Raw genomic sequence first — 142594 nt, forward strand, 5'->3', positions numbered from 1 at the left:
TTATTATTTTTTAGTTTGTTTGGTTTTCTCTTTTTTTTTGCTGAGGAGACACCACCCACCCCTGCCCCTATTAAATAGGTGGGATATGTCACATTACGCCTCGAACGCATTCAAACACTCTTGCTCACGGAGAAGTTCCTTGCTTTATTTCTCTTTAAATATACATTAGTGACTTTTCTCCCATGATAACAATGCATGTTCGGTGTAGAAAATTGGAAAAGAAAAAGAAGAAAGATGGGGGCTGGGACGGGCTTTTGAAAAAGGAGTCATCTGAGACAAGTTCTCATGTGCTCCAAGAGTGCCTTGGAGTTGTGCAACAGTGCCTCGTACCTTGCCTTTTCTCTCCGCTGCACATTCTAGAAAGAACGGCTCCTGTCGAATGGGTGGGAAACAACATCAGCCGTCGACGTGCTGGAAGCGTACAGCAGACTGCCTCAAGCTGAAGCGAGCAGGTGCGGATTGGCGAGAGTTAGTTTCACGGCGAACAATTCTGATTGATTAAAGGCATAACTGTCTTTAATGTAAACACAAACACAAAACAAACCTCAAACCTCCAACCCTCACTAGATATACTTGAACCATGTTAATCTGCTAATACAGGCTAAACCACAGCACCTTGAGAGGAACTCATTAGCCATTAACGGAGATAGGGTTTGTGCCAAAGCAGGTTATTTTGGTCAAAACGAGCCGTCACACCTGTCGCACTCCCAGAGCACCCTGTGCGGTGGCAATTCTGCACAATCCCTGTGTTTTGCAGATTTTTTCTTTGAACTTATTTTTATTTTAAGAGAGAGAGCAGAGCGCGAGTGGGGAAGGGGCAGCGAGAGAGGGAGAGAGAGAATCCCAAGCCGGCTCTATGATGTCAGTGCAGAGTCCGAGGTGAGGGCCTTGAACCCATGAACCGTGAGGTCGTGAGACCTGAGCCAAAATCAAGAGTCGGACGCTTAACCGACCGAGCCACCCAGGCGCCTCTTTGTGTATATATTTTAAAGCTTATATTTAAATGCTCTTTTGAAAAAAATCATACAAGCACATGATAAAACAAAACAGAAGAAGGCAGTGTAGAGTACGAAGACCACCCTTCCATCCTGCTCCCCTCACCACGAGTCTCCCACCTTCTCTCAAGACACGAGTGCCCTTGTCTGTTCTTCCAGAAGTGAGCTACGCGTGTGGAAGCACGTATGTCCCCCACTTGCTCTTGACGTAGATAGTAGCGTACTCTGCACGTTATTTACTCTACAGTTTGCTTTTCGAATTCCACGGTGAGCCTTAGAGACTGTGCCAGGTCGGTGCACACAGACCCATCGCATTCTTTCAGATAGCTGCATATCCTCCAGCTGTGTGAGTGTGCCATAACCTCTTGAACCCAGCTCTCCTCGGTTACAGCTGTGATGCAGCTGTGAGGCTGCAGTCAATATTCTGGAACGTACATCTTTGTACATATAGGGTAAACTCTTAAAGGCAGAACTGCTGAGTGGAAGGGTGTACATTTTAAATGCGGGGTGGGGGGGGGCACCTGGCTGGCTCAGTCGGTAGAGCATGCAACTGACTCTTGATCTCAGGGTCGTGAGTTCAAGCCCCACATTGGGTGTGGGGCCTACTTAAGAAAGAAAAAAAAAAAAAGGAGGGGGCCTGGGTGGCTCTGTCAGTTAAGCATCTGACTTCCGCTCAGGTCACCATCTTGCAGTCTGTGAGTTTGAGCCCTGCGTCAGGCTCTATGCTGACAGAGAGGGGATTGTTGGGGGGGGGGGGGGGGCGGCAGGTAAGCATCTTCATGATGAAACAAGGCGTTCCTTGAAACTGGCAAACTCTTGAGGCCCCCGTGGATGTTCTAAGAAAGGGACAGGAGCAGACAGTTGCCACCTGCCTCCTGTGGGAATTCTGCAGTCCTCAAACTGCCTGCAAGGTTTGGGGCTTCAAGGGTTCAAGGAGGTTGTGCATATTTATTACTAACGTGGGATGTGGGAGAGAGAACACTGATGTGAAACCTAGTCTAGTTAAAGGTTATCGAGCCCAAGCAACATTTCTGAAAGTCTGAAAGTGAAGCTGAAATATACGATAAAAGCCAATGAGGAAATATTACTAAGAATAAGATTGTCAGGGCTCCTGGGTGGCTCAGTTGGTTAAGTGTCCAATTTTGGCTCAGCTCATGAATTCACGGTTCAGGAGTTCAAGCCCCATATTGGGCTGTGTGCTGACAGCTCAGAGCCTGGAGCCTGCTTCAGATTCTGTGTCTCCCTCTCTCTCTGCCCCTCCCCTGCTCACATTCTCTCTCTCTCTCTCTCTCTCTCTCTCTCTCTCTCTCTCTCTCAAAAATAAAATAAACATTAAAAAGAAAAATGAAAAAAAAAGAATATGATTATCTAATAATTCTTAAAAAAAACAAACCCTCCTACTCTTAATAAAAACTTCTGGTCCTTAAAAAAAACAACAACAACAAAAAAAACGTGCTCTTAGAATCTTCTACCTGCAGGTGGCTGTCATAATTTAGAAGGATATTCTGACATGGGCTGGCATAGCACCAGTTTTCTAAGCTATGCCGGCTCCTCTCTATGGGAAGAGACAGAAAGTCACCCGGGAGCAGATTGCTGGTCTTCAGGGGCTCAGGTGAAAAGACCTGCCGAAGGTCATGGAATGAGAAGCAAGGACACAAGCAAGGAGGCTTAAGAGAAACCTCAGTGCAGAAGGGTTCTGTCTTTCCCGGCGTGCTCTGGGGTGGGTGGAGACGGAACGGGGTTGAGGCCGAGTGAAGGGATGTGTACAAAGGGTCCCAGGCCTTCTGGAAGAAACCCCCAGCCCCAAAGTTAGGGAAGCCTGTGAGAGACGAAGTGCAGTGGCCCCGGCCGAGGTCCCTCAGGAAATATCCCTCCTGCAGGGCAGAAAAGTCCAGGCTGATCACAGGCCACCTCAGGGCCTCAGGGTGGTCCTGACAGGTCTGGTCACCGTCACTGAGACTCTAAGTCCTTCAGGAGCCAACTCAGCCCAGAAGTGGAGGATGATAGCATGAGAGGCAAGAAGTGGAAACTCTAGGCTGTTGCCGGCAGGGCCTGTCCCATCAAGGACACCGTCATAGCAGCGAGCGACAGGCCCGCAGCCTGCCCGGGACCCGTGACCAGGCTGCAGTGCCGGTGGACCGGCCAGGCCAGCCAGCGCCTCCCCCACCCCACCCCGACACCTGGCACTTGAAAGCAGGACAGCCCCATTTGAACTTCACAACATGACACCGAAGTTCCAGATCCCCTTTTTATCACCGTGCAACCCAACTGCTTTTCTTTCCTGCTCGGGACCATGCCGATCAGTCTCATCGTGTCTCAGATCATACATACAGACGTACGTACACAGATCTGCTTCAGTTCTCGCCGATGAGGCTTTGTTTTGTTTTCCTCTTTAAGCAAAGCACTTTAAGAAGATTTTATTTTGTTACCTGTAACAGATCTTCACTGAGGACTTCTGTTTTCTCAGCTCTGTGGGAAAAAATGAAAAGCTCAGAGTCAGAAATCCAGAAATGCAAAGGAACTCGTGAAATGTAATAATGACTATCCCAGAGTTTAAAACAAAACAGCTAGGGACGGACGCCTGGGTGGCTCGGTCGGTTGAGGGTTCAACTCTTGACTTCAGCTCAGGTCATGATCCAGGGTCGTGGGATCAAACCCCACGTCGGGCTCTGTGTGGAGGGTGGCGCCTGCTTGGGGTCCTCTCCATCTCCCTCGGCCCCTGTCTCCCCCCGTTCCCCGCTTGTGTATGCATGCTCTCGCTCTCTAAAATAAAAAAATAAAAAATAAACAAAACAGTCAGAAATGAATAATAACATGGGGAGAAATTCCACCAATGTTGACATCAGAGGGCTCCGTGAGCAAAACCAAAGAAAAAAAACCAGCAAACAAAAGTCTGCAAAGAATAGCAACCCCAAACAAGAACAAAGCCTCAAGACCAGTGGCTCCCAGACCTGGGCGTGGATAGAATCACGGAGGGTGGGGAGTGTGCTGATTTAAAATGCCAGTTTCCAGGCCTCACCTCTGTTCAAAAGCAGGTCTGGAACAAGATCCTGCTTCTTTAAGAGGCCCTTTCCTCCCAGAATTCCATGGCCGAGACCCACAGGCCACCCTTGCAGAAAAGACTGCTCTAGAGTCGCCTCGCTGGCTCAGTCGGTAGAATGTGCAACTCTAGATCTGGGGGTCATGAGTTTGAGCCCCACATTGGGCATGGAGCCTACTTCAAATAAATTAAAAAAATAAAATAAAAAAAGACCGCTGTAGAGAAGCCGAACCTTCAGTTTCTAAAATGATCATTTCTGAGCTGCACAGCCTTACTGAAACAAGTTTGTCACAAATCCAGGAACGTGATTCAATACTACACACACAAATAGTAACAACTGAGTACTCCTTCCTTCAGGCATCTCATCTTTACTTTAAAAAGAAACAAAGTATTTTCACAGCTTTCTCCCACTCATGCTTTCCAATTATCATTAACTATGTAGACCTTTCCAGAAAGCCGACCTGGCGGCCATCAACCGGCAGAGGAACATCCTGAGTTGCTCGAGCCTCAGTTGCCAGATCACGGTACTTTCCGAGGACTCCTCTGCAGTCCAAAGGGGTAGCACTGTTACTGTACGTAATACCCAGGATGATGGCAATCGAGGTGCCATAGTGGGACTTCTGGTTCAAACAGCGATTTAAGTCGAGTCATTTGACACCCCTGTAATCAAGTCATTTGATTACAAAGCAAATCAATGTATTTCTTATCCTTGTTTTCATTTTACCAACCAGACTCTTTGCTTTCAATTTAGAGGTACTTAACCTAAAAAGGTATCTGGAGACTGAAATCTATGTGGAACATATTATGCGAAAATGTTAACATACAGCTTGAAAATAAGTTGACACTATGTTTCCTGCCTTTATGGACACTCAGCCACATATTACATTGATAAAATTAATTTTAGAAAGAGATCCAATATCTCTTCTTAATCAGGTTTATTTCTGGGCTTTCTAGTCTGTTCCATTCATGTATCTTTTTTACGCCAATACCATCCTATTTTGATGACTACTGCTTTGCAATATACAGCCAACCCTTGACCAACATAGGAGTTAGGGGTGTTGACCCTGTGCAGTGAGAAATTGGCACGTAACTTTTAACTCCCTGAAAATTTAACTACTAGTAGCTACTGTTGACCAGAAACATCACTGAGAACATAAATAGTTGGCTAACATGTATTATATGTTATGTGCATTATTTAATGTATTCTTACAATAAAGAAAGTTAGAAAATGTAATTACTTTTTAAAATTTTTTAATATTTACTTTTGAGAGAGAGAGAGAGAGAGAGAGAGAGAGAGAGAGAGAGAGTGTGTGTGTGTAGGTGAGGGACAGAGAGAGGGAGACAGAATCCAAACCAGGCTTCAGACTCTGAGCTGTTAGCACAGAGCCCAATGCAGGGTTCGAACTCACGAACTGCGAGACCATGACCTGAGTCGAAGTTGGACGCTTAACCGACTGAGCCAGCCAGGCACCCCTAGAAAGAAAATGTTACTAAGCAAATTGTATGGAAGAGAAAGTACATCTACAGTATAGTACTGTAAAAAATCTGCATATAAGTGGACCCGTGCAATTCAAACCCACGTTGTTCAAGGATCAAGGAGTTTGAAATCGGGAAGTGTGACGCCTCCAGCCTTGTTCTTCTAGCTCAGGATTGCTTTTGCTGTTTCAGTCGTTTGTGGTTCCATGTGGATTTTACAATCGTTTTTCTTTTTTTTGTGAAGAATGCCATTAGAATGTTGATAGGAACTGTACTGAATCTGTAGACAGCTTTGGGTAGTATGGAGGTTTTAATAATATTAAATCGTCTACACCATGAATACAGGCTATCTGGGAAGATTACTTTTCGTGACGAATCATGAGTCTGGAATGTAACATACAAATTGGGGTGGCTCCTTCACACAAAGATACCCCCATTGGTCTATGCTATCCCCACCTTAATTTTAGGGAACCACCATGGTCCCTACCTCCCCCAATATGTGCTCCAAATGACTCGATCTTTCTCATCACTGTGTCTGGTCCAAGGCTCAGCCCTTTCTATGCTGAACTGTTTGGGAGTGTTCATCTTTACCAGAGAATGTGCCAGTAGAATTTTTACCCAGGGAAAGTCTAGCAATTACTCAGAATACTGGCCACGGTGCCCATTCAAAGAGTGTATTAGCCACAGAAACTTGGTTTTTACGGAGATGTGATTTTTTTTTTAAGTTTACTTATTTATTTTGAGAGAGCCAGGGAGAGTGTGAATAGGGGAGGGGCAGAGAGAGAGGGAGAATCCCAAGCAGGCTCCTCGAGATCAGTGCACAGAATCTGATGCAGGGCTCAATCTCACAATCTGAACCACGAGATCTTTCAACTGATCGATAACACAGCTTTATACATTAAAGATATTAATGCACCGTGGTGTCTGCTCCTGTTTCCAACTAGTCATTGGCCATAATTTTAATTATGAGATAGGCAGACAGAAGTTTAATTCTTGTGTGGTTAAGTTTACAATGGTGGTTTTATTTGCATGGTTATCTTTTATTGTTCATTCTCTGTACTTTTATGCCAGAGCATGAAGAACTTTCCATCTTTTCCTCCATTCTGTGGTTCTGGGTTTTCACTTGAAACTCTTCATCCGTTTGGAATCGACTTTGGCCCCTAATGGTGAGGTAAAATCTAACCCGCCTGCTTTTTCCAGTGCTAACCTGTTGTTTCATACTGTTTCCTCCCTGTCTTCTGACGCCCCCTTACCTCATGCCGCCTTCTTAAATCTCCCAGGGCCGGTTCCCAGGTGGTAGCAGGAGCCCCGTCTCACCAGCGTGGGAGCGCAGCCGGGAGGCTCGGGCGGCCAAGGTCAGACAGAGAGCTGGGGGACCACACGGACTCAAGTCCAGTTACTCTTTACTAGACTCCAGCTGCCCCACAGGAGTCTTCGTTTTCTTAAGCCCTCACCTGAAAGCTTTGAAAACATTATGGAACGGACTGACTATCAAAAGAAGCCGATTATTCAGGGAAAGTAATTTCATGGGATCGCCAGAGCTCATCATGGAGAATATCCCATCTCAGCTTTTCTGGGCAAGGCTCTCACAGACGTCAAGTGTGTGTTCTGGAGAACAGCGGAACACCACCCACCTACACGGGAGGTAGACACCTGTAAACAGCGCTTCTCCACAGATGTGTTTCTAGCGTGGGGGCCGTGACTACACATCTCTCCAGGAACTAGCCCGGGGTTCTTGTCCATGGGCTTGAAGAGGTCTGTGGAGTCCGTGAAATTCTCTGCCAATTTGTGTGTGTGGATGATTTTTTGGGGGGGAAGAGGCCGTCAGAACCTCCCTGTAACATCTACAGGGAGCAAGGTTTCTATTCCTAAAGACTGTTCTAAGAGTCAAAGGCTGCAGTTAAGTCCACTGCCCTGTGACCTGCTGATCACTTCTTCAGCAGTTATATTAACATATATTGCCGGGGCGCCTGGGTGGCTCAGTCAATTAAGCATCCGACGTCAGCTCCTGTCACGATCTCGCGATCTGTAGGTTTGAGCCCCGTGTTGGGCTCTGTGCTGACAGCTCAGAGCCCGGAGCCTGCTTCGGATTCTGTGTCTCCCTCTCTCTCTGCCCCTCCCCTGCTCACATTTTTTTTCTCTCTCTCTCTCAAAAATAAAAACCTTTTAAAAATTAAAACTAACGAACAAATAAAAACCTATTGCCACATAGGCTCCATTTCAAATTTCTCTTCCAGTTCCTTTCTCAGTCCAAGTGCTACCTCAATTCAGCATTCTGCCTTTAAGCCACACGCCTGCCAATCTTATGACTGAGCCTTGGAACAAAGGCTCAAACATCAGACACACTACAAGGTGTGTGGCTCCAAAAGCAGAGGGGAAATGCTTGTAGATTTCCACTGAGAACCACTCAGATTAGGACATTCGCACTTAAACACGACTTCACCTTACCACATTTCTGGAACGCCTAATTAGGGTGAAATCACACGCCCTTTAGACAATATTGCTAGAAACAATTATACAGCTACACATTATTTTCGAGTCTAACCAATTAAATGAGGGATGAAAAAGAAATTGCTGAAAGAAAAGGAAAAGGAGAAATAAAAACATAGATAATACATATGTAGAAATTCAAAGAAGTAACAAAAATGATCAGCTGTGACTAATTTAGCACATCTTTATTTAGTACATAAAGATATGGACAGACATTAACATCACTCACGTTTGCCAACTGAACTAATCAGGCACTCTTCCAATGACAACAAAGCCCTCAGGAAGCACAGAAAACCTTTGTGTGTAGAAAGAGATGTGCCAGGCTCATGGGAAAGGACATCAATCCTCCCCAAAGTTTAGTTCACAGATATGCCAGGCCATCAGTGCCTGGGATTTACTTATTTTTGGGTTCTCAGGACCCACCCCATAGCAGGGACCCACTAAATATATGGATTAATGTGCTCTCGACCAATCACAATCATAGCATTTTTCTAGGAACTAGAAACGATACCAAAATTCACTTCTACACAGAAATGGGAGACAGCAACTGAAAAAGGAAAGCCAAAGGAGCCCAGCTCTGCCAGATTGAGAACACATTACACACCCACAGTTATTATTAGCACAGTGTGGTGTCGGTGCGCACAAACACACCCACCCGAAGCCACGTGTCGATGAAAACAAAGTCAACAGAAAGTCGAGGCAGGTGTGAGAATTCTATGGTTCAAAAAAGAGAAGCATCTGAAACGAATGGAAAAGCGAATAATCACTGCGTCACGACTTCAGTAAATAACATCCAGACGTAACCGAATCACGCCAACCCCTCCCTTCTTCGCCCCTAAAGCCATGGTGCTAAATAGTTTCTCACGTCAGTCCCATGCCAAAATAGTTTCTCACGTCAGTCCCATGCCATTGTCCTGCTCTGGGGGCCATCACCTCTCCCTTAGGCTGCTGCTATCGCTTCCTGCTTCCTGACTCCCTGCTTCCTGACTCGACTTTCACTCGTGTCCCTTCCCCTTCCTCCACAGTCCTGGCTCACCTGCCACCACAGGACACCTCCTCAATCACCAGCTTGGCTTCCTCAACCTTCTGCACATATGGGCTCCCCCAATTCTACTGCAGTGGTCCTCAAACCACGATCCCCCAAAACTGGCCCGGAAGCTTTTCGAACAATGGTTCTCCACCGATGAGCACAAAGGCCGATCGATACTGCCCATCTCTAAGAGTCGACGTCCACGGCCACAGGTGTTCGTGTGTTTTAGCCCTGCCATCTTGGGGTTGTCTGAGGAACGTTACACATCCTAGCGTGTCCAAGAAGGTAAAAGCCGTGAGAGTAGTGAAAAGGTTCTAAGGGGAGATGAACAAGCATGATGCAAATTAAGGACATGAGAAGCTTCACTGTGAGAAATGATGCCTCCACAGATTTTCACAGACACATATGGGGCACATTCATTTCAACCTTAGCAGAAAAAATTAAAAACTGTCTATTTTGGGGAAAGATGGCTGTCAGTTATTATTAAGCAAAGAAAATAAGGGTACACTGGTTTTAAACCTTGTTATTAATGTTGATTTATTTTGAGAGGAGAGAGAGAGAGAGAGAGAGAGAGAGAGAGAGAGAGAGAGAGAGAGAATCCTAAGCAGGCTTCAAGCTATCAGCGCAGAGCCTGACACGGGACGGGGCTCGAACCCATGAACCGTGGGATCATGACCTGAGCCAAAATCAAGAGCTGGTTACTTAACTATGAGCCACCTAAGCCCCCTGATTTTAGAGCTTCAAAGCTTTTAAGAACCAACTTACTCTATCTATTGGATGGAAATGCATCCAGAGGCTTGTGAATTTAAACACCACAATTGCTCTGGACTTAAGAACATATGGATCTACAAACAGCCGTTAGTTCACTACCTCATTGGAAAATAAGAGCTGAACAGACTTTTTCCACTGCTAGCAATCAGATAGTGTTGCCTTTTTCCAATTTAAAGCAAACAAACAAAACATGAAGTTAAAGGACAAGATGGTCAGTGGGTTAGGTTTCCCCTGAGAATTTTTCTTCTCCCTGGGAATTCTCTACCACCCATCACCCCTACCTTCCTGTTCTCAAGATTATTCAGGTGTCCCACGTCCGAGAAGGCTTCACGGACCCCTGGGCACGTCTCAGCGACCCCATGCCAGCGCCCACGCTACATCTATCCTGCACCCACCGTACCTAGTGAAGTAGAAGTACTTTCGTGTTATTTCCCCAAGGTACAGACGGGCACGGGTTCAAGTGGCCAGTCCTGTCTATGCATCAAAGTATCCAGCGACCATGTGGCAGGTACCAAGTTGGTAGACTTCTAAATGTTCACACTGACAGGGAGCTGGTCATTGCTTAGAAGAATTTCTGTGCAGTTCTGAACATTTATTTTCATTTGAGTACCTGGTCACTCAGTCTACCATTTCTACTATAAACTCTTTAGGAGGCAGAAATTTAACGAACCCATTCAGAAATGATAGAAAAACTGCTAATGAAACATGAATGGAGAGATCAAGTGGACAACAGGCCGAAGTATCTCTGATAAGGAAGACACTTAAAAAAAAGAACTGTGAGAAAGGACAGAGAGAAACATGCTGGGACCAATCAAAAGGAAGGAGTCTCGGCAAGTAATGAATAAGCTGTAATTCACAGGGAATAGCAAGACTTCAGAAAGAGTCTTGAAACCTGGAGAGCTGAGATGAACTTAATATTGTTTTCGTGTCACCGGCTACAAAGAGGCTCCTCCTATTCAAAAGCAGTTTCTTCTATAAACCACAGGGTCGGTCGGATTTTCAACAGAATCCGCTTTATTTTCTGAATCTTGTATCAAACCTGTACCTAGTCGTGAATGCGTTCCCTCAAGATTCTGTCCCTGCACTCATTACGTAATGTACCTGAGGATAAGAACGTGAACTTGTTTACCTTGTCATGTATAAGTAAATCAAGATGTGGCATTCATACTTCCTAAGGCCTGCTAGAATAAGTACAACCGGCTGTATTCAAATTATCTGCTTGCAGGTCTCTCTCCCCACTCAAATTCCTAGGAATCCGTTATCTTTTTCACCCCAGCATTTGACAGGTTCTCAGCAGACAGGTGTTGAACCGAAACTGGCGATTAAAAAAATGAAATTGACAACTGGCAATTAAATGACCAAATAACACATACAGAAAACTCATCAAGAAATACAAATATGGGACACATTCATTTCAACCTTAACAGAAAACATTAAAATAGGTAGATTTTTTACAAGACAGCATCTAATGTTACCAGCCTAACGGTGAAACACGACATTCGTCATATCACACACGGTGACATACGATCCAGTGTAAATTATCTGCCGCACCGTAACTCAATGACAGCACTATCGTTTCGAAGACAATTTAGCAATACTAGGACGACATAAAATGTCCTCCGAACGTCATGATGTCATCAGAAGAAAATAATTTAGAGAGGAATAGCTATGACCATTAAAATTTCGATTGGTCATGTCGGACCAAAGTGGAGGCCCAGATGTCCCACGTATGGATAAAATCCAGCTCAAGCTAGGTAAGCCGGTTGGAAGACAATTGTGAGTCCAGGTTAAAAAAAAAACCAAAAAACAGTTCAAACCTTAAGAGACTCTTAAATACGGAGAACAAACTGAGAGTTGATGGGGGGTGGGGGGGGGAGAGGAAAGCGGGTGATGGGCCTTGAGGAGGGCACCTGTTGGGATGAACACTGGGTGTTGTATGGAAACCAATTTGACAGTACATTTCATTAAAAAAAAAAAAGAAGAAGAAAGAAAGAAAGAAAAAACCCCGCAAGCTTGAACTAACTAAGGCCACCGAGAGGCAGAGACCAAGTCAGAGATGGTCCAGAGGCAGAGCTGCCAGATGGCAGGGAGAGCCTGGGTATAAAGAAGATGGAGGAGAAAGAGGGGGATCGCAGGTGACGGAGGAGATGCGGTTTCCGGCATTCAGTGCACCAGGGCGGGTGTCCACAAACTCTTCCTGCGAAGGGCCAGGCGGTAAATAGCATGGGCTCCGTGGGCCATACAGTCACCATGAGATCTGCTTGACTGTGCTGCTGCAGTGCGTGGCTGTGATCCAATAAACCTTTTTCACAAAACAGGCAGTGGGCAGGATTTGGCCTACAGGCCAGAGGTTGCTGACCCACGGCCTAAGGAATACAGGGAAAGAAGGCCAATTTGAGGATGCAGTTCATGAGCTGAATTTCAGCAGGACATTTAAATAGAGAAGTTCAAGGCAAAGATCAATCTGGAGATGAAGAGATGCCAGGACTAGAGACATAAAATTAAGGAGCACCCAGAGGGGGGTCAGTCTTGATCAAGCATCTTGATCTTAAGCCGAGACTCTTGATCTCGGCTCAGGTCACGATCTCCCGGTTTGTGAGTTTGAGCCTCGCGTCAGGCTCCACCCTCACAGCGTGGAGCCTGCTTGGGATTCTCTTTTCCTCTCTCTCTGCCCCTTCCCTGCTTGTGTGCGCTCCCTCTGTCTCTCTCTCTCTCGCTCTCGCTCTCTCCAAATAAATAAATAAACTTAAACAAAAAAGACATCAAGTTGAAAGTCATCAGCCGTGTGGCGGTAGGTATGGGGCTAGGACCAGGGATACGGTCTGAGAGGACAGAAGATGAGGCACACCTCCCAGTCCAAATACAGGGGCGGACATGCAATGGCACTTCAGATCACTGTGGCCCTGGAAAGGCAGGGACATTATAATCTAACCCCCCTTAACTCAAACTTTTTAAAAAAGAGGGCCCTATTTTCACTTGGGGTTCTCATTCCCTTTTCCAAAATAAGTAACATTAAACTTTCAAATTCATAGAAGAGAACGAAAACTTCCCACTGGCTAGAAAATAAGGCAGTGCTCCAGTGTTCTTTTCTTTTGAAATATTTTACGCTCCAAAATTATATACTAGGGGGTATAGCTCAGGAGTAGAGCATCTGACCGCAAAATTATGTGACATATACGTAAAGCACAACGAACAATGATAAAGCAAACGTCCCATCCCCATCTCAAGAAAGCGTTCACTACCAAAACACCACGGTCCAACTTTTCATTCGGTAAGAATCAGTCTCGCAACCGGAGGTCAGAGCAGGCAGCCCAAGGCCAGATAAAGCTTGCAGATATATTTTCTCTGGCCTACGTCCAGCAGTTTCTTTTCTTTTCCTTTTTCACTGCTGACACTTAAGTATCGATAAACTTCACGAAAAAATCAGCGTTCTGGAGTATCCTTAAAAGTGGGAAGGTGGGTGTTCCCTGCACCCACATTCACCATGTCAACAGGTAGCTAGACTTGCCAAGAGCAAGCAAGTCCGTGCAATGAGCTAGTTTTGCTATTCCTCGCCTCTCTCTACTGCCTTACATCTACCTTCCCTTCGCTTATTAATTTTACCTGCCTGGCACTTGAGTCTGTGACCCCTAGTTACAGAACATCATTGTGGTTTCTAACTTTTTGGAGTAAGGAGACATTACGTAGAGTAAAAGGCAAAACAACAAAAAAAAACAAAAAACCATCTCAGACTCTCTCAATAGGAATATTACTACTGAGTAAACCAGCTCCATAACCCCTTATCCATCATTTTGAAATCTAAAAAACAAGGTGTTTTGGTAACTTATTTGGTAACAAAACTTGACCTGAACTAATATGAAACCATTTACAATCTTTAAGTGTTCCATTTAGCATGAAGTACCTTTATATTTTCACTCTAGAAATATTAACATATTCAACGAAGGGCTGCTGACCCACACCATGGATTATACAGTAACAGCATATGTACACTTTTCCTTTTCTAAAATCTGAAAAAGGGGCGCCTGGGTGGCTCCGTCGGTTAAGCGTCCGACTTTGGCTCGGGTCATGGTCTTGCGGTCCGTGAGTTCGAGCCCCGCGTCAGGCCCTGTGCTGACAGCTCAGAGCCTGGGCGGGGGGCGGGGTGGGGGGGAGGCCTGGGGAAAGCTTGGGTCCAGACCCCAGAGGACGATGCTCAGCGGGGCCGGGACAATGGGCGGCGGGGACCCGCGCGGGGGGCGTCCCGGGAGGCCGGCCCGCCCCGCTGTTCCCGGGCGCTCGGACGGTGGCTCTGAGCTGGGCGCCTGGCCGCTGCGTGGCCCAGCCCTCCTCCCTGGCCCGCAGCGGACCCGGCGCAGAGCGGGCGGCAGGGCGGCCGCGCCGGAGCGCGGGGCCACTACACCGACCCCCAGTCCCCGGCCCACGCGCTCACCGCCGGCCCGGCGCGGCTCACTCACCTGCCCGCAGTCTGGCTGGCCAGCTACTTCATGCGGTTGAACGGCAACGACGGCCCGCGGAGCTCGGGCCGGGCAGCTCGGGGGGGACGGCCTGGCGCGGCTACATCGCTTCCAGGCCGAGGCGGCGGCGGCGGCGGCGGGGGCGACAGCGGCTGAGGCGACTGCGGCAGCTGCTGCTGCGGTGGCTGCGCAGCTGCTACTATGGCGGCGGCGGCGGCAATGGCTGCTGCTGCTGCTGTTGCTGCTGCTGATCCCGGGCCGAAGCCCCGCCCTCCCCGCCTTACTTGCAATGGTACCGCAAGCCGGGGGCGCGCGGGACCGGGCTGGGAGAGGAGCGCCTGGCTCCAGCGCGGCTTGCAGCCTGGCCCCTGCCGCCCGAGCCCCCTCGGCCCCACCCCCCCCACCCGGGCTGCACCGCCGAGCGCGCAGAGCCCTGCGGCCAGGCGCCTCGGTCCTGACTCCCCGCCCCTGCTAGGCGGGGCGCCGGTGGGAGGGGGCAGCAGGCGCCAGCGGTGTGACCCCATGGTCCTGGCGGCCGGGAACAGCCACACCCGGGCTTGGGGCACTCTGGGCAGGGGGCGGGGACCCGCGGGGGGGGGGGGGGGTGGGGGGGCGATGGTGGGAGAGGAAGAGGAGGGGTTGGGGTACCCGGGAGCCTCCGGATGCCCATTTCATGTCAATTACCAAAAAAAAAAAAATTGTTAAGTGGAAACCACAAACTGCAGAGCGGTGTGTGCTTTGATTGGACTTCCCAGGAAGGTCCAGGGCGAGTGGCTTTTTCCACCGCAGGTGCGCACAGGCACCTGGGGACCGCGAAGGATGCCCGCGGGGCAGTGGGGGGAGGGTAAGGGGGCGGAGGGCGTGGGCAGGGGTCCCGGAACCTAGTAGCCCGCGCGCGGTGTGGCGTTGCCTAGAAACGCCTGGTTGTGATTTGATTAGTAGCCTCGCGCAGGCCTCCGTTTGGAGACACTTAGCGGGACTGTCCGACTGCGCTGGACGCTTTTTGCCGAGCGGACCAGGTCAGTTCTGTGACCCGCAGCGATGTCCTTTTCGTTTGGTGGCCTGGGCCATTCCCTAGAGCAAGTGGGTGGCAGTGTGGCTTCTTTCACTGACCACATCTCTGAGGTCATCAAAGATGTGAGGATGGAGGGAACCGAAAAGGTGGGAGAAGGACCTGACTCTGACCGAAAAGAGAGTGAAGGGAGTCGGGAAACCTTAAGATGGGAGAATCAGAGACTTAAACGTCTTTGTAGTCATCTGGAAGAGAAGTATGAAGCCTCGGAGCTTCAAATAAAGCGGCAGACTCTTAGCTACCGACATCAGCTACAACAGAAAGAGGTAGAAATGAAACTTCTTAAAGCGAGACAGATAGGGCTCAAGAACCAGTTGCTGAAGCTCCAATCAGCCCTTCGATCAACCACAGCGTCACCTTCCTTGGGTTACGGTATCAACTACTTTGCTTCAGCTTCCCCGGGGGATGACCTGGACTTTGCTGACCTCATTTGGTCACAACAAGAAATAAGCAGACTGTCAAATGAAGTTTTAAGACTGGAGGCTGAAGTTAGCCATTGGAAGCATTTTTCCCAGACTTCAGCACCGGGAGCGAATAGCGACGAGCAAAATGAAATCTACAAACTGCAGGTTACCATCAGGGAACTTGAACAGAATCGAAATGAGGCCATCGATGACCATCAACTTGAAAAGGCAGTACTGCAGAACGTCTATCAACAGACACTGGCAGAAATACGTCGCAGGTACCATCAAAAGTCAAAAGGCTATGAAAAAAGAATCAAAGAACTGGAAAATCTGTTAGAGAAGGACGACTCTGGAATCAGAGCAGCTGATGAGTCTGTCATTGAGGATATGCAAAACACCATTCAAGTGCTACAGACTGAAAAAGTGGAGTCTACCAGGAAAATTGAAGAACTTGAGGACACCGTAAAATACATCAATAACAAATTATCTTCGGTAGAAAGTGAGAGAGACGCTTTAAGGAGAGAATGGGACCGGATCAATGAGGAAAAGAAAGAAAGGATTGAAGAATGTGAATCGCAGCCTTCCGTTTTGAGGCAAAGTGACACAGTGACGGAAAAGGAAAGAGTTCTTTCCGAGAGTACAGCAGTGGAAGAAGTGTCTGGACCGCGGCAAGTGCTGTCCGATGCGGAAAAGGAGATGACGCCACGGTGTAGCTTAACCCAGGGTGACAATCTCATTGGAGACGATCTGAAACTTGAAGGGCGAGTCTACGTTTTAGAACAAGAAAACTCATCAGGTCAAGGACGGGAAGCACTTCAACTGGCACTTTGGAAAGTGAGCCATGAGCCGGAAGTGATTGAACGTACGGCTCCAGGAGGTGTGAATTTGGATTCAGAAGTAGAGCATTTCAGATGTGACTTGGAGGCCGACGGACAAAAATCCACTCAGGGTAGGACCGAGAAGGAACTCCCAACAGCAGAGCTGGGGCAGCTCGATGGACAGAAACAAACTACACGGCCCAGGGTTTTGATGAAAGGTCAGCTATCAGAACAACAAAATGAAGGCAACGGCATCAACGGCAAAGTGGAACACGATCTCAATGATGAAAAGGGAGCTTGTCCATTTGAAGACGAGCAGATGGACATAGCTGAAGAGTTAGATGCGCAAAACGAAGAATCACCTCAAAGTCAATTGGCTGTTAATGATTTGCATCGGTCAGATCCGTCGCAAATACGTAATTTAAACATCCCGAAGGAGAACGCTGAACTTAAGGAACATATTAAACAAGAGGAGGAGGAATCTGCTAGAGCTGAGAAGGAGCCAGCACCGTCTCTTAATCAAGACTCTGACAATACTGTTGAAGATGACTCACTTAAGGGGAGGGAAACGACGGTTAGAAAGTTGCAGCAAAGCCTTTCAGAAATGGAAGAGCTGAATGGCAATTTAAAGAAAGCTGCTTTCAATCTCAAGGTGGAAAATGGAAGGTTGGTTTTGGAGCTTGAAGACGTAAGACGTCGGCTGGAAGAAACTACTGTCTGTAACCATAAGAATTCTCTGGAAACAAAATCTATTACGCGGGCCTTAAAAATAGAAAAAGGACAGTTAATAGTAAAATTGTGCCGGGCTGAAAAGAAGCTGTTGGAGAAAACAGCCAGGTATGAGCAAGCTATTAAAGAACTGACCAACACGTATAACTTGTCTAAGTCGTCCTCCCAGTTAGAGCAGGAGTGTTTAATTCAACGCAGTCAAGAGAAAGACGATGAAATACTACAACTCAAAAAGAGTGTTGAGCAGATGGATGCCGACCATAGAGAAACTAAGGAAATGCTCTCCTTTGCTCTGGAGGAGCATAAGCGATTGACACGACTTATTAAAGAGAAAGAAATCTGTATCGAAAAACTTGAAAGAAGGCCAGAGCTCCAGGAGCTATTAGAGAAGTACGGCCAAGTCTTAAGAGAAAACGAAATTTTACAGCAAACCGTGGAGGAGCAAGACGTTTGTCTTGCATCCACGAGAGAAGAGAATGAATTTCTGCAAGACGAACTGGAGTGTCTGAGAGAAGACAGCCAAACTGTACCTGTGGTCGACCCGCAAACGCAAGACCGTATCATGGAACTAGAATGCGAGGTGTATGAGCTGAATGCAGAAAGAGTTCGTCTGGAAGACGAAATCAAACAACAACAAAAGATCATTGAGGATCAACGCCAGGGTAAGCTGCAACGGCTTCGTGCTTTACAAGACCAGAAACGGAAGTTAGATGATCTCACACGCCAGCATGAGCAAATGAAGTTTAAACACGCTCAGCTCCTTTCAGCGAAAGATGAGATTAAGATTTTGCAGAACACAATAGAGCAAATGAAAACCCGGATCCTTCAAAAACCCAGCAAGTACATTCCTACAAAACATTCTGATGTTTTCCAAGTAACAACGATTCAGCATCTTCATGTAGAAAAGTGGAAGTGAAAAGCATTATTTATCTAAAGCTGAAAACTGAAAGATCAAGTAAAAGGAACAAAAGGACAAGAATTGGAGATTAGAAATAAAAAAAAAAAAACATAAAAAAAAAAAGAATTGGAGAATAAACTCCTCACTGAAAAGAACATCTGATTAACTGAACAGATTGATCGATCACCCATCCAAAGATGAGACTGGTAAACTCACTCAGATTATCCGGCAAAAAGATTTGGAGATAGAGGACCGCCCCAGCAGGACATCTGTGGCTTCCTACAACCAGAATGTGGCAAACCTTCTGCAGCAATTGGAAGATATGCTTTGGAAAGAGAACAAGTATTAGCTGTCTTACAGGAGAACTAGGGAAAACAGCAATCTGAACAGAGAGTATCACAAAATGCCAGATAGAATTGTTGCCAAAGAAGCATATCTCATGAAGCTGTAAGATGAAAAGATTCACTAGAATCGAATTCACTATAATTCGATTCACTAGAATTCGATATTCACTAGAATCGGTCCACCTGGACCGGAAACGGATGGGTGTGGGCATCATCTTCTAAATGCTGTGACTGACACTTTACCCACGTACAACACCATTAATACTGTCACCTGGGAAGAGGACTGACCTGGCAAAAGACCTTTCAAAGCAATACAGGATTCTTAAGCCACAGAGGAGACAGTACTTGAAAGAAACCAAGTCACTATGCATGTGTACCTTATCACAAAATGGCCTTTTGCGAAATGCAATATATTTATAGTTTTGGTTTAAGTTAAATGAAAATATTTTTCATGTTTGAAAAGACTGTCTTTTAATGACTGCAGAGGTATTCACCAAACTGAAAACAGTGGCTACTTATGGGGCACCTGGGTGGCTCAGTCGGTTGAGCGTCCGAAAAAGAGCTCAGGTCTCTAGGCAGGAGGGAGCAGGAAGAAGGAAGTCAAAAAAAGGTGGGTTGCTTATTGCAAGGTTACTTTCCTTTAAGGGGATGGAAGGGGCTTATCATGCAGACTACCTGACTCACGATGATCAGGCTATTCGAAGGTTTAAGGTTCCCTTTCTGGGAGAGCCAAAACTGTAATTAAGTTAAGCCTTAGTTTGGTGCAGTGGGACTTAGCATAAGCGACTCCATTCTGGGTATGCTGTCTTGTCTTTAACACTCTCGAGGTGGAAAGAACCAGCACTGGAAAGGCTCGCCCAGTTGCCACTAGAGAAGGAGGGGCATCTGCTTCAGGGCTCCGCACTAAAGCACCCCTAAAGCACCAGGGGTCAAGTGGGGCCTTAAATACAGTCTACGCTTTCCTTACCAAAGCACATTCCCTGGTTCAGGGCTGAATGTGCCAGGGGAAAGAGGCACATTTTCCTCCAAGAAGGAGCCCTCCCATTGCCAAGCTGTGTGGCCATGGGGTTGTGTCCATGTACCCAGAGGGGGCACATCTTGCAAGTCCACTCAAAGGCATTATATAAGCTAGCAGTAAGCCTGAGCTGTACCACCCCTGCACCACTGTGGCCCCTCAGATCTCTACTACCCCTCTGAACATGGAGGACAGGTTCCTATGGACCCCATCCCCGAATCAGGCTTACCCTGACAGGTCATCTGAAGAGCAATCTTCTGTCCATTATGAATCACGAATCATTTGCAAAATAGGAAGCTGCCTAAATGCTGGCATGAGCTCCCTGAGAATCACTGGATGAGGCAGATGGTTGCCAACGAAGGTAGGATTCGGCCATCATGGATTCAGTAGGCCTTCAAACGGGGTGCCTCAAACAGGCTTTGTTCCCGCGCCAAGGCTCCAGCTCTAAATGCTGAAGCACCTTCGCCCTGGCCTGTCCTTGTTGCTTACAGAGCCGACAGAAGCCCAGCTGTGGATGTTCAGGGACATCTTTGGGCAGAATACCAAGCCTCGCAGCAGTCAGCCCCTGTTCAATTAAGAGAAGAGAGGACTGATAAATGTTCGGTTTACTTGCATCCCCTCCAATATCCAACACAAGGGAGAGAATGATCTAATATATTCTGAAATAACTTAGACTCATTAAAATCGAAAAGAAGAAAGAAGGGAAGAAAGAATTCTGCAGCAATGAGCTGACACAGAGAACAGGGATTTGGTGACTTCACACAACAAGCCAAAGATGGGGCTCAGAAAAGACAGGAAACCCACTCAGGATACTTAAAAGTATGACCGCTCAGCTAGCTAGCTAACCAACTAACCAGACAGGCAAACCGGGACCAGGAGATCAGTCTCAAACACCCTGTGAGGTGAGGACGGATGGTTGAGTTCTGTTCTCAATGTTAAACCCGAATGAATTATCCTGGAGGAGGGAGAACTGCTATCCATTAAACAAATAATATGCTGATAAAAGAGCTGTGTGATGAGAACAATTAAGCACATTTATTCAGATGCTGTACACACATTTCATGCCCTCTGTTCAAGACATAGGCTCCTCATCTGTCACAGTCACACAGACGCGATGTAGGTACTTGCTCTGATGCCAGCAGATACAAAGCCCCTCTCCCTCGGCACGCACACCACTCACCCGACACCACCTAGGGAAAGGGCCTCCACACGCCGACCCCACATGCACCTTCATCCATTCCCCCGCCTCAGAGCCACACATACCAGCGGCCAGCCTCTTCATGCCTAGCAAGATGATGGAACATTCTGCAAAGCTGGTGGGGTCACTCCACTCCTCAGGAAGGTGCCACCTCCTGTGGCCTTGTGTGGCCCCTGGCTTGGGTCATGGCACTGCAAGCACTGCTCTGCTCCCCCGAAGGGTGTAAGGACCCCGTTGACCTGAGGCTCCAGGTTGGCCATCCACAAGTCAGTACCTGTGATCTATCCTAGGCTGTGAGGACCCGGGGAAGACACAGGAAGACACCCACTTCTGTCCTCTGGGAAGTCCTGCTGCTCTGTTCTCTGTAAAACAGAGAGTTATAAATGCAGAAGGAACCAGCCAGACTGGGGATATAAACAAGGGCAGCTGGCCGGGTGGCCCCCTGTGAATGAAGCCCTAGAGTATAAGAGAAGCTAGAAATAGGATTTTCAAATGCATGCTCCTCATTAAAAAAAAAAATGCTATCAGGACACATGGGTGGCTGTCAGCTGAGCGTCTGACTTCGGCTCAGGTCATGATCTCAATGTTGATGGTTTGAGCCCCACATCAGGCTCTGAGCTGACAGTCCAGAGCCTGAAGCCTGCTTTGGATTCTGTGTCTCCCTCTCTCTCTATCCTCTACTCACAATCGGTCTCTCAAATAAATAAATAAATAAATAAATAAATAAATAAATAAATAAAATGTTGAAATGAAAAAAAAAAAATTTTAGAAATGCTATCAAATTCTTTACATCTCCCCTTTTCCAAGATAAAACAAATCTATCTGCAACTTGGTCTGTTGTCCCAAATATCTGGTGAATTATAGCTTTTGCTGTACTTGAGGATGCTGTTTTGGTTAATCTTCATCATCAACAGCTCTTCTGGTTATTGCACGTGTGCAAAAAATTCATGGTCACAATGTTTCTGATGGGGCTTTCCACACATGACAACTGTCTTGGACCTCAGCACAGAAATAATTTTCATGCTAACCTGTGCTCCTTCCAGGGTTTTCTTGTTCTCTACCCCCAGTGTACCCACCTGTACCCTGGACTCACTGCACTGACCTCATGGTAACACAGATGTTGATGAATGATGGGGCCTTTTACACTTTACAGGATTTGTTGACTGTCATCCACCCAAAGAACCTTCTCAAACATTTGTCATACAGAAGGTCCAAAGAAGAGCTTGACAAGTTAGGGGAATGTCTAAGGAAGGTGGCCTTATTAAGTTCCAAAAAGCCTTCTAGGGTGGCATTTGCTTTTTCTGTTCACAATACAGTTCTCAGTTTATTGGGCTGAAATATGGTCCAGAATATGACATCGGACCCATTTCTGAGGTGGACTTACCGAAGTAAAGGCTGGTATGGAAGGTGTAATTTCAAAGCATTCATTTACGATGAGAAATACAATTGTTCATTCAAGCCCAATGGCCAGCACCGTCTTTACGGTAGAGAAAGCCACACGGGAAGCCAAACGAGAACTAAAAGTTTGCCGATGGGGGGAAAAAATGAATTTGATTAACCTCAAATGTAGTAGCTACGTTGAGTTTGGCCAGAAGCCAGGGCCTCTGGCTTCTCATTCATCTGCTAAATGTCACCATGGGTGCTCAAGAGAAAGAATACTGTAGGCAAAATCACACTTTGTACTGAAAGGCTTGTGTCCCAAATCTAAACCGTGTGGCCCATTTTAGAGGCAGGCCAAGGTCCTACTCCAGGGTAAGCAATTCTTCCTCCCTAGCCTCTTCTCTCACATTGACTGCTTGATTTGGGGGCTTGTGGAAGACCCAGAGACACAGCACTCGAGTTCCCCTTCAAAAGAAGCAAACTGCCGTGGCAAGAATAGGAATAACTGACAGCCTCCATCCGGCAGCTCCTTCCAGGTACTTAGATTTGAACCAAAGTAACCCTTTTTGTGGGTTGGTCCTTGGCTAAGACTGAGAAGTATGGCAGTACTAGGGGCTGGTCATTTCTGCCCAGTGCAGGACTCCTCTAATGGGCAACCTGGGCTCTGGAGCACCCTATACTCTCGAATTCCCCTGGGATTCTGGACATGCTGGACATTCTGGAGAAGAGACGGGAACTCCTTGAGAGGAACAAGACATTGAGAGGATCCAAGGAAGAGGTGACCTGGGCTTGCCTCTCTATATCCCCAGAAGGATGTGCCGGTGTCTCGGCTGCAAAGACTCAGACCTCAGTGATGAATAGTGTCTTTATTCCAAAGTCCTCTGCTGTGATTGTGGTGTCCTGAGCAGGTATTTTTCCAGTTTCAGTGAAGCAATTCCTTCAAGAAACAGTCCAATGGTATTTCCAAATCCTCAAAGCTGGGTAACCAGGGGGATTTTATTACACATATTTATTCTACAATCCAGCATCTCACAAGACATCCAGAAGCTTCTTGTAAGCTGCCTCTCCTGCCTCCCAGGCAGAATTCTCATGTTGCTTCTCAGACATTAAAAATAAAATGAAAAAGCTCCTGTTGTGCAGGATGAAACCTTCTTAGCTGAAAGGTTCCTGCTTCCACCCCGGCCAGTTGGTAGACATGCCTGCCTTCCACCTCCTTCCTGTCTGTGTAAGTCCCCTTGTGGCTGGGAGCCTTTCTCGGCCATGGTCAAACCGACTTTCGATCTGCAAGGCTGAGCCAATGGTTGAAATGTAACACAAAACTACCCTCCTTATATTTTCATTTCTATTAGACCTTTATAATGATTCCTTCTTGAACTGAAGCTTAAATGGCTAAAGACTGATCATAATAGAACATTTAATTGTTTACTTGTCTAACTCTCTCAGCCCTAATCAAATATGGTTTTTTCACTGAGCAGCTTACATGGTGTGTTTTTCCTGTCACTGAAGAGAGCAAGGGGGCTGAGGCAGAATTCAGATGAGCCCATGCTCACTTGGTGTTCTCATCCTATTCATTTTTCATCCAACAGCGAGGAACAGAGCCCTCTGGAGGGAGAATCAGAGTTCTGGGGAACGAGCTTTTGGACACGATCACACGCAGGTCCTCAGAGAGGAAGAAGGCGGCTGAAGAGGAGTTACCAGAGACCCTGTCACCCTGTGGGGATTCCTAGAGGGGGTGCGGGCTCTGGGTGTTAAAGGCTGGTGTTGGAGCCGCCCCAGTTCCCTTTCTTCACACACCCCCTTCTCGCTGCCTATGGTGTCACCTCCGTGCCATCACCCAGGTGCACACCACCCTCCCCTGTCACCAGATCATTACAGAAGCCTCTTGACTGACCTGTGCCTGTCTATCCCAGCTTCACTACAGTCTGCTTCCAGCACAGCAGCAAGAGGTCTTTCATGTCCCTCTCCATCTGAGGACCCTCCAGTGGCTCCCAGCTCACTTAGAAGAAAGCCAGGGTTCTGACCACAGCCTCCACCCCCCTGTTCCCTCTAACCTCGCCTCTTAGCGTTCACCCTTTGCTTATTCAGCTCCAGCACGACTGACCTCCTACCTCAGATAGTCTTCACATGCCTCCTCTTTAGGGCTTTTCACTTGCCATCCCCTCTACTGGAACAGAACTCTCCTGGAAACCTGCGGGGTTCACTCCCTCAGGCCTTTATCCAAATGTCATCATTCAATGGGGCCTCTACCCCTTACATACTCCCTAGCCTCCCTCTCTGTCTTATTTTTCTCCATAGACTTTACTACTGACATACACTTTAGTTCACCTACTTATTTGTTTACTGCTGATCCACCTTACTGGGATATTAGCTCTAGGAGGGCAAGGATTTTCCTCTGTTGTTTTCACTGCTGAATCGTCAGTGCCTAGAAAAATGTCCAGCACTAATTGGGTGTGCAAACACATATTTTTTTGAGTGACTAGAGTACATAAATAAATGTAAACATGCATAAATGAATGAATAGGCATTCATTTCTGGCCATGAATCCCAATGGCCAGAGTCTACTCTAGGCCAGAAGCCTGGATGTATCTGCACTTTGCATTCTAGGATTCTGGGCATAAAGGAATCTTCCAATGGGAGATGGCGATGCTAAAGGCAGAGTGAGATCCAGAGCTCAGAATGAGGCCCAGCCTTCCAGCCAAAAGTGCTGATTTAAGCCTAGGGCAACATGATGGAAGAGGAGGAGGAGGGGATGTGAACCTGAGTTCAAAAAGGCCCTGCTTCACAGCATGAGAGGGGACAAGTTGACTCAAGGAGCTTCCCTGGAGGCATCAGATAAAGACAGTTCAGTGAGTAGAGAAGGCATCATTGTGAACACCCCTTGAGTCTGGGGATGCTCTGGGAGCCTGGGGATGGTTTGGGCTGTTAGAGCCCAGAACAATCCAGGAAAATTTTCCAGAAGGAGAAGAGGGGAAGTTGGCTACCTAGGACCATGTCCTTTGTATAGGACTGATTCATAGAATCATGGGGCCAAGGTCAATGACTGAGACACATCCCTCTCCAAAGGCTTTTGGAGAGGGGAGTTCCATTTATCCCCTGTTCGCCAAGTCTGGGGTTTCAACCTTCTTACAAAAAAGTAGTATTTTTCCATGAGACTTCAACATTTGAGAACCTCAGTCAGTTCAACCTAACACTTATTTATCCATCAAATTTTCAAGGTACGCACATTTTACATTTTGACAGTTGTGTCAATCCGCCCACCAGAAATATGGTACCAATTTATATTGTCTGTTTCTCATGCCTTACATTGAGTATCTATCTCTTTCTACCTGCTTTGAGGGGAATCCTATTTCCCAGAGACTTGTCTACTTGATTTATCCTTCCAGAGTTCTGGTCCTTGATTCGATTAATCAATTCCACAGACTTTTTGCTTTGTGATTAATGTAGGCTCTTATCTTTATTAATTTCTTCCACTTTTTATTTTGCTGTTCATTTTCTAGCTTATTTTGAATTCTTCATCCAATTATTCTCAATCTTCCAACGTTTACGCAGATTTATGTTAGCAGTATCAGCTTTAGATCATGAATTTGTACTAAGAATGACTTTAGTCCCATCCCCGTATGTATTTTTATACAGTGGCCTCATCATCTTAAATGTCTAGTCTGTCTTTTCAGTATTGATTTCCACTTGGACAGAGGAGCTATTTTTTATTTTGTTTCACTTCCAGGTGGCTATCATTTATCTTCATTTAGGCACAGTCTTGCTATTAATGTGATCAGGAAATATAGTTTGTAAAATTTTAATTTGGGGATTGGTTGTGGATTTCTTTGCCTGGGTACGTACATTGTTATCAGTCAGGATGGGTTAGGTTAGGCTGCAATAACAACTAAATATTCTCAGTGCCTTCACTAACATGGGTAAGCTGGCTGTTCTTCTCATCATATCCATTTAAGGACTGGAGCGGATACAGGCTCCACTTTGACACCTGCTTCCATGATCACAGGGGCAAAGAAAAGAGAACCTGGCTCTTAAAGCCACTTCTGTGTTCATTTCATTGGCTGAAGGAAGTTTAGATGCCAAGGTTCCACACAGCATGGATGTCTCAACCTCCCAAGGGAGGAGGACTGAGTATCTGTGAATAAACATTCTATCATATGCATTCAACAGATACTTATGAAGGACTGTGGAGACACCTCCTACTATATACCAACATTTGTCATAGACTTTGGAATCCTAGCAGATATTGTCAGTTGATGTCCTGCCTCCCCTTCTCATCCCTGACCCTCCTTTTATCATCCACTTTCCAGCCAGAGGAGGCCATGTGACCCAGATGTAAGTGGAAGTTGGTGAGGTTCCTAGGAAAGCTTTTTTTTTTTTTTTCTTTTTTCTTTTTTAAGCTTCTGTTTTTCTGATGTTGGTGCTGCCTGGTCTTCTTCCTCCTTCTTCCTGTCTTGAGTGCTAATGTTGAGAAAGGCCAAGAGAATGCCAGAAACATTTGCCTTGACATTGTTGAGCATCTGAACCAATGTCAGCAGCTGCCTACTCACAGATTTCTCATATGAAGAAAAAAGTAGCCTCGTGTTTGTATGCACCACTGTGGTTGGGTTTCTTGTTACTTGCATCTGAAAACATTTCTGAGTCATAAAAGAATTCAGCATGTAAACAAGACAATTCCCATCTTCAGTGAGTAATAATCCATTAGAAGTATTGTTATGAAATTACAGAAAATATGTTCATTGGTCTCTGCCCCCAGTTCCTGCACAGAACTTCCAAAAGCCTTGTAATTTCCTAACTGATCAGAGCACTAAGAGCTTCTTTTGTTCCAATATTTGATATTTGATCCCAGTCCCTGACACAGTTCCTAAATTCCCCGGAACTTCCTGGGTGATAGCAGTGCCTTTTGTTCTAATGAGAACTCTGGATGGGCTAATGGGTGGCCCCTGGATGGGGGATGGTTACTAGAAAGACTGTGATTAGAAGCTTGGGATTTTCAGCCCTACCACCTCTCTCTGTGCCTCGCCCCTCCGACCGTTCTCCACAGAGGAAAGAGGGATGAAAACGAGTCAATAGTTGTTCATGCCAACGTGATGAAGTCTCCATAAAAATCCAATAGCACAGGGTTTGGAGAACTTCCATGTTGGTGAACAGGGTTGGTGAACCCTCCCAGAACTTGCCCTATGTATCTCTTCATCTGGATAGTCATCTGTATGCTCTATCACACATGATCTTTGTAAATGTAAATAAGTGTTGCTCTTAGTCCTATGAGCTGTTCTAGCAAGTAACTGAATTCAAAATGGGGGTGGTGGTGGTCATGGGAACCTCTGACTAGCAACCAGGTCAACAGAAATTGTGGGTAATCTGAGGACCTACCACTTGTAAATGACATCTGAAGTGGGGGGCAGTCTCGTGGGACCGGGCCCTTAACCTATGGGTTCTGTGCTACTCCTGTTAGGGTCAGAATTGAATTGAATTGTAAGATACCCAGCCGGTATCATGGAGAATTGCTTGGTACCAGGGGGCGGGAGGGGAACACAACACATCTGGTGTTAGAAGTGTTGTGAGTGTGGTAGTTGTGTGAGAGTAAAGGAGAAAGTCACAAGAAGAGTGCGTTTTTCCTACTCATCTGTGGACAGCTGAAAAGAATGCTAAATAGGTATTCTAAATATGTAAAAGAATTTATATGGTCCCAGATTATCAAAGGTGTTCAAATATATGCTAGGAGACAAAGTAAGGTTGTCAAAATGTTGACAATCGTTGAACAAAGAATCTTTTTTTTCCCAAAACGTATTTTTCTCAATGATTACAGGTGCAACCACCACACTAACAATTACTTAGCCAACTCTAATTTTCACTGGTATCAGTGATTCACCACTGTTAATTTTTACAACAGCTTTATTGCAACTATAACTCACGTACCATATAATTTACCAACTTAAAATGTACATAGTTTTTAGTATATTTGCAGAGTTGAGCAACCATCACCACAATCTATTTTAGGATATTTTCATCACTCCAACAAGAAACTCTATATCCTCTTAGGAGTACTCCTCATTTCATCCCAACCTCCCCCAACCCCTCCTGCCCCTCCTCCATCCCACTTCTGCCCACGGCCCTAGGCAACCACTAATCTATTTTCTGTTTCCAGGGATTTACCTATTCTGGACATTTCATATAAGTGGAATGACACCTACATTAGGTGGTCTTTCAAGATGAGCTTCTTCCACTCAGCGTGTTCTCACAGTTCCTCCATGTCGTAGCACACATCGGGACTTCCTTTCTTTTACTCCCAGTTATTCCCTTATGTGAGTATACCACATCTCTTCATCCATTCACCGGACATTGCATTTTTTTCCTTTTTCATATGATGAATAATGCTGCTACAAATATTCACGTACAAGTTTTTGTTTGGACACGTGTTTTTGATTCTTTGGGGGTACATACCTGTGAGTGAAATTACTGGATGTTTAACTTTTTGAGGAACTTCCAGGCTGTTTTCCGAAGTGGCTGCACCCTTTTACATTTCTACCAACAGCGGATCACATTCCTATTTCTCCTATCCTCTCCTATGCTTGTCATCATCTGTCTTTTTTATTTTAGCCATTCTAGTAAGCTTAAAGTGGTATCCTGTTGAGGGTTGGATTTGCATTTCCCTGATGACTAACAATGTTGACATCTTTTCACATGTTTATTGGCCATGGGTGTATCTTCTTAGACTGAGTTGTTTGCCCACTTTTTAAGTTTTTTTAAAAATCTTTTATTTATTTTTGAGAGACTCAGAGAGAGAGAGAGAGAGAGAGAGAGAGAGAGAGAGAGAGAGGCAGAGAGAGAGAGAGAGACACAGAAGCTAAAGCAGGGTCCAGGCTTTGAGCTGTTAGCACAGAGACAGATGTGGGGTTTGAGCCCACAAACCGTGAAATCACGACCTGAGCCAAAGTTGGACGTTTACCCAGGCATCCCTTTTGCCCATTCTTAAATTGAGTTATTTGTTTTTGCGTTTTTGAGTTGTAAGAGTTCTGTATCTATATTAGTACAAGTTTCTTGTCAGAAATATGATTTCCAAAAATTATCTCCCATTCTATGGGTTGTCTTTTCACTTTTCAACTATGTCCTTTAAAGCACAAACATTGTTTAATATTTACTTATTTTGAGAGAGAGAGAGAGAGAGAGAGAGTGCATGAGTGGGGGCAGGAGCAGAGACAGAGGGAGAGAATCCCAAGCAGGCTCCGTGCCGTCAGCATAGAGCCTGACGTGGGGCTTGATCTCACGAACTGTGGGATCATGACCTGAACCGAAATCAAGAAATGCTTAACTGACTGAGCCAGCCAGGCACCCCAAAGCACAACATTTTTAAATTGTGATAATGTCAATTACCTGCTTTTTTCCTTCTGCTGTGTTTTTGGTGTCAAGGCCACAAAGATGGACATCTATGTTTTCTTCTAAGAATTTAATAGTTTTAGCACTTAACATTTAGGTCTTTGATCCATTTTGAGTTAATTTTTACATAGGGTGTGAGGTAGAAGTTCAACTTCATTCTTTCGCATGCAATATCCAGCTGTCCCCACACTGTTGAAAAGACTGTTCTTTCTCCTATTGGGTTGTCTCGATGCCTTTGTTGAAAATCAATTGGCTATAAATATGATGGTACACTTCTAGATTTTCAATTCTATCCATTAATCAATATGTCTTTCCTTACACTAATACTACACTATCTCGATTACTGTAGCTTTCTAATAAGTTTTTAAGTCAGGAAGGGTGAGTTCTCCAACTCTGTCCTTCTCTTTAAAGATTTGCTTTGGCTATTTTGGGTTCCATAAATTCCCATATGAATTTTAGCATCAGCTTGTCCGTTTCTGCAAAGAAGCCAGCTGTGGTTTTGATAAAGATTTCACTGAATCTGTAGATCAACTGGAGAAGTGCTGCCATCTTAACAACATTGTCTTCCAATCCACGAGTCTGTTTATTTAAATCTTGTTTAATTTCTTTCAATAATGTTTTATAGTTTTAGTGTACAAGTTTTGAATCTCTTTTTTAGTTAAATGTAATTAGTATTTTATTTTTTGATGCCGTTGCAAATGCAATTTTTTTTTGGTGGGGGGTCAGGTTTATTAATTTATTTTGAGAGTGAGAGTGCGGGAGTGGGGGGAATGCAGAGAGAGAGAATCCCAAGCAGGCTTAGCATTGTCTGTGCAGAGCCCAACGCAGGGCTCGAACTCAAGAACCATGAGATCATGACCTAAGCTGGTCTATAGCCTGGCCCCTGAGGCTTGGAGTTTGCAACCCTGACCTACCTAAAGGCTACTATCCAGGAGAACATTCAGGCCTCCAGGGAGAGCTTCCATCTTGGCAGAAACCGACACCCAAAGAGACACTCCCTCCCAGAGCCGCACCCACGTAGTCAAGTCTGCTATCAGGCCCCCAGATTGCTGTCCTCCTGGACTCATCGACCTCACAACCAAACGCTCAGGTTCCTCACCTCGGTGCACCCCTTCCTCCACACCCTCCACGCCAACTGCCATCCGCAGCTACTGGATTCTCTGCGCCACGGATTTCCAAAAAGCTCTTTCTTTCCTTTTAGCAGGACTAGAAAAGACCACATTTCCTGCCTCCTGCTGGGAAGAACACCCCGGTTATCTGGCGGGGGAGGGGGCTCAGCACTCTCCCATTCTAGGCCCCTGTGGCTTGGGTGGGGCTGACTCCATTTCCCTGTCCAGGCAGAGGCCACTGACCCCATCAGATACCTTCAGAGTCAATCCTGGGGCTCTGGCCACAGTGAAAGGTATTCTTTGTCCCTCTGGGACTTGAACTGAAGACGTTGGAAGCCGGGGGGTGGAGGGGTGGGGTGGGGGGGCGATTCCTGCTTAAAGACACAGCTTCCCTAAAGAGTGGAACCCCTGGATCCAGCCCTGGCTGCAACTATATTGCTTTTGGACTCTTTTCCTCACATAGGAGCCAATCAAATTCGCAGCTTGGCTTATAACAATTCCAGTTGGTTTGGTTTTGTGTGTTTTTTTCTTTTTTCGTCATTGAGACAGAGAGCGGGGAAGGGGCAGAGACAGAGAAGATCCCAAGCAGGCTCCGCACCATTGGCACAGAGCTTGATCCCAGGAACTGTGAGATCATGACCTGAGCTGAAATCAAGAGCCGGATACTCAGCCAACTGAGCCACCCAGTCGCCCCTCGAGGTGGGTTCACTGACAATCAAAAGAGACCTACCTACGGGGCACCTGGGTGGCTCACTGGGTCAAGTGTCAGACTTCGGCTCCGGTCACGATCTCTCGGTTCGTGGGTTTGAGGCCCGCGTCAGGCTCTGTGCTGACAGCTCGGAGCCAGGAGCCTGCTTCGGATTCTGTGTTTCCCTCTCTCTCTGCCTCTACCCCGCTCATGTTCTGTCTACCCTTTCTCTCAAAAATAAATATTTACAAAAAAAATTTTTTTTTAATAAAAAAAAAAAAGGGACCCACTCAATACAACAGAAGTTTGAAAGAAGTGTTGAAAGATAGAGGGGAAAGGCTCTGGTCATATTTTCTCCTGTTTTTTTTTTTTTTTTTTGTTTTGTTCTGTTGTGTTACCTCTCTCCTTCCAGTAAGAGTAGAGTTTCACTTAGTGTGTCAGCCATCCCTCTATAAGGACTTACCTCATGGTGTATAAGCATTTTTGCTTGCCTATCTCTTCCACAAGTCTGTGGAGCCCCTTCAGGGCAGAAGCCGCGTTTGTATTCACTTGGATTCTTTTCTACTTTCCACAGTGGCACATAATTTGGGCTCAATAAGGGTCTCTTGAACGGATGAATCAAGCATCCTAATTCTCTTCTTTGGGATACCCCACTCAAGAGACCACTGCATCGTCCTTGGGCCTGTGATACACAAACCATCCTCCGAAACAGACTCATGCACCCATTGTCCACAAACTGCATCATGAGAACTCAACTTCTTCTAGCCATTACGAATTCTCCCACATGTCCATCCCACAGAACCTCACTGTGGGGTGACTCATGAGATCCTCATTGTTGGGAAGAGAATACTTCCTCGCAAGACAGCACTCAGAACTCTATACATCTGTAACAGACACAACAGGCGAGCCACTCACACACAGAATATCACTCCTGGCTGCGGCGGGGGACGGGGGGACGGGGGGGAGGTAACTTCTCTGCTTTCTAGCTTTCCTCGTGACCCAAATACCCCCCCAAATCCCAATCCTGATGCCTACGCCAATAACACACAATTACAATTCTAGGCTCTCTCTTGCCTCCATTTTTCCTCCCGAGTCCTTCGTAATTCTTGACATGGAAAAAATACAAACTTATCCAGGGACTCAACAGCAGTAAAGCCAAAGCTTCCCCAGGAAACAGTTTTGGCTTTGGGAGCAGAAATTGCCACACCCCTAACACCTCTGTAACAGCTGCTGCTTCCACTGGCATCTGACAATAAAGATTTTCAAACAGAGTCAAAGGTCAGGGCCAGAATTACAATGCTAGCACGAATCACCATTTACTCTATCCAGCTTTCATTTTCCCTTCTTGGGCTCACACCACCGGAGCGAGCTGGTGAGATCTAGATGTGTGCTAGATTGACAAATGTTTATGGAGAATCGACCATATGACAGGAGCCACAGCAGAGCTGGCCAATGAAACAGAAAGATGGCAAGGACTCTCAAGGCGTTCAGTCTAATGGAGAATACTAACAAGTAAACAGGCCTTGCATTATAGAAAAGCAGGTGCTATGCGGACGTATGTAAGTGGCCAGGAGAGGGACTCCCAATCCACGTTGGAGCATCACAGAAGGTCTTTTAGAGGCAGTGACCTTTACCTGGACACCTAAAGAATGAGTAGGAGGCAGGTCTAGGGCAGGTGAGGTGAAAGGAGCTTTGGAGACTTCCAGGTAGAGGCTAACAGGGAAGAAGGCTCGGCGGCCTCTGGCAACCGAAAGGAGGCACATATGGCTGTAATTCGGCAGCGTGAAGGGAGAACCTGCTACAGAGGAAGCCGGAGCCAAAGAGACCCTGAGTGGCTTGATAGCTTGACAAGTCTCAGAACTTTGTGCAAAAGAGCAAACACCCCTTTCCTCATGAGATGTACAAACTGGCCAGAACGACAATGTGACACATGTGTCTTGAGAGTCACTAAATACTGATTTCACAATGCATGTTACTGAGAATGCTGGGGGGGTGTGGTGGGGGGGCAGAAAACTCCTAAGGAGTGATCTTGTAACTCATTCACAGATGCCTGCTTGAAGCACGACTATTCCGTCTGCCTTCCCCTTGGCACTCGTTATTTCTATCATTTTCCTACAAATGACAGAAAAGTTGGCACTGCTAGGCTGTAGGGACAGGGATCCACTCTGGAAACAGGATAAGTGCACACGGAGATAATAGGGTGGGGGGTAGCAATGAAATTGAACAAAACTAAGCAAAACCTTGGGGGGGGGGGGAGGAACGAAAGTGTAAAAGGCAAATATAGAAAGCTCAAGGGGAAGTAAAAGTATTTTCAGACACACACAGAAAAGAAGCGTCCCCACGTGCTCTGGACAAACCAAACGCCTCCTTTTACTCAACTCTTGAAAACAAAGAAGAAAAAGCGATGAAAAAGTCACGCTTTCATACCCCTTCTCGGAATAAGCAGTCAACGGGGACAGGACAGCTCACTGCCCTGAAAGACCTTGAAAGATTTACCCCAGAGAACACAGCACACGATAATCAACCTCCAGAGGCTCTCAAAACCACTACAAACTCCGGTCTCTTCTGTCATTTCATCGTCGATCGTTTCCTGTCAAGCATTAAAGCGATACCAGACAAACCTGGAGAAGGATTTGCTCCCCAATCCAAAGTGAGAAAAGCTGTTTTGAAAGCCCCCCCTCTTTTTGTTTTTCCATTTGCCCAAGGCGTTTCCGCAATTCTTTCCTCCCGGTTCCAAATGTCTACAGGTCAAGAACTTGAGCAGTCCGGTCCACAGGGGCCACGGTTGGGAGACGGCACACCCTCCAAAGTGCCTCCAAGGGAGTCCTGAGTCTCCCTAAGCGGCTCCGATGGGCTCTGATCGCCCCTTACTTATTTACTGCTATCAGGCACTTGGAGGTGGACGGCCGGTCGGCAACGGCCGGGCGACCCGGAAAGGCTGAGAATGCCGCCCCCCAGAGCACCGCGCCCGCCCTGCCTCAGGCACACCGCTTACCCGAATTTTCGCTCAAGGCAAATCCCCGGGAGAGGGGGGGAGGCCCGGGGAAAGCTTGGGTCCAGACCCCAGAGGACGATGCTCAGCGGGGCTGGGACAATGGGCGGCGGGGACCCGCGCGGGGGGCGTCCCGGGAGGCCGGCCCTCCCCGCTGTTCCCGGGGGGCTCGGGCGGCGGCCCGAGTTGGGCGCCACGCCGCGATGTGGCGCAGCCCTCGTCCCTGGCCCGCAGGGGACCCGGCGCGGAGCGGGCGGGCGGCCGGGCCGGAGCGCGGGGCCCCGCGGGGCGGCCGGCCCGCCCCGGCCCGGCCCGCGCCCATTCCCGACCCCAGGTCTCCGGCCCGCGCGCTCCCGCCCGGCACGGCTCACTCACCTGCCCACGGTCTGGTTGACCAGCTGTTTCCTGCGGTTTAACTGCCTCTTCACGGCGGCCGCGCCAGCTGCGGCTCGCGGGTCTCCTGCTGTGCAGCTCGGGGGACAGCCTGGCGGGACTACATCGCTTCAGGGCCGAAGCGGCAGCAGCGGCGGCGATGGCAGGACTGGAGGCTTAGTCCTCGCCCTGCCACTTGCATGATCCCACACAGCCATGGGCCTCAGTTTACCCTCTGTGGGATGGGGGGTTCCGCTGGTTGTTCTGTGAGGGCCTTCCCTGAGTCTCTGCCCGGTGGGCTTCACAGGCCTGACTTGGCCCAGCTCATTGTTCCCTGTCTCACCCATCTCTACAGAAGCACCTGGAGGAGCCACTGTCCCTGCAGGAACTGGACACGAGCAGTGGCGTCCTGCTGCCCTTCTTTGACCCCGACACCAACATAGTCTACCTCTGTGGCAAGGTGTCCCAGTCGGGCAGCAGCTTGTGGAGGGAGGAGGGGGGTCTGGGGCGGGGGCGGGGGGCTTGGAGAGGACCAGGCAAGAGGGATCTGTCGGTGCTGATCCCGGGGTTTGCACGCGCCACCTGCAGGGTGACAGCTCCATCCGGTACTTCGAGATCACTTCCGAGGCCCCATATCTGCACTATCTCTCCATGTTCAGTTCCAAGGAGTCCCAGCGGGGCATGGGCTACATGCCCAAACGCGGCCTGGAGGTGAACAAGTGTGAGATTGCCAGGTGACTGACCCCTGCCCCTGCCCCGAGCATGCTCCCTGGGCTGTGCTGACCCCGTGCCGACCTTGGATTCCAGCCGCCCCCATGCCGCAGGCGCTGCTCACCTTCTTGTTTCCACAGATTCTACAAGCTGCACGAGCGGAGGTGTGAGCCCATTGCCATGACAGTGCCTAGAAAGGTGATGCTCCCATGTCCCTTCCTGGGCTGCGGGCCAGGCACTGACCTCACACACTTGCTGGGTGGTGGTGGTGTGGCCCAAGCACTCGCTTACCCAGTCTTGGCCTTGCCCACAGTCGGACCTGTTCCAGGAGGACCTTTACCCACCCACCGCGGGGCCTGACGCTGCCCTCACGGCTGAGGAGTGGCTGAAGGGCCAGGATGCCGGGCCCCTCCTCATTTCCCTCAAGGATGGCTATGTGCCCCCAAAGAGCCGAGAGCTGAGGGTCAACCGGGGCCTGGACACGGGGCGCAGAAAGGCAGCACCAGAGGCCGGTGGTACCCCCAGCTCGGTGAGAAGTGGACAGGAACCTGGGAGGCAGGACGAGAAGACCTATAGGGCAGGGGCTGCTACTGATGGATGGAGTCATTGTCCCCGTGGAAGGTGGCTGGTGTTTGGGCCGCCTCACACGCCAACGTTGGGGATCCTTTGGGGGCCGGGAGTGGGTAATCCTGAGGCCTCAGAAAACAGGTTTCAAGCTTATTGGCCTGCAGCTGTCTGGGCAGCAACCAGCTGAGAGACAGAAGGGCCAGGCCCTGGGGCTCTTGGTAGGGGGGTGGGGGGCTGCCAGGGTCAGGGGAGCCCGGGATGGAGCTGGGACTCACGCAACGATGGGTCCCCCAGGACGCCATACACCGGCTGGAGGAGGAAATGAAGAAGCTCCAGGCCACAGTGCAGGAGCTACAGAAGCGCTTGGAGAGTCTGGAGGAGACCGTCCAGGCCAAGTAGAGGACCCGAGGGCCTCAGCTGGGGCCGCAGCATCACCTCCCTCCCTTCCAGTCGTACCCTTCTCCCCAGGCCACGATGGCAGATAAAAAATAATAAAATGGCTTTATTTTCTGGTACCTCTCAGACTCTGATGGCCACCTGAATGCTGGGTCTGCTGAAATGACCTGCCCTTGAGCTTCCCCCTCAGTTACCTTGTGAGATTGGCCCATAGCAGGAGCCGGGGAATGCCTCCAAATACCCTAGACCACAGGAACAGGCCTTGGTGGGTGGGAGCCCCCATGCTGATGTGGGCTGTGAGCCTACTCTTTTCCAGCTCCTTCGCAGAGCTGGCAGGGTCTGAGCCGCTCAAGGCCCTTGCCACGGTTACTCAGGATTTGTCTTTTCTAGTCAACCACAACAACACGCCACCTTACTGTCAGTATCAGTATGGCTGGTGGGGAACCGAAACTGACATGACACTTACACAGCAGTGACATGACATCTTTCAAACTGCAAGCTCGAGGGAGCAAAATCAGGGGATCTTTTGTGAGGAAAAAGCTTAGAACTCAACCCTGTTTTACAGGTGAGGAAACTGAGGCACAGAGCAGGAGAGAGGGGCTTGCTGAAGGCAGATCTGGAGGCATGAGCTGTCTCTCCTGGTCCCCAGCCTTCGCTGCGGTGCTGCTGCCTCTCAACCCCTTTCTCTGTTTCCCAGCAGATCCTCCCCCCACAGAAGAGCCCGTTAGGCCCTATCAAGTGGGGGCTTACACGTGGGTTTCTGATGCCCACCTTAGTGGGCGACCTCAAGCTAGGGCACGGTTATTAGGGATGGCTGTCCTGGCCACAGCAGAGCTTTCTTCATACCACACAGGGAGCCCAGCAAGGACCCAGCGCCTCATCCACAGTCCCCGCCCCTTCTTCAGCTACCTGGGTAGACAGGCAGCTGATAAGACATCCCTGTCCATCCGTTTGGGTCTCAATCTCTTTGCAAGCCATGTGACCCTGGGCAAGTCACTTCCCTCCAGGCCTCAGCTGCTCTCTAAAGTGGGGAGGGTTGTTAGCAAGGCAGCTCTGTGAACGTAGTGGGTGGATCCAATCAGGGGGGTGATAAAGAGAGAATCAGAAAATCTGGAACCTGGGCCCCTGAAAGTGACGTTCCTTCCCTGAGCCTCTCCTGCACAATGGGGATGATGCGCCCTGCTGGCAAAGTAGGCTTGAGTACTCTGAGTCACTAGTTCGCCTCCTGGCCCGAGGGATCTGGAAAAGTTCGGGAAAGGATTATAGAAACCCAGAAGGGTTAACCGTCACCACCAGGACTTCTAGCTTTACCAGCCCATTCTCCCTCTGATAGGAAAGAGGCAGGTACGAGGAAGGATGCAGGTTACTTAGGGGCCAAGAAATTGGCCCTGAAAACACAGGGGAACAGAGTGACGGGAGGCTTGAAAACCGCAGTCCTTCGCTCCTGAAGGGCCCTGGTCCCATCTGGGTTACCTGCTACCCACCTGGGTCCTGGGGACCTCATCTGTGCCAGGCCTTACCAACCCTGGCACCTGTGTTTAAGATTGATACGAGGGGCACCACGTACCCCAATCTGATGGCTCAGATGGCTTCATTTTCCCTTAACTCTATCCCAGCTCCTGTCCACAGCTCCATTCCTGACGTCCTCATGGTCTCTCCAGGAGCAGTGGTGGCCACATCAAGCCCTGGGCTAACGGGGTCACTGGACTTTCTCCAGTGGGCCGGAAGGCATCAACGTTCCAGGTGTTGGGGAGACCCTGCTGTGGTACCACATGCTGTGAGGCTACCAAGGGCTGGGAAACCTGCAGGGAGGTGTGGAACCCCCATCCACCTCTGACACTGGGGTGATGTTGAGGAGCGGGGGAGGTCTGTTACGTCGGCCAGTGTCCTGAAACTCTGGGTACTTTTTCATCTGTGCGCCTTGAAAACTGGCAGAGGGCAGGAGCCCCCAGTAATGGCCGATGAATAGTAGCAGTATTTCTAGGGCTCTACCAAGAGTTACAGAGAAGGTTTGTGTGGCCTGCCCTGGAAGAGACTTCATTTTATAGGTGGGGGCACAGAGGCCTATGGATCTACTTAAGAAAGCAACAGAGCTCACAAGAAAGGAAACAAACTGGAAGTCTGTTTAGGTACAAAGTCTGTTGCCCTTAAGACTTTGCTTCCTGCCTTCCATTTATAACCAAGAATAAAACTACCAAGAAATAGAAACAAAAAAAAAATGAGACTAAAAAAAAGAACAATAAAATTAACAATAAGAGGTAGAGCAGTATCTTAGGCTAGTATGCAGTAGGTAGTTCCGATTTCAAACTTAAAAATTGATGCTAAGAGTATCGGATTGATTTTTGCAATTGCATTTAAGTACGTTGTATGTATGTGTATGCGTGCATACGTTACATACATATATGTTTAATGTATATACATATGTGTGTACATATATACACACACACACACACATAAACACACACACATACACACACACACAGATATCATTTGAGCAACTGAAGTGTCGGGGGAGGGATCCAAATCCAGGTGGGTAAATAGGTTTGAAAAGCAATAGAATGAAATTTTCTACAAGGTTCCGCAGCTTGAGGGACCGACCTTCACCTCAGTCTGTAAAGCAGTGCCTTCCACGGGGGGTCATTATGAGGGTTGTAGGCGTTCCGTTCCTATCGGTCAAGCATTTGCAATGATGCCTGGCATTGTAGTCAGCTCTCAGGAGGGTTGATAGAAGTAAAATGAACCTGGCCTTGATCCTCACTGGCTGGGAGAGCGCGGAGGGCCCCTGCCCTTTCCTTCAGGTGAAGAAATCCCTGGCGGTGAGCATGTCACCCCTTTCCTGTTGCAGGTGGTACTCATGCCTATAGGGCAGAGTCAGCAAATGCTCTCGAGTGAGTAGGCGGTCGGCCCAGATCAGTGTTTCCCACGGAAGGAACGTGAAATGACTTTAGGTGGCACACAGATGTTTGAAATTTTAATAGGTAGGTATTTATTATAGCGTGTGTTAGAAGAAAATCCCAGGTAGCAGGTCAGATCCGAGTACTAAAAAAAAGCGAGTTGATTTAAAGAAATGTTACACTGAACAGGTGGTATGTGAATGTCATGAAAATTTCAAAAGCAAGAGGGATTGACCGAAGACTGCGAAATAGGTCTTCCCAAATCTGAGATTTTTGATTCTTTGGGTTTTAAACAAAGTCAGGATACACAAAGAGAGGGGATATTTTCTGGGTTTGGGCAACAGAGGACTGTGGTGGGGGCAGACAGGCAGCAGCACTAGGTGCACAGCGTCAGTGTAGAGGCGACCACTGTTCACCTTTTGGTGCCTACTCTGGGAAGTCTTGATATGTATACTGTACATGTATGTATATTCACGTGTACGTGAATGTACGCATTCATCTAACAGAATTGGGAACATTCTGTACGTAGAATTTTGTAGCTTGCTTTGTTCACCTGATACCGTAACCCCAGGTTCATTGTTCTTACCGAAACCTTTTTGTGTTCATTCTTGACTATTTCCTTAGGGTAAAATCCTAGAAGTGGGATTGTTTGGGCATCGCGTAAATATAACTCTTCAGCTTTGAGTACCAGCAGCCGAAGTGCCTCGTGGCATGGCAGTGACAGTTTACAGTTCTGGCGGCTCAGCTGCCCTCTTTCTCATCCTCACCAAAGCCAGGTTCTATTAAACGGTTTTGTTGCTCATTTGATAGCAGATTTACTGCTTGCTGTTTCTGCTTTCATTTTGCATTTTTTGGTTTCTTTATTTTGTATATTCAGTGATCACTTGGCTCTTTGGTGATCTGCCCATTTTTGGCCTTTCTTCGGGGATATTAGGATTTTTTTCCTTACTGATTCGTAAGTTCTTTATGTTTTAAGGATGTTACTATGTGATGTCACAGGTACTTTTCATCGCTTAATATTTGCCTTTTACTTTGCTTATGATATCTAAGCTCACTGTTGCTCATGTGGTGAAGGCAACACTGTATTTGATCCATGCCGTGACACACGTTCTTACGTCTTTGCCATCAGCTGTGATTTATTCTCGATGTGTCCCGCAGTCACTGCCAAGTCGTGTTAGAGTTGTCATTACCTGTGCGAGTGGATGTGGTCATTGTTGCTTGCGGCAGGGCCGGATGACTACACCGTCAGCTCTTGGGTGCTTCTGCCCACGTGCCTTTTAAGGGCCATTTGCAGAAGGAGCACAAATCCTGATGCTGTTGGAGAACCATCCATGGATACCTCCTGATGAGATCAAGCAAGGCTCAGTAACAAAACCTGCACCTGGACGGTCGGTAGCGTGGAAGGAAATGTTGGAGAGGATGATGGTGATCTCTTGGGGATGCAGCCTTGCCAATGCCCTTGGCGGCCCGAAGGTCAATATTGTGTGGAAACTCACAGATACCCTAGAAGGGAAGACTTAACCCTCTTACTGCATTCATCCATTTCCTTTCAATCCGCTCAAATAAGCACAAAAGGGCTTTTGCAGGAGCGTCTGGCGGCTCAGTCAACAGAGCATGCAACTCTGGATGTGGTTGTGAGCTCAGGCCCCACGTTGCACACAGAGCCTACTTGAAAACTAATTAAACAAACAAACGGGCTTTTTCCAACAAGCACATAATTAAAATTGTAAGCAATAAGAAAAACATTAACTAACTGGCAGTGTTTCTTCTTTCTTTTTTCAGTCTTATAATTGATAATGTCTTAGATGAAATATGGCATATAGTTCATGGAGAAAAAGTTTAAAACATAGAGATAAATTAAAACACACACACACACACACACACACACACCAGAAATCGCCAGTACCCTAGTACTTGTCTGTAGATACGCACATACACACATACACGTGTTCATGGGCACATTGGCTAGATATGTTTTGGGCCCAACATTTTTCCCTTCACGGTGTCTTGAACGTCTTGGCATGGCTGATCCTTCTAGCTCATATCTGAGATGACCGGTTAGTGTTTCCTTGTGTGGATCCACCATGTTCAGCTGGGCTCCCAGGGGTGACAGAATTCTAAGCTCTGAAACGGGTTGCCCATCTCCCTTTGGAACTCCCCATCAGCAGTGCCCGCTAGTTCTTTGACCCGTACTCTTCTTAGCAGTGCTCTGTAAATCTTCTCGTGTTAGCCACTCTGAAGGGCAGATCAGTGACATCCTTTTCCTCCCAGAAACCACTGGCAGTCTTCTAGATCTGGAGACCAGAAGGAGACGCATGTTGGAGACATTAGAAAGTGGGAGTCGTAAGGACTCGTGACCGGATACGTTTGTGTTCTGTCCCCACCTGTTACGTTTGTGCACCTCGCCGTGGTTTGGGGCCGCTGCACGTGGCTGCAGAGGTCTCTCCCTGGCTCCCACCACCCGCCTCTCTAGTTTCTCCTGTTTCTCCGCTGTTCCCCAGCCTCCCTACCGACTTTCTGTTCCTGGAACATTCCAAGGCGGTTCCTGTCCAGAGCATTTCTGTCTGCTCTTCCTCCTGTCTAGAACGCCTTTTGCACAGCTTTCTCCGGTTCTGTAAGCACCCAACTCAGCCCATTCCCTTTTCAGAGAGGCTTTCCCTCTCACATTCTCTAACGTAGGTCCGTCCGTCCTCCATGCTGTTGTCCTTCATCTGTCACAAGCCCTTCCTTATCTTTGTGGCTGGTTCACTACTGTGTCCCCAATGGCTGGCACTTAGCAGACACTCACCAAAGATGGCTTGATGGAATCAATAGTATTAACTTGACCGAGGATACGGTTGAGAGGAGGGGAAACGGCTCGTTGTCATCCAGAGGAGGGCGGTAGTAAGTCCAACGCAGAGCTTGTGGAGGGGGGCAACTCGATCAGCTTTTCAGCAGGTAGGGCTGCTGGGCATTGGAGTGAGTGCCTTCTTTGTGGTGCATAGTCAGGCAGTGGCTTGGTGTTGTTGAAGGATTCTGGCATCGGATGTCTGGGTTGACCAGGTCAGTTCCTCCAACCCTTCCGTCCATGGTTGATGTTCTGTGGTTCTTGGACTGCAGATACGGCCTTTACCACTAGATGGCACTAGGTGATTCCTTTGAGGCCGGTGCTCCTCAAATCCGCCAACGGTGAGAACACCCTCTTCTCTCTTTTTTTACTTATCGAAGTATAGTTGACATACAATGTTACATTAATTTCAGGCGTGCAACATAGTGATTTGACAAATCTACATATTACTCAGCACTCACCACGGTTAGGTGTCGTCACATCTGTCACCGTACTGTTTTAACAGTATTATTGACTGTATTCCCTATATTCTACTTTTCATCTTTGTGTGTTACTCATATGACTGGAAGTTTGTACCTCTTAAGCCCTCTTTGCCTATTTTGTCCATCCCCCCGCCCCCTCTGGCAACCACCACCTTGTTCTCTGTGTTTAAGAGTCTATTTTGTGTGTTCGGAGAACAGACTTTTCATTGCATTTTACTCCAAACACCCACTTCAACAAAAGCTTCACAAAACCGTCTTAACTCTTACAGTGTGGAATGCATACTGATATTGTCTATTTCACTCTATTCGACTGCATTTTCACAGATGGAGACTTGCAAACTACTACACTGATTTTATTATACGGATGGGTCATAATTCATCGTTTGAAAAGCACCGTTTTAGACAGCTGAGCCTGTTCACCCTTGTAAAACTTGGACAGTCTGGGCCCGTAGCAAATCGTGTCCCTTAATGAGTACTTTGTGCATTTCCGTGCTGACTTGCTGCCTCGAGAAGCCAAAAGTATGTGCTTCCTTGTGTGTGTGTGTGTGTGTGTGTGTGTGTGTGTGTGTGTGCGTGTGCGCGCGGATGTGTGAACGTGGACATGAGAGAGACTGGGGGGGATAGGTTTGTACAGGATTAGCAGCGACCACAGTCAAGGCAGCGGTAAGCCTCGTCAGTGGACGTAAAGAGAAGATCTCATATCTGCCTCTGGGAGCTCAGACTCTAGCTGGGTAACAGTCACTCACCCCTTCCCCCTCAGCTTGTTCATCAAGAAACACGGAAATGAGCTCATACACTCAGGATATCACTTAGGATGCTTCAGGGTGTAGCAGGTGACAGAAGCCTGACTCCGTTCGGTTTAAGCGATAAAGACATTTAGAAACTCTCAAAATGTCTGTTGAGAGGTAGAGCGGGGTGCAGGCCCACAGTGGCTCGGCCTTAAGGATCCAGGTTTCTTCCATTACATGTCCTTGTCCGAAGGCTGGTTCCACTCATGGTTGCCAGAAGACCTTAAGTGGTCATTGGGGTTTCAGATCCCTGGCTTAGAACACTAGAACTTTGATTCCCTGTCGTGTGGCCTGGGGAGAGGTTAGGTTACTGTAGCATTTTCCAGGTTGTAGTGCATGCCAGAGAGGGTAAGCTACAACGGCATTTTCTAGGTTGTAGCTGTTCTGTTTATTTGTTCCTGGTTTTTCCTTTTACTCCTTAAGGGACGTGAAATGACAGAGCTGGGGGAAATACTTAGGGAGTCATTATCGAGTTTTACAAAACAATTCTAGATCTTTCCTGTGGACCCAGAACTTCTGGTTGAGTAGGGTTGTCTGAATAGTTCTGGCCAGTGAGTTTGCCGAGTGAATAAACGGTTGCACGTCTTCTGGGTGAGGTATGAGGTGAGGTGATATGCTCTCCAGGGTCCTGGGAAAGGAATTAGCAGTCAGAATAAAGAGAGGTGACACATGGCCGCCGTGGGAAGGGTGAGAGGAGTGTAAGTGAGCACTGGGCGGATGGCTGAGTCTGTTTACATTTGTAACGGAGTGCTAAATGGGAGTGTGTTGGCCTTGTGAAGTAGATGGTTTTCCTCCTTGACCTGGTTCCTGAGAGCCTGAATCTACTGACGTCTACTCACCTGCCTCCTTTTTATCCCTTCCAGGTTTGCAGTAAACATTGGCTACTCACATGACCCTTACATCCAGCATTTTGTAAGACTGTCTAAGGAGAGGAAGGACCCCGAAATTAGCAGAGGCAAGTGACCCCCTCCCTTCTCACTATTCCCTCATCAGCTGAGAGGCCTGGGGTTTTAGGGATTCATTCGTTTTTTTTTTTTTTAAACAATACAAATTTATTATCTTACAGTTCTGAAGGTCAGAAATCAAACATGGGTCTTACTAGGCTAACATCAAAGTGTCATCTGGGCCGTTTCTTTTGGAGACCATAGGGGAGAGTCTATTTCCTTTTCTTGTCTACCTTCTGGAAACCACCTACATTCCATGGAAGATGACCCCTTCTCCATTTCAAAGCCAGCAGTGTAACATAGGGATTGATTCTTAACATGAGAGTTCCAGTGTTCCTTCTCTCTGGTAGTATATGAAAGTGCTTATTTCCCAACATCCTCACCAACACAGTGTATTATGAAACTTTTCATCTGTGTTAATCTGATCCGTGAAAAATGGTATCTTACAGTAAATTTTATTTTAGATTCCTCTTATTTTTGGGTGACGTTGAAGATCATTATGATTATTTTTTAAATATATTTTTTAAATGTTTATTTTGAGAGAGAGAGAGAGAGAGCGAGAGTTCACTTGCTTGCAAGCAGGGAGGGGCAGAGGGAGAGAGGGAGAAAGAGAGAGAATCCCAAGCAGGCTCCATGCTGTCAGCACAGAGCCCGATGTGGGGCTCAAACCCTTGAACCGTGAGATCATGACCTGAGCTGAAATCAGGATTCGGACACTTGCTTAGCCCACTGAGCCACCCAGGTGCCCCAAGATCATTTTTATATGTTGAAGAGCCATTTATATGTCTTTTACTGTGGACTGTCTGTTCATGGAAGGAATGACTTTTTTTGGCCTTGTTAAAGTGATAGTAACAGTGTTAGGCTGTACAAGTCATTTCTATCAAGGCAGTGAAAGGATTTGAGACAGGAGGGTGACTTAGTCTCAGCCAGATTGAGAAATTGGCCAAATGACCATAGTTGTTGTGGGTGCAGGGCATCTTGGCACTAAAGATGGATCCTATGGGTAGTTTCAATAAGAAATGCAAAGAAATTTTAAAGTGGTGCTTCCTGAGAATAAGGACATGGTACTTACTTTGAGCTGAGGGTGAAACCAGGCATCAGTAAGATTGGACGAGGCCTGGCTAAGAGGCCTTAAGCCTCCCTCCCGCGCTCTTGAGGACACTTTCCTAACAGACGCTGCAGAGGCAGGGCCCCACCATGGTGCCCTGGGTGCTGGGGGCCCTGGGCAGCAGGTCAGCCCTCCGGCCTTCCTTCTTCCTCTCCCTGGGTTGGCATCGCTAGACTAGGGCCCCACAGTAGGAGAGTGCTTCCCAAACAGCGTGTGGGGAGCATTTTTAAAATTTTTCCAATGTCCAGTCCATTGTGGATGATACTCTGTAACCCACGGTAAAAAGGACTTACTAGAAAAGTAAAATGGAAGAGACATGTAACGTTTATTTATTTTTGAGACAGAGAGAGAGACACAGCATGAACAGGGGAGGGTCAGAGAGAGAGGGAGACAGAATCTGAAACAGGCTTCAGGCTCTGAGCTGTCAGCACAGAGCCCGACAGGGGGCTCGAACTCACAGACTCTGAGATCATGACCTGAGTCAAAGTCAGACGCCCAACCGACTGAGCCACCCAGGCGCCCCAAAAGAGACATGTAAAAAGACAAGCTCAAATTATTTACCAGTAGAATCCACAGACGTGAAATCCCTATGTCAAACTGCAGTAAGCGTCTAAATGCCACTCAAATTTTGTTCTTAAAATAGTAATACTGTAAGCAGAAGGGCTTTAGAACCCAGATCAATTTTATCTTCCTTTCACCTTCTTATTTCTTGTCTCCTCTGTTCCAGCTTCCCACGCCAGAGCTTAACAAGTCAGTTTATTAGGCACCATTTGCCTGTGCACCGCCCCCCGCCCAACCCCGCCTGTGACGTTTTACAAACATCCAGGCTCTAACCCGCACAGGATGGAGATGAAGGGAGCACGCTAAGAAACATGGCTGTCTTTGCTTTGACATTTATCTGCCCCATTTCCTGACCCCAGAATACTTTCCAGAGGGTCTCCCAATTTTGAGTTTCAGCCGAATTCTGAGTAGCTCTCAGCCACGAAAAGACACATTTCTAAGAGGGACATTTAGATCCCATGTTTTGATATAAAATATTTTTCTTTCATAGGTAGAATTAGGGGGCGTTGCGTTTTCCTTAAGGTAGTTGATCCAACCATTAGATAGATTGTGCTTATTTTGGTTCAGATGGCTTTAAAAAAAAAAAAAAAGGAAGAGAATTTTAAAGTCATTACTTCTCCCATAAGGTCTCTGGATAACCTAAACCGCTACCCCTGAAGAAGGGCAGAAGGGTTGTGTTTTGTCCTCCTGGTGTGAACTTTGCAAGGTTTATTTCCATCATCACTGAGTCATGGCTTGTCTCTGTCTCTCTCTCAGGATATTTTGCTCGCGTCCATGGCGTCCATCAGCTTATAAAGGCATTTCTAGGGAAGACAGAATGTCCCTGTGAGATTCTAAATCTTGGGGCTGGGATGGATACCACCTTCTGGAGACTAAAGGTAAATTAAAAAATACCGCCCCCTTGTTTCCCCAATTGTTTAATTTTGTGAAGGTTCCCAGCGGGTTCAAAAATGTCAGGGGCGCCCTGGCGACTCTGTCGGTTGAGCACCCGACCCTTGATTGCGGTTCAGGTCATGATCTCTCGGTTTGTGGGTTCAGGCCCCGCATTGGGCTCTGTGCTGACGGCACAGAGGCTGCTTGGGATCCTGTCACTCTCTCACTCTCCCTCTCTCTCTGCCCTTCCCCCATCTCTCTCGCAAAATAAGTCAATAAACATTGTTTTAAATGTTAGAAATATATTCAAAAGGAATGCGGTGACTGCCTGTCCCGCGTCCCTGTCCCCATCTGCTTGCACCTGCTGTGCAACCACTGTCAGCCACGTACGTGATGTCACCAGGGCCCTAGATATGTGCCTTGCTTCTTAGCTCCTGCTGTCACAAACAGGGCTTTTGATCCAAATCCTCGTATACATTCTCTGCGTGTGTGCGAGAGCCCTGCCAGTGGAGTAGCTGAGACCAGGGGCCCAGGCATTTTCCGTTTTGACGACAACAAAAGACTTTACTGTCGTCGTGACGGTGTCTTCAGTATAGCTTGGAGATTTGCAAGGCTGGGTGATGGCAACATGACACAAAGCCCTTTTAAGTTTAGTTATTCATTTTGAGAGAGAGAGAGAGACAGAATCCTAAGTGGGGCTTAGATGCGGGGCCTATCCCACGGAGCACGAGACCGTGCCCCAAGCCGAAATCAAGAGTCCGAGCCCAACTGCCTGAGCCATCCAGGTGCCCCTCCATTCTCTGATTTGGTCCCTCACCTCCTTCGTTAGGGTTCAAGAGCAGGTATAATTACACTCACTCACAGAAGAGGAAATGGGTCCAGTTAGTGGCAGAATCAGGACCACAGGCCTGTTCTTTGATTCCGGGCTGGAATTGTAGCACCAAACCTTTTCTCTACAACGATCTCACTGATTTGCTTTCATTGCTTTCTCTACACAATCTCACTGATTGCGTTTTCTTTTTTGTAGGTTTGTACAGATCTCTCTGGGTTCTTCTGTCAGGTCGGTCATGTGGCAGTCATGGGTACGTGCATTTCCCCAGATTCTTGCAGAAGTACACCGAGATAAACTAGAGTGTGTGGGCCTAATGCGACCTGAGTGTGTATTTTGTCCCTCATCAGCTCACCCGATGAGGTCTTTGGTCATCGGTGCCCCCAGCCTCTCTCTCACTGAGGCGAGAAATCAGTGGCCTCAGCACAGCCTTAGTATTAACCGGTTGCCTCTGCATTCTTCATTCAGGAGAAGATAGCTAACGTTTCTGAAGGGCGTGCACATCCGTGACCTCGGGAATGAACATGAGAGCTCTGCCGGTGGGGGGGTGGTACCCAGACGGGGCAAGGAGGGCTCCGAGAGCTTGTGCCGTCCCCAGGTCGGACAGCCAGTGGCGCTGGAGCATGGAACAAACAACGGACTGAAGTTCGTCCACGTCCAGATTCCCTCCTTGTTCTCTCCAGAGAGCCCTGCGGCTGCTCGGGGGGTGGCGGGGGGGGGGGGGGGGGGCTCTTTGCTATAGGTCGGCGGTGCCTCTGGGCCTCAGAGAGCATGGCGTGGTGGAAGGAACTGGAAGAGAATGCAGTGGCAGAATGTGTGCAGTGTGAACAGAAGCCACGGGAGAAACTCCTCCTTTGGGCTTGACACCCTTTTCAACGTGGTCCCGTGGTTTGGTCTCTCCCCCCGCCGTGTAGGTGGGTTAATCATTACTAAATCTGAGATTTTTATTTCTGAGCAAGGTACACTGAAGCTCGTGTGCCCCTTCCGAGGAAAAGGTCATCTGTCAGCAGTGAGGAAGGAGAATAGTGCAGGGTCTGAAAAATTTGGTGGAGTTTTTTCGTTTTGATAATGACATCAGTCTAAAGGGTTTTTAAAAACCTAAGTTTCTGTTTAGAAAAATGATGCTTGTTTGCTCTCTGGAGCAGGAGCTGAACGGGCCAAATTTAGGCTACCACCTATGTTGGTAAATAAAGTTTTACTGCAACACAGCCAACTCCCAGTTCCTTCCATCTTCCCTGTGGCTGCTTTAGCCCTACGGCAGCAGAGTGGAGAAGTCACAGCAGAGACCGTCTGGCCTGCAAAGGCTGAGTACTGGCTGTTTACAGCAAGTTCGCTGAGCCCTGTTTTTGAGCTCTACGTGCTTCTGTAAAAGAGGAGGGGAGATCTCGTCGGCTAGTCTTGTTGTCTGGTGCACCTTCCACCTGGGAGGGTCCCCTGGCTGCACCAGCAGAGGCTTGGCTGTGGGTCACAGGCTTTCTGCTGCCGCTGGTGTGTGAGCTCGTTCTGTATGACGTCAGGCCCCAAGATCAGTCGAAGGGACAGTTGAAGGCTCCCACCTTCAAGCAGCGGGTGAGAGAAGGGTGCAGGAAAGCCAGTACAACCCCAGACAAAGAATAAAGGGTGAGTGAAACCCTTTAAGGGATCTCAGCTTCTTGGTGTCTCTTGAATCTATTTCCACACGGCCAGAGGATCAAGGACGCAGGGGGTCAGTCTCAATATGGCAGCCTGTGCAGCGGTCGGCCACGTTGGATCTCCTTTGAGCCTACGGGATACTCTTCCTCACGGTTGTCCCCGGCTGCCCTCCGGTAGCTATGCACGGTCCCGGTTGCCTTCCGTGCCTCCTGTGACGTGCGAGCTACTGGCGAGTGGAGTGTCGGAAGGGCTCGGGGAATCCCAGAATAAAAAGTTGAAGCGTCATGTCCCGCAGCCATTTGTTGCCCCTTTCCCAAAGGCAAGAAAGAAGATGTCTGTTCCTTAAAAGCTCCAGTGTGCCTTTTGGAAGCTTTCCCTCCATGGTGACCCCTTAATCGGCATTCTTAAGAGGGCAAGTAGCTGATGAGTGGGAAAGCTCTTTAGAAAGTCAGAAGTCCTAGACGAGCCATAGGATCGTATGCTGTCCTGCATTTGCTTTTGTTCTCCAGGCCTTCTGGAATTTTAGCGTGTCCTTAACTTCATATCGTGTGAGCGAAATCCTTAGAGGGTGTTCTGGAATTTCCTAGCAAAAGTCATCTTCTGGTATGCTCTAAACGTTTCCTCCAAATATCTTCGGACAGCTTTTTACCAGGCCCTGCCCTATACACGGGCAGGGGAGCGCGGCAGCACCAAGAGAGAACGGTTGAGATCGGTGAGCGTGTCTCTTCTGATGGGTCAGGAGACTGTCTTTGTCTCTGTCTTCCTGTCTCCCCCTTCCTCCCTCCCCCTTTGTCCCCCAGACCAGATCCCCTGAGATTTTCCAAGGGCTGAGGGGTAGCTGGCTCTCCCAGTTCTGACACTTGCCCTTAGGGGTCACCTCCTACTGGAAAATGCTTGCTTGTGATTGCTGCCTCCCTGCCCGTCATGCTGTCGTGGGGGGCCGGCTCCCTCTCGGTCCCTGCTGTCCATCGCTCGTTACTGTGCACGTAAATGGTGTTCTGCGCAGTTGCTCGAGTCAGAAAGAGGGGTGTCATCCTCACCCCAGCTCTTCCTTAATCCCGGCCCACACCTGCGAGGCCCACCACCGGGTTCTGGGCACCAACAAGTGTCTTTTTCTTGGTCTTTTTTTCCACTTTAAGGAAGCGGCTCTGTACTTGTGGAATGTAAGTACAGGTGGATACGGAGGCGTTAGAAGAGCGCTTTGGGGGGGCGCCGGGCAGGTCACCAGGTTGTGGAGCGCCTTGTTTCTTTCCCCAAGCTTCAGGGGCATCGGGAGCTGCTGCAGGCAACACGCAGGGTGTCGCTGAGAGTCCAGACAGCGGTGTCCTTACAGTGTGTGCAGTTGGCGAGCTGAGGAGGAGAGAATGTGTTCGTGAATACGCTTCGGGGCTGAGGGATTGATTGGACGTGACAGAGAATGTGCTAGGATGGCCAGGGGGCCAAGGGGAGACCAGGCCGGGGATGCAGAAGGGGGAGCAGGGTCGTGTGTGTGTTTGTTTGTGTGTGCATGTGCGCGCGCGTCTGCCACGCTTTTTTACTGCAGCCCTCAGTAAAGATAAATGTACACCCCAGGCCAAGACCTACTTCTAAGTACCCATGTCAATAAGGTTTTTAAGTTTATTTATTTAACTTGAGAGAGAGAACCGGTGGGGGAAGGGCAGAGAGAGAAGGGGACAGAAGATCCAAAGCGGGCCCTGGCCCCTACGTGGGGCTCAAACTCACGAGCCGTGAGATCATGACCTGAGCCAATGTCAGACACTTAACCGACGGAGCCACCTCGGCACCCCGTCCCCATGACAGTCAATGATAAAGGCACACACGTGGCACTTACTAAGGCAGGCCCCGTTCTGAGTGTCCCTTGTGTGTACTTATTTCCTCATTACTCCTCACAACCCCGTGAGGTGCTGTCCCTGTCTCTGCTTCGCAGAGGAGGGAAACTTGGCCCAGGGAGTGGAGTGACTTTGGGGCCTCGCGGCAGACAGGCGGTGGAGCTGGGATTCGAACCCCCGTCCCCTGCTCCAGAGCACCTGCCCTTTACCACCCGCTGTATCCTCCCCTCACAGAAAAAAGTAAACGTGTCACAAAACAGTACTCACCCCCACTGTGTGCGATGCTTCGGGATTTTTGCTGTTTTATTCCATTTTATCCCTCAAATGCTGGTCAGCATTGGTGTCCTGACCCTCTCTGATTCATCTCGATCTGCTTTTTGGAAAATTCTGTCAGGTCCTACTCCCCCAGCGCCTCCACATACCCCCACCTCCATCCCAGGCACTGCTCCCCCAGTTCAGGCTCCCCGTGACTTCTTCCCTGGACAGCTGTGAACCCCGGACGCCCGTCCTCCATCCATTCCCCACGTGGAGACCACAGTAATCTGGAAAATACATCTCTGCCCATATCGTTCCTGGATGTCAAACCCTTAAGTGCCCTGATGCTCTTCGGGGCCTAGTACTCGCTCGGTACGTGAAGGTGGTCAGTAAATGTAGGAGTGAATACATAATTCTAGAGCTTACTGCGTGTTTTTCCTCAGGATGAAGACCTTCTCCCAAGTAAATATTTTGAAGTGGACTTTCCCATGAGAGTCACGAGAAAGCTGCACAGCATCAAGTGAGTATGGCTTTGACCACAGGAGAGAGCCCGGTAGGATTCAGGGTCAGCGTTCAGGAGGCGGCCGGTCTGAACGCCAGAGACCTCATTTTAGGGGACTCTTCCCTTTTACCCCCTTCCCACCTTCCTTCTGGCCCCAAGATCCCCATTCCAAACTGTCTTCAAAACGAAATGTCCCCTCCCTTGCAACTCTTCTGTCCGTTAACGTAATTTCTCTGAACACGTAATAGAAATGACCTAGAGTGGTTTAATTTTAATCTGAAATTTAAAAAAGTGTTTTAATGTTTTATTTATTTTTGAGAGAGAGAGAGGGAGACAGAGTATGAGTGGGGGAGAGGCACAGAGAGAGAGAGAGAGAGAGAGAGAGACAGAATCCAAAGCAGGGCCCAGGCTCCGAGCTGTCAGCACAGAGTCCGATGTGGGGCTTGAACTCATGAACCGTGAGATCATGACCTGAGCCAAAGTTGGACACTTAACCGACTGAGCCAACCAGGCGCTCCAATAATCTGAATTTTCATGTGTGCTCCGGCTACTTCTGTATCTCCAGAGCATAGAAAGGGGCCTGGCTCAGAGCAGATGTGTAGTAAATAGCGTTTGAATGAATAATGGGAGGCCAAATTGGCCATTTACTATATATGAGATAGTATGGGGGCCACCCTGAGTCCATGTTTTAAGAATTCTGCAGTTATAGATGGCGAGTTTGTGAATCTTTGCTGAGAGCTTTGGTAGCACCATGTGAAATGCTTCACTCAGATGATCTCATTGAGTCGTCAGAGCCGACTCAGGAATGACATGCTTTTATTAGCAGTTGAGGAAACCAAAGCTCAAAGAAGTTAAGCTATTTTCCATAAGGTTACCTGTTGACAAAGGGGTAGAGCTGAAATTTAAACCCTGACCTCAAGCCCAAGGTCAGATTTTCTCAGTGGTTTTTAACGTATACTTCTTCCCCTTCTTTTTAAACTAGTCATTTAAACAAAATCTTAAGTCTTACATTTAAAAAATTTTTTAGTAACCATTAAAACTTTCACCTTGTCCTTTAAAGATGTGTAATTCCCACAAGCTAGAAATAGTTTAAGTTTTTTTTTTTCTAACTTATCCTATGGAAACAAGTTTTGCCCTTTTCCAAATACAAGATTATATTACACGGAAGGTGCATTTTATCTAAAAATATTTTTTTTTAATAATTATTTATTTTTGAGAGAGGGAGACAGAGTGCAAGCTGGGGAGGGGCACAGAGACAGGGAGACACAGAATCCGAAGCAAGCTCCAGGCTCTGAGCTGTCAGCACAGAGTTCAACGCAGGGCTCAAACTCACGAGCTGTGTGTGAGATCATGACCTGAGCCGAACGAAGTTGGATGCTCAACCGACTGACCACCCAGGCGCCCCACGTAGTGTGCATTTGAGATGCGCTATGGCATCTGACGCTGTGCAGCCACAGAATACGACCTAGCTTGTTAGGACACCGAGTCAAATAAGAGCAGGTGGGCTCTCACTTAAGCCTAGAGGAGGTTTCTGGGGTGAAAGATGCGTGTATGGTGGTTGCGATACTGAAATCGGCTCTCGGATGTCTAATTTTTTGCACATTCTGGAGGAGAGCAGAGTCATCACCTAAATGTTACTGGACGTCAGGTCTGAGTAGGAATCGGTTTGTTTAGTTGTCTGTGATTAATAATGGTTAAAATTTTTTTTTTTTAATTTTTTCTTTTAAACGTTTTTTATTTATTTTTGGGACAGAGAGAGACAGAGCATGAACGGGGGCGGGGCAGAGAGAGAGGGAGACACAGAATCGGAAACAGGTTCCAGGCTCCGAGCCATCAGCCCAGAGCCTGACGCGGGGCTCGAACTCACAGACCGCGAGATCGTGACCTGGCTGAAGTCGGACGCTTAATGGTTAAAATTTTTAATTGAGTGAGCAGAAGCAGGAAACGAGAGATGGCTTGGAAAACACTGCAACGTTTGGAAACATACCACTAGCCTATCTTTGGCGGTTTCTACGTCTTGAGTGTTTCATGATCAGTTTGTGACTTGACGTCAGATTCGGAGAGTAACGCTCACTGACCTACTCTGAGAGCTGATCCACTGAATTTTTCATGTGTGTGCCTAGGGTCAGACGTCATTAAGCAGCAGGCCCTCTGGAGTCACCCTTGCTTTGAGCAGTAGCGGTACCTACTGGCCATTTCGGTAGTGGGTGTTTGCATTTTTTCACTAACTAAGCTACTTGACTCATTTCTCTCTCTTTCCCATCCTCCCATAGATACAAGCCTTTCTTATTACAACCCATTATAGAATGACATTCAGAGGACACACTGCAAATTGGCAAGTACCCTTAACCTAAGTAATACAGTATGGGCTACCTCTCTGCTTTTCTTCCCCTTTCTTTTTAAAGATGGTGTGTGTGTGTGTGTGTGTGTGTGTGTGTGTGTGAGCGTGTGCGTCTGAGTCTGCGCGTGTGTGCACATGACGTCATAGAGTGTATACTTCTGCATCACATCTACTGTGAAGGAACTTGAAACAATTGTTTGTATGGCCCCTCTTAGATGTCCATAGGTCCCAATCTGAAATCTTTTGAAAAACATTTCAGTGAGTTGCAAACATTTCAAATATAGGAGCTTTTTCCGGAAAATCTTTCCTTGGAAAAATCCAGTCCGGCAGCCTCAGACCCTGACTCCTACATGGCTGCTTCGTTGAGAGGGAATGCACATGCCCACCACTGTTGTCTCGTACCTGACCCGCTTCACCTGTTACGTTAGGTCCTTGGCCCCGGGGCTCAGTTTTTCCCCGTAAGTTTTCAGTATGAGTGTTTCCAACAACTCTTTCCTCCCTTCTAAGCCTTTAAAACTAACGTCACAAACACTCTTCCAGAATGTTCCATTGTGTTCAGTGTGTGTCTGACAGAGAAGTTCAAGGGGCTTATTAATAATTCAGGTCAGAAAACATGCTCAGAGACGATGGCCTTAGATGGTGGGCACAGATAACACAGGAAACGTCAGGCAACTAGACAGGCCTCTACACCAGCACAGTGCCCTCGTCACGCTCCTAGTGAACAGACTCCCACAGAAACTAATATCTCCTCCATCCTTTGTTTCCCTCGTACAAATTTTAAGTACAACCTTCTCAGGCTTTGCCATTGGCTGGCACATCTGCTTTCTCTACATTGTAGCCGTCATACTTTTCTGTATATTTGGTTAATATTTGCGTCAGAAGGATTAGCTGTAATGAAAGGGTTAGTTAGCACTTTGCATTGCCTTCGACCCATCAGTGTAGAAGCATGTGAAGTAGAAAGTAAAGACCCTGCGTAATCTCTCCCCCCACCACGATAACCACTGGGCAGGGTGTTTTCTCCTGTGGATGGACAGTGTACCTAGAGGCAGGTAAATATCACGCGTAAGAAAATACACATGTAAATAGAATCCCGTGCCCGGCCCGCAAAAGGTTCAGTAAATTTTTGGTGAAGGAGTGTGCATATATTGAATAAATAAATATATATGATGTAGATCAACATGTATTTGTTGAAAGAGTGAATCTATACTTCTATAAATAAATAAATACAGTTATATGTATAATTTTAGTAAAGCGAATAATTTATACGTACTGTTTTGAAACTTGTTCTTCGTGCATCCTAGTGAATCACGGCTGTCTTCATGTTGCCAGATTAGATCTACCTCGTTATTTCTGGTGACTTCGTAGTACTCCTCTGCATGGAAATTCCATTTTACTTAACGTATTCGCTACTGATGGTCCTTTAGATTGCCGCCTTCTTTATGGTTTCCTATTAAACAGTTTTGTAGAAAGTCTAGTTATATGTGCATATTCGCAGGAATTGCCAGTTCAAAAAATTGTATCTTATGAATTCTAATAGCTACTGCCAAGCCGTGCTTCAAGACCCTTTCGACTAATTTGTATTTTCACCAGAGTAGATGCGGGTTCCCTTTCCCTACACCCTCGCTAACACTGGCTACTACCATTTTAAAAAATTCCTGCCAGTCTGCCAAATCTATGAATTAAAGATTTTTTTGTAACTTTGTTTTAAATTTTTTATAACTTTGAACGTGCTAGTGAAACGGAGTACCCTTCCTTCCTTCTGTTGGCCTGTGGGATTTCTTGTAAATTTCCTCGGCTCATATATTTTCCAGTTGCATTGTTTCATTTCCTTTTCAATTTATAGGAATCCTTTACAACATAAAGCAATGTTCTTTGATACAAATCCCTCGTCAACTGTTGATTGGCAGATTTCTTTCTTAGCCTTTCACTTGGTTTTTAACTCTGGGTTTGTGTCTTGTGTGGGCAAATTTTCTAGTCCTGTCCTTGATAGTTTTTGATCTTGCCATCATTCTGGGAGACGGACAGTTGAAATAAAAATTAATGAAAATACAAATGGGAGTGAAAATTTGAGAAAAGTGATAGGCGATGATAACACTGACACATTTTCATTGCAAAATTGCCCTATTTCATTAAACCTTTGAGGCTGTGATTGCAAGAATCACACTATCTATTTACCGTCAGGAAAGAAAAGGTGCTGATAAGTTAAACCGAAACGTTATTGACTGATGCATCCTCATTTCAGAAATGTGAAACTGAGAAAGAATACGCATCTTGAAATTGATCATTTCTTAAAGCTGAAATATGCACGAGGTGAAACTTAAAAGTATATAAATGGGCACACAATGAAAAGTCAGTCCGAATGAGTAAATCAAGGGGGACGTCTGGGTGGCTCAGTCAGTCAAATGGCCAAGTCGTGATTTGGGCTCAGGTCAGGATCTCACAGTTCATGAGTTTGAGCCCTGCACTGGACTCTGTGTTATTAGCACAGAGCCTGCTTGGGATTCTTTCTCTCCCTCTTTCTCCACCCTTCCCCCGCTCTCCCTCCCCCACCCCCCTCCCCCCGCCATCTCTCAAAATAAGTAAGTAAATGAACCTCCATGTACCCATCACTGAACTTTTAACTGTGGCCAATTTCATCCGTACCAGTGGTTCTAAAAGTGTAGTCCTGGACTAGTGACATCACCACTGCGGAGCATTGGTTGGAAATACAGATGTCTAGCTTTTGAAAGAATCTGACAAAATGTCTACTTCTGCAAGATCTGCTACATCAGAAACTCGGGGGGTAGAAGCCATCAGTCTGTTTTAACAAGCCCGCCAGGTGATTCTGATGACTGCCAAAGCTCGAGAACCACTATAAAAACCATGCTGTCCGATCTCTGTGGGAGTATTTTCAAGCAAATGTTATCATTGTATTTGTAAATACTTTAGAAGCGATTTTCTTTTAAACATAGTATCTCACAAATTGGCACGACATTTAGAGAGTGGCCAGCTGATCGGTACCAATACTTAAATATTTTACCCTTTGACCTCCTAATTCTACTCCTAGAGACCTACTTAACTGGACAGGTGCTTCATGAGGTCTATACAAAGATGCTCATCGCAGTGCCTCAGATGGAGAAAATTTGGAGATACCACAGGCCTAATCGTGAGGGCTTGGCTGAGTAAGTTGTTTTATCCACTGATGGAATGCTAGGGAATCATTACAGATGATGATGTCATTGATATTACTGTTAAGTAGGAAAAGTAGTTTTCAAAAGAAGAATTGGCCCTGTTTTCTTTTTCCTGTGTGATGTGTGTGTACGTATTTGTGTGACAGAAAATGTGCTTATGTTGTGTGTATGGGTTTATGTTGTATGTATAGAAGACTGCAATGTTCTATACCAAAACATTTAATAGTTGGAAGATGTGATTTTCATTCATTCCACCCTCCTCCTTCCTGATTTTTTTTTTCCTTTTTGCAGTGGGACATGTATTTCTGTAATGGAGAAAAAATAATTGAATTTTGAAAAGAAATCCATTGAAATGATCACCTCTGGATGAATTTCTGTTGAAATGATAATCTCTTCTTGGCTTTCCAAATGGACACCTGTTGGATTCAAAGAGCTATGCCATTATTGGAGCAGATCTCCGAGATTCACCTGAACTCGAAGAGAAGCTAAAGAAATGTAACGTGAATCCACAGTGAGATCTTGTTTTAACCTCTTACGCGTTTGTGATTTCATGCGAATACGAAATAAGGTCAGGTGAAAGTGCAGCATGATACCCGTGTTCCGTTTTTAATTCTGAAATGTTTATCATTTCATTGCTAAGAGGGAGGTTTTCTAAGTCTTTGAGAAGCAATGTTTCTCCTGTTTTCACATCAGAATCACGTGTATTGCTTTTATAACATACTGATGCCTGATACCATAAAGTTTGAGAGAAGATAATTATATGTATAGAAACCTATAACTGCAGGGCGCCTGGGTGGCTCAGTTGGTTAAGCGTCCAACTCTTGATTTCCGCTCAGGTCATGATCTCACGGTTGGGGAGATGGAGCCCCATGTCAGGCTTTGCGCGGAGAGCTTGGAGATTATATTAAGTATGCGTGTGAAAGCAGTTGAACGGAAATTGGCGCATAAGCTATAATCTGTAGATTATGACAGTTGCGGTGGTAACCAGCAGCAACCCGCTGCGAACGTAGAAACACACCATTTGGGCAAATGTGCTACATAGCCAGGGAAATAATCACTTACAAATCAGGAGAGCTCTTGGGATGCCTGCGTGGCTCAGTTGGTTAAGCATCCAACTTCTGATTTCGGCTCAGGTCGTGATCTCCTGGTTCATGAGATTGAGCCTCACATTGGGCTCTGTGCTGACACAGCCTGCTTGGGATTCTCCCTCCCTCTCTCTCTGCTCCTCCCCTGCTTGCCCTCTGTCTCTCTCAAAATAAGTAAATACACTTAAAAAAAAATTAATCAGGGGAGCTCTTGATAGGCAAGTTTGCCTCAGTCCTGGAGATCTACAAAATGGATAAGGAACAGCGGCTATCACAAGTATTAGAATTACATTCATAGTTCTCTGGGGTTCATTTGTGCTCTGTGTTTTCCTCCGTGGGCTGTTTTTGCTTCGCTTAGACTTCTCTTCTGAAAAGTATTAATCCTGTTTTTAATATTGGCGAAGGCTGCCTCTTAAAAATACACTGTAAACGTGTTTAACTTTTTACTTTCAAATAATTCAAATTTGTAAAAAAAAGTTGCAAAAGTTGTACAGGAAATTCCCACGTAGCCTTCTCCACCTGGCTTCCCCCCATGTGGTAATACCGTATGTAATAGTCGGTGCCTTTTGCATTAAAAAGGTTTTTGGAGGGGCACCTGGGCAGCTCAGTCGGTTAAGCATCCGACTTCAGCTCAGTTCATGATCTCATGGTTCGTGGGTTCGAGCCCTGCATCAGGCTCTGTGCTGACAGCTTGGAGCCTGGAGGCCTGGAGCCTGCTTCAGATCCTGTGTCTCCCTCTCTCTCTCTGCCCCTCCCCGGCTTGTGCTCTGTCTCTCAAAAATAAATAAACATTTTTAAAAATTTTTTAAATAAATAAAAACGTTTTTGGAACTGTTTTTCTCTAATTACCAACCTATTGAGGTTTTGAAACTTTTTTCCCACTCACTCACTTTTTCTAATCGTTCCTATTGATATAATCTGGGGTTTTAGACTTGGGTTAAAAAATATTGCTTACTTTAAACTTCCTTTTAATGTTTTTCTTTCTGATTTTCAACTTCATCTGCAACTTGGACTTCATTGTCTGTCCTCTGGATTTAGTTCTCTCATTCTTTGTACCATGACCCAGTTGGGTCCAGAGAGCATTTGTAGATATATGCATACATATGTGTGTGTGTATTTGTATACACATACATATATTCTTATTTTGGAGAGAGAGAAAGAGAGCATGTGCAAGTCAGGGAGAGGGGTAGAGGAAACGAGAGAGAGAGATAAGATCCCAAGCAGGCTGCATGCTCAGCATGGAGCGCAACACCGGGCTCAATCCCAGAACCCTGGGATCATGACCTGAGCCGAAATCAAGAGTCAGATGCTCAAGTGACCGAGGTACCCAGGCGCACCTGGATATATATTTTTAATTTCTTTTAGTGTTTATTTATTTTTGAGAGAGAGTGTGAGCACGAGCCGGGGAGGAGCAGAGAGAAAGGGAGACACCGAATCCGAAGCAGGCCCCAGGCTCGGAGCGGTGAGCAGAGCCCGATGTGGGGCTCGAAGCCATGGACTGTGAGATTATGACTTGAGCTGAAGTTGGATGCTTAACCGACTGAGCCACCCAGGCACCCCTGGATGTATATTTTTAAGTCACTTGAGTTATACAACATTTCCTTGTCAAAAAAAGAAAAAAAAAAAAAAAAAGGAAATCCTGATGAACAGTAACAGTGGATAGTCGGGACTGTCAGGTCAAAGCCAGCAGCACTTGTGGGTAGCCTTTCTCTCTAGCGATCATGAGTCCAGGCACTGAGTCTAACCGCATGGGTTACATTCTGACACTAACGTACACGATGTTCTTTTCAGCAAATCTCTTGGGTATTTTCAGTTCAGACAATTTACTTGTTTTGAAATTCCCCGCCAATAAAAATAGGCAAAAGTAACCTACTTGCTTTGTGAGAAAAATAGCAACCAGCCATGAGGAACAGCAGCGTAAAGGGGCAGAGAAGGAGGAGGATCCAGTAAAGGAGTCAGAAGGAGCCGGAATAAATCAGCAGAGCTCACATGATTTAGGGCTGCCTGTGTTCCCTTCCAACTGTAAAGCGTTTAGAGATTTCTGTAGGAGTTTATTGCTTTTCCTGTTTCGTAATTTGTTCGTTACTTCGGGTCTGGTAACTCAGACCGCATACTAATGTGTCATTGGCTGAAGACTGTTCGTGTTGTTTTTAATTCTTGATGATAAAAGTTTGTGTAAGAAGAATTAGATTCTGTTAAAGGCATAGCAGTATTTCTGCATTTTATCAGTCAGCTTTTGATGTGTACCAAAATCTCTGCAGCCTCAGCGGTCTCGAACAACTCACAATTCAGAGCAGTTCACAAGTTGCTCAGGTTTGTGTGAGGGGACCATTTGGACTGGGCTTAGCTGGGTGGTTCTTCCACTGGAGCCAGCTGCAGCTGAGGTCCCCTGGGGTTCACTCCTGTAGCTGGGGTCCCCTGGGGTTCCCTCCTATGTGGATGCCTCATTCTCACGCACAGGGCCTCCCCTCCGATAGCAAGCCAGCTTGGGTTCATTGCCACACGGGTTCAGACTTCCTAGCAAGAGGGCAAGGGCCAACGTGCAAGTGATTTTCAGCTTCCGCTTGCGTCGTGTTTGCTACTGTTGTATTGGCCACAGCAAGTTACAGGCCTAACCCAGATTCCAGGGGAAGGGAACTAGACTGTCTCGGAGCAAGGGGTCTGCAGGGCCACCTCGTCACCATGTGCGGGCATGCCGGGGGAGAATTTGTAGCAAGCCAGACAAAACCTTGCTCAGTGCTCACGTTGTTACGGTCTGAAACTTTGGGTCACGACGGGGCTCTCCACCTCTTACCGCCCTGATAGTTGACGTGCTATCCGGGGCTTCTCCTCTTCCTGCGGTGTGCACCCCAGGGTTTTCCTGCCCTGCCAGCACTATCCGTGGCTGCCGAAGTGAATCTTGACCATGGACCCAGTCACTTGGGAGCAAGCCTGGGGATGTGTCCGTTTTCACTGAATTCGGCAATTTCCTAACAAATGCAAACCATCAGCCTCCTCAGGTGTACTAATTGCTCACATGCCTTCCATGATTTCCTAATCAGTATTTTAAAATGACAAAAACCACATGAATGATGAAAAAAACTTTTTTTTTAATATTTATTTATTTTTTAGAGAGAGAGCGAGCAGGGGAGGGGTAGAGAGACAGACACAATCCCAAGCAGGTTCCATGCTGTGAGCACAGAGCCCAGTGCGGGGCTCAAACCCACAAACTGTGAGATCATGACCTGAGCCAAAAATCAAGAGTCGGTCGCTTACCGACCGAGGCTCCCTGAGTGATGCAAATTTCAGTACTGATATAATAAGGGTAGCGAACTTGTAGAAGTTGCTTGCTATACAGCTGGCACCTTCCATGAGTGTGACCTGTATTAACCTACTTGTCACGTAACCAGGGTGTGGCGGGTGTGGCCGGTGAGGGGACCGAAGCACAGAGGGATTGGACAGCTTGCTGCCCACGGCCGCACGGCCTCACGGCTGGTAAGTTTCAGGCCAGGATTCAGACCCAGGCAGGAAGACGACGGAGCACGTGCTCACAGGCACCCAGTGTGACCATTCATGCCACGTAAGCCTCACACGTCCACCGACAGAGAGTGATGCTGCTTCTTGCCTGCCACCGTTGTCACGGGAGCTCTGGGAATCATTTCGTATAGTAAACTGTTGACGTTTGGGGACAAAGTAATACTAGTGCGCGGTGTATTATGTATGTTTTGTGACATTTGTGCGTATAGATACGTTAATGGTTTTTTTGAAGTGGTAAATGGGGGGCACATGGGTGGCTCAGTCAGCTAAGCATCTGGTTTTGGCTCAGGTCATGATCTCACGGCTCATGAGTTCGAGCCCCACGTCGAGCTCTGGGCTCACAGCTCGGAGCCTGGAGCCTGCTTCGCATTCTGGGGTTCCCTCTCTCTCTGCCCCTCCCCTCGTTCATGCTCTGTCTCTCTCAAAAATGAATAAACATCGTAAGAAGGGGGTTTTAAATGGTTTCTCATTAGATAAGTAACACCACATGCAAAACTTCAAAAAAAAAATCAAATAGTACAAAAGGGTATGCAGGGAAAGGTAAGTCTCACTTCTACCCCGGACCTTAGTGAGTCCTCCAACCTGGGAAGCAACACTGCCAGATTCCAGAATTATTCTGCGCATATATAAATGTAGCTAGAGATTTTTTTTTCTTAAGGGCAGACAGGAGCATGTTATGCACAGCCCTCTGTACTGTACTTTTCGAGAGTCTGTTATCTGAGAATCATTCCACATCTGTATCTGTGTCTGTGTGTCTACGTCTGTACCTACATCTACTTGGATGTCCTCTTGCTGTTTTCATGGCAATGTGATATTTCATTGAACGACCATGCCACAACTGCTTTAACCCCAGCGGATGGGCATGTGAGTCCTTTCCGTCATAGGTCCCGTTACACATCACGCTGCGGAGTAAACCCTCTTGCACCTGGCGTGCACGTGGGAGTCTACCTGTGGAGCAGCCGCTCAGTGGTCTGACCGGCTCCCGGGCCGAGCGCACACCGCCCGGTTGCCCCGCAGGGGGCGGCAGCAGACGACGCTCTCGTCAGCCCCGCGTGCCGGGCCCGCACCCGACTCCGTTGACTGCACTGGGTATTAGCAAACATCAGCCTTGACGGTTCAGAAACAGAATACTGTTGTCTGATTTTGCGTATTCGAGAAGCCCTTCTGGCATCGCCCAGCCTCCTCTTTCCCTTCCCAGGTGAACATGGACGACCGACCGGTTCGGACAGATCGTGATCGAAAACCGGCGGAGGCGACAGTGTGACCTGGCGGGAGTGGAGACCTGCAAGCCGTGAGAGTCACAGGTCGGAGAGCAGGGCGGGGACATCCTTTGGTACCCTTAACCCCCCAGGGAAGGGCACACTCCCTTCTCAGATCAGAGAATGTGAGAAGCCCTGTCGCGTGCCCACCTGAACAGGCAGCTGGGGTTCCACGTGGGCCGCTGGCTCGTCACGCTAAAGAAGTCCAAGACCTGGGCCGCCATCTTGGTTTGGAAAATACACATTCCCATTTCCCATACCTTATTAGTCCAAGTTTTCAGTGTGCATATTTGCAAACAACATGAACGTAGAGGGAACAGTAGGACGAAAACCCACGTCCCATCAGCCAACTTTGGTGACTCACATCTTTCAATATTGTTTTATTTATCCCCGTTTTTTGTCGGTGTTGTCATCGGAATATTTTAAGGCACATCCAGAGAGTATAGCATTACCCCCATAAAGACTTCCATGTGAATCTCCTACCAGTAAGCATTTTCTTCCCCCACCCCGGGATAATGGTAACATCATCATTGTACCTCACACAGCAGCCGAAACTCCTCCATAGCACCTACTCCACAGTCCGTGTTTGGATTTCCCCAGTTGTTTAAAAAAAAAAAAAACAGAAAAAAATTCTATAGGTGGTGTGTTTGAAACAGGATCCAAACTTGGTCCAGACTTTGCACTTGACACGTTGCTTACGTTTCTTAGAATCTGTAATAGAGAGTTTAAATATCTTTTATTTATTATTTTTTAGTTTGTTTGGTTTTCTCTTTTTTTTTGCTGAGGAGACACCACCCACCCCTGCCCCTATTAAATAGGTGGGATATGTCACATTACGCCTCGAACGCATTCAAACACTCTTGCTCACGGAGAAGTTCCTTGCTTTATTTCTCTTTAAATATACATTAGTGACTTTTCTCCCATGATAACAATGCATGTTCGGTGTAGAAAATTGGAAAAGAAAAAGAAGAAAGATGGGGGCTGGGACGGGCTTTTGAAAAAGGAGTCATCTGAGACAAGTTCTCATGTGCTCCAAGAGTGCCTTGGAGTTGTGCAACAGTGCCTCGTACCTTGCCTTTTCTCTCCGCTGCACATTCTAGAAAGAACGGCTCCTGTCGAATGGGTGGGAAACAACATCAGCCGTCGACGTGCTGGAAGCGTACAGCAGACTGCCTCAAGCTGAAGCGAGCAGGTGCGGATTGGCGAGAGTTAGTTTCACGGCGAACAATTCTGATTGATTAAAGGCATAACTGTCTTTAATGTAAACACAAACACAAAACAAACCTCAAACCTCCAACCCTCACTAGATATACTTGAACCATGTTAATCTGCTAATACAGGCTAAACCACAGCACCTTGAGAGGAACTCATTAGCCATTAACGGAGATAGGGTTTGTGCCAAAGCAGGTTATTTTGGTCAAAACGAGCCGTCACACCTGTCGCACTCCCAGAGCACCCTGTGCGGTGGCAATTCTGCACAATCCCTGTGTTTTGCAGATTTTTTTCTTTGAACTTATTTTTATTTTAAGAGAGAGAGCAGAGCGCGAGTGGGGAAGGGGCAGCGAGAGAGGGAGAGAGAGAATCCCAAGCCGGCTCTATGATGTCAGTGCAGAGTCCGAGGTGAGGGCCTTGAACCCATGAACCGTGAGGTCGTGACCTGAGCCAAAATCAAGAGTCGGACGCTTAACCGACCGAGCCACCCAGGCGCCTCTTTGTGTATATATTTTAAAGCTTATATTTAAATGCTCTTTTGAAAAAAATCATACAAGCACATGATAAAACAAAACAGAAGAAGGCAGTGTAGAGTACGAAGACCACCCTTCCATCCTGCTCCCCTCACCACGAGTCTCCCACCTTCTCTCAAGACACGAGTGCCCTTGTCTGTTCTTCCAGAAGTGAGCTACGCGTGTGGAAGCACGTATGTCCCCCACTTGCTCTTGACGTAGATAGTAGCGTACTCTGCACGTTATTTACTCTACAGTTTGCTTTTCGAATTCCACGGTGAGCCTTAGAGACTGTGCCAGGTCGGTGCACACAGACCCATCGCATTCTTTCAGATAGCTGCATATCCTCCAGCTGTGTGAGTGTGCCATAACCTCTTGAACCCAGCTCTCCTCGGTTACAGCTGTGATGCAGCTGTGAGGCTGCAGTCAATATTCTGGAACGTACATCTTTGTACATATAGGGTAAACTCTTAAAGGCAGAACTGCTGAGTGGAAGGGTGTACATTTTAAATGCGGGGTGGGGGGGGGCACCTGGCTGGCTCAGTCGGTAGAGCATGCAACTGACTCTTGATCTCAGGGTCGTGAGTTCAAGCCCCACATTGGGTGTGGGGCCTACTTAAGAAAGAAAAAAAAAAAAAGGAGGGGGCCTGGGTGGCTCTGTCAGTTAAGCATCTGACTTCCGCTCAGGTCACCATCTTGCAGTCTGTGAGTTTGAGCCCTGCGTCAGGCTCTATGCTGACAGAGAGGGGATTGTTGGGGGGGGGGGGGGGGGGCGGCAGGTAAGCATCTTCATGATGAAACAAGGCGTTCCTTGAAACTGGCAAACTCTTGAGGCCCCCGTGGATGTTCTAAGAAAGGGACAGGAGCAGACAGTTGCCACCTGCCTCCTGTGGGAATTCTGCAGTCCTCAAACTGCCTGCAAGGTTTGGGGCTTCAAGGGTTCAAGGAGGTTGTGCATATTTATTACTAACGTGGGATGTGGGAGAGAGAACACTGATGTGAAACCTAGTCTAGTTAAAGGTTATCGAGCCCAAGCAACATTTCTGAAAGTCTGAAAGTGAAGCTGAAATATACGATAAAAGCCAATGAGGAAATATTACTAAGAATAAGATTGTCAGGGCTCCTGGGTGGCTCAGTTGGTTAAGTGTCCAATTTTGGCTCAGCTCATGAATTCACGGTTCAGGAGTTCAAGCCCCATATTGGGCTGTGTGCTGACAGCTCAGAGCCTGGAGCCTGCTTCAGATTCTGTGTCTCCCTCTCTCTCTGCCCCTCCCCTGCTCACATTCTCTCTCTCTCTCTCTCTCTCTCTCTCTCTCTCTCTCTCTCTCAAAAATAAAATAAACATTAAAAAGAAAAATGAAAAAAAAAGAATATGATTATCTAATAATTCTTAAAAAAAACAAACCCTCCTACTCTTAATAAAAACTTCTGGTCCTTAAAAAAAACAACAACAACAAAAAAAACGTGCTCTTAGAATCTTCTACCTGCAGGTGGCTGTCATAATTTAGAAGGATATTCTGACATGGGCTGGCATAGCACCAGTTTTCTAAGCTATGCCGGCTCCTCTCTATGGGAAGAGACAGAAAGTCACCCGGGAGCAGATTGCTGGTCTTCAGGGGCTCAGGTGAAAAGACCTGCCGAAGGTCATGGAATGAGAAGCAAGGACACAAGCAAGGAGGCTTAAGAGAAACCTCAGTGCAGAAGGGTTCTGTCTTTCCCGGCGTGCTCTGGGGTGGGTGGAGACGGAACGGGGTTGAGGCCGAGTGAAGGGATGTGTACAAAGGGTCCCAGGCCTTCTGGAAGAAACCCCCAGCCCCAAAGTTAGGGAAGCCTGTGAGAGACGAAGTGCAGTGGCCCCGGCCGAGGTCCCTCAGGAAATATCCCTCCTGCAGGGCAGAAAAGTCCAGGCTGATCACAGGCCACCTCAGGGCCTCAGGGTGGTCCTGACAGGTCTGGTCACCGTCACTGAGACTCTAAGTCCTTCAGGAGCCAACTCAGCCCAGAAGTGGAGGATGATAGCATGAGAGGCAAGAAGTGGAAACTCTAGGCTGTTGCCGGCAGGGCCTGTCCCATCAAGGACACCGTCATAGCAGCGAGCGACAGGCCCGCAGCCTGCCCGGGACCCGTGACCAGGCTGCAGTGCCGGTGGACCGGCCAGGCCAGCCAGCGCCTCCCCCACCCCACCCCGACACCTGGCACTTGAAAGCAGGACAGCCCCATTTGAACTTCACAACATGACACCGAAGTTCCAGATCCCCTTTTTATCACCGTGCAACCCAACTGCTTTTCTTTCCTGCTCGGGACCATGCCGATCAGTCTCATCGTGTCTCAGATCATACATACAGACGTACGTACACAGATCTGCTTCAGTTCTCGCCGATGAGGCTTTGTTTTGTTTTCCTCTTTAAGCAAAGCACTTTAAGAAGATTTTATTTTGTTACCTGTAACAGATCTTCACTGAGGACTTCTGTTTTCTCAGCTCTGTGGGAAAAAATGAAAAGCTCAGAGTCAGAAATCCAGAAATGCAAAGGAACTCGTGAAATGTAATAATGACTATCCCAGAGTTTAAAACAAAACAGCTAGGGACGGACGCCTGGGTGGCTCGGTCGGTTGAGGGTTCAACTCTTGACTTCAGCTCAGGTCATGATCCAGGGTCGTGGGATCAAACCCCACGTCGGGCTCTGTGTGGAGGGTGGCGCCTGCTTGGGGTCCTCTCCATCTCCCTCGGCCCCTGTCTCCCCCCGTTCCCCGCTTGTGTATGCATGCTCTCGCTCTCTAAAATAAAAAAATAAAAAATAAACAAAACAGTCAGAAATGAATAATAACATGGGGAGAAATTCCACCAATGTTGACATCAGAGGGCTCCGTGAGCAAAACCAAAGAAAAAAAACCAGCAAACAAAAGTCTGCAAAGAATAGCAACCCCAAACAAGAACAAAGCCTCAAGACCAGTGGCTCCCAGACCTGGGCGTGGATAGAATCACGGAGGGTGGGGAGTGTGCTGATTTAAAATGCCAGTTTCCAGGCCTCACCTCTGTTCAAAAGCAGGTCTGGAACAAGATCCTGCTTCTTTAAGAGGCCCTTTCCTCCCAGAATTCCATGGCCGAGACCCACAGGCCACCCTTGCAGAAAAGACTGCTCTAGAGTCGCCTCGCTGGCTCAGTCGGTAGAATGTGCAACTCTAGATCTGGGGGTCATGAGTTTGAGCCCCACATTGGGCATGGAGCCTACTTCAAATAAATTAAAAAAATAAAATAAAAAAAGACCGCTGTAGAGAAGCCGAACCTTCAGTTTCTAAAATGATCATTTCTGAGCTGCACAGCCTTACTGAAACAAGTTTGTCACAAATCCAGGAACGTGATTCAATACTACACACACAAATAGTAACAACTGAGTACTCCTTCCTTCAGGCATCTCATCTTTACTTTAAAAAGAAACAAAGTATTTTCACAGCTTTCTCCCACTCATGCTTTCCAATTATCATTAACTATGTAGACCTTTCCAGAAAGCCGACCTGGCGGCCATCAACCGGCAGAGGAACATCCTGAGTTGCTCGAGCCTCAGTTGCCAGATCACGGTACTTTCCGAGGACTCCTCTGCAGTCCAAAGGGGTAGCACTGTTACTGTACGTAATACCCAGGATGATGGCAATCGAGGTGCCATAGTGGGACTTCTGGTTCAAACAGCGATTTAAGTCGAGTCATTTGACACCCCTGTAATCAAGTCATTTGATTACAAAGCAAATCAATGTATTTCTTATCCTTGTTTTCATTTTACCAACCAGACTCTTTGCTTTCAATTTAGAGGTACTTAACCTAAAAAGGTATCTGGAGACTGAAATCTATGTGGAACATATTATGCGAAAATGTTAACATACAGCTTGAAAATAAGTTGACACTATGTTTCCTGCCTTTATGGACACTCAGCCACATATTACATTGATAAAATTAATTTTAGAAAGAGATCCAATATCTCTTCTTAATCAGGTTTATTTCTGGGCTTTCTAGTCTGTTCCATTCATGTATCTTTTTTACGCCAATACCATCCTATTTTGATGACTACTGCTTTGCAATATACAGCCAACCCTTGACCAACATAGGAGTTAGGGGTGTTGACCCTGTGCAGTGAGAAATTGGCACGTAACTTTTAACTCCCTGAAAATTTAACTACTAGTAGCTACTGTTGACCAGAAACATCACTGAGAACATAAATAGTTGGCTAACATGTATTATATGTTATGTGCATTATTTAATGTATTCTTACAATAAAGAAAGTTAGAAAATGTAATTACTTTTTAAAATTTTTTAATATTTACTTTTGAGAGAGAGAGAGAGAGAGAGAGAGAGAGAGAGAGAGGGAGAGTGTGTGTGTAGGTGAGGGACAGAGAGAGGGAGACAGAATCCAAACCAGGCTTCAGACTCTGAGCTGTTAGCACAGAGCCCAATGCAGGGTTCGAACTCACGAACTGCGAGACCATGACCTGAGTCGAAGTTGGACGCTTAACCGACTGAGCCAGCCAGGCACCCCTAGAAAGAAAATGTTACTAAGCAAATTGTATGGAAGAGAAAGTACATCTACAGTATAGTACTGTAAAAAATCTGCATATAAGTGGACCCGTGCAATTCAAACCCACGTTGTTCAAGGATCAAGGAGTTTGAAATCGGGAAGTGTGACGCCTCCAGCCTTGTTCTTCTAGCTCAGGATTGCTTTTGCTGTTTCAGTCGTTTGTGGTTCCATGTGGATTTTACAATCGTTTTTCTTTTTTTTGTGAAGAATGCCATTAGAATGTTGATAGGAACTGTACTGAATCTGTAGACAGCTTTGGGTAGTATGGAGGTTTTAATAATATTAAATCGTCTACACCATGAATACAGGCTATCTGGGAAGATTACTTTTCGTGACGAATCATGAGTCTGGAATGTAACATACAAATTGGGGTGGCTCCTTCACACAAAGATACCCCCATTGGTCTATGCTATCCCCACCTTAATTTTAGGGAACCACCATGGTCCCTACCTCCCCCAATATGTGCTCCAAATGACTCGATCTTTCTCATCACTGTGTCTGGTCCAAGGCTCAGCCCTTTCTATGCTGAACTGTTTGGGAGTGTTCATCTTTACCAGAGAATGTGCCAGTAGAATTTTTACCCAGGGAAAGTCTAGCAATTACTCAGAATACTGGCCACGGTGCCCATTCAAAGAGTGTATTAGCCACAGAAACTTGGTTTTTACGGAGATGTGATTTTTTTTTTAAGTTTACTTATTTATTTTGAGAGAGCCAGGGAGAGTGTGAATAGGGGAGGGGCAGAGAGAGAGGGAGAATCCCAAGCAGGCTCCTCGAGATCAGTGCACAGAATCTGATGCAGGGCTCAATCTCACAATCTGAACCACGAGATCTTTCAACTGATCGATAACACAGCTTTATACATTAAAGATATTAATGCACCGTGGTGTCTGCTCCTGTTTCCAACTAGTCATTGGCCATAATTTTAATTATGAGATAGGCAGACAGAAGTTTAATTCTTGTGTGGTTAAGTTTACAATGGTGGTTTTATTTGCATGGTTATCTTTTATTGTTCATTCTCTGTACTTTTATGCCAGAGCATGAAGAACTTTCCATCTTTTCCTCCATTCTGTGGTTCTGGGTTTTCACTTGAAACTCTTCATCCGTTTGGAATCGACTTTGGCCCCTAATGGTGAGGTAAAATCTAACCCGCCTGCTTTTTCCAGTGCTAACCTGTTGTTTCATACTGTTTCCTCCCTGTCTTCTGACGCCCCCTTACCTCATGCCGCCTTCTTAAATCTCCCAGGGCCGGTTCCCAGGTGGTAGCAGGAGCCCCGTCTCACCAGCGTGGGAGCGCAGCCGGGAGGCTCGGGCGGCCAAGGTCAGACAGAGAGCTGGGGGACCACACGGACTCAAGTCCAGTTACTCTTTACTAGACTCCAGCTGCCCCACAGGAGTCTTCGTTTTCTTAAGCCCTCACCTGAAAGCTTTGAAAACATTATGGAACGGACTGACTATCAAAAGAAGCCGATTATTCAGGGAAAGTAATTTCATGGGATCGCCAGAGCTCATCATGGAGAATATCCCATCTCAGCTTTTCTGGGCAAGGCTCTCACAGACGTCAAGTGTGTGTTCTGGAGAACAGCGGAACACCACCCACCTACACGGGAGGTAGACACCTGTAAACAGCGCTTCTCCACAGATGTGTTTCTAGCGTGGGGGCCGTGACTACACATCTCTCCAGGAACTAGCCCGGGGTTCTTGTCCATGGGCTTGAAGAGGTCTGTGGAGTCCGTGAAATTCTCTGCCAATTTGTGTGTGTGGATGATTTTTTGGGGGGGAAGAGGCCGTCAGAACCTCCCTGTAACATCTACAGGGAGCAAGGTTTCTATTCCTAAAGACTGTTCTAAGAGTCAAAGGCTGCAGTTAAGTCCACTGCCCTGTGACCTGCTGATCACTTCTTCAGCAGTTATATTAACATATATTGCCGGGGCGCCTGGGTGGCTCAGTCAATTAAGCATCCGACGTCAGCTCCTGTCACGATCTCGCGATCTGTAGGTTTGAGCCCCGTGTTGGGCTCTGTGCTGACAGCTCAGAGCCCGGAGCCTGCTTCGGATTCTGTGTCTCCCTCTCTCTCTGCCCCTCCCCTGCTCACATTTTTTTTCTCTCTCTCTCTCAAAAATAAAAACCTTTTAAAAATTAAAACTAACGAACAAATAAAAACCTATTGCCACATAGGCTCCATTTCAAATTTCTCTTCCAGTTCCTTTCTCAGTCCAAGTGCTACCTCAATTCAGCATTCTGCCTTTAAGCCACACGCCTGCCAATCTTATGACTGAGCCTTGGAACAAAGGCTCAAACATCAGACACACTACAAGGTGTGTGGCTCCAAAAGCAGAGGGGAAATGCTTGTAGATTTCCACTGAGAACCACTCAGATTAGGACATTCGCACTTAAACACGACTTCACCTTACCACATTTCTGGAACGCCTAATTAGGGTGAAATCACACGCCCTTTAGACAATATTGCTAGAAACAATTATACAGCTACACATTATTTTCGAGTCTAACCAATTAAATGAGGGATGAAAAAGAAATTGCTGAAAGAAAAGGAAAAGGAGAAATAAAAACATAGATAATACATATGTAGAAATTCAAAGAAGTAACAAAAATGATCAGCTGTGACTAATTTAGCACATCTTTATTTAGTACATAAAGATATGGACAGACATTAACATCACTCACGTTTGCCAACTGAACTAATCAGGCACTCTTCCAATGACAACAAAGCCCTCAGGAAGCACAGAAAACCTTTGTGTGTAGAAAGAGATGTGCCAGGCTCATGGGAAAGGACATCAATCCTCCCCAAAGTTTAGTTCACAGATATGCCAGGCCATCAGTGCCTGGGATTTACTTATTTTTGGGTTCTCAGGACCCACCCCATAGCAGGGACCCACTAAATATATGGATTAATGTGCTCTCGACCAATCACAATCATAGCATTTTTCTAGGAACTAGAAACGATACCAAAATTCACTTCTACACAGAAATGGGAGACAGCAACTGAAAAAGGAAAGCCAAAGGAGCCCAGCTCTGCCAGATTGAGAACACATTACACACCCACAGTTATTATTAGCACAGTGTGGTGTCGGTGCGCACAAACACACCCACCCGAAGCCACGTGTCGATGAAAACAAAGTCAACAGAAAGTCGAGGCAGGTGTGAGAATTCTATGGTTCAAAAAAGAGAAGCATCTGAAACGAATGGAAAAGCGAATAATCACTGCGTCACGACTTCAGTAAATAACATCCAGACGTAACCGAATCACGCCAACCCCTCCCTTCTTCGCCCCTAAAGCCATGGTGCTAAATAGTTTCTCACGTCAGTCCCATGCCAAAATAGTTTCTCACGTCAGTCCCATGCCATTGTCCTGCTCTGGGGGCCATCACCTCTCCCTTAGGCTGCTGCTATCGCTTCCTGCTTCCTGACTCCCTGCTTCCTGACTCGACTTTCACTCGTGTCCCTTCCCCTTCCTCCACAGTCCTGGCTCACCTGCCACCACAGGACACCTCCTCAATCACCAGCTTGGCTTCCTCAACCTTCTGCACATATGGGCTCCCCCAATTCTACTGCAGTGGTCCTCAAACCACGATCCCCCAAAACTGGCCCGGAAGCTTTTCGAACAATGGTTCTCCACCGATGAGCACAAAGGCCGATCGATACTGCCCATCTCTAAGAGTCGACGTCCACGGCCACAGGTGTTCGTGTGTTTTAGCCCTGCCATCTTGGGGTTGTCTGAGGAACGTTACACATCCTAGCGTGTCCAAGAAGGTAAAAGCCGTGAGAGTAGTGAAAAGGTTCTAAGGGGAGATGAACAAGCATGATGCAAATTAAGGACATGAGAAGCTTCACTGTGAGAAATGATGCCTCCACAGATTTTCACAGACACATATGGGGCACATTCATTTCAACCTTAGCAGAAAAAATTAAAAACTGTCTATTTTGGGGAAAGATGGCTGTCAGTTATTATTAAGCAAAGAAAATAAGGGTACACTGGTTTTAAACCTTGTTATTAATGTTGATTTATTTTGAGAGGAGAGAGAGAGAGAGAGAGAGAGAGAGAGAGAGAGAGAGAGAGAGAGAGAGAATCCTAAGCAGGCTTCAAGCTATCAGCGCAGAGCCTGACACGGGACGGGGCTCGAACCCATGAACCGTGGGATCATGACCTGAGCCAAAATCAAGAGCTGGTTACTTAACTATGAGCCACCTAAGCCCCCTGATTTTAGAGCTTCAAAGCTTTTAAGAACCAACTTACTCTATCTATTGGATGGAAATGCATCCAGAGGCTTGTGAATTTAAACACCACAATTGCTCTGGACTTAAGAACATATGGATCTACAAACAGCCGTTAGTTCACTACCTCATTGGAAAATAAGAGCTGAACAGACTTTTTCCACTGCTAGCAATCAGATAGTGTTGCCTTTTTCCAATTTAAAGCAAACAAACAAAACATGAAGTTAAAGGACAAGATGGTCAGTGGGTTAGGTTTCCCCTGAGAATTTTTCTTCTCCCTGGGAATTCTCTACCACCCATCACCCCTACCTTCCTGTTCTCAAGATTATTCAGGTGTCCCACGTCCGAGAAGGCTTCACGGACCCCTGGGCACGTCTCAGCGACCCCATGCCAGCGCCCACGCTACATCTATCCTGCACCCACCGTACCTAGTGAAGTAGAAGTACTTTCGTGTTATTTCCCCAAGGTACAGACGGGCACGGGTTCAAGTGGCCAGTCCTGTCTATGCATCAAAGTATCCAGCGACCATGTGGCAGGTACCAAGTTGGTAGACTTCTAAATGTTCACACTGACAGGGAGCTGGTCATTGCTTAGAAGAATTTCTGTGCAGTTCTGAACATTTATTTTCATTTGAGTACCTGGTCACTCAGTCTACCATTTCTACTATAAACTCTTTAGGAGGCAGAAATTTAACGAACCCATTCAGAAATGATAGAAAAACTGCTAATGAAACATGAATGGAGAGATCAAGTGGACAACAGGCCGAAGTATCTCTGATAAGGAAGACACTTAAAAAAAAGAACTGTGAGAAAGGACAGAGAGAAACATGCTGGGACCAATCAAAAGGAAGGAGTCTCGGCAAGTAATGAATAAGCTGTAATTCACAGGGAATAGCAAGACTTCAGAAAGAGTCTTGAAACCTGGAGAGCTGAGATGAACTTAATATTGTTTTCGTGTCACCGGCTACAAAGAGGCTCCTCCTATTCAAAAGCAGTTTCTTCTATAAACCACAGGGTCGGTCGGATTTTCAACAGAATCCGCTTTATTTTCTGAATCTTGTATCAAACCTGTACCTAGTCGTGAATGCGTTCCCTCAAGATTCTGTCCCTGCACTCATTACGTAATGTACCTGAGGATAAGAACGTGAACTTGTTTACCTTGTCATGTATAAATAAATCAAGATGTGGCATTCATACTTCCTAAGGCCTGCTAGAATAAGTACAACCGGCTGTATTCAAATTATCTGCTTGCAGGTCTCTCTCCCCACTCAAATTCCTAGGAATCCGTTATCTTTTTCACCCCAGCATTTGACAGGTTCTCAGCAGACAGGTGTTGAACCGAAACTGGCGATTAAAAAAATGAAATTGACAACTGGCAATTAAATGACCAAATAACACATACAGAAAACTCATCAAGAAATACAAATATGGGACACATTCATTTCAACCTTAACAGAAAACATTAAAATAGGTAGATTTTTTACAAGACAGCATCTAATGTTACCAGCCTAACGGTGAAACACGACATTCGTCATATCACACACGGTGACATACGATCCAGTGTAAATTATCTGCCGCACCGTAACTCAATGACAGCACTATCGTTTCGAAGACAATTTAGCAATACTAGGACGACATAAAATGTCCTCCGAACGTCATGATGTCATCAGAAGAAAATAATTTAGAGAGGAATAGCTATGACCATTAAAATTTCGATTGGTCATGTCGGACCAAAGTGGAGGCCCAGATGTCCCACGTATGGATAAAATCCAGCTCAAGCTAGGTAAGCCGGTTGGAAGACAATTGTGAGTCCAGGTTAAAAAAAAAACCAAAAAACAGTTCAAACCTTAAGAGACTCTTAAATACGGAGAACAAACTGAGAGTTGATGGGGGGTGGGGGGGGGAGAGGAAAGCGGGTGATGGGCCTTGAGGAGGGCACCTGTTGGGATGAACACTGGGTGTTGTATGGAAACCAATTTGACAGTACATTTCATTAAAAAAAAAAAAGAAGAAGAAAGAAAGAAAGAAAAAACCCCGCAAGCTTGAACTAACTAAGGCCACCGAGAGGCAGAGACCAAGTCAGAGATGGTCCAGAGGCAGAGCTGCCAGATGGCAGGGAGAGCCTGGGTATAAAGAAGATGGAGGAGAAAGAGGGGGATCGCAGGTGACGGAGGAGATGCGGTTTCCGGCATTCAGTGCACCAGGGCGGGTGTCCACAAACTCTTCCTGCGAAGGGCCAGGCGGTAAATAGCATGGGCTCCGTGGGCCATACAGTCACCATGAGATCTGCTTGACTGTGCTGCTGCAGTGCGTGGCTGTGATCCAATAAACCTTTTTCACAAAACAGGCAGTGGGCAGGATTTGGCCTACAGGCCAGAGGTTGCTGACCCACGGCCTAAGGAATACAGGGAAAGAAGGCCAATTTGAGGATGCAGTTCATGAGCTGAATTTCAGCAGGACATTTAAATAGAGAAGTTCAAGGCAAAGATCAATCTGGAGATGAAGAGATGCCAGGACTAGAGACATAAAATTAAGGAGCACCCAGAGGGGGGTCAGTCTTGATCAAGCATCTTGATCTTAAGCCGAGACTCTTGATCTCGGCTCAGGTCACGATCTCCCGGTTTGTGAGTTTGAGCCTCGCGTCAGGCTCCACCCTCACAGCGTGGAGCCTGCTTGGGATTCTCTTTTCCTCTCTCTCTGCCCCTTCCCTGCTTGTGTGCGCTCCCTCTGTCTCTCTCTCTCTCGCTCTCGCTCTCTCCAAATAAATAAATAAACTTAAACAAAAAAGACATCAAGTTGAAAGTCATCAGCCGTGTGGCGGTAGGTATGGGGCTAGGACCAGGGATACGGTCTGAGAGGACAGAAGATGAGGCACACCTCCCAGTCCAAATACAGGGGCGGACATGCAATGGCACTTCAGATCACTGTGGCCCTGGAAAGGCAGGGACATTATAATCTAACCCCCCTTAACTCAAACTTTTTAAAAAAGAGGGCCCTATTTTCACTTGGGGTTCTCATTCCCTTTTCCAAAATAAGTAACATTAAACTTTCAAATTCATAGAAGAGAACGAAAACTTCCCACTGGCTAGAAAATAAGGCAGTGCTCCAGTGTTCTTTTCTTTTGAAATATTTTACGCTCCAAAATTATATACTAGGGGGTATAGCTCAGGAGTAGAGCATCTGACCGCAAAATTATGTGACATATACGTAAAGCACAACGAACAATGATAAAGCAAACGTCCCATCCCCATCTCAAGAAAGCGTTCACTACCAAAACACCACGGTCCAACTTTTCATTCGGTAAGAATCAGTCTCGCAACCGGAGGTCAGAGCAGGCAGCCCAAGGCCAGATAAAGCTTGCAGATATATTTTCTCTGGCCTACGTCCAGCAGTTTCTTTTCTTTTCCTTTTTCACTGCTGACACTTAAGTATCGATAAACTTCACGAAAAAATCAGCGTTCTGGAGTATCCTTAAAAGTGGGAAGGTGGGTGTTCCCTGCACCCACATTCACCATGTCAACAGGTAGCTAGACTTGCCAAGAGCAAGCAAGTCCGTGCAATGAGCTAGTTTTGCTATTCCTCGCCTCTCTCTACTGCCTTACATCTACCTTCCCTTCGCTTATTAATTTTACCTGCCTGGCACTTGAGTCTGTGTGACCCCTAGTTACAGAACATCATTGTGGTTTCTAACTTTTTGGAGTAAGGAGACATTACGTAGAGTAAAAGGCAAAACAACAAAACAAAACAAAAAACAAAAAACCATCTCAGACTCTCTCAATAGGAATATTACTACTGAGTAAACCAGCTCCATAACCCCTTATCCATCATTTTGAAATCTAAAAAACAAGGTGTTTTGGTAACTTATTTGGTAACAAAACTTGACCTGAACTAATATGAAACCATTTACAATCTTTAAGTGTTCCATTTAGCATGAAGTACCTTTATATTTTCACTCTAGAAATATTAACATATTCAACGAAGGGCTGCTGACCCACACCATGGATTATACAGTAACAGCATATGTACACTTTTCCTTTTCTAAAATCTGAAAAAGGGGCGCCTGGGTGGCTCCGTCGGTTAAGCGTCCGACTTTGGCTCGGGTCATGGTCTTGCGGTCCGTGAGTTCGAGCCCCGCGTCAGGCCCTGTGCTGACAGCTCAGAGCCTGGGCGGGGGGCGGGGTGGGGGGGAGGCCTGGGGAAAGCTTGGGTCCAGACCCCAGAGGACGATGCTCAGCGGGGCCGGGACAATGGGCGGCGGGGACCCGCGCGGGGGGCGTCCCGGGAGGCCGGCCCGCCCCGCTGTTCCCGGGCGCTCGGACGGTGGCTCTGAGCTGGGCGCCTGGCCGCTGCGTGGCCCAGCCCTCCTCCCTGGCCCGCAGCGGACCCGGCGCAGAGCGGGCGGCAGGGCGGCCGCGCCGGAGCGCGGGGCCACTACACCGACCCCCAGTCCCCGGCCCACGCGCTCACCGCCGGCCCGGCGCGGCTCACTCACCTGCCCGCAGTCTGGCTGGCCAGCTACTTCATGCGGTTGAACGGCAACGACGGCCCGCGGAGCTCGGGCCGGGCAGCTCGGGGGGGACGGCCTGGCGCGGCTACATCGCTTCCAGGCCGAGGCGGCGGCGGCGGCGGCGGGGGCGACAGCGGCTGAGGCGACTGCGGCAGCTGCTGCTGCGGTGGCTGCGCAGCTGCTACTATGGCGGCGGCGGCGGCAATGGCTGCTGCTGCTGCTGTTGCTGCTGCTGATCCCGGGCCGAAGCCCCGCCCTCCCCGCCTTACTTGCAATGGTACCGCAAGCCGGGGGCGCGCGGGACCGGGCTGGGAGAGGAGCGCCTGGCTCCAGCGCGGCTTGCAGCCTGGCCCCTGCCGCCCGAGCCCCCTCGGCCCCACCCCCCCCACCCGGGCTGCACCGCCGAGCGCGCAGAGCCCTGCGGCCAGGCGCCTCGGTCCTGACTCCCCGCCCCTGCTAGGCGGGGCGCCGGTGGGAGGGGGCAGCAGGCGCCAGCGGTGTGACCCCATGGTCCTGGCGGCCGGGAACAGCCACACCCGGGCTTGGGGCACTCTGGGCAGGGGGCGGGGACCCGCGGGGGGGGGGGGGGGTGGGGGGGCGATGGTGGGAGAGGAAGAGGAGGGGTTGGGGTACCCGGGAGCCTCCGGATGCCCATTTCATGTCAATTACCAAAAAAAAAAAAAATTGTTAAGTGGAAACCACAAACTGCAGAGCGGTGTGTGCTTTGATTGGACTTCCCAGGAAGGTCCAGGGCGAGTGGCTTTTTCCACCGCAGGTGCGCACAGGCACCTGGGGACCGCGAAGGATGCCCGCGGGGCAGTGGGGGGAGGGTAAGGGGGCGGAGGGCGTGGGCAGGGGTCCCGGAACCTAGTAGCCCGCGCGCGGTGTGGCGTTGCCTAGAAACGCCTGGTTGTGATTTGATTAGTAGCCTCGCGCAGGCCTCCGTTTGGAGACACTTAGCGGGACTGTCCGACTGCGCTGGACGCTTTTTGCCGAGCGGACCAGGTCAGTTCTGTGACCCGCAGCGATGTCCTTTTCGTTTGGTGGCCTGGGCCATTCCCTAGAGCAAGTGGGTGGCAGTGTGGCTTCTTTCACTGACCACATCTCTGAGGTCATCAAAGATGTGAGGATGGAGGGAACCGAAAAGGTGGGAGAAGGACCTGACTCTGACCGAAAAGAGAGTGAAGGGAGTCGGGAAACCTTAAGATGGGAGAATCAGAGACTTAAACGTCTTTGTAGTCATCTGGAAGAGAAGTATGAAGCCTCGGAGCTTCAAATAAAGCGGCAGACTCTTAGCTACCGACATCAGCTACAACAGAAAGAGGTAGAAATGAAACTTCTTAAAGCGAGACAGATAGGGCTCAAGAACCAGTTGCTGAAGCTCCAATCAGCCCTTCGATCAACCACAGCGTCACCTTCCTTGGGTTACGGTATCAACTACTTTGCTTCAGCTTCCCCGGGGGATGACCTGGACTTTGCTGACCTCATTTGGTCACAACAAGAAATAAGCAGACTGTCAAATGAAGTTTTAAGACTGGAGGCTGAAGTTAGCCATTGGAAGCATTTTTCCCAGACTTCAGCACCGGGAGCGAATAGCGACGAGCAAAATGAAATCTACAAACTGCAGGTTACCATCAGGGAACTTGAACAGAATCGAAATGAGGCCATCGATGACCATCAACTTGAAAAGGCAGTACTGCAGAACGTCTATCAACAGACACTGGCAGAAATACGTCGCAGGTACCATCAAAAGTCAAAAGGCTATGAAAAAAGAATCAAAGAACTGGAAAATCTGTTAGAGAAGGACGACTCTGGAATCAGAGCAGCTGATGAGTCTGTCATTGAGGATATGCAAAACACCATTCAAGTGCTACAGACTGAAAAAGTGGAGTCTACCAGGAAAATTGAAGAACTTGAGGACACCGTAAAATACATCAATAACAAATTATCTTCGGTAGAAAGTGAGAGAGACGCTTTAAGGAGAGAATGGGACCGGATCAATGAGGAAAAGAAAGAAAGGATTGAAGAATGTGAATCGCAGCCTTCCGTTTTGAGGCAAAGTGACACAGTGACGGAAAAGGAAAGAGTTCTTTCCGAGAGTACAGCAGTGGAAGAAGTGTCTGGACCGCGGCAAGTGCTGTCCGATGCGGAAAAGGAGATGACGCCACGGTGTAGCTTAACCCAGGGTGACAATCTCATTGGAGACGATCTGAAACTTGAAGGGCGAGTCTACGTTTTAGAACAAGAAAACTCATCAGGTCAAGGACGGGAAGCACTTCAACTGGCACTTTGGAAAGTGAGCCATGAGCCGGAAGTGATTGAACGTACGGCTCCAGGAGGTGTGAATTTGGATTCAGAAGTAGAGCATTTCAGATGTGACTTGGAGGCCGACGGACAAAAATCCACTCAGGGTAGGACCGAGAAGGAACTCCCAACAGCAGAGCTGGGGCAGCTCGATGGACAGAAACAAACTACACGGCCCAGGGTTTTGATGAAAGGTCAGCTATCAGAACAACAAAATGAAGGCAACGGCATCAACGGCAAAGTGGAACACGATCTCAATGATGAAAAGGGAGCTTGTCCATTTGAAGATGAGCAGATGGACATAGCTGAAGAGTTAGATGCGCAAAACGAAGAATCACCTCAAAGTCAATTGGCTGTTAATGATTTGCATCGGTCAGATCCGTCGCAAATACGTAATTTAAACATCCCGAAGGAGAACGCTGAACTTAAGGAACATATTAAACAAGAGGAGGAGGAATCTGCTAGAGCTGAGAAGGAGCCAGCACCGTCTCTTAATCAAGACTCTGACAATACTGTTGAAGATGACTCACTTAAGGGGAGGGAAACGACGGTTAGAAAGTTGCAGCAAAGCCTTTCAGAAATGGAAGAGCTGAATGGCAATTTAAAGAAAGCTGCTTTCAATCTCAAGGTGGAAAATGGAAGGTTGGTTTTGGAGCTTGAAGACGTAAGACGTCGGCTGGAAGAAACTACTGTCTGTAACCATAAGAATTCTCTGGAAACAAAATCTATTACGCGGGCCTTAAAAATAGAAAAAGGACAGTTAATAGTAAAATTGTGCCGGGCTGAAAAGAAGCTGTTGGAGAAAACAGCCAGGTATGAGCAAGCTATTAAAGAACTGACCAACACGTATAACTTGTCTAAGTCGTCCTCCCAGTTAGAGCAGGAGTGTTTAATTCAACGCAGTCAAGAGAAAGACGATGAAATACTACAACTCAAAAAGAGTGTTGAGCAGATGGATGCCGACCATAGAGAAACTAAGGAAATGCTCTCCTTTGCTCTGGAGGAGCATAAGCGATTGACACGACTTATTAAAGAGAAAGAAATCTGTATTGAAAAACTTGAAAGAAGGCCAGAGCTCCAGGAGCTATTAGAGAAGTACGGCCAAGTCTTAAGAGAAAACGAAATTTTACAGCAAACCGTGGAGGAGCAAGACGTTTGTCTTGCATCCACGAGAGAAGAGAATGAATTTCTGCAAGACGAACTGGAGTGTCTGAGAGAAGACAGCCAAACTGTACCTGTGGTCGACCCGCAAACGCAAGACCGTATCATGGAACTAGAATGCGAGGTGTATGAGCTGAATGCAGAAAGAGTTCGTCTGGAAGACGAAATCAAACAACAACAAAAGATCATTGAGGATCAACGCCAGGGTAAGCTGCAACGGCTTCGTGCTTTACAAGACCAGAAACGGAAGTTAGATGATCTCACACGCCAGCATGAGCAAATGAAGTTTAAACACGCTCAGCTCCTTTCAGCGAAAGATGAGATTAAGATTTTGCAGAACACAATAGAGCAAATGAAAACCCGGATCCTTCAAAAACCCAGCAAGTACATTCCTACAAAACATTCTGATGTTTTCCAAGTAACAACGATTCAGCATCTTCATGTAGAAAAGTGGAAGTGAAAAGCATTATTTATCTAAAGCTGAAAACTGAAAGATCAAGTAAAAGGAACAAAAGGACAAGAATTGGAGATTAGAAATAAAAAAAAAAAAACATAAAAAAAAAAAGAATTGGAGAATAAACTCCTCACTGAAAAGAACATCTGATTAACTGAACAGATTGATCGATCACCCATCCAAAGATGAGACTGGTAAACTCACTCAGATTATCCGGCAAAAAGATTTGGAGATAGAGGACCGCCCCAGCAGGACATCTGTGGCTTCCTACAACCAGAATGTGGCAAACCTTCTGCAGCAATTGGAAGATATGCTTTGGAAAGAGAACAAGTATTAGCTGTCTTACAGGAGAACTAGGGAAAACAGCAATCTGAACAGAGAGTATCACAAAATGCCAGATAGAATTGTTGCCAAAGAAGCATATCTCATGAAGCTGTAAGATGAAAAGATTCACTAGAATCGAATTCACTATAATTCGATTCACTAGAATTCGATATTCACTAGAATCGGTCCACCTGGACCGGAAACGGATGGGTGTGGGCATCATCTTCTAAATGCTGTGACTGACACTTTACCCACGTACAACACCATTAATACTGTCACCTGGGAAGAGGACTGACCTGGCAAAAGACCTTTCAAAGCAATACAGGATTCTTAAGCCACAGAGGAGACAGTACTTGAAAGAAACCAAGTCACTATGCATGTGTACCTTATCACAAAATGGCCTTTTGCGAAATGCAATATATTTATAGTTTTGGTTTAAGTTAAATGAAAATATTTTTCATGTTTGAAAAGACTGTCTTTTAATGACTGCAGAGGTATTCACCAAACTGAAAACAGTGGCTACTTATGGGGCACCTGGGTGGCTCAGTCGGTTGAGCGTCCGAAAAAGAGCTCAGGTCTCTAGGCAGGAGGGAGCAGGAAGAAGGAAGTCAAAAAAAGGTGGGTTGCTTATTGCAAGGTTACTTTCCTTTAAGGGGATGGAAGGGGCTTATCATGCAGACTACCTGACTCACGATGATCAGGCTATTCGAAGGTTTAAGGTTCCCTTTCTGGGAGAGCCAAAACTGTAATTAAGTTAAGCCTTAGTTTGGTGCAGTGGGACTTAGCATAAGCGACTCCATTCTGGGTATGCTGTCTTGTCTTTAACACTCTCGAGGTGGAAAGAACCAGCACTGGAAAGGCTCGCCCAGTTGCCACTAGAGAAGGAGGGGCATCTGCTTCAGGGCTCCGCACTAAAGCACCCCTAAAGCACCAGGGGTCAAGTGGGGCCTTAAATACAGTCTACGCTTTCCTTACCAAAGCACATTCCCTGGTTCAGGGCTGAATGTGCCAGGGGAAAGAGGCACATTTTCCTCCAAGAAGGAGCCCTCCCATTGCCAAGCTGTGTGGCCATGGGGTTGTGTCCATGTACCCAGAGGGGGCACATCTTGCAAGTCCACTCAAAGGCATTATATAAGCTAGCAGTAAGCCTGAGCTGTACCACCCCTGCACCACTGTGGCCCCTCAGATCTCTACTACCCCTCTGAACATGGAGGACAGGTTCCTATGGACCCCATCCCCGAATCAGGCTTACCCTGACAGGTCATCTGAAGAGCAATCTTCTGTCCATTATGAATCACGAATCATTTGCAAAATAGGAAGCTGCCTAAATGCTGGCATGAGCTCCCTGAGAATCACTGGATGAGGCAGATGGTTGCCAACGAAGGTAGGATTCGGCCATCATGGATTCAGTAGGCCTTCAAACGGGGTGCCTCAAACAGGCTTTGTTCCCGCGCCAAGGCTCCAGCTCTAAATGCTGAAGCACCTTCGCCCTGGCCTGTCCTTGTTGCTTACAGAGCCGACAGAAGCCCAGCTGTGGATGTTCAGGGACATCTTTGGGCAGAATACCAAGCCTCGCAGCAGTCAGCCCCTGTTCAATTAAGAGAAGAGAGGACTGATAAATGTTCGGTTTACTTGCATCCCCTCCAATATCCAACACAAGGGAGAGAATGATCTAATATATTCTGAAATAACTTAGACTCATTAAAATCGAAAAGAAGAAAGAAGGGAAGAAAGAATTCTGCAGCAATGAGCTGACACAGAGAACAGGGATTTGGTGACTTCACACAACAAGCCAAAGATGGGGCTCAGAAAAGACAGGAAACCCACTCAGGATACTTAAAAGTATGACCGCTCAGCTAGCTAGCTAACCAACTAACCAGACAGGCAAACCGGGACCAGGAGATCAGTCTCAAACACCCTGTGAGGTGAGGACGGATGGTTGAGTTCTGTTCTCAATGTTAAACCCGAATGAATTATCCTGGAGGAGGGAGAACTGCTATCCATTAAACAAATAATATGCTGATAAAAGAGCTGTGTGATGAGAACAATTAAGCACATTTATTCAGATGCTGTACACACATTTCATGCCCTCTGTTCAAGACACAGGCTCCTCATCTGTCACAGTCACACAGACGCGATGTAGGTACTTGCTCTGATGCCAGCAGATACAAAGCCCCTCTCCCTCGGCACGCACACCACTCACCCGACACCACCTAGGGAAAGGGCCTCCACACGCCGACCCCACATGCACCTTCATCCATTCCCCCGCCTCAGAGCCACACATACCAGCGGCCAGCCTCTTCATGCCTAGCAAGATGATGGAACATTCTGCAAAGCTGGTGGGGTCACTCCACTCCTCAGGAAGGTGCCACCTCCTGTGGCCTTGTGTGGCCCCTGGCTTGGGTCATGGCACTGCAAGCACTGCTCTGCTCCCCCGAAGGGTGTAAGGACCCCGTTGACCTGAGGCTCCAGGTTGGCCATCCACAAGTCAGTACCTGTGATCTATCCTAGGCTGTGAGGACCCGGGGAAGACACAGGAAGACACCCACTTCTGTCCTCTGGGAAGTCCTGCTGCTCTGTTCTCTGTAAAACAGAGAGTTATAAATGCAGAAGGAACCAGCCAGACTGGGGGTATAAACAAGGGCAGCTGGCCGGGTGGCCCCCTGTGAATGAAGCCCTAGAGTATAAGAGAAGCTAGAAATAGGATTTTCAAATGCATGCTCCTCATTAAAAAAAAAAATGCTATCAGGACACATGGGTGGCTGTCAGCTGAGCGTCTGACTTCGGCTCAGGTCATGATCTCAATGTTGATGGTTTGAGCCCCACATCAGGCTCTGAGCTGACAGTCCAGAGCCTGAAGCCTGCTTTGGATTCTGTGTCTCCCTCTCTCTCTGCCTATCCTCTACTCACAATCGGTCTCTCAAATAAATAAATAAATAAATAAATAAATAAATAAATAAATAAAATGTTGAAATGAAAAAAAAAAAATTTTAGAAATGCTATCAAATTCTTTACATCTCCCCTTTTCCAAGATAAAACAAATCTATCTGCAACTTGGTCTGTTGTCCCAAATATCTGGTGAATTATAGCTTTTGCTGTACTTGAGGATGCTGTTTTGGTTAATCTTCATCATCAACAGCTCTTCTGGTTATTGCACGTGTGCAAAAAATTCATGGTCACAATGTTTCTGATGGGGCTTTCCACACATGACAACTGTCTTGGACCTCAGCACAGAAATAATTTTCATGCTAACCTGTGCTCCTTCCAGGGTTTTCTTGTTCTCTACCCCCAGTGTACCCACCTGTACCCTGGACTCACTGCACTGACCTCATGGTAACACAGATGTTGATGAATGATGGGGCCTTTTACACTTTACAGGATTTGTTGACTGTCATCCACCCAAAGAACCTTCTCAAACATTTGTCATACAGAAGGTCCAAAGAAGAGCTTGACAAGTTAGGGGAATGTCTAAGGAAGGTGGCCTTATTAAGTTCCAAAAAGCCTTCTAGGGTGGCATTTGCTTTTTCTGTTCACAATACAGTTCTCAGTTTATTGGGCTGAAATATGGTCCAGAATATGACATCGGACCCATTTCTGAGGTGGACTTACCGAAGTAAAGGCTGGTATGGAAGGTGTAATTTCAAAGCATTCATTTACGATGAGAAATACAATTGTTCATTCAAGCCCAATGGCCAGCACCGTCTTTACGGTAGAGAAAGCCACACGGGAAGCCAAACGAGAACTAAAAGTTTGCCGATGGGGGGAAAAAATGAATTTGATTAACCTCAAATGTAGTAGCTACGTTGAGTTTGGCCAGAAGCCAGGGCCTCTGGCTTCTCATTCATCTGCTAAATGTCACCATGGGTGCTCAAGAGAAAGAATACTGTAGGCAAAATCACACTTTGTACTGAAAGGCTTGTGTCCCAAATCTAAACCGTGTGGCCCATTTTAGAGGCAGGCCAAGGTCCTACTCCAGGGTAAGCAATTCTTCCTCCCTAGCCTCTTCTCTCACATTGACTGCTTGATTTGGGGGCTTGTGGAAGACCCAGAGACACAGCACTCGAGTTCCCCTTCAAAAGAAGCAAACTGCCGTGGCAAGAATAGGAATAACTGACAGCCTCCATCCGGCAGCTCCTTCCAGGTACTTAGATTTGAACCAAAGTAACCCTTTTTGTGGGTTGGTCCTTGGCTAAGACTGAGAAGTATGGCAGTACTAGGGGCTGGTCATTTCTGCCCAGTGCAGGACTCCTCTAATGGGCAACCTGGGCTCTGGAGCACCCTATACTCTCGAATTCCCCTGGGATTCTGGACATGCTGGACATTCTGGAGAAGAGACGGGAACTCCTTGAGAGGAACAAGACATTGAGAGGATCCAAGGAAGAGGTGACCTGGGCTTGCCTCTCTATATCCCCAGAAGGATGTGCCGGTGTCTCGGCTGCAAAGACTCAGACCTCAGTGATGAATAGTGTCTTTATTCCAAAGTCCTCTGCTGTGATTGTGGTGTCCTGAGCAGGTATTTTTCCAGTTTCAGTGAAGCAATTCCTTCAAGAAACAGTCCAATGGTATTTCCAAATCCTCAAAGCTGGGTAACCAGGGGGATTTTATTACACATATTTATTCTACAATCCAGCATCTCACAAGACATCCAGAAGCTTCTTGTAAGCTGCCTCTCCTGCCTCCCAGGCAGAATTCTCATGTTGCTTCTCAGACATTAAAAATAAAATGAAAAAGCTCCTGTTGTGCAGGATGAAACCTTCTTAGCTGAAAGGTTCCTGCTTCCACCCCGGCCAGTTGGTAGACATGCCTGCCTTCCACCTCCTTCCTGTCTGTGTAAGTCCCCTTGTGGCTGGGAGCCTTTCTCGGCCATGGTCAAACCGACTTTCGATCTGCAAGGCTGAGCCAATGGTTGAAATGTAACACAAAACTACCCTCCTTATATTTTCATTTCTATTAGACCTTTATAATGATTCCTTCTTGAACTGAAGCTTAAATGGCTAAAGACTGATCATAATAGAACATTTAATTGTTTACTTGTCTAACTCTCTCAGCCCTAATCAAATATGGTTTTTTCACTGAGCAGCTTACATGGTGTGTTTTTCCTGTCACTGAAGAGAGCAAGGGGGCTGAGGCAGAATTCAGATGAGCCCATGCTCACTTGGTGTTCTCATCCTATTCATTTTTCATCCAACAGCGAGGAACAGAGCCCTCTGGAGGGAGAATCAGAGTTCTGGGGAACGAGCTTTTGGACACGATCACACGCAGGTCCTCAGAGAGGAAGAAGGCGGCTGAAGAGGAGTTACCAGAGACCCTGTCACCCTGTGGGGATTCCTAGAGGGGGTGCGGGCTCTGGGTGTTAAAGGCTGGTGTTGGAGCCGCCCCAGTTCCCTTTCTTCACACACCCCCTTCTCGCTGCCTATGGTGTCACCTCCGTGCCATCACCCAGGTGCACACCACCCTCCCCTGTCACCAGATCATTACAGAAGCCTCTTGACTGACCTGTGCCTGTCTATCCCAGCTTCACTACAGTCTGCTTCCAGCACAGCAGCAAGAGGTCTTTCATGTCCCTCTCCATCTGAGGACCCTCCAGTGGCTCCCAGCTCACTTAGAAGAAAGCCAGGGTTCTGACCACAGCCTCCACCCCCCTGTTCCCTCTAACCTCGCCTCTTAGCGTTCACCCTTTGCTTATTCAGCTCCAGCACGACTGACCTCCTACCTCAGATAGTCTTCACATGCCTCCTCTTTAGGGCTTTTCACTTGCCATCCCCTCTACTGGAACAGAACTCTCCTGGAAACCTGCGGGGTTCACTCCCTCAGGCCTTTATCCAAATGTCATCATTCAATGGGGCCTCTACCCCTTACATACTCCCTAGCCTCCCTCTCTGTCTTATTTTTCTCCATAGACTTTACTACTGACATACACTTTAGTTCACCTACTTATTTGTTTACTGCTGATCCACCTTACTGGGATATTAGCTCTAGGAGGGCAAGGATTTTCCTCTGTTGTTTTCACTGCTGAATCGTCAGTGCCTAGAAAAATGTCCAGCACTAATTGGGTGTGCAAACACATATTTTTTTGAGTGACTAGAGTACATAAATAAATGTAAACATGCATAAATGAATGAATAGGCATTCATTTCTGGCCATGAATCCCAATGGCCAGAGTCTACTCTAGGCCAGAAGCCTGGATGTATCTGCACTTTGCATTCTAGGATTCTGGGCATAAAGGAATCTTCCAATGGGAGATGGCGATGCTAAAGGCAGAGTGAGATCCAGAGCTCAGAATGAGGCCCAGCCTTCCAGCCAAAAGTGCTGATTTAAGCCTAGGGCAACATGATGGAAGAGGAGGAGGAGGGGATGTGAACCTGAGTTCAAAAAGGCCCTGCTTCACAGCATGAGAGGGGACAAGTTGACTCAAGGAGCTTCCCTGGAGGCATCAGATAAAGACAGTTCAGTGAGTAGAGAAGGCATCATTGTGAACACCCCTTGAGTCTGGGGATGCTCTGGGAGCCTGGGGATGGTTTGGGCTGTTAGAGCCCAGAACAATCCAGGAAAATTTTCCAGAAGGAGAAGAGGGGAAGTTGGCTACCTAGGACCATGTCCTTTGTATAGGACTGATTCATAGAATCATGGGGCCAAGGTCAATGACTGAGACACATCCCTCTCCAAAGGCTTTTGGAGAGGGGAGTTCCATTTATCCCCTGTTCGCCAAGTCTGGGGTTTCAACCTTCTTACAAAAAAGTAGTATTTTTCCATGAGACTTCAACATTTGAGAACCTCAGTCAGTTCAACCTAACACTTATTTATCCATCAAATTTTCAAGGTACGCACATTTTACATTTTGACAGTTGTGTCAATCCGCCCACCAGAAATATGGTACCAATTTATATTGTCTGTTTCTCATGCCTTACATTGAGTATCTATCTCTTTCTACCTGCTTTGAGGGGAATCCTATTTCCCAGAGACTTGTCTACTTGATTTATCCTTCCAGAGTTCTGGTCCTTGATTCGATTAATCAATTCCACAGACTTTTTGCTTTGTGATTAATGTAGGCTCTTATCTTTATTAATTTCTTCCACTTTTTATTTTGCTGTTCATTTTCTAGCTTATTTTGAATTCTTCATCCAATTATTCTCAATCTTCCAACGTTTACGCAGATTTATGTTAGCAGTATCAGCTTTAGATCATGAATTTGTACTAAGAATGACTTTAGTCCCATCCCCGTATGTATTTTTATACAGTGGCCTCATCATCTTAAATGTCTAGTCTGTCTTTTCAGTATTGATTTCCACTTGGACAGAGGAGCTATTTTTTATTTTGTTTCACTTCCAGGTGGCTATCATTTATCTTCATTTAGGCACAGTCTTGCTATTAATGTGATCAGGAAATATAGTTTGTAAAATTTTAATTTGGGGATTGGTTGTGGATTTCTTTGCCTGGGTACGTACATTGTTATCAGTCAGGATGGGTTAGGTTAGGCTGCAATAACAACTAAATATTCTCAGTGCCTTCACTAACATGGGTAAGCTGGCTGTTCTTCTCATCATATCCATTTAAGGACTGGAGCGGATACAGGCTCCACTTTGACACCTGCTTCCATGATCACAGGGGCAAAGAAAAGAGAACCTGGCTCTTAAAGCCACTTCTGTGTTCATTTCATTGGCTGAAGGAAGTTTAGATGCCAAGGTTCCACACAGCATGGATGTCTCAACCTCCCAAGGGAGGAGGACTGAGTATCTGTGAATAAACATTCTATCATATGCATTCAACAGATACTTATGAAGGACTGTGGAGACACCTCCTACTATATACCAACATTTGTCATAGACTTTGGAATCCTAGCAGATATTGTCAGTTGATGTCCTGCCTCCCCTTCTCATCCCTGACCCTCCTTTTATCATCCACTTTCCAGCCAGAGGAGGCCATGTGACCCAGATGTAAGTGGAAGTTGGTGAGGTTCCTAGGAAAGCTTTTTTTTTTTTTTTCTTTTTTCTTTTTTAAGCTTCTGTTTTTCTGATGTTGGTGCTGCCTGGTCTTCTTCCTCCTTCTTCCTGTCTTGAGTGCTAATGTTGAGAAAGGCCAAGAGAATGCCAGAAACATTTGCCTTGACATTGTTGAGCATCTGAACCAATGTCAGCAGCTGCCTACTCACAGATTTCTCATATGAAGAAAAAAGTAGCCTCGTGTTTGTATGCACCACTGTGGTTGGGTTTCTTGTTACTTGCATCTGAAAACATTTCTGAGTCATAAAAGAATTCAGCATGTAAACAAGACAATTCCCATCTTCAGTGAGTAATAATCCATTAGAAGTATTGTTATGAAATTACAGAAAATATGTTCATTGGTCTCTGCCCCCAGTTCCTGCACAGAACTTCCAAAAGCCTTGTAATTTCCTAACTGATCAGAGCACTAAGAGCTTCTTTTGTTCCAATATTTGATATTTGATCCCAGTCCCTGACACAGTTCCTAAATTCCCCGGAACTTCCTGGGTGATAGCAGTGCCTTTTGTTCTAATGAGAACTCTGGATGGGCTAATGGGTGGCCCCTGGATGGGGGATGGTTACTAGAAAGACTGTGATTAGAAGCTTGGGATTTTCAGCCCTACCACCTCTCTCTGTGCCTCGCCCCTCCGACCGTTCTCCACAGAGGAAAGAGGGATGAAAACGAGTCAATAGTTGTTCATGCCAACGTGATGAAGTCTCCATAAAAATCCAATAGCACAGGGTTTGGAGAACTTCCATGTTGGTGAACAGGGTTGGTGAACCCTCCCAGAACTTGCCCTATGTATCTCTTCATCTGGATAGTCATCTGTATGCTCTATCACACATGATCTTTGTAAATGTAAATAAGTGTTGCTCTTAGTCCTATGAGCTGTTCTAGCAAGTAACTGAATTCAAAATGGGGGTGGTGGTGGTCATGGGAACCTCTGACTAGCAACCAGGTCAACAGAAATTGTGGGTAATCTGAGGACCTACCACTTGTAAATGACATCTGAAGTGGGGGGCAGTCTCGTGGGACCGGGCCCTTAACCTATGGGTTCTGTGCTACTCCTGTTAGGGTCAGAATTGAATTGAATTGTAAGATACCCAGCCGGTATCATGGAGAATTGCTTGGTACCAGGGGGCGGGAGGGGAACACAACACATCTGGTGTTAGAAGTGTTGTGAGTGTGGTAGTTGTGTGAGAGTAAAGGAGAAAGTCACAAGAAGAGTGCGTTTTTCCTACTCATCTGTGGACAGCTGAAAAGAATGCTAAATAGGTATTCTAAATATGTAAAAGAATTTATATGGTCCCAGATTATCAAAGGTGTTCAAATATATGCTAGGAGACAAAGTAAGGTTGTCAAAATGTTGACAATCGTTGAACAAAGAATCTTTTTTTTCCCAAAACGTATTTTTCTCAATGATTACAGGTGCAACCACCACACTAACAATTACTTAGCCAACTCTAATTTTCACTGGTATCAGTGATTCACCACTGTTAATTTTTACAACAGCTTTATTGCAACTATAACTCACGTACCATATAATTTACCAACTTAAAATGTACATAGTTTTTAGTATATTTGCAGAGTTGAGCAACCATCACCACAATCTATTTTAGGATATTTTCATCACTCCAACAAGAAACTCTATATCCTCTTAGGAGTACTCCTCATTTCATCCCAACCTCCCCCAACCCCTCCTGCCCCTCCTCCATCCCACTTCTGCCCACGGCCCTAGGCAACCACTAATCTATTTTCTGTTTCCAGGGATTTACCTATTCTGGACATTTCATATAAGTGGAATGACACCTACATTAGGTGGTCTTTCAAGATGAGCTTCTTCCACTCAGCGTGTTCTCACAGTTCCTCCATGTCGTAGCACACATCGGGACTTCCTTTCTTTTACTCCCAGTTATTCCCTTATGTGAGTATACCACATCTCTTCATCCATTCACCGGACATTGCATTTTTTTCCTTTTTCATATGATGAATAATGCTGCTACAAATATTCACGTACAAGTTTTTGTTTGGACACGTGTTTTTGATTCTTTGGGGGTACATACCTGTGAGTGAAATTACTGGATGTTTAACTTTTTGAGGAACTTCCAGGCTGTTTTCCGAAGTGGCTGCACCCTTTTACATTTCTACCAACAGCGGATCACATTCCTATTTCTCCTATCCTCTCCTATGCTTGTCTTCATCTGTCTTTTTTATTTTAGCCATTCTAGTAAGCTTAAAGTGGTATCCTGTTGAGGGTTGGATTTGCATTTCCCTGATGACTAACAATGTTGACATCTTTTCACATGTTTATTGGCCATGGGTGTATCTTCTTAGACTGAGTTGTTTGCCCACTTTTTAAGTTTTTTTAAAAATCTTTTATTTATTTTTGAGAGACTCAGAGAGAGAGAGAGAGAGAGAGAGAGAGAGAGAGAGGCAGAGAGAGAGAGAGAGACACAGAAGCTAAAGCAGGGTCCAGGCTTTGAGCTGTTAGCACAGAGACAGATGTGGGGTTTGAGCCCACAAACCGTGAAATCACGACCTGAGCCAAAGTTGGACGTTTACCCAGGCATCCCTTTTGCCCATTCTTAAATTGAGTTATTTGTTTTTGCGTTTTTGAGTTGTAAGAGTTCTGTATCTATATTAGTACAAGTTTCTTGTCAGAAATATGATTTCCAAAAATTATCTCCCATTCTATGGGTTGTCTTTTCACTTTTCAACTATGTCCTTTAAAGCACAAACATTGTTTAATATTTACTTATTTTGAGAGAGAGAGAGAGAGAGAGAGAGTGCATGAGTGGGGGCAGGAGCAGAGACAGAGGGAGAGAATCCCAAGCAGGCTCCGTGCCGTCAGCATAGAGCCTGACGTGGGGCTTGATCTCACGAACTGTGGGATCATGACCTGAACCGAAATCAAGAAATGCTTAACTGACTGAGCCAGCCAGGCACCCCAAAGCACAACATTTTTAAATTGTGATAATGTCAATTACCTGCTTTTTTCCTTCTGCTGTGTTTTTGGTGTCAAGGCCACAAAGATGGACATCTATGTTTTCTTCTAAGAATTTAATAGTTTTAGCACTTAACATTTAGGTCTTTGATCCATTTTGAGTTAATTTTTACATAGGGTGTGAGGTAGAAGTTCAACTTCATTCTTTCGCATGCAATATCCAGCTGTCCCCACACTGTTGAAAAGACTGTTCTTTCTCCTATTGGGTTGTCTCGATGCCTTTGTTGAAAATCAATTGGCTATAAATATGATGGTACACTTCTAGATTTTCAATTCTATCCATTAATCAATATGTCTTTCCTTACACTAATACTACACTATCTCGATTACTGTAGCTTTCTAATAAGTTTTTAAGTCAGGAAGGGTGAGTTCTCCAACTCTGTCCTTCTCTTTAAAGATTTGCTTTGGCTATTTTGGGTTCCATAAATTCCCATATGAATTTTAGCATCAGCTTGTCCGTTTCTGCAAAGAAGCCAGCTGTGGTTTTGATAAAGATTTCACTGAATCTGTAGATCAACTGGAGAAGTGCTGCCATCTTAACAACATTGTCTTCCAATCCACGAGTCTGTTTATTTAAATCTTGTTTAATTTCTTTCAATAATGTTTTATAGTTTTAGTGTACAAGTTTTGAATCTCTTTTTTAGTTAAATGTAATTAGTATTTTATTTTTTGATGCCGTTGCAAATGCAATTTTTTTTTGGTGGGGGGTCAGGTTTATTAATTTATTTTGAGAGTGAGAGTGCGGGAGTGGGGGGAATGCAGAGAGAGAGAATCCCAAGCAGGCTTAGCATTGTCTGTGCAGAGCCCAACGCAGGGCTCGAACTCAAGAACCATGAGATCATGACCTAAGCTGGTCTATAGCCTGGCCCCTGAGGCTTGGAGTTTGCAACCCTGACCTACCTAAAGGCTACTATCCAGGAGAACATTCAGGCCTCCAGGGAGAGCTTCCATCTTGGCAGAAACCGACACCCAAAGAGACACTCCCTCCCAGAGCCGCACCCACGTAGTCAAGTCTGCTATCAGGCCCCCAGATTGCTGTCCTCCTGGACTCATCGACCTCACAACCAAACGCTCAGGTTCCTCACCTCGGTGCACCCCTTCCTCCACACCCTCCACGCCAACTGCCATCCGCAGCTACTGGATTCTCTGCGCCACGGATTTCCAAAAAGCTCTTTCTTTCCTTTTAGCAGGACTAGAAAAGACCACATTTCCTGCCTCCTGCTGGGAAGAACACCCCGGTTATCTGGCGGGGGAGGGGGCTCAGCACTCTCCCATTCTAGGCCCCTGTGGCTTGGGTGGGGCTGACTCCATTTCCCTGTCCAGGCAGAGGCCACTGACCCCATCAGATACCTTCAGAGTCAATCCTGGGGCTCTGGCCACAGTGAAAGGTATTCTTTGTCCCTCTGGGACTTGAACTGAAGACGTTGGAAGCCGGGGGGTGGAGGGGTGGGGTGGGGGGGCGATTCCTGCTTAAAGACACAGCTTCCCTAAAGAGTGGAACCCCTGGATCCAGCCCTGGCTGCAACTATATTGCTTTTGGACTCTTTTCCTCACATAGGAGCCAATCAAATTCGCAGCTTGGCTTATAACAATTCCAGTTGGTTTGGTTTTGTGTGTTTTTTTCTTTTTTCGTCATTGAGACAGAGAGCGGGGAAGGGGCAGAGACAGAGAAGATCCCAAGCAGGCTCCGCACCATTGGCACAGAGCTTGATCCCAGGAACTGTGAGATCATGACCTGAGCTGAAATCAAGAGCCGGATACTCAGCCAACTGAGCCACCCAGTCGCCCCTCGAGGTGGGTTCACTGACAATCAAAAGAGACCTACCTACGGGGCACCTGGGTGGCTCACTGGGTCAAGTGTCAGACTTCGGCTCCGGTCACGATCTCTCGGTTCGTGGGTTTGAGGCCCGCGTCAGGCTCTGTGCTGACAGCTCGGAGCCAGGAGCCTGCTTCGGATTCTGTGTTTCCCTCTCTCTCTGCCTCTACCCCGCTCATGTTCTGTCTACCCTTTCTCTCAAAAATAAATATTTACAAAAAAAATTTTTTTTTAATAAAAAAAAAAAAGGGACCCACTCAATACAACAGAAGTTTGAAAGAAGTGTTGAAAGATAGAGGGGAAAGGCTCTGGTCATATTTTCTCCTGTTTTTTTTTTTTTTTTTTGTTTTGTTCTGTTGTGTTACCTCTCTCCTTCCAGTAAGAGTAGAGTTTCACTTAGTGTGTCAGCCATCCCTCTATAAGGACTTACCTCATGGTGTATAAGCATTTTTGCTTGCCTGTCTCTTCCACAAGTCTGTGGAGCCCCTTCAGGGCAGAAGCCGCGTTTGTATTCACTTGGATTCTTTTCTACTTTCCACAGTGGCACATAATTTGGGCTCAATAAGGGTCTCTTGAACGGATGAATCAAGCATCCTAATTCTCTTCTTTGGGATACCCCACTCAAGAGACCACTGCATCGTCCTTGGGCCTGTGATACACAAACCATCCTCCGAAACAGACTCATGCACCCATTGTCCACAAACTGCATCATGAGAACTCAACTTCTTCTAGCCATTACGAATTCTCCCACATGTCCATCCCACAGAACCTCACTGTGGGGTGACTCATGAGATCCTCATTGTTGGGAAGAGAATACTTCCTCGCAAGACAGCACTCAGAACTCTATACATCTGTAACAGACACAACAGGCGAGCCACTCACACACAGAATATCACTCCTGGCTGCGGCGGGGGACGGGGGGACGGGGGGGAGGTAACTTCTCTGCTTTCTAGCTTTCCTCGTGACCCAAATACCCCCCCAAATCCCAATCCTGATGCCTACGCCAATAACACACAATTACAATTCTAGGCTCTCTCTTGCCTCCATTTTTCCTCCCGAGTCCTTCGTAATTCTTGACATGGAAAAAATACAAACTTATCCAGGGACTCAACAGCAGTAAAGCCAAAGCTTCCCCAGGAAACAGTTTTGGCTTTGGGAGCAGAAATTGCCACACCCCTAACACCTCTGTAACAGCTGCTGCTTCCACTGGCATCTGACAATAAAGATTTTCAAACAGAGTCAAAGGTCAGGGCCAGAATTACAATGCTAGCACGAATCACCATTTACTCTATCCAGCTTTCATTTTCCCTTCTTGGGCTCACACCACCGGAGCGAGCTGGTGAGATCTAGATGTGTGCTAGATTGACAAATGTTTATGGAGAATCGACCATATGACAGGAGCCACAGCAGAGCTGGCCAATGAAACAGAAAGATGGCAAGGACTCTCAAGGCGTTCAGTCTAATGGAGAATACTAACAAGTAAACAGGCCTTGCATTATAGAAAAGCAGGTGCTATGCGGACGTATGTAAGTGGCCAGGAGAGGGACTCCCAATCCACGTTGGAGCATCACAGAAGGTCTTTTAGAGGCAGTGACCTTTACCTGGACACCTAAAGAATGAGTAGGAGGCAGGTCTAGGGCAGGTGAGGTGAAAGGAGCTTTGGAGACTTCCAGGTAGAGGCTAACAGGGAAGAAGGCTCGGCGGCCTCTGGCAACCGAAAGGAGGCACATATGGCTGTAATTCGGCAGCGTGAAGGGAGAACCTGCTACAGAGGAAGCCGGAGCCAAAGAGACCCTGAGTGGCTTGATAGCTTGACAAGTCTCAGAACTTTGTGCAAAAGAGCAAACACCCCTTTCCTCATGAGATGTACAAACTGGCCAGAACGACAATGTGACACATGTGTCTTGAGAGTCACTAAATACTGATTTCACAATGCATGTTACTGAGAATGCTGGGGGGGTGTGGTGGGGGGGCAGAAAACTCCTAAGGAGTGATCTTGTAACTCATTCACAGATGCCTGCTTGAAGCACGACTATTCCGTCTGCCTTCCCCTTGGCACTCGTTATTTCTATCATTTTCCTACAAATGACAGAAAAGTTGGCACTGCTAGGCTGTAGGGACAGGGATCCACTCTGGAAACAGGATAAGTGCACACGGAGATAATAGGGTGGGGGTAGCAATGAAATTGAACAAAACTAAGCAAAACCTTGGGGGGGGGGGAGGAACGAAAGTGTAAAAGGCAAATATAGAAAGCTCAAGGGGAAGTAAAAGTATTTTCAGACACACACAGAAAAGAAGCGTCCCCACGTGCTCTGGACAAACCAAACGCCTCCTTTTACTCAACTCTTGAAAACAAAGAAGAAAAAGCGATGAAAAAGTCACGCTTTCATACCCCTTCTCGGAATAAGCAGTCAACGGGGACAGGACAGCTCACTGCCCTGAAAGACCTTGAAAGATTTACCCCAGAGAACACAGCACACGATAATCAACCTCCAGAGGCTCTCAAAACCACTACAAACTCCGGTCTCTTCTGTCATTTCATCGTCGATCGTTTCCTGTCAAGCATTAAAGCGATACCAGACAAACCTGGAGAAGGATTTGCTCCCCAATCCAAAGTGAGAAAAGCTGTTTTGAAAGCCCCCCCTCTTTTTGTTTTTCCATTTGCCCAAGGCGTTTCCGCAATTCTTTCCTCCCGGTTCCAAATGTCTACAGGTCAAGAACTTGAGCAGTCCGGTCCACAGGGGCCACGGTTGGGAGACGGCACACCCTCCAAAGTGCCTCCAAGGGAGTCCTGAGTCTCCCTAAGCGGCTCCGATGGGCTCTGATCGCCCCTTACTTATTTACTGCTATCAGGCACTTGGAGGTGGACGGCCGGTCGGCAACGGCCGGGCGACCCGGAAAGGCTGAGAATGCCGCCCCCCAGAGCACCGCGCCCGCCCTGCCTCAGGCACACCGCTTACCCGAATTTTCGCTCAAGGCAAATCCCCGGGAGAGGGGGGGAGGCCCGGGGAAAGCTTGGGTCCAGACCCCAGAGGACGATGCTCAGCGGGGCTGGGACAATGGGCGGCGGGGACCCGCGCGGGGGGCGTCCCGGGAGGCCGGCCCTCCCCGCTGTTCCCGGGGGGCTCGGGCGGCGGCCCGAGTTGGGCGCCACGCCGCGATGTGGCGCAGCCCTCGTCCCTGGCCCGCAGGGGACCCGGCGCGGAGCGGGCGGGCGGCCGGGCCGGAGCGCGGGGCCCCGCGGGGCGGCCGGCCCGCCCCGGCCCGGCCCGCGCCCATTCCCGACCCCAGGTCTCCGGCCCGCGCGCTCCCGCCCGGCACGGCTCACTCACCTGCCCACGGTCTGGTTGACCAGCTGTTTCCTGCGGTTTAACTGCCTCTTCACGGCGGCCGCGCCAGCTGCGGCTCGCGGGTCTCCTGCTGTGCAGCTCGGGGGACAGCCTGGCGGGACTACATCGCTTCAGGGCCGAAGCGGCAGCAGCGGCGGCGATGGCAGGACTGGAGGCTTAGTCCTCGCCCTGCCACTTGCATGATCCCACACAGCCATGGGCCTCAGTTTACCCTCTGTGGGATGGGGGGTTCCGCTGGTTGTTCTGTGAGGGCCTTCCCTGAGTCTCTGCCCGGTGGGCTTCACAGGCCTGACTTGGCCCAGCTCATTGTTCCCTGTCTCACCCATCTCTACAGAAGCACCTGGAGGAGCCACTGTCCCTGCAGGAACTGGACACGAGCAGTGGCGTCCTGCTGCCCTTCTTTGACCCCGACACCAACATAGTCTACCTCTGTGGCAAGGTGTCCCAGTCGGGCAGCAGCTTGTGGAGGGAGGAGGGGGGTCTGGGGCGGGGGCGGGGGGCTTGGAGAGGACCAGGCAAGAGGGATCTGTCGGTGCTGATCCCGGGGTTTGCACGCGCCACCTGCAGGGTGACAGCTCCATCCGGTACTTCGAGATCACTTCCGAGGCCCCATATCTGCACTATCTCTCCATGTTCAGTTCCAAGGAGTCCCAGCGGGGCATGGGCTACATGCCCAAACGCGGCCTGGAGGTGAACAAGTGTGAGATTGCCAGGTGACTGACCCCTGCCCCTGCCCCGAGCATGCTCCCTGGGCTGTGCTGACCCCGTGCCGACCTTGGATTCCAGCCGCCCCCATGCCGCAGGCGCTGCTCACCTTCTTGTTTCCACAGATTCTACAAGCTGCACGAGCGGAGGTGTGAGCCCATTGCCATGACAGTGCCTAGAAAGGTGATGCTCCCATGTCCCTTCCTGGGCTGCGGGCCAGGCACTGACCTCACACACTTGCTGGGTGGTGGTGGTGTGGCCCAAGCACTCGCTTACCCAGTCTTGGCCTTGCCCACAGTCGGACCTGTTCCAGGAGGACCTTTACCCACCCACCGCGGGGCCTGACGCTGCCCTCACGGCTGAGGAGTGGCTGAAGGGCCAGGATGCCGGGCCCCTCCTCATTTCCCTCAAGGATGGCTATGTGCCCCCAAAGAGCCGAGAGCTGAGGGTCAACCGGGGCCTGGACACGGGGCGCAGAAAGGCAGCACCAGAGGCCGGTGGTACCCCCAGCTCGGTGAGAAGTGGACAGGAACCTGGGAGGCAGGACGAGAAGACCTATAGGGCAGGGGCTGCTACTGATGGATGGAGTCATTGTCCCCGTGGAAGGTGGCTGGTGTTTGGGCCGCCTCACACGCCAACGTTGGGGATCCTTTGGGGGCCGGGAGTGGGTAATCCTGAGGCCTCAGAAAACAGGTTTCAAGCTTATTGGCCTGCAGCTGTCTGGGCAGCAACCAGCTGAGAGACAGAAGGGCCAGGCCCTGGGGCTCTTGGTAGGGGGGTGGGGGGCTGCCAGGGTCAGGGGAGCCCGGGATGGAGCTGGGACTCACGCAACGATGGGTCCCCCAGGACGCCATACACCGGCTGGAGGAGGAAATGAAGAAGCTCCAGGCCACAGTGCAGGAGCTACAGAAGCGCTTGGAGAGTCTGGAGGAGACCGTCCAGGCCAAGTAGAGGACCCGAGGGCCTCAGCTGGGGCCGCAGCATCACCTCCCTCCCTTCCAGTCGTACCCTTCTCCCCAGGCCACGATGGCAGATAAAAAATAATAAAATGGCTTTATTTTCTGGTACCTCTCAGACTCTGATGGCCACCTGAATGCTGGGTCTGCTGAAATGACCTGCCCTTGAGCTTCCCCCTCAGTTACCTTGTGAGATTGGCCCATAGCAGGAGCCGGGGAATGCCTCCAAATACCCTAGACCACAGGAACAGGCCTTGGTGGGTGGGAGCCCCCATGCTGATGTGGGCTGTGAGCCTACTCTTTTCCAGCTCCTTCGCAGAGCTGGCAGGGTCTGAGCCGCTCAAGGCCCTTGCCACGGTTACTCAGGATTTGTCTTTTCTAGTCAACCACAACAACACGCCACCTTACTGTCAGTATCAGTATGGCTGGTGGGGAACCGAAACTGACATGACACTTACACAGCAGTGACATGACATCTTTCAAACTGCAAGCTCGAGGGAGCAAAATCAGGGGATCTTTTGTGAGGAAAAAGCTTAGAACTCAACCCTGTTTTACAGGTGAGGAAACTGAGGCACAGAGCAGGAGAGAGGGGCTTGCTGAAGGCAGATCTGGAGGCATGAGCTGTCTCTCCTGGTCCCCAGCCTTCGCTGCGGTGCTGCTGCCTCTCAACCCCTTTCTCTGTTTCCCAGCAGATCCTCCCCCCACAGAAGAGCCCGTTAGGCCCTATCAAGTGGGGGCTTACACGTGGGTTTCTGATGCCCACCTTAGTGGGCGACCTCAAGCTAGGGCACGGTTATTAGGGATGGCTGTCCTGGCCACAGCAGAGCTTTCTTCATACCACACAGGGAGCCCAGCAAGGACCCAGCGCCTCATCCACAGTCCCCGCCCCTTCTTCAGCTACCTGGGTAGACAGGCAGCTGATAAGACATCCCTGTCCATCCGTTTGGGTCTCAATCTCTTTGCAAGCCATGTGACCCTGGGCAAGTCACTTCCCTCCAGGCCTCAGCTGCTCTCTAAAGTGGGGAGGGTTGTTAGCAAGGCAGCTCTGTGAACGTAGTGGGTGGATCCAATCAGGGGGGTGATAAAGAGAGAATCAGAAAATCTGGAACCTGGGCCCCTGAAAGTGACGTTCCTTCCCTGAGCCTCTCCTGCACAATGGGGATGATGCGCCCTGCTGGCAAAGTAGGCTTGAGTACTCTGAGTCACTAGTTCGCCTCCTGGCCCGAGGGATCTGGAAAAGTTCGGGAAAGGATTATAGAAACCCAGAAGGGTTAACCGTCACCACCAGGACTTCTAGCTTTACCAGCCCATTCTCCCTCTGATAGGAAAGAGGCAGGTACGAGGAAGGATGCAGGTTACTTAGGGGCCAAGAAATTGGCCCTGAAAACACAGGGGAACAGAGTGACGGGAGGCTTGAAAACCGCAGTCCTTCGCTCCTGAAGGGCCCTGGTCCCATCTGGGTTACCTGCTACCCACCTGGGTCCTGGGGACCTCATCTGTGCCAGGCCTTACCAACCCTGGCACCTGTGTTTAAGATTGATACGAGGGGCACCACGTACCCCAATCTGATGGCTCAGATGGCTTCATTTTCCCTTAACTCTATCCCAGCTCCTGTCCACAGCTCCATTCCTGACGTCCTCATGGTCTCTCCAGGAGCAGTGGTGGCCACATCAAGCCCTGGGCTAACGGGGTCACTGGACTTTCTCCAGTGGGCCGGAAGGCATCAACGTTCCAGGTGTTGGGGAGACCCTGCTGTGGTACCACATGCTGTGAGGCTACCAAGGGCTGGGAAACCTGCAGGGAGGTGTGGAACCCCCATCCACCTCTGACACTGGGGTGATGTTGAGGAGCGGGGGAGGTCTGTTACGTCGGCCAGTGTCCTGAAACTCTGGGTACTTTTTCATCTGTGCGCCTTGAAAACTGGCAGAGGGCAGGAGCCCCCAGTAATGGCCGATGAATAGTAGCAGTATTTCTAGGGCTCTACCAAGAGTTACAGAGAAGGTTTGTGTGGCCTGCCCTGGAAGAGACTTCATTTTATAGGTGGGGGCACAGAGGCCTATGGATCTACTTAAGAAAGCAACAGAGCTCACAAGAAAGGAAACAAACTGGAAGTCTGTTTAGGTACAAAGTCTGTTGCCCTTAAGACTTTGCTTCCTGCCTTCCATTTATAACCAAGAATAAAACTACCAAGAAATAGAAACAAAAAAAAAATGAGACTAAAAAAAAGAACAATAAAATTAACAATAAGAGGTAGAGCAGTATCTTAGGCTAGTATGCAGTAGGTAGTTCCGATTTCAAACTTAAAAATTGATGCTAAGAGTATCGGATTGATTTTTGCAATTGCATTTAAGTACGTTGTATGTATGTGTATGCGTGCATACGTTACATACATATATGTTTAATGTATATACATATGTGTGTACATATATACACACACACACACACATAAACACACACACATACACACACACACAGATATCATTTGAGCAACTGAAGTGTCGGGGGAGGGATCCAAATCCAGGTGGGTAAATAGGTTTGAAAAGCAATAGAATGAAATTTTCTACAAGGTTCCGCAGCTTGAGGGACCGACCTTCACCTCAGTCTGTAAAGCAGTGCCTTCCACGGGGGGTCATTATGAGGGTTGTAGGCGTTCCGTTCCTATCGGTCAAGCATTTGCAATGATGCCTGGCATTGTAGTCAGCTCTCAGGAGGGTTGATAGAAGTAAAATGAACCTGGCCTTGATCCTCACTGGCTGGGAGAGCGCGGAGGGCCCCTGCCCTTTCCTTCAGGTGAAGAAATCCCTGGCGGTGAGCATGTCACCCCTTTCCTGTTGCAGGTGGTACTCATGCCTATAGGGCAGAGTCAGCAAATGCTCTCGAGTGAGTAGGCGGTCGGCCCAGATCAGTGTTTCCCACGGAAGGAACGTGAAATGACTTTAGGTGGCACACAGATGTTTGAAATTTTAATAGGTAGGTATTTATTATAGCGTGTGTTAGAAGAAAATCCCAGGTAGCAGGTCAGATCCGAGTACTAAAAAAAAGCGAGTTGATTTAAAGAAATGTTACACTGAACAGGTGGTATGTGAATGTCATGAAAATTTCAAAAGCAAGAGGGATTGACCGAAGACTGCGAAATAGGTCTTCCCAAATCTGAGATTTTTGATTCTTTGGGTTTTAAACAAAGTCAGGATACACAAAGAGAGGGGATATTTTCTGGGTTTGGGCAACAGAGGACTGTGGTGGGGGCAGACAGGCAGCAGCACTAGGTGCACAGCGTCAGTGTAGAGGCGACCACTGTTCACCTTTTGGTGCCTACTCTGGGAAGTCTTGATATGTATACTGTACATGTATGTATATTCACGTGTACGTGAATGTACGCATTCATCTAACAGAATTGGGAACATTCTGTACGTAGAATTTTGTAGCTTGCTTTGTTCACCTGATACCGTAACCCCAGGTTCATTGTTCTTACCGAAACCTTTTTGTGTTCATTCTTGACTATTTCCTTAGGGTAAAATCCTAGAAGTGGGATTGTTTGGGCATCGCGTAAATATAACTCTTCAGCTTTGAGTACCAGCAGCCGAAGTGCCTCGTGGCATGGCAGTGACAGTTTACAGTTCTGGCGGCTCAGCTGCCCTCTTTCTCATCCTCACCAAAGCCAGGTTCTATTAAACGGTTTTGTTGCTCATTTGATAGCAGATTTACTGCTTGCTGTTTCTGCTTTCATTTTGCATTTTTTGGTTTCTTTATTTTGTATATTCAGTGATCACTTGGCTCTTTGGTGATCTGCCCATTTTTGGCCTTTCTTCGGGGATATTAGGATTTTTTTCCTTACTGATTCGTAAGTTCTTTATGTTTTAAGGATGTTACTATGTGATGTCACAGGTACTTTTCATCGCTTAATATTTGCCTTTTACTTTGCTTATGATATCTAAGCTCACTGTTGCTCATGTGGTGAAGGCAACACTGTATTTGATCCATGCCGTGACACACGTTCTTACGTCTTTGCCATCAGCTGTGATTTATTCTCGATGTGTCCTGCAGTCACTGCCAAGTCGTGTTAGAGTTGTCATTACCTGTGCGAGTGGATGTGGTCATTGTTGCTTGCGGCAGGGCCGGATGACTACACCGTCAGCTCTTGGGTGCTTCTGCCCACGTGCCTTTTAAGGGCCATTTGCAGAAGGAGCACAAATCCTGATGCTGTTGGAGAACCATCCATGGATACCTCCTGATGAGATCAAGCAAGGCTCAGTAACAAAACCTGCACCTGGACGGTCGGTAGCGTGGAAGGAAATGTTGGAGAGGATGATGGTGATCTCTTGGGGATGCAGCCTTGCCAATGCCCTTGGCGGCCCGAAGGTCAATATTGTGTGGAAACTCACAGATACCCCAGAAGGGAAGACTTAACCCTCTTACTGCATTCATCCATTTCCTTTCAATCCGCTCAAATAAGCACAAAAGGGCTTTTGCAGGAGCGTCTGGCGGCTCAGTCAACAGAGCATGCAACTCTGGATGTGGTTGTGAGCTCAGGCCCCACGTTGCACACAGAGCCTACTTGAAAACTAATTAAACAAACAAACGGGCTTTTTCCAACAAGCACATAATTAAAATTGTAAGCAATAAGAAAAACATTAACTAACTGGCAGTGTTTCTTCTTTCTTTTTTCAGTCTTATAATTGATAATGTCTTAGATGAAATATGGCATATAGTTCATGGAGAAAAAGTTTAAAACATAGAGATAAATTAAAACACACACACACACACACACACACACACCAGAAATCGCCAGTACCCTAGTACTTGTCTGTAGATACGCACATACACACATACACGTGTTCATGGGCACATTGGCTAGATATGTTTTGGGCCCAACATTTTTCCCTTCACGGTGTCTTGAACGTCTTGGCATGGCTGATCCTTCTAGCTCATATCTGAGATGACCGGTTAGTGTTTCCTTGTGTGGATCCACCATGTTCAGCTGGGCTCCCAGGGGTGACAGAATTCTAAGCTCTGAAACGGGTTGCCCATCTCCCTTTGGAACTCCCCATCAGCAGTGCCCGCTAGTTCTTTGACCCGTACTCTTCTTAGCAGTGCTCTGTAAATCTTCTCGTGTTAGCCACTCTGAAGGGCAGATCAGTGACATCCTTTTCCTCCCAGAAACCACTGGCAGTCTTCTAGATCTGGAGACCAGAAGGAGACGCATGTTGGAGACATTAGAAAGTGGGAGTCGTAAGGACTCGTGACCGGATACGTTTGTGTTCTGTCCCCACCTGTTACGTTTGTGCACCTCGCCGTGGTTTGGGGCCGCTGCACGTGGCTGCAGAGGTCTCTCCCTGGCTCCCACCACCCGCCTCTCTAGTTTCTCCTGTTTCTCCGCTGTTCCCCAGCCTCCCTACCGACTTTCTGTTCCTGGAACATTCCAAGGCGGTTCCTGTCCAGAGCATTTCTGTCTGCTCTTCCTCCTGTCTAGAACGCCTTTTGCACAGCTTTCTCCGGTTCTGTAAGCACCCAACTCAGCCCATTCCCTTTTCAGAGAGGCTTTCCCTCTCACATTCTCTAACGTAGGTCCGTCCGTCCTCCATGCTGTTGTCCTTCATCTGTCACAAGCCCTTCCTTATCTTTGTGGCTGGTTCACTACTGTGTCCCCAATGGCTGGCACTTAGCAGACACTCACCAAAGATGGCTTGATGGAATCAATAGTATTAACTTGACCGAGGATACGGTTGAGAGGAGGGGAAACGGCTCGTTGTCATCCAGAGGAGGGCGGTAGTAAGTCCAACGCAGAGCTTGTGGAGGGGGGCAACTCGATCAGCTTTTCAGCAGGTAGGGCTGCTGGGCATTGGAGTGAGTGCCTTCTTTGTGGTGCATAGTCAGGCAGTGGCTTGGTGTTGTTGAAGGATTCTGGCATCGGATGTCTGGGTTGACCAGGTCAGTTCCTCCAACCCTTCCGTCCATGGTTGATGTTCTGTGGTTCTTGGACTGCAGATACGGCCTTTACCACTAGATGGCACTAGGTGATTCCTTTGAGGCCGGTGCTCCTCAAATCCGCCAACGGTGAGAACACCCTCTTCTCTCTTTTTTTACTTATCGAAGTATAGTTGACATACAATGTTACATTAATTTCAGGCGTGCAACATAGTGATTTGACAAATCTACATATTACTCAGCACTCACCACGGTTAGGTGTCGTCACATCTGTCACCGTACTGTTTTAACAGTATTATTGACTGTATTCCCTATATTCTACTTTTCATCTTTGTGTGTTACTCATATGACTGGAAGTTTGTACCTCTTAAGCCCTCTTTGCCTATTTTGTCCATCCCCCCGCCCCCTCTGGCAACCACCACCTTGTTCTCTGTGTTTAAGAGTCTATTTTGTGTGTTCGGAGAACAGACTTTTCATTGCATTTTACTCCAAACACCCACTTCAACAAAAGCTTCACAAAACCGTCTTAACTCTTACAGTGTGGAATGCATACTGATATTGTCTATTTCACTCTATTCGACTGCATTTTCACAGATGGAGACTTGCAAACTACTACACTGATTTTATTATACGGATGGGTCATAATTCATCGTTTGAAAAGCACCGTTTTAGACAGCTGAGCCTGTTCACCCTTGTAAAACTTGGACAGTCTGGGCCCGTAGCAAATCGTGTCCCTTAATGAGTACTTTGTGCATTTCCGTGCTGACTTGCTGCCTCGAGAAGCCAAAAGTATGTGCTTCCTTGTGTGTGTGTGTGTGTGTGTGTGTGTGTGTGTGTGTGCGTGTGCGCGCGGATGTGTGAACGTGGACATGAGAGAGACTGGGGGGGATAGGTTTGTACAGGATTAGCAGCGACCACAGTCAAGGCAGCGGTAAGCCTCGTCAGTGGACGTAAAGAGAAGATCTCATATCTGCCTCTGGGAGCTCAGACTCTAGCTGGGTAACAGTCACTCACCCCTTCCCCCTCAGCTTGTTCATCAAGAAACACGGAAATGAGCTCATACACTCAGGATATCACTTAGGATGCTTCAGGGTGTAGCAGGTGACAGAAGCCTGACTCCGTTCGGTTTAAGCGATAAAGACATTTAGAAACTCTCAAAATGTCTGTTGAGAGGTAGAGCGGGGTGCAGGCCCACAGTGGCTCGGCCTTAAGGATCCAGGTTTCTTCCATTACATGTCCTTGTCCGAAGGCTGGTTCCACTCATGGTTGCCAGAAGACCTTAAGTGGTCATTGGGGTTTCAGATCCCTGGCTTAGAACACTAGAACTTTGATTCCCTGTCGTGTGGCCTGGGGAGAGGTTAGGTTACTGTAGCATTTTCCAGGTTGTAGTGCATGCCAGAGAGGGTAAGCTACAACGGCATTTTCTAGGTTGTAGCTGTTCTGTTTATTTGTTCCTGGTTTTTCCTTTTACTCCTTAAGGGACGTGAAATGACAGAGCTGGGGGAAATACTTAGGGAGTCATTATCGAGTTTTACAAAACAATTCTAGATCTTTCCTGTGGACCCAGAACTTCTGGTTGAGTAGGGTTGTCTGAATAGTTCTGGCCAGTGAGTTTGCCGAGTGAATAAACGGTTGCACGTCTTCTGGGTGAGGTATGAGGTGAGGTGATATGCTCTCCAGGGTCCTGGGAAAGGAATTAGCAGTCAGAATAAAGAGAGGTGACACATGGCCGCCGTGGGAAGGGTGAGAGGAGTGTAAGTGAGCACTGGGCGGATGGCTGAGTCTGTTTACATTTGTAACGGAGTGCTAAATGGGAGTGTGTTGGCCTTGTGAAGTAGATGGTTTTCCTCCTTGACCTGGTTCCTGAGAGCCTGAATCTACTGACGTCTACTCACCTGCCTCCTTTTTATCCCTTCCAGGTTTGCAGTAAACATTGGCTACTCACATGACCCTTACATCCAGCATTTTGTAAGACTGTCTAAGGAGAGGAAGGACCCCGAAATTAGCAGAGGCAAGTGACCCCCTCCCTTCTCACTATTCCCTCATCAGCTGAGAGGCCTGGGGTTTTAGGGATTCATTCGTTTTTTTTTTTTTTAAACAATACAAATTTATTATCTTACAGTTCTGAAGGTCAGAAATCAAACATGGGTCTTACTAGGCTAACATCAAAGTGTCATCTGGGCCGTTTCTTTTGGAGACCATAGGGGAGAGTCTATTTCCTTTTCTTGTCTACCTTCTGGAAACCACCTACATTCCATGGAAGATGACCCCTTCTCCATTTCAAAGCCAGCAGTGTAACATAGGGATTGATTCTTAACATGAGAGTTCCAGTGTTCCTTCTCTCTGGTAGTATATGAAAGTGCTTATTTCCCAACATCCTCACCAACACAGTGTATTATGAAACTTTTCATCTGTGTTAATCTGATCCGTGAAAAATGGTATCTTACAGTAAATTTTATTTTAGATTCCTCTTATTTTTGGGTGACGTTGAAGATCATTATGATTATTTTTTAAATATATTTTTTAAATGTTTATTTTGAGAGAGAGAGAGAGAGAGCGAGAGTTCACTTGCTTGCAAGCAGGGAGGGGCAGAGGGAGAGAGGGAGAAAGAGAGAGAATCCCAAGCAGGCTCCATGCTGTCAGCACAGAGCCCGATGTGGGGCTCAAACCCTTGAACCGTGAGATCATGACCTGAGCTGAAATCAGGATTCGGACACTTGCTTAGCCCACTGAGCCACCCAGGTGCCCCAAGATCATTTTTATATGTTGAAGAGCCATTTATATGTCTTTTACTGTGGACTGTCTGTTCATGGAAGGAATGACTTTTTTTGGCCTTGTTAAAGTGATAGTAACAGTGTTAGGCTGTACAAGTCATTTCTATCAAGGCAGTGAAAGGATTTGAGACAGGAGGGTGACTTAGTCTCAGCCAGATTGAGAAATTGGCCAAATGACCATAGTTGTTGTGGGTGCAGGGCATCTTGGCACTAAAGATGGATCCTATGGGTAGTTTCAATAAGAAATGCAAAGAAATTTTAAAGTGGTGCTTCCTGAGAATAAGGACATGGTACTTACTTTGAGCTGAGGGTGAAACCAGGCATCAGTAAGATTGGACGAGGCCTGGCTAAGAGGCCTTAAGCCTCCCTCCCGCGCTCTTGAGGACACTTTCCTAACAGACGCTGCAGAGGCAGGGCCCCACCATGGTGCCCTGGGTGCTGGGGGCCCTGGGCAGCAGGTCAGCCCTCCGGCCTTCCTTCTTCCTCTCCCTGGGTTGGCATCGCTAGACTAGGGCCCCACAGTAGGAGAGTGCTTCCCAAACAGCGTGTGGGGAGCATTTTTAAAATTTTTCCAATGTCCAGTCCATTGTGGATGATACTCTGTAACCCACGGTAAAAAGGACTTACTAGAAAAGTAAAATGGAAGAGACATGTAACGTTTATTTATTTTTGAGACAGAGAGAGAGACACAGCATGAACAGGGGAGGGTCAGAGAGAGAGGGAGACAGAATCTGAAACAGGCTTCAGGCTCTGAGCTGTCAGCACAGAGCCCGACAGGGGGCTCGAACTCACAGACTCTGAGATCATGACCTGAGTCAAAGTCAGACGCCCAACCGACTGAGCCACCCAGGCGCCCCAAAAGAGACATGTAAAAAGACAAGCTCAAATTATTTACCAGTAGAATCCACAGACGTGAAATCCCTATGTCAAACTGCAGTAAGCGTCTAAATGCCACTCAAATTTTGTTCTTAAAATAGTAATACTGTAAGCAGAAGGGCTTTAGAACCCAGATCAATTTTATCTTCCTTTCACCTTCTTATTTCTTGTCTCCTCTGTTCCAGCTTCCCACGCCAGAGCTTAACAAGTCAGTTTATTAGGCACCATTTGCCTGTGCACCGCCCCCCGCCCAACCCCGCCTGTGACGTTTTACAAACATCCAGGCTCTAACCCGCACAGGATGGAGATGAAGGGAGCACGCTAAGAAACATGGCTGTCTTTGCTTTGACATTTATCTGCCCCATTTCCTGACCCCAGAATACTTTCCAGAGGGTCTCCCAATTTTGAGTTTCAGCCGAATTCTGAGTAGCTCTCAGCCACGAAAAGACACATTTCTAAGAGGGACATTTAGATCCCATGTTTTGATATAAAATATTTTTCTTTCATAGGTAGAATTAGGGGGCGTTGCGTTTTCCTTAAGGTAGTTGATCCAACCATTAGATAGATTGTGCTTATTTTGGTTCAGATGGCTTTAAAAAAAAAAAAAAAGGAAGAGAATTTTAAAGTCATTACTTCTCCCATAAGGTCTCTGGATAACCTAAACCGCTACCCCTGAAGAAGGGCAGAAGGGTTGTGTTTTGTCCTCCTGGTGTGAACTTTGCAAGGTTTATTTCCATCATCACTGAGTCATGGCTTGTCTCTGTCTCTCTCTCAGGATATTTTGCTCGCGTCCATGGCGTCCATCAGCTTATAAAGGCATTTCTAGGGAAGACAGAATGTCCCTGTGAGATTCTAAATCTTGGGGCTGGGATGGATACCACCTTCTGGAGACTAAAGGTAAATTAAAAAATACCGCCCCCTTGTTTCCCCAATTGTTTAATTTTGTGAAGGTTCCCAGCGGGTTCAAAAATGTCAGGGGCGCCCTGGCGACTCTGTCGGTTGAGCACCCGACCCCTGATTGCGGTTCAGGTCATGATCTCTCGGTTTGTGGGTTCAGGCCCCGCATTGGGCTCTGTGCTGACGGCACAGAGGCTGCTTGGGATCCTGTCACTCTCTCACTCTCCCTCTCTCTCTGCCCTTCCCCCATCTCTCTCGCAAAATAAGTCAATAAACATTGTTTTAAATGTTAGAAATATATTCAAAAGGAATGCGGTGACTGCCTGTCCCGCGTCCCTGTCCCCATCTGCTTGCACCTGCTGTGCAACCACTGTCAGCCACGTACGTGATGTCACCAGGGCCCTAGATATGTGCCTTGCTTCTTAGCTCCTGCTGTCACAAACAGGGCTTTTGATCCAAATCCTCGTATACATTCTCTGCGTGTGTGCGAGAGCCCTGCCAGTGGAGTAGCTGAGACCAGGGGCCCAGGCATTTTCCGTTTTGACGACAACAAAAGACTTTACTGTCGTCGTGACGGTGTCTTCAGTATAGCTTGGAGATTTGCAAGGCTGGGTGATGGCAACATGACACAAAGCCCTTTTAAGTTTAGTTATTCATTTTGAGAGAGAGAGAGAGACAGAATCCTAAGTGGGGCTTAGATGCGGGGCCTATCCCACGGAGCACGAGACCGTGCCCCAAGCCGAAATCAAGAGTCCGAGCCCAACTGCCTGAGCCATCCAGGTGCCCCTCCATTCTCTGATTTGGTCCCTCACCTCCTTCGTTAGGGTTCAAGAGCAGGTATAATTACACTCACTCACAGAAGAGGAAATGGGTCCAGTTAGTGGCAGAATCAGGACCACAGGCCTGTTCTTTGATTCCGGGCTGGAATTGTAGCACCAAACCTTTTCTCTACAACGATCTCACTGATTTGCTTTCATTGCTTTCTCTACACAATCTCACTGATTGCGTTTTCTTTTTTGTAGGTTTGTACAGATCTCTCTGGGTTCTTCTGTCAGGTCGGTCATGTGGCAGTCATGGGTACGTGCATTTCCCCAGATTCTTGCAGAAGTACACCGAGATAAACTAGAGTGTGTGGGCCTAATGCGACCTGAGTGTGTATTTTGTCCCTCATCAGCTCACCCGATGAGGTCTTTGGTCATCGGTGCCCCCAGCCTCTCTCTCACTGAGGCGAGAAATCAGTGGCCTCAGCACAGCCTTAGTATTAACCGGTTGCCTCTGCATTCTTCATTCAGGAGAAGATAGCTAACGTTTCTGAAGGGCGTGCACATCCGTGACCTCGGGAATGAACATGAGAGCTCTGCCGGTGGGGGGGTGGTACCCAGACGGGGCAAGGAGGGCTCCGAGAGCTTGTGCCGTCCCCAGGTCGGACAGCCAGTGGCGCTGGAGCATGGAACAAACAACGGACTGAAGTTCGTCCACGTCCAGATTCCCTCCTTGTTCTCTCCAGAGAGCCCTGCGGCTGCTCGGGGGGTGGCGGGGGGGGGGGGGGGGGGCTCTTTGCTATAGGTCGGCGGTGCCTCTGGGCCTCAGAGAGCATGGCGTGGTGGAAGGAACTGGAAGAGAATGCAGTGGCAGAATGTGTGCAGTGTGAACAGAAGCCACGGGAGAAACTCCTCCTTTGGGCTTGACACCCTTTTCAACGTGGTCCCGTGGTTTGGTCTCTCCCCCCGCCGTGTAGGTGGGTTAATCATTACTAAATCTGAGATTTTTATTTCTGAGCAAGGTACACTGAAGCTCGTGTGCCCCTTCCGAGGAAAAGGTCATCTGTCAGCAGTGAGGAAGGAGAATAGTGCAGGGTCTGAAAAATTTGGTGGAGTTTTTTCGTTTTGATAATGACATCAGTCTAAAGGGTTTTTAAAAACCTAAGTTTCTGTTTAGAAAAATGATGCTTGTTTGCTCTCTGGAGCAGGAGCTGAACGGGCCAAATTTAGGCTACCACCTATGTTGGTAAATAAAGTTTTACTGCAACACAGCCAACTCCCAGTTCCTTCCATCTTCCCTGTGGCTGCTTTAGCCCTACGGCAGCAGAGTGGAGAAGTCACAGCAGAGACCGTCTGGCCTGCAAAGGCTAGAGTACTGGCTGTTTACAGCAAGTTCGCTGAGCCCTGTTTTTGAGCTCTACGTGCTTCTGTAAAAGAGGAGGGGAGATCTCGTCGGCTAGTCTTGTTGTCTGGTGCACCTTCCACCTGGGAGGGTCCCCTGGCTGCACCAGCAGAGGCTTGGCTGTGGGTCACAGGCTTTCTGCTGCCGCTGGTGTGTGAGCTCGTTCTGTATGACGTCAGGCCCCAAGATCAGTCGAAGGGACAGTTGAAGGCTCCCACCTTCAAGCAGCGGGTGAGAGAAGGGTGCAGGAAAGCCAGTACAACCCCAGACAAAGAATAAAGGGTGAGTGAAACCCTTTAAGGGATCTCAGCTTCTTGGTGTCTCTTGAATCTATTTCCACACGGCCAGAGGATCAAGGACGCAGGGGGTCAGTCTCAATATGGCAGCCTGTGCAGCGGTCGGCCACGTTGGATCTCCTTTGAGCCTACGGGATACTCTTCCTCACGGTTGTCCCCGGCTGCCCTCCGGTAGCTATGCACGGTCCCGGTTGCCTTCCGTGCCTCCTGTGACGTGCGAGCTACTGGCGAGTGGAGTGTCGGAAGGGCTCGGGGAATCCCAGAATAAAAAGTTGAAGCGTCATGTCCCGCAGCCATTTGTTGCCCCTTTCCCAAAGGCAAGAAAGAAGATGTCTGTTCCTTAAAAGCTCCAGTGTGCCTTTTGGAAGCTTTCCCTCCATGGTGACCCCTTAATCGGCATTCTTAAGAGGGCAAGTAGCTGATGAGTGGGAAAGCTCTTTAGAAAGTCAGAAGTCCTAGACGAGCCATAGGATCGTATGCTGTCCTGCATTTGCTTTTGTTCTCCAGGCCTTCTGGAATTTTAGCGTGTCCTTAACTTCATATCGTGTGAGCGAAATCCTTAGAGGGTGTTCTGGAATTTCCTAGCAAAAGTCATCTTCTGGTATGCTCTAAACGTTTCCTCCAAATATCTTCGGACAGCTTTTTACCAGGCCCTGCCCTATACACGGGCAGGGGAGCGCGGCAGCACCAAGAGAGAACGGTTGAGATCGGTGAGCGTGTCTCTTCTGATGGGTCAGGAGACTGTCTTTGTCTCTGTCTTCCTGTCTCCCCCTTCCTCCCTCCCCCTTTGTCCCCCAGACCAGATCCCCTGAGATTTTCCAAGGGCTGAGGGGTAGCTGGCTCTCCCAGTTCTGACACTTGCCCTTAGGGGTCACCTCCTACTGGAAAATGCTTGCTTGTGATTGCTGCCTCCCTGCCCGTCATGCTGTCGTGGGGGGCCGGCTCCCTCTCGGTCCCTGCTGTCCATCGCTCGTTACTGTGCACGTAAATGGTGTTCTGCGCAGTTGCTCGAGTCAGAAAGAGGGGTGTCATCCTCACCCCAGCTCTTCCTTAATCCCGGCCCACACCTGCGAGGCCCACCACCGGGTTCTGGGCACCAACAAGTGTCTTTTTCTTGGTCTTTTTTTCCACTTTAAGGAAGCGGCTCTGTACTTGTGGAATGTAAGTACAGGTGGATACGGAGGCGTTAGAAGAGCGCTTTGGGGGGGCGCCGGGCAGGTCACCAGGTTGTGGAGCGCCTTGTTTCTTTCCCCAAGCTTCAGGGGCATCGGGAGCTGCTGCAGGCAACACGCAGGGTGTCGCTGAGAGTCCAGACAGCGGTGTCCTTACAGTGTGTGCAGTTGGCGAGCTGAGGAGGAGAGAATGTGTTCGTGAATACGCTTCGGGGCTGAGGGATTGATTGGACGTGACAGAGAATGTGCTAGGATGGCCAGGGGGCCAAGGGGAGACCAGGCCGGGGATGCAGAAGGGGGAGCAGGGTCGTGTGTGTGTTTGTTTGTGTGTGCATGTGCGCGCGCGTCTGCCACGCTTTTTTACTGCAGCCCTCAGTAAAGATAAATGTACACCCCAGGCCAAGACCTACTTCTAAGTACCCATGTCAATAAGGTTTTTAAGTTTATTTATTTAACTTGAGAGAGAGAACCGGTGGGGGAAGGGCAGAGAGAGAAGGGGACAGAAGATCCAAAGCGGGCCCTGGCCCCTACGTGGGGCTCAAACTCACGAGCCGTGAGATCATGACCTGAGCCAATGTCAGACACTTAACCGACGGAGCCACCTCGGCACCCCGTCCCCATGACAGTCAATGATAAAGGCACACACGTGGCACTTACTAAGGCAGGCCCCGTTCTGAGTGTCCCTTGTGTGTACTTATTTCCTCATTACTCCTCACAACCCCGTGAGGTGCTGTCCCTGTCTCTGCTTCGCAGAGGAGGGAAACTTGGCCCAGGGAGTGGAGTGACTTTGGGGCCTCGCGGCAGACAGGCGGTGGAGCTGGGATTCGAACCCCCGTCCCCTGCTCCAGAGCACCTGCCCTTTACCACCCGCTGTATCCTCCCCTCACAGAAAAAAGTAAACGTGTCACAAAACAGTACTCACCCCCACTGTGTGCGATGCTTCGGGATTTTTGCTGTTTTATTCCATTTTATCCCTCAAATGCTGGTCAGCATTGGTGTCCTGACCCTCTCTGATTCATCTCGATCTGCTTTTTGGAAAATTCTGTCAGGTCCTACTCCCCCAGCGCCTCCACATACCCCCACCTCCATCCCAGGCACTGCTCCCCCAGTTCAGGCTCCCCGTGACTTCTTCCCTGGACAGCTGTGAACCCCGGACGCCCGTCCTCCATCCATTCCCCACGTGGAGACCACAGTAATCTGGAAAATACATCTCTGCCCATATCGTTCCTGGATGTCAAACCCTTAAGTGCCCTGATGCTCTTCGGGGCCTAGTACTCGCTCGGTACGTGAAGGTGGTCAGTAAATGTAGGAGTGAATACATAATTCTAGAGCTTACTGCGTGTTTTTCCTCAGGATGAAGACCTTCTCCCAAGTAAATATTTTGAAGTGGACTTTCCCATGAGAGTCACGAGAAAGCTGCACAGCATCAAGTGAGTATGGCTTTGACCACAGGAGAGAGCCCGGTAGGATTCAGGGTCAGCGTTCAGGAGGCGGCCGGTCTGAACGCCAGAGACCTCATTTTAGGGGACTCTTCCCTTTTACCCCCTTCCCACCTTCCTTCTGGCCCCAAGATCCCCATTCCAAACTGTCTTCAAAACGAAATGTCCCCTCCCTTGCAACTCTTCTGTCCGTTAACGTAATTTCTCTGAACACGTAATAGAAATGACCTAGAGTGGTTTAATTTTAATCTGAAATTTAAAAAAGTGTTTTAATGTTTTATTTATTTTTGAGAGAGAGAGAGGGAGACAGAGTATGAGTGGGGGAGAGGCACAGAGAGAGAGAGAGAGAGAGAGAGAGACAGAATCCAAAGCAGGGCCCAGGCTCCGAGCTGTCAGCACAGAGTCCGATGTGGGGCTTGAACTCATGAACCGTGAGATCATGACCTGAGCCAAAGTTGGACACTTAACCGACTGAGCCAACCAGGCGCTCCAATAATCTGAATTTTCATGTGTGCTCCGGCTACTTCTGTATCTCCAGAGCATAGAAAGGGGCCTGGCTCAGAGCAGATGTGTAGTAAATAGCGTTTGAATGAATAATGGGAGGCCAAATTGGCCATTTACTATATATGAGATAGTATGGGGGCCACCCTGAGTCCATGTTTTAAGAATTCTGCAGTTATAGATGGCGAGTTTGTGAATCTTTGCTGAGAGCTTTGGTAGCACCATGTGAAATGCTTCACTCAGATGATCTCATTGAGTCGTCAGAGCCGACTCAGGAATGACATGCTTTTATTAGCAGTTGAGGAAACCAAAGCTCAAAGAAGTTAAGCTATTTTCCATAAGGTTACCTGTTGACAAAGGGGTAGAGCTGAAATTTAAACCCTGACCTCAAGCCCAAGGTCAGATTTTCTCAGTGGTTTTTAACGTATACTTCTTCCCCTTCTTTTTAAACTAGTCATTTAAACAAAATCTTAAGTCTTACATTTAAAAAATTTTTTAGTAACCATTAAAACTTTCACCTTGTCCTTTAAAGATGTGTAATTCCCACAAGCTAGAAATAGTTTAAGTTTTTTTTTTTCTAACTTATCCTATGGAAACAAGTTTTGCCCTTTTCCAAATACAAGATTATATTACACGGAAGGTGCATTTTATCTAAAAATATTTTTTTTTAATAATTATTTATTTTTGAGAGAGGGAGACAGAGTGCAAGCTGGGGAGGGGCACAGAGACAGGGAGACACAGAATCCGAAGCAAGCTCCAGGCTCTGAGCTGTCAGCACAGAGTTCAACGCAGGGCTCAAACTCACGAGCTGTGTGTGAGATCATGACCTGAGCCGAACGAAGTTGGATGCTCAACCGACTGACCACCCAGGCGCCCCACGTAGTGTGCATTTGAGATGCGCTATGGCATCTGACGCTGTGCAGCCACAGAATACGACCTAGCTTGTTAGGACACCGAGTCAAATAAGAGCAGGTGGGCTCTCACTTAAGCCTAGAGGAGGTTTCTGGGGTGAAAGATGCGTGTATGGTGGTTGCGATACTGAAATCGGCTCTCGGATGTCTAATTTTTTGCACATTCTGGAGGAGAGCAGAGTCATCACCTAAATGTTACTGGACGTCAGGTCTGAGTAGGAATCGGTTTGTTTAGTTGTCTGTGATTAATAATGGTTAAAATTTTTTTTTTTTAATTTTTTCTTTTAAACGTTTTTTATTTATTTTTGGGACAGAGAGAGACAGAGCATGAACGGGGGCGGGGCAGAGAGAGAGGGAGACACAGAATCGGAAACAGGTTCCAGGCTCCGAGCCATCAGCCCAGAGCCTGACGCGGGGCTCGAACTCACAGACCGCGAGATCGTGACCTGGCTGAAGTCGGACGCTTAATGGTTAAAATTTTTAATTGAGTGAGCAGAAGCAGGAAACGAGAGATGGCTTGGAAAACACTGCAACGTTTGGAAACATACCACTAGCCTATCTTTGGCGGTTTCTACGTCTTGAGTGTTTCATGATCAGTTTGTGACTTGACGTCAGATTCGGAGAGTAACGCTCACTGACCTACTCTGAGAGCTGATCCACTGAATTTTTCATGTGTGTGCCTAGGGTCAGACGTCATTAAGCAGCAGGCCCTCTGGAGTCACCCTTGCTTTGAGCAGTAGCGGTACCTACTGGCCATTTCGGTAGTGGGTGTTTGCATTTTTTCACTAACTAAGCTACTTGACTCATTTCTCTCTCTTTCCCATCCTCCCATAGATACAAGCCTTTCTTATTACAACCCATTATAGAATGACATTCAGAGGACACACTGCAAATTGGCAAGTACCCTTAACCTAAGTAATACAGTATGGGCTACCTCTCTGCTTTTCTTCCCCTTTCTTTTTAAAGATGGTGTGTGTGTGTGTGTGTGTGTGTGTGTGTGTGTGTGAGCGTGCGCGTCTGAGTCTGCGCGTGTGTGCACATGACGTCATAGAGTGTATACTTCTGCATCACATCTACTGTGAAGGAACTTGAAACAATTGTTTGTATGGCCCCTCTTAGATGTCCATAGGTCCCAATCTGAAATCTTTTGAAAAACATTTCAGTGAGTTGCAAACATTTCAAATATAGGAGCTTTTTCCGGAAAATCTTTCCTTGGAAAAATCCAGTCCGGCAGCCTCAGACCCTGACTCCTACATGGCTGCTTCGTTGAGAGGGAATGCACATGCCCACCACTGTTGTCTCGTACCTGACCCGCTTCACCTGTTACGTTAGGTCCTTGGCCCCGGGGCTCAGTTTTTCCCCGTAAGTTTTCAGTATGAGTGTTTCCAACAACTCTTTCCTCCCTTCTAAGCCTTTAAAACTAACGTCACAAACACTCTTCCAGAATGTTCCATTGTGTTCAGTGTGTGTCTGACAGAGAAGTTCAAGGGGCTTATTAATAATTCAGGTCAGAAAACATGCTCAGAGACGATGGCCTTAGATGGTGGGCACAGATAACACAGGAAACGTCAGGCAACTAGACAGGCCTCTACACCAGCACAGTGCCCTCGTCACGCTCCTAGTGAACAGACTCCCACAGAAACTAATATCTCCTCCATCCTTTGTTTCCCTCGTACAAATTTTAAGTACAACCTTCTCAGGCTTTGCCATTGGCTGGCACATCTGCTTTCTCTACATTGTAGCCGTCATACTTTTCTGTATATTTGGTTAATATTTGCGTCAGAAGGATTAGCTGTAATGAAAGGGTTAGTTAGCACTTTGCATTGCCTTCGACCCATCAGTGTAGAAGCATGTGAAGTAGAAAGTAAAGACCCTGCGTAATCTCTCCCCCCACCACGATAACCACTGGGCAGGGTGTTTTCTCCTGTGGATGGACAGTGTACCTAGAGGCAGGTAAATATCACGCGTAAGAAAATACACATGTAAATAGAATCCCGTGCCCGGCCCGCAAAAGGTTCAGTAAATTTTTGGTGAAGGAGTGTGCATATATTGAATAAATAAATATATATGATGTAGATCAACATGTATTTGTTGAAAGAGTGAATCTATACTTCTATAAATAAATAAATACAGTTATATGTATAATTTTAGTAAAGCGAATAATTTATACGTACTGTTTTGAAACTTGTTCTTCGTGCATCCTAGTGAATCACGGCTGTCTTCATGTTGCCAGATTAGATCTACCTCGTTATTTCTGGTGACTTCGTAGTACTCCTCTGCATGGAAATTCCATTTTACTTAACGTATTCGCTACTGATGGTCCTTTAGATTGCCGCCTTCTTTATGGTTTCCTATTAAACAGTTTTGTAGAAAGTCTAGTTATATGTGCATATTCGCAGGAATTGCCAGTTCAAAAAATTGTATCTTATGAATTCTAATAGCTACTGCCAAGCCGTGCTTCAAGACCCTTTCGACTAATTTGTATTTTCACCAGAGTAGATGCGGGTTCCCTTTCCCTACACCCTCGCTAACACTGGCTACTACCATTTTAAAAAATTCCTGCCAGTCTGCCAAATCTATGAATTAAAGATTTTTTTGTAACTTTGTTTTAAATTTTTTATAACTTTGAACGTGCTAGTGAAACGGAGTACCCTTCCTTCCTTCTGTTGGCCTGTGGGATTTCTTGTAAATTTCCTCGGCTCATATATTTTCCAGTTGCATTGTTTCATTTCCTTTTCAATTTATAGGAATCCTTTACAACATAAAGCAATGTTCTTTGATACAAATCCCTCGTCAACTGTTGATTGGCAGATTTCTTTCTTAGCCTTTCACTTGGTTTTTAACTCTGGGTTTGTGTCTTGTGTGGGCAAATTTTCTAGTCCTGTCCTTGATAGTTTTTGATCTTGCCATCATTCTGGGAGACGGACAGTTGAAATAAAAATTAATGAAAATACAAATGGGAGTGAAAATTTGAGAAAAGTGATAGGCGATGATAACACTGACACATTTTCATTGCAAAATTGCCCTATTTCATTAAACCTTTGAGGCTGTGATTGCAAGAATCACACTATCTATTTACCGTCAGGAAAGAAAAGGTGCTGATAAGTTAAACCGAAACGTTATTGACTGATGCATCCTCATTTCAGAAATGTGAAACTGAGAAAGAATACGCATCTTGAAATTGATCATTTCTTAAAGCTGAAATATGCACGAGGTGAAACTTAAAAGTATATAAATGGGCACACAATGAAAAGTCAGTCCGAATGAGTAAATCAAGGGGGACGTCTGGGTGGCTCAGTCAGTCAAATGGCCAAGTCGTGATTTGGGCTCAGGTCAGGATCTCACAGTTCATGAGTTTGAGCCCTGCACTGGACTCTGTGTTATTAGCACAGAGCCTGCTTGGGATTCTTTCTCTCCCTCTTTCTCCACCCTTCCCCCGCTCTCCCTCCCCCACCCCCCTCCCCCCGCCATCTCTCAAAATAAGTAAGTAAATGAACCTCCATGTACCCATCACTGAACTTTTAACTGTGGCCAATTTCATCCGTACCAGTGGTTCTAAAAGTGTAGTCCTGGACTAGTGACATCACCACTGCGGAGCATTGGTTGGAAATACAGATGTCTAGCTTTTGAAAGAATCTGACAAAATGTCTACTTCTGCAAGATCTGCTACATCAGAAACTCGGGGGGTAGAAGCCATCAGTCTGTTTTAACAAGCCCGCCAGGTGATTCTGATGACTGCCAAAGCTCGAGAACCACTATAAAAACCATGCTGTCCGATCTCTGTGGGAGTATTTTCAAGCAAATGTTATCATTGTATTTGTAAATACTTTAGAAGCGATTTTCTTTTAAACATAGTATCTCACAAATTGGCACGACATTTAGAGAGTGGCCAGCTGATCGGTACCAATACTTAAATATTTTACCCTTTGACCTCCTAATTCTACTCCTAGAGACCTACTTAACTGGACAGGTGCTTCATGAGGTCTATACAAAGATGCTCATCGCAGTGCCTCAGATGGAGAAAATTTGGAGATACCACAGGCCTAATCGTGAGGGCTTGGCTGAGTAAGTTGTTTTATCCACTGATGGAATGCTAGGGAATCATTACAGATGATGATGTCATTGATATTACTGTTAAGTAGGAAAAGTAGTTTTCAAAAGAAGAATTGGCCCTGTTTTCTTTTTCCTGTGTGATGTGTGTGTACGTATTTGTGTGACAGAAAATGTGCTTATGTTGTGTGTATGGGTTTATGTTGTATGTATAGAAGACTGCAATGTTCTATACCAAAACATTTAATAGTTGGAAGATGTGATTTTCATTCATTCCACCCTCCTCCTTCCTGATTTTTTTTTTCCTTTTTGCAGTGGGACATGTATTTCTGTAATGGAGAAAAAATAATTGAATTTTGAAAAGAAATCCATTGAAATGATCACCTCTGGATGAATTTCTGTTGAAATGATAATCTCTTCTTGGCTTTCCAAATGGACACCTGTTGGATTCAAAGAGCTATGCCATTATTGGAGCAGATCTCCGAGATTCACCTGAACTCGAAGAGAAGCTAAAGAAATGTAACGTGAATCCACAGTGAGATCTTGTTTTAACCTCTTACGCGTTTGTGATTTCATGCGAATACGAAATAAGGTCAGGTGAAAGTGCAGCATGATACCCGTGTTCCGTTTTTAATTCTGAAATGTTTATCATTTCATTGCTAAGAGGGAGGTTTTCTAAGTCTTTGAGAAGCAATGTTTCTCCTGTTTTCACATCAGAATCACGTGTATTGCTTTTATAACATACTGATGCCTGATACCATAAAGTTTGAGAGAAGATAATTATATGTATAGAAACCTATAACTGCAGGGCGCCTGGGTGGCTCAGTTGGTTAAGCGTCCAACTCTTGATTTCCGCTCAGGTCATGATCTCACGGTTGGGGAGATGGAGCCCCATGTCAGGCTTTGCGCGGAGAGCTTGGAGATTATATTAAGTATGCGTGTGAAAGCAGTTGAACGGAAATTGGCGCATAAGCTATAATCTGCAGATTATGACAGTTGCGGTGGTAACCAGCAGCAACCCGCTGCGAACGTAGAAACACACCATTTGGGCAAATGTGCTACATAGCCAGGGAAATAATCACTTACAAATCAGGAGAGCTCTTGGGATGCCTGCGTGGCTCAGTTGGTTAAGCATCCAACTTCTGATTTCGGCTCAGGTCGTGATCTCCTGGTTCATGAGATTGAGCCTCACATTGGGCTCTGTGCTGACACAGCCTGCTTGGGATTCTCCCTCCCTCTCTCTCTGCTCCTCCCCTGCTTGCCCTCTGTCTCTCTCAAAATAAGTAAATACACTTAAAAAAAAATTAATCAGGGGAGCTCTTGATAGGCAAGTTTGCCTCAGTCCTGGAGATCTACAAAATGGATAAGGAACAGCGGCTATCACAAGTATTAGAATTACATTCATAGTTCTCTGGGGTTCATTTGTGCTCTGTGTTTTCCTCCGTGGGCTGTTTTTGCTTCGCTTAGACTTCTCTTCTGAAAAGTATTAATCCTGTTTTTAATATTGGCGAAGGCTGCCTCTTAAAAATACACTGTAAACGTGTTTAACTTTTTACTTTCAAATAATTCAAATTTGTAAAAAAAAGTTGCAAAAGTTGTACAGGAAATTCCCACGTAGCCTTCTCCACCTGGCTTCCCCCCATGTGGTAATACCGTATGTAATAGTCGGTGCCTTTTGCATTAAAAAGGTTTTTGGAGGGGCACCTGGGCAGCTCAGTCGGTTAAGCATCCGACTTCAGCTCAGTTCATGATCTCATGGTTCGTGGGTTCGAGCCCTGCATCAGGCTCTGTGCTGACAGCTTGGAGCCTGGAGGCCTGGAGCCTGCTTCAGATCCTGTGTCTCCCTCTCTCTCTCTGCCCCTCCCCGGCTTGTGCTCTGTCTCTCAAAAATAAATAAACATTTTTAAAAATTTTTTAAATAAATAAAAACGTTTTTGGAACTGTTTTTCTCTAATTACCAACCTATTGAGGTTTTGAAACTTTTTTCCCACTCACTCACTTTTTCTAATCGTTCCTATTGATATAATCTGGGGTTTTAGACTTGGGTTAAAAAATATTGCTTACTTTAAACTTCCTTTTAATGTTTTTCTTTCTGATTTTCAACTTCATCTGCAACTTGGACTTCATTGTCTGTCCTCTGGATTTAGTTCTCTCATTCTTTGTACCATGACCCAGTTGGGTCCAGAGAGCATTTGTAGATATATGCATACATATGTGTGTGTGTATTTGTATACACATACATATATTCTTATTTTGGAGAGAGAGAAAGAGAGCATGTGCAAGTCAGGGAGAGGGGTAGAGGAAACGAGAGAGAGAGATAAGATCCCAAGCAGGCTGCATGCTCAGCATGGAGCGCAACACCGGGCTCAATCCCAGAACCCTGGGATCATGACCTGAGCCGAAATCAAGAGTCAGATGCTCAAGTGACCGAGGTACCCAGGCGCACCTGGATATATATTTTTAATTTCTTTTAGTGTTTATTTATTTTTGAGAGAGAGTGTGAGCACGAGCCGGGGAGGAGCAGAGAGAAAGGGAGACACCGAATCCGAAGCAGGCCCCAGGCTCGGAGCGGTGAGCAGAGCCCGATGTGGGGCTCGAAGCCATGGACTGTGAGATTATGACTTGAGCTGAAGTTGGATGCTTAACCGACTGAGCCACCCAGGCACCCCTGGATGTATATTTTTAAGTCACTTGAGTTATACAACATTTCCTTGTCAAAAAAAGAAAAAAAAAAAAAAAAAAGGAAATCCTGATGAACAGTAACAGTGGATAGTCGGGACTGTCAGGTCAAAGCCAGCAGCACTTGTGGGTAGCCTTTCTCTCTAGCGATCATGAGTCCAGGCACTGAGTCTAACCGCATGGGTTACATTCTGACACTAACGTACACGATGTTCTTTTCAGCAAATCTCTTGGGTATTTTCAGTTCAGACAATTTACTTGTTTTGAAATTCCCCGCCAATAAAAATAGGCAAAAGTAACCTACTTGCTTTGTGAGAAAAATAGCAACCAGCCATGAGGAACAGCAGCGTAAAGGGGCAGAGAAGGAGGAGGATCCAGTAAAGGAGTCAGAAGGAGCCGGAATAAATCAGCAGAGCTCACATGATTTAGGGCTGCCTGTGTTCCCTTCCAACTGTAAAGCGTTTAGAGATTTCTGTAGGAGTTTATTGCTTTTCCTGTTTCGTAATTTGTTCGTTACTTCGGGTCTGGTAACTCAGACCGCATACTAATGTGTCATTGGCTGAAGACTGTTCGTGTTGTTTTTAATTCTTGATGATAAAAGTTTGTGTAAGAAGAATTAGATTCTGTTAAAGGCATAGCAGTATTTCTGCATTTTATCAGTCAGCTTTTGATGTGTACCAAAATCTCTGCAGCCTCAGCGGTCTCGAACAACTCACAATTCAGAGCAGTTCACAAGTTGCTCAGGTTTGTGTGAGGGGACCATTTGGACTGGGCTTAGCTGGGTGGTTCTTCCACTGGAGCCAGCTGCAGCTGAGGTCCCCTGGGGTTCACTCCTGTAGCTGGGGTCCCCTGGGGTTCCCTCCTATGTGGATGCCTCATTCTCACGCACAGGGCCTCCCCTCCGATAGCAAGCCAGCTTGGGTTCATTGCCACACGGGTTCAGACTTCCTAGCAAGAGGGCAAGGGCCAACGTGCAAGTGATTTTCAGCTTCCGCTTGCGTCGTGTTTGCTACTGTTGTATTGGCCACAGCAAGTTACAGGCCTAACCCAGATTCCAGGGGAAGGGAACTAGACTGTCTCGGAGCAAGGGGTCTGCAGGGCCACCTCGTCACCATGTGCGGGCATGCCGGGGGAGAATTTGTAGCAAGCCAGACAAAACCTTGCTCAGTGCTCACGTTGTTACGGTCTGAAACTTTGGGTCACGACGGGGCTCTCCACCTCTTACCGCCCTGATAGTTGACGTGCTATCCGGGGCTTCTCCTCTTCCTGCGGTGTGCACCCCAGGGTTTTCCTGCCCTGCCAGCACTATCCGTGGCTGCCGAAGTGAATCTTGACCATGGACCCAGTCACTTGGGAGCAAGCCTGGGGATGTGTCCGTTTTCACTGAATTCGGCAATTTCCTAACAAATGCAAACCATCAGCCTCCTCAGGTGTACTAATTGCTCACATGCCTTCCATGATTTCCTAATCAGTATTTTAAAATGACAAAAACCACATGAATGATGAAAAAAACTTTTTTTTTAATATTTATTTATTTTTTAGAGAGAGAGCGAGCAGGGGAGGGGTAGAGAGACAGACACAATCCCAAGCAGGTTCCATGCTGTGAGCACAGAGCCCAGTGCGGGGCTCAAACCCACAAACTGTGAGATCATGACCTGAGCCAAAAATCAAGAGTCGGTCGCTTACCGACCGAGGCTCCCTGAGTGATGCAAATTTCAGTACTGATATAATAAGGGTAGCGAACTTGTAGAAGTTGCTTGCTATACAGCTGGCACCTTCCATGAGTGTGACCTGTATTAACCTACTTGTCACGTAACCAGGGTGTGGCGGGTGTGGCCGGTGAGGGGACCGAAGCACAGAGGGATTGGACAGCTTGCTGCCCACGGCCGCACGGCCTCACGGCTGGTAAGTTTCAGGCCAGGATTCAGACCCAGGCAGGAAGACGACGGAGCACGTGCTCACAGGCACCCAGTGTGACCATTCATGCCACGTAAGCCTCACACGTCCACCGACAGAGAGTGATGCTGCTTCTTGCCTGCCACCGTTGTCACGGGAGCTCTGGGAATCATTTCGTATAGTAAACTGTTGACGTTTGGGGACAAAGTAATACTAGTGCGCGGTGTATTATGTATGTTTTGTGACATTTGTGCGTATAGATACGTTAATGGTTTTTTTGAAGTGGTAAATGGGGGGCACATGGGTGGCTCAGTCAGCTAAGCATCTGGTTTTGGCTCAGGTCATGATCTCACGGCTCATGAGTTCGAGCCCCACGTCGAGCTCTGGGCTCACAGCTCGGAGCCTGGAGCCTGCTTCGCATTCTGGGGTTCCCTCTCTCTCTGCCCCTCCCCTCGTTCATGCTCTGTCTCTCTCAAAAATGAATAAACATCGTAAGAAGGGGGTTTTAAATGGTTTCTCATTAGATAAGTAACACCACATGCAAAACTTCAAAAAAAAAATCAAATAGTACAAAAGGGTATGCAGGGAAAGGTAAGTCTCACTTCTACCCCGGACCTTAGTGAGTCCTCCAACCTGGGAAGCAACACTGCCAGATTCCAGAATTATTCTGCGCATATATAAATGTAGCTAGAGATTTTTTTTTCTTAAGGGCAGACAGGAGCATGTTATGCACAGCCCTCTGTACTGTACTTTTCGAGAGTCTGTTATCTGAGAATCATTCCACATCTGTATCTGTGTCTGTGTGTCTACGTCTGTACCTACATCTACTTGGATGTCCTCTTGCTGTTTTCATGGCAATGTGATATTTCATTGAACGACCATGCCACAACTGCTTTAACCCCAGCGGATGGGCATGTGAGTCCTTTCCGTCATAGGTCCCGTTACACATCACGCTGCGGAGTAAACCCTCTTGCACCTGGCGTGCACGTGGGAGTCTACCTGTGGAGCAGCCGCTCAGTGGTCTGACCGGCTCCCGGGCCGAGCGCACACCGCCCGGTTGCCCCGCAGGGGGCGGCAGCAGACGACGCTCTCGTCAGCCCCGCGTGCCGGGCCCGCACCCGACTCCGTTGACTGCACTGGGTATTAGCAAACATCAGCCTTGACGGCTCAGAAACAGAATACTGTTGTCTGATTTTGCGTATTCGAGAAGCCCTTCTGGCATCGCCCAGCCTCCTCTTTCCCTTCCCAGGTGAACATGGACGACCGACCGGTTCGGACAGATCGTGATCGAAAACCGGCGGAGGCGACAGTGTGACCTGGCGGGAGTGGAGACCTGCAAGCCGTGAGAGTCACAGGTCGGAGAGCAGGGCGGGGACATCCTTTGGTACCCTTAACCCCCCAGGGAAGGGCACACTCCCTTCTCAGATCAGAGAATGTGAGAAGCCCTGTCGCGTGCCCACCTGAACAGGCAGCTGGGGTTCCACGTGGGCCGCTGGCTCGTCACGCTAAAGAAGTCCAAGACCTGGGCCGCCATCTTGGTTTGGAAAATACACATTCCCATTTCCCATACCTTATTAGTCCAAGTTTTCAGTGTGCATATTTGCAAACAACATGAACGTAGAGGGAACAGTAGGACGAAAACCCACGTCCCATCAGCCAACTTTGGTGACTCACATCTTTCAATATTGTTTTATTTATCCCCGTTTTTTGTCGGTGTTGTCATCGGAATATTTTAAGGCACATCCAGAGAGTATAGCATTACCCCCATAAAGACTTCCATGTGAATCTCCTACCAGTAAGCATTTTCTTCCCCCACCCCGGGATAATGGTAACATCATCATTGTACCTCACACAGCAGCCGAAACTCCTCCATAGCACCTACTCCACAGTCCGTGTTTGGATTTCCCCAGTTGTTTAAAAAAAAAAAAAACAGAAAAAAATTCTATAGGTGGTGTGTTTGAAACAGGATCCAAACTTGGTCCAGACTTTGCACTTGACACGTTGCTTACGTTTCTTAGAATCTGTAATAGAGAGTTTAAATATCTTTTATTTATTATTTTTTAGTTTGTTTGGTTTTCTCTTTTTTTTTGCTGAGGAGACACCACCCACCCCTGCCCCTATTAAATAGGTGGGATATGTCACATTACGCCTCGAACGCATTCAAACACTCTTGCTCACGGAGAAGTTCCTTGCTTTATTTCTCTTTAAATATACATTAGTGACTTTTCTCCCATGATAACAATGCATGTTCGGTGTAGAAAATTGGAAAAGAAAAAGAAGAAAGATGGGGGCTGGGACGGGCTTTTGAAAAAGGAGTCATCTGAGACAAGTTCTCATGTGCTCCAAGAGTGCCTTGGAGTTGTGCAACAGTGCCTCGTACCTTGCCTTTTCTCTCCGCTGCACATTCTAGAAAGAACGGCTCCTGTCGAATGGGTGGGAAACAACATCAGCCGTCGACGTGCTGGAAGCGTACAGCAGACTGCCTCAAGCTGAAGCGAGCAGGTGCGGATTGGCGAGAGTTAGTTTCACGGCGAACAATTCTGATTGATTAAAGGCATAACTGTCTTTAATGTAAACACAAACACAAAACAAACCTCAAACCTCCAACCCTCACTAGATATACTTGAACCATGTTAATCTGCTAATACAGGCTAAACCACAGCACCTTGAGAGGAACTCATTAGCCATTAACGGAGATAGGGTTTGTGCCAAAGCAGGTTATTTTGGTCAAAACGAGCCGTCACACCTGTCGCACTCCCAGAGCACCCTGTGCGGTGGCAATTCTGCACAATCCCTGTGTTTTGCAGATTTTTTTCTTTGAACTTATTTTTATTTTAAGAGAGAGAGCAGAGCGCGAGTGGGGAAGGGGCAGCGAGAGAGGGAGAGAGAGAATCCCAAGCCGGCTCTATGATGTCAGTGCAGAGTCCGAGGTGAGGGCCTTGAACCCATGAACCGTGAGGTCGTGACCTGAGCCAAAATCAAGAGTCGGACGCTTAACCGACCGAGCCACCCAGGCGCCTCTTTGTGTATATATTTTAAAGCTTATATTTAAATGCTCTTTTGAAAAAAATCATACAAGCACATGATAAAACAAAACAGAAGAAGGCAGTGTAGAGTACGAAGACCACCCTTCCATCCTGCTCCCCTCACCACGAGTCTCCCACCTTCTCTCAAGACACGAGTGCCCTTGTCTGTTCTTCCAGAAGTGAGCTACGCGTGTGGAAGCACGTATGTCCCCCACTTGCTCTTGACGTAGATAGTAGCGTACTCTGCACGTTATTTACTCTACAGTTTGCTTTTCGAATTCCACGGTGAGCCTTAGAGACTGTGCCAGGTCGGTGCACACAGACCCATCGCATTCTTTCAGATAGCTGCATATCCTCCAGCTGTGTGAGTGTGCCATAACCTCTTGAACCCAGCTCTCCTCGGTTACAGCTGTGATGCAGCTGTGAGGCTGCAGTCAATATTCTGGAACGTACATCTTTGTACATATAGGGTAAACTCTTAAAGGCAGAACTGCTGAGTGGAAGGGTGTACATTTTAAATGCGGGGTGGGGGGGGGCACCTGGCTGGCTCAGTCGGTAGAGCATGCAACTGACTCTTGATCTCAGGGTCGTGAGTTCAAGCCCCACATTGGGTGTGGGGCCTACTTAAGAAAGAAAAAAAAAAAAAGGAGGGGGCCTGGGTGGCTCTGTCAGTTAAGCATCTGACTTCCGCTCAGGTCACCATCTTGCAGTCTGTGAGTTTGAGCCCTGCGTCAGGCTCTATGCTGACAGAGAGGGGATTGTTGGGGGGGGGGGGGGGGGCGGCAGGTAAGCATCTTCATGATGAAACAAGGCGTTCCTTGAAACTGGCAAACTCTTGAGGCCCCCGTGGATGTTCTAAGAAAGGGACAGGAGCAGACAGTTGCCACCTGCCTCCTGTGGGAATTCTGCAGTCCTCAAACTGCCTGCAAGGTTTGGGGCTTCAAGGGTTCAAGGAGGTTGTGCATATTTATTACTAACGTGGGATGTGGGAGAGAGAACACTGATGTGAAACCTAGTCTAGTTAAAGGTTATCGAGCCCAAGCAACATTTCTGAAAGTCTGAAAGTGAAGCTGAAATATACGATAAAAGCCAATGAGGAAATATTACTAAGAATAAGATTGTCAGGGCTCCTGGGTGGCTCAGTTGGTTAAGTGTCCAATTTTGGCTCAGCTCATGAATTCACGGTTCAGGAGTTCAAGCCCCATATTGGGCTGTGTGCTGACAGCTCAGAGCCTGGAGCCTGCTTCAGATTCTGTGTCTCCCTCTCTCTCTGCCCCTCCCCTGCTCACATTCTCTCTCTCTCTCTCTCTCTCTCTCTCTCTCTCTCAAAAATAAAATAAACATTAAAAAGAAAAATGAAAAAAAAAGAATATGATTATCTAATAATTCTTAAAAAAAACAAACCCTCCTACTCTTAATAAAAACTTCTGGTCCTTAAAAACAACAACAACAACAAAAAAAACGTGCTCTTAGAATCTTCTACCTGCAGGTGGCTGTCATAATTTAGAAGGATATTCTGACATGGGCTGGCATAGCACCAGTTTTCTAAGCTATGCCGGCTCCTCTCTATGGGAAGAGACAGAAAGTCACCCGGGAGCAGATTGCTGGTCTTCAGGGGCTCAGGTGAAAAGACCTGCCGAAGGTCATGGAATGAGAAGCAAGGACACAAGCAAGGAGGCTTAAGAGAAACCTCAGTGCAGAAGGGTTCTGTCTTTCCCGGCGTGCTCTGGGGTGGGTGGAGACGGAACGGGGTTGAGGCCGAGTGAAGGGATGTGTACAAAGGGTCCCAGGCCTTCTGGAAGAAACCCCCAGCCCCAAAGTTAGGGAAGCCTGTGAGAGACGAAGTGCAGTGGCCCCGGCCGAGGTCCCTCAGGAAATATCCCTCCTGCAGGGCAGAAAAGTCCAGGCTGATCACAGGCCACCTCAGGGCCTCAGGGTGGTCCTGACAGGTCTGGTCACCGTCACTGAGACTCTAAGTCCTTCAGGAGCCAACTCAGCCCAGAAGTGGAGGATGATAGCATGAGAGGCAAGAAGTGGAAACTCTAGGCTGTTGCCGGCAGGGCCTGTCCCATCAAGGACACCGTCATAGCAGCGAGCGACAGGCCCGCAGCCTGCCCGGGACCCGTGACCAGGCTGCAGTGCCGGTGGACCGGCCAGGCCAGCCAGCGCCTCCCCCACCCCACCCCGACACCTGGCACTTGAAAGCAGGACAGCCCCATTTGAACTTCACAACATGACACCGAAGTTCCAGATCCCCTTTTTATCACCGTGCAACCCAACTGCTTTTCTTTCCTGCTCGGGACCATGCCGATCAGTCTCATCGTGTCTCAGATCATACATACAGACGTACGTACACAGATCTGCTTCAGTTCTCGCCGATGAGGCTTTGTTTTGTTTTCCTCTTTAAGCAAAGCACTTTAAGAAGATTTTATTTTGTTACCTGTAACAGATCTTCACTGAGGACTTCTGTTTTCTCAGCTCTGTGGGAAAAAATGAAAAGCTCAGAGTCAGAAATCCAGAAATGCAAAGGAACTCGTGAAATGTAATAATGACTATCCCAGAGTTTAAAACAAAACAGCTAGGGACGGACGCCTGGGTGGCTCGGTCGGTTGAGGGTTCAACTCTTGACTTCAGCTCAGGTCATGATCCAGGGTCGTGGGATCAAACCCCACGTCGGGCTCTGTGTGGAGGGTGGCGCCTGCTTGGGGTCCTCTCCATCTCCCTCGGCCCCTGTCTCCCCCCGTTCCCCGCTTGTGTATGCATGCTCTCGCTCTCTAAAATAAAAAAATAAAAAATAAACAAAACAGTCAGAAATGAATAATAACATGGGGAGAAATTCCACCAATGTTGACATCAGAGGGCTCCGTGAGCAAAACCAAAGAAAAAAAACCAGCAAACAAAAGTCTGCAAAGAATAGCAACCCCAAACAAGAACAAAGCCTCAAGACCAGTGGCTCCCAGACCTGGGCGTGGATAGAATCACGGAGGGTGGGGAGTGTGCTGATTTAAAATGCCAGTTTCCAGGCCTCACCTCTGTTCAAAAGCAGGTCTGGAACAAGATCCTGCTTCTTTAAGAGGCCCTTTCCTCCCAGAATTCCATGGCCGAGACCCACAGGCCACCCTTGCAGAAAAGACTGCTCTAGAGTCGCCTCGCTGGCTCAGTCGGTAGAATGTGCAACTCTAGATCTGGGGGTCATGAGTTTGAGCCCCACATTGGGCATGGAGCCTACTTCAAATAAATTAAAAAAATAAAATAAAAAAAGACCGCTGTAGAGAAGCCGAACCTTCAGTTTCTAAAATGATCATTTCTGAGCTGCACAGCCTTACTGAAACAAGTTTGTCACAAATCCAGGAACGTGATTCAATACTACACACACAAATAGTAACAACTGAGTACTCCTTCCTTCAGGCATCTCATCTTTACTTTAAAAAGAAACAAAGTATTTTCACAGCTTTCTCCCACTCATGCTTTCCAATTATCATTAACTATGTAGACCTTTCCAGAAAGCCGACCTGGCGGCCATCAACCGGCAGAGGAACATCCTGAGTTGCTCGAGCCTCAGTTGCCAGATCACGGTACTTTCCGAGGACTCCTCTGCAGTCCAAAGGGGTAGCACTGTTACTGTACGTAATACCCAGGATGATGGCAATCGAGGTGCCATAGTGGGACTTCTGGTTCAAACAGCGATTTAAGTCGAGTCATTTGACACCCCTGTAATCAAGTCATTTGATTACAAAGCAAATCAATGTATTTCTTATCCTTGTTTTCATTTTACCAACCAGACTCTTTGCTTTCAATTTAGAGGTACTTAACCTAAAAAGGTATCTGGAGACTGAAATCTATGTGGAACATATTATGCGAAAATGTTAACATACAGCTTGAAAATAAGTTGACACTATGTTTCCTGCCTTTATGGACACTCAGCCACATATTACATTGATAAAATTAATTTTAGAAAGAGATCCAATATCTCTTCTTAATCAGGTTTATTTCTGGGCTTTCTAGTCTGTTCCATTCATGTATCTTTTTTACGCCAATACCATCCTATTTTGATGACTACTGCTTTGCAATATACAGCCAACCCTTGACCAACATAGGAGTTAGGGGTGTTGACCCTGTGCAGTGAGAAATTGGCACGTAACTTTTAACTCCCTGAAAATTTAACTACTAGTAGCTACTGTTGACCAGAAACATCACTGAGAACATAAATAGTTGGCTAACATGTATTATATGTTATGTGCATTATTTAATGTATTCTTACAATAAAGAAAGTTAGAAAATGTAATTACTTTTTAAAATTTTTTAATATTTACTTTTGAGAGAGAGAGAGAGAGAGAGAGAGAGAGAGAGAGAGAGGGAGAGTGTGTGTGTAGGTGAGGGACAGAGAGAGGGAGACAGAATCCAAACCAGGCTTCAGACTCTGAGCTGTTAGCACAGAGCCCAATGCAGGGTTCGAACTCACGAACTGCGAGACCATGACCTGAGTCGAAGTTGGACGCTTAACCGACTGAGCCAGCCAGGCACCCCTAGAAAGAAAATGTTACTAAGCAAATTGTATGGAAGAGAAAGTACATCTACAGTATAGTACTGTAAAAAATCTGCGTATAAGTGGACCCGTGCAATTCAAACCCACGTTGTTCAAGGATCAAGGAGTTTGAAATCGGGAAGTGTGACGCCTCCAGCCTTGTTCTTCTAGCTCAGGATTGCTTTTGCTGTTTCAGTCGTTTGTGGTTCCATGTGGATTTTACAATCGTTTTTCTTTTTTTTGTGAAGAATGCCATTAGAATGTTGATAGGAACTGTACTGAATCTGTAGACAGCTTTGGGTAGTATGGAGGTTTTAATAATATTAAATCGTCTACACCATGAATACAGGCTATCTGGGAAGATTACTTTTCGTGACGAATCATGAGTCTGGAATGTAACATACAAATTGGGGTGGCTCCTTCACACAAAGATACCCCCATTGGTCTATGCTATCCCCACCTTAATTTTAGGGAACCACCATGGTCCCTACCTCCCCCAATATGTGCTCCAAATGACTCGATCTTTCTCATCACTGTGTCTGGTCCAAGGCTCAGCCCTTTCTATGCTGAACTGTTTGGGAGTGTTCATCTTTACCAGAGAATGTGCCAGTAGAATTTTTACCCAGGGAAAGTCTAGCAATTACTCAGAATACTGGCCACGGTGCCCATTCAAAGAGTGTATTAGCCACAGAAACTTGGTTTTTACGGAGATGTGATTTTTTTTTTAAGTTTACTTATTTATTTTGAGAGAGCCAGGGAGAGTGTGAATAGGGGAGGGGCAGAGAGAGAGGGAGAATCCCAAGCAGGCTCCTCGAGATCAGTGCACAGAATCTGATGCAGGGCTCAATCTCACAATCTGAACCACGAGATCTTTCAACTGATCGATAACACAGCTTTATACATTAAAGATATTAATGCACCGTGGTGTCTGCTCCTGTTTCCAACTAGTCATTGGCCATAATTTTAATTATGAGATAGGCAGACAGAAGTTTAATTCTTGTGTGGTTAAGTTTACAATGGTGGTTTTATTTGCATGGTTATCTTTTATTGTTCATTCTCTGTACTTTTATGCCAGAGCATGAAGAACTTTCCATCTTTTCCTCCATTCTGTGGTTCTGGGTTTTCACTTGAAACTCTTCATCCGTTTGGAATCGACTTTGGCCCCTAATGGTGAGGTAAAATCTAACCCGCCTGCTTTTTCCAGTGCTAACCTGTTGTTTCATACTGTTTCCTCCCTGTCTTCTGACGCCCCCTTACCTCATGCCGCCTTCTTAAATCTCCCAGGGCCGGTTCCCAGGTGGTAGCAGGAGCCCCGTCTCACCAGCGTGGGAGCGCAGCCGGGAGGCTCGGGCGGCCAAGGTCAGACAGAGAGCTGGGGGACCACACGGACTCAAGTCCAGTTACTCTTTACTAGACTCCAGCTGCCCCACAGGAGTCTTCGTTTTCTTAAGCCCTCACCTGAAAGCTTTGAAAACATTATGGAACGGACTGACTATCAAAAGAAGCCGATTATTCAGGGAAAGTAATTTCATGGGATCGCCAGAGCTCATCATGGAGAATATCCCATCTCAGCTTTTCTGGGCAAGGCTCTCACAGACGTCAAGTGTGTGTTCTGGAGAACAGCGGAACACCACCCACCTACACGGGAGGTAGACACCTGTAAACAGCGCTTCTCCACAGATGTGTTTCTAGCGTGGGGGCCGTGACTACACATCTCTCCAGGAACTAGCCCGGGGTTCTTGTCCATGGGCTTGAAGAGGTCTGTGGAGTCCGTGAAATTCTCTGCCAATTTGTGTGTGTGGATGATTTTTTGGGGGGGAAGAGGCCGTCAGAACCTCCCTGTAACATCTACAGGGAGCAAGGTTTCTATTCCTAAAGACTGTTCTAAGAGTCAAAGGCTGCAGTTAAGTCCACTGCCCTGTGACCTGCTGATCACTTCTTCAGCAGTTATATTAACATATATTGCCGGGGCGCCTGGGTGGCTCAGTCAATTAAGCATCCGACGTCAGCTCCTGTCACGATCTCGCGATCTGTAGGTTTGAGCCCCGTGTTGGGCTCTGTGCTGACAGCTCAGAGCCCGGAGCCTGCTTCGGATTCTGTGTCTCCCTCTCTCTCTGCCCCTCCCCTGCTCACATTTTTTTTCTCTCTCTCTCTCAAAAATAAAAACCTTTTAAAAATTAAAACTAACGAACAAATAAAAACCTATTGCCACATAGGCTCCATTTCAAATTTCTCTTCCAGTTCCTTTCTCAGTCCAAGTGCTACCTCAATTCAGCATTCTGCCTTTAAGCCACACGCCTGCCAATCTTATGACTGAGCCTTGGAACAAAGGCTCAAACATCAGACACACTACAAGGTGTGTGGCTCCAAAAGCAGAGGGGAAATGCTTGTAGATTTCCACTGAGAACCACTCAGATTAGGACATTCGCACTTAAACACGACTTCACCTTACCACATTTCTGGAACGCCTAATTAGGGTGAAATCACACGCCCTTTAGACAATATTGCTAGAAACAATTATACAGCTACACATTATTTTCGAGTCTAACCAATTAAATGAGGGATGAAAAAGAAATTGCTGAAAGAAAAGGAAAAGGAGAAATAAAAACATAGATAATACATATGTAGAAATTCAAAGAAGTAACAAAAATGATCAGCTGTGACTAATTTAGCACATCTTTATTTAGTACATAAAGATATGGACAGACATTAACATCACTCACGTTTGCCAACTGAACTAATCAGGCACTCTTCCAATGACAACAAAGCCCTCAGGAAGCACAGAAAACCTTTGTGTGTAGAAAGAGATGTGCCAGGCTCATGGGAAAGGACATCAATCCTCCCCAAAGTTTAGTTCACAGATATGCCAGGCCATCAGTGCCTGGGATTTACTTATTTTTGGGTTCTCAGGACCCACCCCATAGCAGGGACCCACTAAATATATGGATTAATGTGCTCTCGACCAATCACAATCATAGCATTTTTCTAGGAACTAGAAACGATACCAAAATTCACTTCTACACAGAAATGGGAGACAGCAACTGAAAAAGGAAAGCCAAAGGAGCCCAGCTCTGCCAGATTGAGAACACATTACACACCCACAGTTATTATTAGCACAGTGTGGTGTCGGTGCGCACAAACACACCCACCCGAAGCCACGTGTCGATGAAAACAAAGTCAACAGAAAGTCGAGGCAGGTGTGAGAATTCTATGGTTCAAAAAAGAGAAGCATCTGAAACGAATGGAAAAGCGAATAATCACTGCGTCACGACTTCAGTAAATAACATCCAGACGTAACCGAATCACGCCAACCCCTCCCTTCTTCGCCCCTAAAGCCATGGTGCTAAATAGTTTCTCACGTCAGTCCCATGCCAAAATAGTTTCTCACGTCAGTCCCATGCCATTGTCCTGCTCTGGGGGCCATCACCTCTCCCTTAGGCTGCTGCTATCGCTTCCTGCTTCCTGACTCCCTGCTTCCTGACTCGACTTTCACTCGTGTCCCTTCCCCTTCCTCCACAGTCCTGACTCACCTGCCACCACAGGACACCTCCTCAATCACCAGCTTGGCTTCCTCAACCTTCTGCACATATGGGCTCCCCCAATTCTACTGCAGTGGTCCTCAAACCACGATCCCCCAAAACTGGCCCGGAAGCTTTTCGAACAATGGTTCTCCACCGATGAGCACAAAGGCCGATCGATACTGCCCATCTCTAAGAGTCGACGTCCACGGCCACAGGTGTTCGTGTGTTTTAGCCCTGCCATCTTGGGGTTGTCTGAGGAACGTTACACATCCTAGCGTGTCCAAGAAGGTAAAAGCCGTGAGAGTAGTGAAAAGGTTCTAAGGGGAGATGAACAAGCATGATGCAAATTAAGGACATGAGAAGCTTCACTGTGAGAAATGATGCCTCCACAGATTTTCACAGACACATATGGGGCACATTCATTTCAACCTTAGCAGAAAAAATTAAAAACTGTCTATTTTGGGGAAAGATGGCTGTCAGTTATTATTAAGCAAAGAAAATAAGGGTACACTGGTTTTAAACCTTGTTATTAATGTTGATTTATTTTGAGAGGAGAGAGAGAGAGAGAGAGAGAGAGAGAGAGAGAGAGAGAGAGAGAATCCTAAGCAGGCTTCAAGCTATCAGCGCAGAGCCTGACACGGGACGGGGCTCGAACCCATGAACCGTGGGATCATGACCTGAGCCAAAATCAAGAGCTGGTTACTTAACTATGAGCCACCTAAGCCCCCTGATTTTAGAGCTTCAAAGCTTTTAAGAACCAACTTACTCTATCTATTGGATGGAAATGCATCCAGAGGCTTGTGAATTTAAACACCACAATTGCTCTGGACTTAAGAACATATGGATCTACAAACAGCCGTTAGTTCACTACCTCATTGGAAAATAAGAGCTGAACAGACTTTTTCCACTGCTAGCAATCAGATAGTGTTGCCTTTTTCCAATTTAAAGCAAACAAACAAAACATGAAGTTAAAGGACAAGATGGTCAGTGGGTTAGGTTTCCCCTGAGAATTTTTCTTCTCCCTGGGAATTCTCTACCACCCATCACCCCTACCTTCCTGTTCTCAAGATTATTCAGGTGTCCCACGTCCGAGAAGGCTTCACGGACCCCTGGGCACGTCTCAGCGACCCCATGCCAGCGCCCACGCTACATCTATCCTGCACCCACCGTACCTAGTGAAGTAGAAGTACTTTCGTGTTATTTCCCCAAGGTACAGACGGGCACGGGTTCAAGTGGCCAGTCCTGTCTATGCATCAAAGTATCCAGCGACCATGTGGCAGGTACCAAGTTGGTAGACTTCTAAATGTTCACACTGACAGGGAGCTGGTCATTGCTTAGAAGAATTTCTGTGCAGTTCTGAACATTTATTTTCATTTGAGTACCTGGTCACTCAGTCTACCATTTCTACTATAAACTCTTTAGGAGGCAGAAATTTAACGAACCCATTCAGAAATGATAGAAAAACTGCTAATGAAACATGAATGGAGAGATCAAGTGGACAACAGGCCGAAGTATCTCTGATAAGGAAGACACTTAAAAAAAAGAACTGTGAGAAAGGACAGAGAGAAACATGCTGGGACCAATCAAAAGGAAGGAGTCTCGGCAAGTAATGAATAAGCTGTAATTCACAGGGAATAGCAAGACTTCAGAAAGAGTCTTGAAACCTGGAGAGCTGAGATGAACTTAATATTGTTTTCGTGTCACCGGCTACAAAGAGGCTCCTCCTATTCAAAAGCAGTTTCTTCTATAAACCACAGGGTCGGTCGGATTTTCAACAGAATCCGCTTTATTTTCTGAATCTTGTATCAAACCTGTACCTAGTCGTGAATGCGTTCCCTCAAGATTCTGTCCCTGCACTCATTACGTAATGTACCTGAGGATAAGAACGTGAACTTGTTTACCTTGTCATGTATAAATAAATCAAGATGTGGCATTCATACTTCCTAAGGCCTGCTAGAATAAGTACAACCGGCTGTATTCAAATTATCTGCTTGCAGGTCTCTCTCCCCACTCAAATTCCTAGGAATCCGTTATCTTTTTCACCCCAGCATTTGACAGGTTCTCAGCAGACAGGTGTTGAACCGAAACTGGCGATTAAAAAAATGAAATTGACAACTGGCAATTAAATGACCAAATAACACATACAGAAAACTCATCAAGAAATACAAATATGGGACACATTCATTTCAACCTTAACAGAAAACATTAAAATAGGTAGATTTTTTACAAGACAGCATCTAATGTTACCAGCCTAACGGTGAAACACGACATTCGTCATATCACACACGGTGACATACGATCCAGTGTAAATTATCTGCCGCACCGTAACTCAATGACAGCACTATCGTTTCGAAGACAATTTAGCAATACTAGGACGACATAAAATGTCCTCCGAACGTCATGATGTCATCAGAAGAAAATAATTTAGAGAGGAATAGCTATGACCATTAAAATTTCGATTGGTCATGTCGGACCAAAGTGGAGGCCCAGATGTCCCACGTATGGATAAAATCCAGCTCAAGCTAGGTAAGCCGGTTGGAAGACAATTGTGAGTCCAGGTTAAAAAAAAAACCAAAAAACAGTTCAAACCTTAAGAGACTCTTAAATACGGAGAACAAACTGAGAGTTGATGGGGGGTGGGGGGGGGAGAGGAAAGCGGGTGATGGGCCTTGAGGAGGGCACCTGTTGGGATGAACACTGGGTGTTGTATGGAAACCAATTTGACAGTACATTTCATTAAAAAAAAAAAAGAAGAAGAAAGAAAGAAAGAAAAAACCCCGCAAGCTTGAACTAACTAAGGCCACCGAGAGGCAGAGACCAAGTCAGAGATGGTCCAGAGGCAGAGCTGCCAGATGGCAGGGAGAGCCTGGGTATAAAGAAGATGGAGGAGAAAGAGGGGGATCGCAGGTGACGGAGGAGATGCGGTTTCCGGCATTCAGTGCACCAGGGCGGGTGTCCACAAACTCTTCCTGCGAAGGGCCAGGCGGTAAATAGCATGGGCTCCGTGGGCCATACAGTCACCATGAGATCTGCTTGACTGTGCTGCTGCAGTGCGTGGCTGTGATCCAATAAACCTTTTTCACAAAACAGGCAGTGGGCAGGATTTGGCCTACAGGCCAGAGGTTGCTGACCCACGGCCTAAGGAATACAGGGAAAGAAGGCCAATTTGAGGATGCAGTTCATGAGCTGAATTTCAGCAGGACATTTAAATAGAGAAGTTCAAGGCAAAGATCAATCTGGAGATGAAGAGATGCCAGGACTAGAGACATAAAATTAAGGAGCACCCAGAGGGGGGTCAGTCTTGATCAAGCATCTTGATCTTAAGCCGAGACTCTTGATCTCGGCTCAGGTCACGATCTCCCGGTTTGTGAGTTTGAGCCTCGCGTCAGGCTCCACCCTCACAGCGTGGAGCCTGCTTGGGATTCTCTTTTCCTCTCTCTCTGCCCCTTCCCTGCTTGTGTGCGCTCCCTCTGTCTCTCTCTCTCTCGCTCTCGCTCTCTCCAAATAAATAAATAAACTTAAACAAAAAAGACATCAAGTTGAAAGTCATCAGCCGTGTGGCGGTAGGTATGGGGCTAGGACCAGGGATACGGTCTGAGAGGACAGAAGATGAGGCACACCTCCCAGTCCAAATACAGGGGCGGACATGCAATGGCACTTCAGATCACTGTGGCCCTGGAAAGGCAGGGACATTATAATCTAACCCCCCTTAACTCAAACTTTTTAAAAAAGAGGGCCCTATTTTCACTTGGGGTTCTCATTCCCTTTTCCAAAATAAGTAACATTAAACTTTCAAATTCATAGAAGAGAACGAAAACTTCCCACTGGCTAGAAAATAAGGCAGTGCTCCAGTGTTCTTTTCTTTTGAAATATTTTACGCTCCAAAATTATATACTAGGGGGTATAGCTCAGGAGTAGAGCATCTGACCGCAAAATTATGTGACATATACGTAAAGCACAACGAACAATGATAAAGCAAACGTCCCATCCCCATCTCAAGAAAGCGTTCACTACCAAAACACCACGGTCCAACTTTTCATTCGGTAAGAATCAGTCTCGCAACCGGAGGTCAGAGCAGGCAGCCCAAGGCCAGATAAAGCTTGCAGATATATTTTCTCTGGCCTACGTCCAGCAGTTTCTTTTCTTTTCCTTTTTCACTGCTGACACTTAAGTATCGATAAACTTCACGAAAAAATCAGCGTTCTGGAGTATCCTTAAAAGTGGGAAGGTGGGTGTTCCCTGCACCCACATTCACCATGTCAACAGGTAGCTAGACTTGCCAAGAGCAAGCAAGTCCGTGCAATGAGCTAGTTTTGCTATTCCTCGCCTCTCTCTACTGCCTTACATCTACCTTCCCTTCGCTTATTAATTTTACCTGCCTGGCACTTGAGTCTGTGTGACCCCTAGTTACAGAACATCATTGTGGTTTCTAACTTTTTGGAGTAAGGAGACATTACGTAGAGTAAAAGGCAAAACAACAAAACAAAACAAAAAACAAAAAACCATCTCAGACTCTCTCAATAGGAATATTACTACTGAGTAAACCAGCTCCATAACCCCTTATCCATCATTTTGAAATCTAAAAAACAAGGTGTTTTGGTAACTTATTTGGTAACAAAACTTGACCTGAACTAATATGAAACCATTTACAATCTTTAAGTGTTCCATTTAGCATGAAGTACCTTTATATTTTCACTCTAGAAATATTAACATATTCAACGAAGGGCTGCTGACCCACACCATGGATTATACAGTAACAGCATATGTACACTTTTCCTTTTCTAAAATCTGAAAAAGGGGCGCCTGGGTGGCTCCGTCGGTTAAGCGTCCGACTTTGGCTCGGGTCATGGTCTTGCGGTCCGTGAGTTCGAGCCCCGCGTCAGGCCCTGTGCTGACAGCTCAGAGCCTGGGCGGGGGGCGGGGTGGGGGGGAGGCCTGGGGAAAGCTTGGGTCCAGACCCCAGAGGACGATGCTCAGCGGGGCCGGGACAATGGGCGGCGGGGACCCGCGCGGGGGGCGTCCCGGGAGGCCGGCCCGCCCCGCTGTTCCCGGGCGCTCGGACGGTGGCTCTGAGCTGGGCGCCTGGCCGCTGCGTGGCCCAGCCCTCCTCCCTGGCCCGCAGCGGACCCGGCGCAGAGCGGGCGGCAGGGCGGCCGCGCCGGAGCGCGGGGCCACTACACCGACCCCCAGTCCCCGGCCCACGCGCTCACCGCCGGCCCGGCGCGGCTCACTCACCTGCCCGCAGTCTGGCTGGCCAGCTACTTCATGCGGTTGAACGGCAACGACGGCCCGCGGAGCTCGGGCCGGGCAGCTCGGGGGGGACGGCCTGGCGCGGCTACATCGCTTCCAGGCCGAGGCGGCGGCGGCGGCGGCGGGGGCGACAGCGGCTGAGGCGACTGCGGCAGCTGCTGCTGCGGTGGCTGCGCAGCTGCTACTATGGCGGCGGCGGCGGCAATGGCTGCTGCTGCTGCTGTTGCTGCTGCTGATCCCGGGCCGAAGCCCCGCCCTCCCCGCCTTACTTGCAATGGTACCGCAAGCCGGGGGCGCGCGGGACCGGGCTGGGAGAGGAGCGCCTGGCTCCAGCGCGGCTTGCAGCCTGGCCCCTGCCGCCCGAGCCCCCTCGGCCCCACCCCCCCCACCCGGGCTGCA

At 47.3% G+C, this 142594-nt stretch overlaps 2 protein-coding genes and 5 long non-coding RNA genes across 10 annotated transcripts; 5 read left to right on the plus strand and 2 right to left on the minus strand.

Moving 5' to 3' along the window:
* The first annotated feature begins 34477 nt into the window (after nt 1-34477).
* On the plus strand, nt 34478-36439 carry LOC128776897 (coronin-1A-like). The gene is made up of 6 exons (XM_053901822.1): nt 34478-34658; nt 34961-35106; nt 35235-35380; nt 35498-35555; nt 35671-35886; nt 36219-36439. The coding sequence occupies exons 1-6, from the start codon at nt 34478-34480 to the stop codon at nt 36321-36323; spliced, it is 852 nt and encodes a 283-aa protein (XP_053757797.1). The 3' UTR covers nt 36324-36439.
* Nucleotides 36440-46718: 10279 nt separating this feature from the next.
* On the plus strand, nt 46719-54942 carry LOC128776901 (uncharacterized). The gene is made up of 3 exons (XR_008422021.1): nt 46719-46802; nt 51786-51862; nt 54118-54942. It is a non-coding gene; the product is annotated as an uncharacterized LOC128776901 (long non-coding RNA).
* An 11689-nt stretch (nt 54943-66631) lies between these two features.
* Nucleotides 66632-78490, minus strand: LOC109261557 (uncharacterized). 2 transcript variants are annotated; one of them, XR_008422023.1, is made up of 2 exons: nt 78226-78490; nt 66632-67420 (listed from the first exon to the last, which is right to left on the minus strand). It is a non-coding gene; the product is annotated as an uncharacterized LOC109261557 (long non-coding RNA). The 2 variants fall into 2 exon arrangements; XR_008422022.1 differs by lacking the exon at nt 78226-78490 and adding an exon at nt 67971-70261.
* On the plus strand, nt 70536-71614 carry LOC128776902 (uncharacterized). The gene is made up of 2 exons (XR_008422024.1): nt 70536-70633; nt 70748-71614. It is a non-coding gene; the product is annotated as an uncharacterized LOC128776902 (long non-coding RNA).
* Nucleotides 78491-98443: 19953 nt separating the features above from the next.
* LOC128776898 (coronin-1A-like) lies at nt 98444-100405 on the plus strand. The gene is made up of 6 exons (XM_053901823.1): nt 98444-98624; nt 98927-99072; nt 99201-99346; nt 99464-99521; nt 99637-99852; nt 100185-100405. Exons 1-6 carry the CDS (start codon nt 98444-98446, stop codon nt 100287-100289), a joined length of 852 nt encoding a protein of 283 aa, XP_053757798.1. The 3' UTR covers nt 100290-100405.
* Nucleotides 100406-127191: 26786 nt separating this feature from the next.
* Nucleotides 127192-133239, minus strand: LOC128776899 (uncharacterized). 3 transcript variants are annotated; one of them, XR_008422017.1, is made up of 5 exons: nt 131340-131483; nt 128021-128413; nt 127720-127751; nt 127334-127407; nt 127192-127206 (listed from the first exon to the last, which is right to left on the minus strand). It is a non-coding gene; the product is annotated as an uncharacterized LOC128776899 (long non-coding RNA). The 3 variants fall into 3 exon arrangements; XR_008422018.1 differs by lacking the exon at nt 127192-127206 and having other exon boundaries at nt 127393-127407; nt 127720-127754; nt 131340-131477; XR_008422019.1 differs by lacking the exons at nt 127192-127206; nt 127334-127407; nt 127720-127751 and having other exon boundaries at nt 128048-128413; nt 131340-133239.
* A 982-nt stretch (nt 133240-134221) lies between these two features.
* LOC128776903 (uncharacterized) lies at nt 134222-135575 on the plus strand. The gene is made up of 2 exons (XR_008422025.1): nt 134222-134594; nt 134709-135575. It is a non-coding gene; the product is annotated as an uncharacterized LOC128776903 (long non-coding RNA).
* The last annotated feature ends 7019 nt before the right edge of the window (nt 135576-142594 follow it).

Source organism: Panthera pardus, unplaced genomic scaffold (assembly GCF_024362965.1).
Source record: "Panthera pardus isolate Hobbes unplaced genomic scaffold, ASM2436296v1 HiC_scaffold_132, whole genome shotgun sequence".
NCBI lineage: Eukaryota > Metazoa > Chordata > Mammalia > Carnivora > Felidae > Panthera > Panthera pardus.

Excerpts from the sequence above, each read along its gene's own strand:
- LOC128776898 (XM_053901823.1), top strand. The coding sequence starts at position 98,444 with ATGTGGCGCAGCCCTCGTCCCTGGCCCGCAGGGGACCCGGCGCGGAGC. Across the intron at positions 99,073-99,200 it reads TAGTCTACCTCTGTGGCAAG|GGTGACAGCTCCATCCGGTA; the intron begins GTGTCCCAGTCG and ends CGCCACCTGCAG. Across the intron at positions 99,853-100,184 it reads CCGGTGGTACCCCCAGCTCG|GACGCCATACACCGGCTGGA; the intron begins GTGAGAAGTGGA and ends TGGGTCCCCCAG.
- LOC128776897 (XM_053901822.1), top strand. The coding sequence starts at position 34,478 with ATGTGGCGCAGCCCTCGTCCCTGGCCCGCAGGGGACCCGGCGCGGAGC. Across the intron at positions 35,381-35,497 it reads AACAAGTGTGAGATTGCCAG|ATTCTACAAGCTGCACGAGC; the intron begins GTGACTGACCCC and ends TTGTTTCCACAG. Across the intron at positions 35,556-35,670 it reads CCATGACAGTGCCTAGAAAG|TCGGACCTGTTCCAGGAGGA; the intron begins GTGATGCTCCCA and ends CCTTGCCCACAG.